This window comes from Rhinoderma darwinii, chromosome 1 (genome assembly GCF_050947455.1).
Source record: "Rhinoderma darwinii isolate aRhiDar2 chromosome 1, aRhiDar2.hap1, whole genome shotgun sequence".
Taxonomy (NCBI): Eukaryota; Metazoa; Chordata; class Amphibia; order Anura; family Rhinodermatidae; genus Rhinoderma; species Rhinoderma darwinii.
The window spans coordinates 398333994-398468990 of NC_134687.1; the positions used below are offsets into that span (position 1 = coordinate 398333994).

At 42.2% G+C, this 134997-nt stretch overlaps 1 protein-coding gene across 2 annotated transcripts; it reads right to left on the reverse strand.

Moving 5' to 3' along the window:
• Positions 1–20256: 20256 nt before the first annotated feature.
• LOC142653383 (hippocampus abundant transcript 1 protein-like) lies at positions 20257–93205 on the reverse strand. Of its 2 annotated transcripts, none has more exons than XM_075828838.1 (12): positions 93066–93205; positions 68203–68298; positions 64433–64495; positions 38183–38310; positions 37905–38019; positions 33189–33407; positions 29056–29169; positions 28424–28495; positions 27253–27365; positions 26866–26963; positions 24017–24177; positions 20257–23222 (listed from the first exon to the last, which is right to left on the reverse strand). In XM_075828838.1, the coding sequence occupies exons 1-12, from the start codon at positions 93102–93104 to the stop codon at positions 23013–23015; spliced, it is 1428 nt and encodes a 475-aa protein (XP_075684953.1). In that variant the 5' UTR covers positions 93105–93205; the 3' UTR covers positions 20257–23012. The 2 variants fall into 2 exon arrangements, with proteins under 2 accessions (XP_075684953.1, XP_075684954.1); XM_075828839.1 differs by lacking the exon at positions 20257–23222 and adding an exon at positions 23229–23691.
• Between the last annotated feature and the right edge of the window lie 41792 nt (positions 93206–134997).

A 134997-nucleotide genomic window follows, 5' to 3' on the forward strand; every position in this document is an offset into this window, starting at 1 on the left:
TATTATAATGAGGGCCAGTATATGGTGTTATTAGAATTAGAGGTGCAGTGTATGGCGCTATTATATTTAGGGGTACAGTGTGGGGGATCATGAGAATTTTATGTTCGTTTATAGGTGCAGAAATGTTTGAAAAGTGAGAAACTGAAGACATCTGATCGGCAAACTGCAGAAATGGGCAGTGGCCGGGAGAAGTCGTCATAGGGGTCTGGACCAGATGGAGAAGAAAAGAGAAAAAGAACAACTAGAATCTGAGTCACCGGTAAGTCACTTAATGTAAATGTTTGTTTATTCTGCCTATAATCAGTACTGTAGTCAGTGTATGATCTTCAGCGAGATGATGGGTGGTATTTTTTTTTGGGCGAAACACCATCTCCCTCTCTGTAGTTTTACGCCGTACAAACCTATACTAAAATAAAAAATAAAAAGAGACACGGCGCCACATGGTGCAATAAAAGTGATGGAGCCAATGGGAGCAAAAATGAAAAATGCGCTCACCTTAGATAATGGACACCGTATAGATGTCACAAAAGCGAGAAGCTGCTGCCAGGTCCATACACACACAAACCAAGTTTGCTGTCAAAGGTAAAGCTGATTGCAGTAGGACAAAAGGACCAACGGCGCTGCTAGTAAAGATGTCGAGGTAGAACGGACTTGAATTAAAGGTATTTATTGCAAAGGACAGGGCTACGCGTTTCAACGCCGAACTGGCGTCTTCATCAGGCCAATACACATGTTGCGATACACACACGTTTAAATACAAAAGGGAAATGAGGACTAATTGGCTAGCAATACAAACAAAGAGGGAGAAAAGAACCGGCAATACGGGCGGGTCAGAGGTCAGACAGAGCACATTATGCAAAGTGTTTTTTTCAACAAAGCGGAAGACAACATACTTAACATACTTAATAAAATATAAAAGAACATATATAATAACATATATTACCATAGATGATAGATAAAACTTGCGTTTGTTTAAGAATATATATACTCACAGTATAAACGTTGGACACAAGGTTGTTTAAATACAAGATTGTTTAAATGAGGAAATCATCATAAAAACCATATAAAACTTAATTTAAAAATGGGTACTCACATCTTGCAGACTGGAGATGAACAATTGATACCGGGAGGAAATGATTTGCACAGTTGGTTAGAAGGCAACGATTATCGCAGTAGTGAAAAAAACAACAACAAGCGTCCCTAGGTAACTAGGTAACGCAAAATGTACGGTGGCCAAGTAAGGACATATTGGATGCTGAAACGCATAATGGAACGCAAGCTGGACCAATACCATCAAGTGAATCGTGAGCCGCACATGGAACGCAAAGCTTACAAGATTATAGGAACAACGCATACAAGGGAGCGATACAAGATCAGAAGTACTACAAAAACGTAAGTAAAAAAATTATGATAAATTATAATTACGACAACAATAATTATAAACGAAGAGAATATATATATATGTATATACATATATTTGTAATAACATTTCTCCTTTGTGCTTGTATCAAAGCTACAAAAAGAGAAGTATGTAAATAAATCATTAAATAAAAAAATAATAACGCGTACTGTGTAGTGTGTAAAATACTTTGTTATTCTAATGACGTTTCAGTAAGGTCATTCAGGCCACTAGGATATAATGTCTCAAGTTTAAAGATCCAGAAATGTTCTCTTTGTTTAAGCCTATTGAATCTATTAGGCACATCCACTGAGATCTGTTCAATTGGGGTCACAACTATATTTTCGAATTTACACTCATGCTTAAGTGCACAGTGGCGTGACACACTATGTTTAACCCCTTAACGCACCATGACGTAACTGTACGTCATGGTGAGCAGTAAGTTCGCGCACCTTGACGTACAGTTACGGCAGTGCTTTGACAGTTAACCGCCGCGCGGCGCTACACCGCAGCGGCGGTTAACTGTGCAGGGTGTCAGCCCTGCTCTCCCCGTTGCCGATCAGCGGCCTGTCGCCGCTGATATCGGCAGTTAACCCCTTAATTGCGGCGCTCGATTTTGAACGCCACAATTAAGGTCTTTAGCGCCGATCGGCAGCCCCCATGTGAAATCACGGGGGCTGGCGATGGTACCCATGGCAACCGGACGCCAGACAATGGCTTCCGGGTTGCCATGTACAGAAGCCTATGAGGACCACCCCGAGGGTGGTCGTCGTAGGCTTCCTGTCAGTGTGACTGTCACGTCACACTGACAGTTGGAATGCATTACACTACGTGTGTAGTGTAATGTATTCCAGCAGCGATCAGAGCTGCAAGTCTAAGTGTCCCCTAGTGGGACAAGTGAAAAAAGTAAAAAAAAGAATAAAAATGTTTTAAAAAAAGTGTAAAAATAAAAGTTATAAGTGATATAAACAAGAACTGCTTTTTTTCCTATAATAAGTCTTTCATTATAGGAAAAAAAATGAACACGTAAAAAAAAAGTGCACATATTTGGTATCACCGCATTCGTAACGACCCCAACTATAAAACTATAATATTATTTTTCCCGCACAGTGAACCACGCAAAAAAAAACAACGAAAAACAATGCTAGAATCACTATTTTTTGGTCACCACCCCTCACAAAATATGTAATAAAAAGTGATCAAAAAGTCACATGTACGCCAAAATAGTACCGATACAAACTACAACCCGTCCCGCAAAAAACAAGCCATTACACAGCTTTTTTGACTGAAAAATAAAAAAGTTACGGCTCTCAGAATATGGTGACACAGAAAATACATTTATTTTCTAAATAAGTTATTTTATTGCTCAAACGCTGCAAAACATAAAAAACCCTATATACATATGGTATCGCCGTAATCGTACCGACTCGCAGAATAAAGTATAATAGTCATTTATAGCCCAGGGTAAACGCCGTCAAAAATAAATAAAAATCATTGTCAGAATTGATGGTTTTTGGTCACCTGGCTTGCCGAAAAATTGAATAAAAAGTGATCAACAAAATCGCATGTACCCCAAAATGGTACCAATGAAAATTACAGATTGTCCCGCAACAAATAAGCCCTCACACGGCTCCGGTGGTGAAAAAATAAAAAAAGTTCCGGCTCCCAGATTATGGCGATGCAAAATGTACAGAGTGTTCCAAAAGTGGATAAGATCGGGCACCATTTATCAGTGCGACACTGGCCACAGATCTGTGGGTTATTATTTATTTACAACCATTATTATACCCTCTTATTATGCCCCTTATGTACTTTGCCCAGCCTACATGTGCCCCAACATTATAAACTGAAATACCAGCAAAACGCCAGAGCTACTACCAAGCAAAATATGCGCTCCAAAAGCCAAATGGCGTCCCTCCCTTCTGAGCCCTACAGCGTGCCCAAACAGCCGTTTATGTCCACCGATATGGCATCGTACCAAAAAATGGTACCAATAAAAACGACAGCTCGTCCCGCAAAACATAAGCCCCCACACCGCTCTATTGACAGAAAAATAAAAAAGTAGTGGCTCTTGGAAAGCGGGGAGGAAAAACGAAAAAGCAAATCATGAATCAGTTCGTAAAGGGTTAATTACTTTCTAATGAAAAAACATTTATGACCACATGTGGGGTATTGCCGTACTCGGGAGAAATTGCTTTACAAACGTTGGGGTGCATTTTCTCGTTTATCCTTTGTGAAATTGAAAAAATGCAACATTTTAGTGGAAATAATGTTGATATTAATTTTCACGGCCTAATTGTAATAAATTCTGCAAAAGACGTGTGGGGCCTAAATGCTCACTATACCCCTAGACAGATTCCTTAAGTGGTGTAGTTTCCCAAATGGGGTTACTTTTGGGGGGCTTCCACTGTTTCGGTCTCTCAGGGGCTTTGCAAATTCGACATGACACCCAAAAACATTCCAGCTAAATTTGAGCTCCAAAAGCCAAATAGCGCTCCTTCCCTTCTAAGCCCCGGTGTGGGTCCAAACAGTAGTTTATTACCACATATGGGGTATTTACGTAATCAGGAGAAATTGTTTTACAAATGTTGGGGCGCTTTTTCTCCTTTTATTCCTTGTAAAAATTAAAAATGGCTACCTTTTTTCAGAAAAAAAGTAGATTTTCATCTTCATATACTAATTCAAATAAATTTAGCAAAAAAACTGTGGGTTCAAAATGCTAACTATACCCATAGATAAATTCCTTGAGGGGTATAGTTTCCAAAATGGGGTCACTATTGGGGGGTTTCCACGGTTTTCTTCCCTCCAGTGCATTGCAAACGCGACACGGCACTGAAAACTATTCCAGCAAAATCAGAAATCCAAAATCCAAATGGTGCTCCTTCTCTTCTGAGGCCTGCTGTGGGTCCAAACAGCAATTTATTACCACATATGGGGTATTGCTATAATCGGAAGACATTGCTTTACATATGTTGGGGTGTTTTTTCGACTTTATTCCTTGTAAAAATTTAAAATTTCCTAATTTTTTCACAAAAAAAGTAGATTTTCACCTTCACATACTAATTCAAATAAATTTAGCAAAAAAACTGTGGGTTCAAAATGCTAACTATACCCATAGATAAATTCCTTGAGGGGTATAGTTTCCAAAATAGGGTCACTTTTGGGGGGTTTCCACTGTTTTGGCAGCACAAGGCCTCCTCACACCGGACATGGTATCTAAAATATATTCTAATAAAATAGAGGCCCAAAATCCACTAGCTGCTCCTTTGCTTCTGAGGCCTGTGTTTCAGTCCATGACCGCGCTAGGGCCACATGTGGGGTATTTCTAAAAACTGCAGAATCTGGGCAATAAATATTGAGTTGCATTTCTTGGGTAAAACCTTCTGTGGTACAGAAAAAATTTATTACAAATGAATTTTTGAAGAAAAAAAATGAAATTTGTAAATTTCACCTCTACTTTGCTTTAATTCCTGTGAAACGCCTAAAGGGCTAAAATACTTTGTGAATGCTGTTTTGAATACTTTGATGGGTGCAGTTTTCAAAATGGGGTGATTTATGGTGACTTTCTAATATATAAGGCCCTCAAAGCCATTTCAGAACTGAACTGGTCCCTGAAAAAATAGCCTTTTGAAATTTTCTTGAAAATATGAGAAATTGCTGCTAAAGTTCTGAGCCTAGTAACGTCCTAGAAAAATAAAAGAATGTTCAAAAAATGACGCAAACATAAAGCAGACATATGGGAAATATAAACTAGTATGTATTTTGTGTGGTATTACTATCTGTTTTACAAGTAAATACATTAAAATTTAGAAAAATGCTAATTTTTGCTAATTTTCTCTAAATCTTGGCGTTTCTTACAAATAAATATTGAATTTAATGACAAAATTTTTTCAGTATCATAAAGTACAACATGTCACGAGAAAACAATCCCAGAATCGCTTGGATAGGTAAAAGCATTCTGGAGTTATTACCACATAAAGTGACACATGTCAGATTTGCAAAAATGGGGCTGGTCCTGAAGGCCAAAACAGGCTTAGACACTAAGGGGTTAAGGAAACCCTGCCTGACATTGGATCTGTGTTTATTAACACGATTTCTCAATGTTTGGGTGGTCCGGCCCACATATTGTAAATTACATGTACAGTGTAATAAATAGACTACATAGGTGCTACGACAGTCTAGATGACTTTTAATGGAAAATTTCTCACCAGTTTTTAGTGAGACAAATTCCATAGATTTATTGGAGATATTGTCACAACACAGACATCTAGTATGACCGCAGGAAAAAGAACCATTTTTTGCCATTACTGGAACAGAAACCTTCTTTTTATTATTATGTAGTCTACTGGGAGCTATTAAGTTCCTCAATGTTTTAGCTCTTCGGAACGTTATTAGTGGTTTCACAGGAAGTATCAGTTTTAAAAAAGGATCACTTGTTAGAATGTGCCAATGTCTCATGAGGATAGACCTAATATGTTTACTACCTTTATTAAAGGAGGTAATAAAATTTACATTATGCTCCCTTGATTTTACTTTTTTATCATCAATATTAACAGGTGCTGTTGTTTGAATGCATTCACGTTGTGTCATCCCCCTAGCTCTTAGTTCCGCACCCCTTATCAAACTCCTAGGGAAACCTTTTTCTACAAACCTTTTATTTAGGATTGCACACTCTCTATTAAAGCTAAGTTCATCGGAACAATTCTTCCTTATTCTGCGATATTGGCCGAACGGGACATTCTTCAACCAAGGCGTATAGTGCGCTCTCTTAAAATCCAAGTCGCTATTTACATCAATACTTTTAAAATGGGTACTAGTGGAAAATTGACTCCCAGTATTTTTTATCGTTATATCTAAAAAATCAATAGTAGTTGATGAATAGATGTGTGTGAATGTGAGACCAAAGCTATTGTTATTTAAAAAATCTATAAAAGCATTAGCAGCAGATACATCTCCCTTCCAAATAAAAAACAGATCGTCAATATAACGTTTGTAAAGGACGATATTGTTTGTAAACTGGTTTTTATTCAAAATATAAGATTCTTCAAAACAACAAATGTACAGGTTTGCATAAGAGGGTGCAAATCGCGACCAGAAATGTTTGAAAAGTGAGAAACTGAAGACATCTGATCGGCAAACTGCAGAAATGGGCAGTGGCCGGGAGAAGTCGTCATAGGGGTCTGGACCAGATGGAGAAGAAAAGAGAAAAAGAACAACTAGAATCTGAGTCACCGGTAAGTCACTTAATGTAAATGTTTGTTTATTCTGCCTATAATCAGTACTGTAGTCAGTGTATGATCTTCAGCGAGATGATGGGTGGTATTTTTTTTTTCGCGAAACACCATCTCCCAGCATATCCTTACCATTGTTCTGACCATGCTGGGAGCTGTAGTTTTACGCCGTACAAACCTATACGGCAGGGGTTGCACAAAATTGAGCTGTATTTGTGTTGGTATTATATATATGTATTGAACTTGGTTCTGGAGCTGTGTATATGTACTGAACTTGGTTCTGATGCTGTATATATGTACTGAGCTTAGTTCTGGAGCTGTATATATGTACTGATCTTGGTTCTGATGCTGTATATATGTACTGAGCTTGGTTCTGGTGCTATATTTATGTACTGAGCTTTGTTCTGATGCTGTTTTTATGTACTGAGCTTTGTTCTGATGCTGTATATATGTACTGAGCTTGGTTCTGGTGCTATATTTATGTACTGAGCTTGGTTCTGATGCTGTATATACAGTGAAGGAAATAAGTATTTGATCCCTTGCTGATTTTGTAAGTTTGCCCACTGTCAAAGACATGAACTGTCTAGAATTTTTAGGCTAGGTTAATTTTACCAGTGAGTGATAGATTTTATATTAAAAAAAAAAGAAAATCACATAGTCAAAATTATATATATTTATTTGCATTGTGCACAGAGAAATAAGTATTTGATCCCTTTGGCAAACAAGAATTAAATACTTGGTGGCAAAACCATTGTGGGCAAGCACAGCAGTCAGACGTTTTTTGTAGTTGATGATGAGGTTTGCACACATGTTGGATGGAATTTTGGCCCACTCCTCTTTGCAGATCATCTGTAAATCATTAAGATTTCGAGGCTGTCGCTTGGCAACTCGGATCTTCAGCCCCCTCCATAAGTTTTCGATGGGATTAAGGTCTGGAGACTGGCTAGGCCACCCCATGACCTTAATGTGCTTCTTTTTGAGCCACTCCTTTGTTGCCTTGGCTGTATGTTTCAGGTCATTGTCGTGCTGGAAGACCCAGCCACGAGCCATTTTTAATGTCCTGGTGGAGGGAAGGAGGTTGTCACTCAGGATTTGACGGTACATGGCTCCATCCATTCTCCCATTGATGCGGTGAAGTAGTCCTGTGCCCTTAGCAGAGAAACACCCCCAAAACAGAATGTTTCCACCTCCATGCTTGACCGTGGGGACGGTGTTCTTTGGGTCATAGGCAGCATTTCTCTTCCTCCAAACACGGCGAGTTGAGTTAATGCGAAAGAGCTCAATTTTAGTCTCATCTGACCACAGCACCTTCTCACAATCACTCTCAGAATCATCCAGATGTTCATTTGCAAACTTCAGACGGGCCTGTACATGTGCCTTCTTGAGCAGGGGGACCTTGCGGGCACTGCAGGATTTTAATCCATTACGGCGTAATGTGTTACCAATGGTTTTCTTGGTGACTGTGGTCCCAGCTGCCTTGAGATCATTAACAAGTTCCCCCCGTGTAGTTTTCGGCTGAGCTCTCACCTTCCTCAGGATCAAGGATACCCCACGAGGTGAGATTTTGCATGGAGCCCCAGATCGATGTCGATTGACAGTCATTTTGTATGTCTTCCATTTTCTTACTATTGCACCAACAGTTGTCTCCTTCTCACCCAGCGTCTTACTTATGGTTTTGTAGCCCATTCCAGCCTTGTGCAGGTCTATGATCTTGTCCCTGACATCCTTAGAAAGCTCTTTGGTCTTGCCCATGTTGTAGAGATTAGAGTCAGACTGATTAATTGAGTCTGTGGACAGGAGTCTTTTATACAGGTGACCATTTAAGACAGCTGTCTTTAATGCAGGCACCAAGTTGATTTGGAGCGTGTAACTGGTCTGGCGGAGGCTGAACTCCTAATGGTTGGTAGGGGATCAAATACTTTTTTCTCTGTGCACAATGCAAATAAATATATATAATTTTGACTGTGTGATTTTCAGTTTTTTTTAAAAATATAATCTATCTCTCATTGGTAAAATTAACCTAGCCTAAAAATTCTAGACTGTTCATGACTTTGACAGTGGGCAAACTTACAAAATCAGCAAGGGATCAAATACTTATTTCCTTCACTGTATGTACTGAGCTTGGTTCTAGTGCTATATTTATGTACTGAGCTTGGTTCTAGTGCTATATTTATGTACTGAGCTTGGTTCTGATGCTGTATTTATGTACTGAGCTTGGTTCTGATGCTGTATATATGTACTGAGCTTGGTTATAGTGTTGTATATATGTATTGAGCTTTGTTCTGGTGCTGTATTTATGTACTGAGCTTGGTTCTGGTGTTGTGTTTATGTACAGAGCTTGGTTCTGGGGCTGTATTTATGTACTGAGCTTTGTTCTGGTGCTGTATTTATGTACTGAGCTTGGTTCTGGTGTTGTATATATGTACTGAGCTTGGTTCTGGGGCTCAGTACATATATACCTTATATAGCATTATACCTTTTCCACCAAACTTTACAGTTGGCACAATAAAGTCAGGCAGGTAATGTTCTCAGACAGCCAGAAAAAGAAGGGGGATTCGTCTTTTCACAGAACACGTTTCCGCTGCTCCAGAATCCAGTGGCAGCATGCTTTACACCTCTCCATCTGACGCTCGGCTTTGTACTTGATGACATAAGGTTTGCATGCAGCTGCTCGGCCATGGTAACCCCTGCTATAAAGCTCCCAGGGCACAGTTTTTGTGCTGATGTTAATGCACCATGAGCGTCAGCACTCGGCGACCCCGCACTGTAACTTTACGTTGCTGTGGTCCCTAAACGCTTCCACTTTGCAATAATGACACTCATAGTTGATCGTCGAATATCTATAATTGGAATTGCATTTTTTAAGTATTTATTACAAATTATAAACTAATGTATATGCACCAGAAAATGGATCATAAAAAGGCAAAAAATTAAATATTTCCTTGGTCCTCAAGGTCCAAATTGGCTTTGACCTTAAAGGCTATTAAGACATTCGCACAACATTTTTTTTAATAGTACATTTGCTTCTTATATGCAAATTGAAGCAGCTTTCTATTAATGTAATAGTCTCCATTAAAATGTCCTACCATTTTTTTGCTGTAGAGTCTGTGCAACACTTGTACATAGATGATTGTCCTGCTGATTATGACTCCTGTCTAATCTGATGTCAGCTGCTCTCTCTGCCCTTCCCCTCCCTCCTCTAAGTGTTAGGGTATGTGCACACACACTAATTACGTCCGTAATTGACGGACGTATTTCGGCCGCAAGTACCGGACCGAACACAGTGCAGGGAGCCGGGCTCCTAGCATCATACTTATGTACGATGCTAGGAGTCCCTGCCTCTCCGTGGAACTACTGTCCCGTACTGAAAACATGATTACAGTACGGGACAGTTGTCCTGCAGAGAGGCAGGGACTCCTAGCATCGTACATAAGTATGATGCTAGGAGCCCGGCTCCCTGCACTGTGTTCGGTCCGGGACTTGTGGCTGAAATACGTCCGTCAATTACGGACGTAATTAGTGTGTGCGCACATATCCTTACAGATACTAGCACGGAGGGGAGGCAGTTTAGAACATGTGGAGCAGGAAAGCATCCAAGTCTTCAGGGATGCCATATCATACAGACTGTCAGAATCAAAGTGTAAATAGGGAGAACATCACAGGGGAAGGAAGGCAGAATAAGACATTCTGTCAGTATCAGAGTGCAGATCAGAGTGTAGTACTACAGGCAGTCTAAAGGGGGAGAGAAATACTCTCCTCAGCATCATGGGCTGTAGAAGGGGACAGCAGTACAGAAATGAAGCTGTGCTAATACATGAAAGCTAGTGTAGACAGCAACAACCTTGAAATAGATAACTCATATCCAGGATGTATCATGAGGAGGATATCCCCTCATGAGAAAATTCTAGGAGCAGGTTACAAACAGGGGGGCTGAAAATTAATATCATGGGGACTGAATATGAATGAAGTAAGGAATGAAGATTGCAACCTGAAGCTTAGTGCAACTTTTTGTAACTCCCAGGTAACCACTAACATAATTAACACAAAATATTTGTATCGATGTCAAAGGTGTGCATAGCCTTTAAAGGAGTATTACCATCTTAGACATTTATGACATATCCACCGATTAAGCCATTAATGTCTGATAAATACGGGTCCCACCTCGCAGATTCCAAAAACAGCATAGCTCGCTGGGTTACGCTGTTTCTTTAACTACTATTACTTCTATGGGAGTCACAGATACTGTTTCCGGTATTCTCGGCCACCTCTGCACTTATTATTCGTCTGGATGCAGCAGCCAGTGTCTGCCCCACCAGGTGGCACTGGGTGAGGGGACCCCCGTTCAGGAGATAAGTTCAGGTCTCAGAGGTCTTATTCACACAGTGCAATTTTCATGCAGATTATGCATGTATTTTTTTTAAGCCAAAACCAGGAACAGAACCTGAACAGAAGAAATAAGAATTAAGGAAAGCCTCAAAGTACCTCCTCTTGAAATTGTATGCAAAACCTGCATCAAATCTGCACTATGTGAACAAGGCCTTGTGGCATATCCTGGGATATGTCATAAATGTCTAAGATCGGAATACCCCTTTGAGGGGTTAAATACCGCCAGTATAATAAAACCACCTGTGGTTTATATACAGTTTCTAATGCAGAAGACCCCTCTGTGGAAAAGCAAGTGCTTCAAACATATTTATAATGTGCGGAGTTATCGTGTTTGTCCAATACTGGTATGTCACATCATATCCATTCATTGCTTATAGAAGAAAGTTGTTGACAGTGTTCAGTAATTTATTCAACATTCTGCATTTTCAGCTGCGTCTCTTAAGATTATTCAGTCCGCTCAGGTAGAATGCTTTATATGTCTGCTGCTATTTTTCACATTTTGAAAACTAAATCAAGTATTGTCATTGCAAATATCTCACAGCAAAAATGCCACTCAAATGTCAGTGAAATCCACTTGACATTTACACTAGCAATTTGAAGGAATAAACAACTTTTTGTTTTCTGTAGCAAGCTTTTTTGCTGCCAAAATGTCCCTGAATATATTGATTTGCTCGATACAAGTTAAAATAGCCGTTATATCTTCAGCAGCTATAGAAACACTCACAAACCTCATGTAATAGGTGTAAGTAGATGGAGATGCAAGTTTCAGGTATCCAGCCTATTTCCTTCGTAATGCGAATGGCCAAATTAAAGACATAAAAATACCAGTGCAGTAAGTTTACGATGATAACTGTTTTTTCTCTTTTGACTGACCCTTGTCTGAAACCTCATAATGTGAACAAAGTCTCAATGGATTGCAGCAAACTTGTGACACTCTTGTGTCAAGTTTCTTATGTCTCTTTATGAAATCGTAGACATACAGAGCTACAGTATGGCGCCATATGGGTGCCATATTAAGGCTCCATAGAACTTGTATGCGGCCGTAATAGAGCCGTGTGTATAGGGCTTAACATGTTTTCAGATCTTAGTTGCTACTGTACTTTGTCGCCCTACAACATCAAAAGAAAAGGAATCCTACTTGTACTTGTTTAAACTCCTATAAGGCATTGGGCCAATTTGACCAAGGAGAGAAACAATTTCTTCTTGACCCCACATGGCAATCAGAATGCATCAGCACTCAACTAAGTTTATTCATAACTTTATATAATCATTTGTGTTATTTTTCTGATTTCAGAAAGCATCTACACTGCAATCAACTGGGTCATAAAACTTTGGTTTTAGCAGACCGATTCATGTGGAGGGCTACTTCTCAGTTTGACAGCTTTTACAGTAAAGCTTTTTAACGGCTTGAGATTCAACCCTTAGGGCAGGGGTCTCAAACTCGGCCAGGTAAGTGGGCCGCATATAGAAAAAATGGGAAGTTGACGGGCCGCATTACTTTCAAATTTGATACAATACAAAATTATTGTTAATCAATTAGTTATTTGAACTACTATAACACTATATTACTAGAATAATAATACTACATTACTATAATAATAGTGCTAAGTTTAAAATTTGAGATATTTCTCCACGTGCTTATTTCAACAATCCAGCTTTCCAATTTAAGTGTCGCTAAATGCAGTCCGGCGGCTCAGTTAGCACACATGTCAAGATTGGGCAGCCCCTTTTAGATAGTGCCGCAGTGCCCTCTGTCGATGCTGCCGCAGTGCCCTCTGTAGATAATGCAACACACCCCTAGATAAGGCCACAGTGCCCTCTGTAGATAAGGCCACAGTGCCCTCTGTAGATAATGCAACACACCCCTAGATAATGCCAGTATCCTCTTCAGATACTGCCACACACCCACTTGTAGATAATGCCCACAGTGCCCTCTGTAGAGGCTGCCACCGTGCCCTCTGTGGAGGCTACCACCGTGCCCTCTGTAGAGGCTGCCACCGTGCCCTCTGTAGAGGCTGCCACAGTGCCCTCTGCAGATGCTGCCACAGTGCCCTCTGCAGATGCTGCCACAGTGATGTCAGGGGCTTGCCCAGAGCTGGAGTCCCGGAGCAGAGCCGCTTCTGGCACTCTGCCTGGGATTCCAGCTCTGCTCCTGACATCACTGTCCATATATGGACAGAGATGTCAGGGGCAACCCCAGAGCTGGAGTCCCAGGCAGAGCGCTAGTAGGCTCTTCCTGGGACTCCAGCTGTGCTCCTGACATCACTGGGACTCCTGCTCTGGGGAAGCCCCTGACATCATTGTCGATGTATGGACAGCGATGTCAGAGGCTCCCCAGAGTCCCGGAGCAGAGCTGATAATAGCGCTCTGCCCGGGACTCCGCTCTGGGGAAGACCCTGACACACTGTCCATATATGGGCAGATATGTCAGGGAATTCCGCAGCACCCCGGAGCAGAGCCTATACTAGCGCTCTGCCCGGGACTGTGCTCTGGGGAAGACCCTGACACACTGTCTATATATGGACAGAAATGTCAGTGAATTCCACAGAGTCTTGGAGCAGAGCCGACACCAGTGCTCTGCTCGGGACTCCGGCTCTGGGGAAGCCCCAGACATCGCTGTCCATATGTGGACAGCGATGTCAGGGAATTCCACAGAGTCCAGGAGCAGAGCCGACACAAGCGCTCTGCTCCGCTCTGGGCAAGACCCTGACACACTGTCCATATATGGGCAGCGATGTCAGGGAATTCCACAGAGTCCAGGAGCAGAGCCGACACCAGCGCTCTGCTCCGCTCTGGGCAAGACCCTGACACACTGTCCATATATGGGCAGCGATGTCAGGGAATTCCACAGAGTCCCGGAGCAGAGCTGACACCAGCGCTCTGCTTGGGACTCCGGCTCTGGGGAAGCCCCAGACATTGGTGTTCATATGTGGACAGCGATGTCAGGGAATTCCAGAGTCTCGGAGCAGAGCCGATACTAGCGGCTCTGTGTCCCGCGGGCCGCAGATGACAGCCCCAGGGGCCGCATGCAGGCCGCGTGCTTGAGACCCCTGCCTTAGGGTATATTCACACAACCTATTTTCAGCTGTTTTTAGGACCGTAAACGCCCCGAAAAACGGCTGAAAATACGGAGGCTGAACGCCTCTAAACATCTATCCATTGATTTCAATTGGAAAACCGTTTTCGCTCCGATGGGGCATTTTTTTAATGCAACGGTTTTAAAAAAACGGCACGTAAAAAAACGCCCCATGACAAGTGCATGTCACTTCTTGAGCCATTTTTTATAGGGTCAATAGAAAAACAGCTCTAGAAACGGCCGCAAAAAAACGCATCAAAAAACGTTTGATGCTTAAAAAAACGGCTGAAAATTCCCTTGAAAACAGTTCCGTATTTCACAGCCGTTTTTACTTTAGCATGTGAACATACCCTGATCCTTTAGCCAGAGTCTATACCCTCCTGTTTTTTTGAGACCTGAATGAACAGCAAATGGACCATTTATATTTTATAAGTTGATCATGCCGCCCCCTCCTTAAAGGATTATTTCCATCTCGCCCCCTATTTTTTTCTTGGCCAAGCTAAAATCACTATTTAATATTAAACCTATTAATCATCTCCAATTTGATTTACTACCAGGAACTCATCTTTTTCTCTCGTCTTTTGCCCGCTCCTTCCTCTAGACGATTTGTGAGCTGTACAATTCCCCTTGGATCACTTCACGCAAGCAGCGCTGTGATGACTACAGAGTTCCGCTTGGTTCTACTTGCCGTTGGCAGCTACCGTGCCGTTGGCAGCAGTATGGAACAGATCCAGGACTACGGAGTATGCCAAGAAGCCGTCCTAGACACTTGTATAGAGCTGCCAAGAGGTGGTCGGACAGGGAGGTACTGCACGCTCCAGATAGCCCAGCCATACTCACAGTGAAAGACTCAGTAAGAAGTGTGCAAGTCCGGCCACTGCTGCCGTACTGCGCTGGTAGCCGTAAACCACAGAGATGGCCAAATTACAAAAATGAGGACACAGGGTGGAGAAGAAGCAAGATCTCCAAAATGGTAAACTTTTAAAAAATCTTTGTCATTTCAAAAATTTCTATATTTACATTCTCGAACGTTAATTTGTTTTGATAAAATAGGAGCACCCGTTTAATCCCACAAGACTGAACACAATTTTTTTACTCATAACATGCCCATTATTCATTTTGTTGCCCTTTTTACAATTTAAGGGCATATTTATTTACAAACCCGTGCCAATTATTATTCTTATGGCTCCATAGAAGTGCAGTCCCTGCAGCTCTGGACTCCATGTGCTGCTGTGTGCATAAGACCTAACTCTTAGGCCTCATGCACACATCCTTCACCATTTTCACATCCGTTTAAAACGGATCCGTGTCCGTTGTGACATCCATGTGGTTTCCGTTGTCACTCCGCGTCCGTTCCTCCGTTTTAAAAGGATGATGTGCTTTCGTATGTCTTCCGTTTTAAACAGTCTGTTAAAATCCATCTGGTGTGTTGAATGCAGGGAACTTTGGCACGCCCTGCCGTTGCTTAGCAACGGATCCGTGAAAAAAGGATGCCGTCAGTTTTTTTTTACGAACCCATAGACTTCAATCTGCCCCACGGTCACTGAACGACGGCCAAGAGTAGGACATGCACTACTTTTGACGGAATGGACGAACAGGTCCGTCAAAACAACGGAAGTGTGCATGGCCCCATAGAAATGAATGTGTCAGGGTGCTAGAAGTTAAAAAAAAGGGATCGCAAACTGAAGAAAATAACTGAAGTGGGCATGAGGCCTTAAAAAAGAGAGATGCACACATGCTCAGCCGCCTCTCTATTCATTCTCTACCTGGATATATTGGCCACCTCATCAAGCATAACAGAGTAAGGAGATCCTCAGACATTGATGGCATATCCTGTGGGCATTAGTTTCCGGGAATTTATATGCATCACCGAAGCAGTGGGGCAGCATCAGTACTTAGTGTAGCTCCGAAGGAGGAAAGTCCCTCTGCAGGTAGATATGACAGTATGGCAATAGAAAGATACCATTAACAGAGGACAGGACGTTAGTCATAGACTGAGTAACATCAACAGAACTGCTCACTTGGTGCCATCACCTTACATTGGCATAATAATCCCCTGAATAGTGTAGGAGTGTATTATATTCACTTTGTGACCTCACTGCATGCTGATCTAGTAATCCCCTGTATAGTATTTATGAATATATTACATTTACTCTGTGACATCACCATCTAATTTGTAACAGCACGGCTATATGTTTCCACAGTAACAGACTATGCAGACTGTAATCTGATCCTGCAATCATGCTCCCTTTCATCTATCCCTCCAATTCTTACTAACCTAGGCTGGATTCACACGAGCACATTACGTCCGTAATGGACGGAACGTATTGTGGCCGCAAGTACCGGACCGAACAGTGCAGGGAGCCGGGCTACTAGCATCATAGTTCTGTATGATGTTAGGAGTCGCTGCCGGACAACTGTCCCGTACTGTAATAATGTTTTCAGTACGGGACAGTAGTTCCACGGAGAGGCAGGGACTCCTAGCGTCGTACATAACTATGATGCTAGGAGCCCAGCTCCCTGCAGTGTGTTCGGTCCGGGACTTGCTGCCGAAATACGTCCGTCCATTACGGACGTAATGTGCTCATGTGAATCCAGCCTTACATTGGTGGCACAACTTATCATGAGGACTCGTTGGTGTGCACGAGAGTTGCGGTAGGGGCCTCCATTGCAGATACGGCCAAAATTACTGAAACCAATAGAATACTGCGCTATTGTTTCCGGTAAAACCACGGACACCCCGACGGAACCCATTAAAGTCAATAGGTTCCGTCGGCTGCCGGTGGTGATCGTGGTGCGCCAAAACCACTGTGTCCGGTATTTTCGTTGCTCTGCTGCTATGACTAAGCAAGGCAACGGAAAGACCAGATGCAGGTGTGAACCCAGCCTAAGGCCTCATATGCACCCTGGGTTATTAATAGGGCCCCCCCAGAGGTGCATGGGGCCTTAATGTACTTCTGTATGCCGGATTTTATAAAGAAAAAAATGTTGTCTGTACAAAACTGAAAAACAATTGTGACCCATGCCCATTATATGCCATACTAGATTTTCTCCCCTAGAAGTGATAAAAAATAGCTCTGAGCTCTGCTTCATCAGTTCATTTCCCTCAACCAGGGATGTGCTGTGTGTAAACTGTGTGTTTTTCATTAAATACCGGACTGTTAAGATTGGTCTTATACTACATAGAACACTTTTATAATTTTGAGATATACACACACACACAAGTGAAATAAGGCATTGTTTAATATACTTTATTTGCGGTCAAATAGGTTATCCCTATTGCCGATCCCCTGTTTTTATCTTACCATAAAAACCAGCTTATAGTAAATGCCTTCCTCAATTATAATAAAAGCATACACTAGATGGCAGCAGTGAAACATAAAAAAATCTTACACATGGCGTGAAACCAGTAAGATATGAATGATTAAGGATTCACATTCTTGGATGAAATACACTTTATTCTGAATGATTTCATTTACAAAACCGAACTGAAATGCTAATTTGTCAAATATTTTATTACGTAGTTGACAGTAAATACATTTGTAATACTTCTAATAAAACAAATCTACTTGGTAAGCTGGTGAAAATTACAGAGACGGGAAATAAGGCCTTATTCACACGGACATGTTTAACGTCCGTGGGCCGGCCGTTGAAACAGCGACCGTCCCACGGACCTATGTAAATCAATGTGGCCATTCACTCAGCCATTGTTTCAACGGACCGTTTGATGGGTCCGTTGGAAAATAGGACATGTCCGTTCTTTTCACGCATCCTTCCATAGACTCAACTATCGGGGATGCGTGACATTGCGTCGCGCAGCGCTGAGCACGGATGCACCTCGGACATGAAAAACTGCAGTTCGTGTGAATCAGGCCTAAGTAGGGGGCATAATGTAACGCAGCCAGTGTTTGACTTCGCATGGACGCTTTGTTTCCCTGCTAGATTTGCCAGAAATAAAAGGAGAAGGGGGGACCACAACTGGCGCTGCTATAATAAAATTATTCCAAAATCCAATGATAAAGTATTGTAGATTATATAATGGTAAAAGGCTACGTGTTTAGACGCTGAACCAACATGTTCATCAGGCCATAAAATGGATAATGAACGCAGCACCTTAAATACATTGTGCTGTAGGGTGAGGTGTCACATTGTCTCTGCCTCCCCATTGAACTGCTGTTCCGTACTGAAAAAAATGATACAGCACGGAAAAGAAGTTCCATGGGGAAGCAGGGACTCCTAGTACATAGCCACACCGCTCTGTAGATACCGCCCCCATGTAGAAAGCACCCCCCCCCCCTTTGGACCTTGTAGATCACACAACCCCCAAACCCCCCCCCCCCCCCGCTTATAGATCGTGCCGCTGTAGCTCCCAATTGGAGCTGAATCCCCGGACAAAGCGTCGGCAATCTCTGGCCAGGGATTCAGCTCCTAGTGGCAGTTACAGCAGCGCGATCTACAAGGAAGGGGGGGGGGAGGGGTTTTGGTGCAATCTAAAAGGTACAAGAGGGGGTGGTGCTGAGATTTACAGGGGGTGGGGGTGTGCTCTACAAGGGAGACAGGTGGTGATTTTCACAAAAAAACAAAAAACTGATCCAAAAAACTGTGTGTGATTCTGGCCTTATACTCAAGCAGACAAAAGTCAGACCTTTAGATTCATTCAGATCAAAGTGAAAGTAACTGAAAAACAGCAGAAAGACAAAAAAATAAAAATAAAATATCCACAAGGGAATCATTAACCAATATTTGCTAAACAATTAGTGACACGGGGCAAATATGCTGCGTAAAAGCAGACAGCGTCTCCGCCCTGTACGTCACAGGGTATTCCGGGCGAAAAAGCGCACCAAACGTTCACATTTTAACTATTGAACTACAGCAGCAGTCTAGAGGATACATGCAGCTCCATTTTTTCACTCTTGTAGACTGCAGATGTTGCTTGTTCGGTAAAATTTGAACGTTGCGCTGCAAAAAGTCTTCTTAAAGGGGTTTTCCAGTCCCTAAAAATTTATGTCTTATCCTTAGGATAGGCCATCAATGGCTGATCAGTCGGGTCCGACTCCTGGGACCCGCACCAATCAGCTGTTTTGAAAAGGGTGCAGCGCTCGTACGGGTGGGACCCCAACCGACCAGCTATTGATGGCCTATTCGGAGGATAGGCCATCAATTTTTGGGGACTGGAAAACCCCTTTAAGGATATGTGCGCCTTTTTTTTCCACATCTCTAGATACTTAGAAAGGTTCAAGTTGCTGTATTGTTGCCCAATTTCTCTATTGCTTCTTGACAAAATCTGCTTTCTCTAACATGCCTGCTTGTGGACCTGCATTCCTTGTGACGTATTCTCACGTGACTGTCAAGCTGTGAGAGAAATGCAGCTCACAAGTCTCCCTAGGAATATAGAACCTGTAGCTTTTTGAGATTAATAAGCTGCCCTGATAACATATGCCCTATACAGTGCTCAGGAGTAGGGTAGAAAGAAGCAGGGGAATAAGCAACCATAGTGTAGCAGCTGTATCAACCGGGAGCACATGGTTCTGCATAGGTACTGTATACAACAGTTTTTGCAATACTGCTTCATTTTTTGAGATTCGTTGGAGCCATGAAAAAAAAAAAAACCCGGTTGCACATTTTTACATGAAAAAAACATTCGACATTTGAAGTCTTTAGATGTATCGGAGCGCTCTCTTAGCCCTAGTTCACACAGAGGAATTTGTAGGCGGAAAAGACCTTGACCTGCCTGTACTTTCTTGCCGCGGCTTTCGCTGTGTTTTTCACCCGTGGCTAGAGGGTCACGGGGGAAAAAAAACGCAGCGTAGAGACACTTTCTCTGCAAGAAAGAACATGCCGATTTTTTTACCGCGAGCGTTTAAAAGCTGCTATAAAAAATAAAAACACCTCCGCCTCCCTTTGAAATCAATGGGAGGCTGTTTCGGACTTTTTTTGGCACTGATTTTGAGGTGGTATCCGCGTCAAAAACCTGTGTCAACTGGCCCTTAAGTAGTTAACAGCAACCCTAGGTCATGGCAGATTTTTAGCCTCTGGATGTAAACAATGTTTCCATTTACTAGCAAGCAATTATCTTGAAAACAGTTCAGAACGGATGTAAAAGATATTAGAAAGTTGTAGAACATATTATATAATGAATAATCTTTATTTGCATAAAACCGGAAATCCTGTTTAATTATAGCAGACTACAGAGATGATAAAAAAATCCTTTTATCTGAAACATGAAAGCAATGTACGAGTTGCGTTTGGGCGGTCTTATTTTTTCTTTTTTAGGACAGAGATAGCAGCAAACACACAGAACGCAACCACAAAAGTAAACGTCGCTGCAAAATTGAAACTTTGTGTAAACATGAAGTGGCCTCAATGAGATCTCGCAGAGCAAGCATTTCATGTTTGGATGCAAAAATGCTTCAACACAAACACACAAGAATAAATTGTACAAAGTGACTTCCCACCATAGACATTTATGCCAAAGGATATTAGAAACGTCTGGCTCAGCTAGGTCAGTAACTCCTAAAGACTTAAATGGAAAGAGCCACCTATCATGGGATGGGTGTCCTGTAATGCCTGTTCCGTCTGGTGAGGGAGGCTTGCTTCACATGGCCGTGTTCGGACTGTATGTCGACCGTATTTCCCGGACCGCACACATTTCAGGGAGCCGGACTCCTAGCATCATAGTTCTCCATGATGCTGTTAGTCCATGCCTCCCCGCAGGACTACTGTCCCGTGCTGAAAACGTTACTACAGTATGGGAAAGTATTATCGCGGGGAGGTAGGGACTCCTAGCAGCATAGAGAACTCCCTGAACTGTGGTCGATCTGGGAAATACTGCGAACATACGGACCACATCTGACGGACCAAACACGGCCGTGTGAAGCAAGCGTAAGGCAGAGATTGAATGACTATGTGGCTATACATGTCTATTGCCCTCTCCATTCAAGTCAATGGAAGTTACAAAAAAGATGACCCCTTTTCTAATCCTGGACAACTATTTAAACGTCTAGGGTGGGAAAATCCATATAACCCCAATAGAGCGATCCATCCAATAAAACATTTACACACTTCAATTAAAGCTAGAACGGAGCACAACAGGAGTATAATATGCCTGGTTTATTATGCATCACGATCAGAGTTAACATAAAAATCAAATGCATATTATAAAATGTATGTTATATTCGTTGAAGGAAAAAAACATCACAAAATATATACCTTATGTAAGAGAGAAAAAAAAACATTTTCAGTTATAGATATTCCTTTATATAAAAGCAATATATTTTTCAGTCAAGAATCTTGTTACAGTTATAAATACAAGATATACACAGCCTCTCGGTAGGGAAAAAATGTTTCTTACAAATATCTACATATAAAACATTAAAAGCGGCGCTCCGTTTATGATGTTTTATTTACTTTTAATAGTCGGTGTTGGTTTAGGAAAAATACACGTACATCTGTATATTTTCTTCAAACCGATCAATCTTCGCAAGTGACATTTGGAAAAAAATAAAATAAAAAATAGACGTGACAAAGTGTCCCGAGATTGAGCTATAAAAAGAAAAGGTTAATCTGCATATCTCATGAAAGCGGTGTAGGAAGAGTTTCATACATGAAGGCTACGATATGTGTCCAATGCACTCTACATAGCAGTTAAGGCTGGGGTGTAATAAATGAGGTGACCTTAGTACAAGAGACTAGATACGCTGGTAGCTCTCGGCATCCGCCTGCATTATGTAGGAAGCCTCCCTAAATAAGGAATGTTGTCGTGCTATAAACAAGACCCTACCATTATAGGTAAAGTGCAAGCAACGTGACCAACCACCTTGTTTGATCACTGGCCATTGGTATTGAGCGTTATGAATATTTTTATTTATTTTTTAACGCTCGGTGCGCTTTTCAAGGTTGTCAAAACGACTGGTCTTCGGACGTTGGTTGTTTGAACCGTTATCCGATAGAAAGCAAATGTAAAGTTTTGGCTGCATGTTGTGCAAATCTGTAACTTATGATAAAGCGGCCGTATAAATATTCTGCTCGCTGCTTTTTAACTGTACTATACCGCCACCCTTATGTCCATTCATTTTTTTTTATTTACAGCTTTATACAACAATTCTTTGTGCAAATACTTGCCTTACGCGACAACACGGCAGCTCATTCCCATCCATAAGTGGTTACTTAAAAGACACACTAGTAAAGATGGTATTCTTCGGTCTACTGTTCTACCTCTCACTACCAATCAAATGATTTTATGTGGCTTGACCTAGCAGCACTTGCCTAAATATATTGGGTGCTTGGTTGGTTATGAGAGTGGTGGTTTGGGAATTCCTGCAGCATTGTGTTCATCATAGTATATCTCTGTAAACCAGTTACTGATAACTTCAGAGTTACTCCAGAAGACAAGGCTACTCAGAAAATGCAGCAAGAAAGGCAAAACCAAGTCTTCTCCCCATCTTCCCCCTACACAAAAATAAAAAAACACAACAACAACACAGAAATGTAATAGCAGGCACTGTAGGGCGTGTAACAACACTGTCTCTCTTTGCATATGGTACCATTCGGAGTCAGATGCTCTGTCACTGCAATATCTGGGGATTTTTTTTTTGTCAAAAGTCAATATAAAATGCAATGACAAGGTTCGAGGTAGAATAAACAGAAACACACACCTCAAACCTTTAGCTGCTTTACTGCTGGAGATTTCCACTACGCATGCAACCTCCCATGCAGTCATTCGTTAATAACTGATATTTTTGACCAATAAAAAAAAAAAAAAAGTTTCAATAAATAATGGTAGTTCATAGAACATCTGCATGGAGATCCGATGCCATATTTTGTGGTTGCGGTCGTGTAATGACCTTTTTCTTCAGCAGAGTTTGGTACATTCTCCTGGATTCCGACTGCAGGTGACGCAGAGGGATCATTTAGAAGGGAGTCACACACTGGTGTCTTGTAACAAAGGTTCTATGTCCTCATTGCCCCCACGGTCTGGATTATTCGCCTGACTATTGCTGACGATACTGTGCTTTCCACCAACTACGTTTTTGGAGCGACTGTTGTGTTCGGGGATAAACAAGGCAACCAGGAAAGCAAGAAGGACCGCAATTGCTCCAAATAAAAATGGTGGTCCTGGAATAACGGCTCCCTAAAAAGGAGGGAAAAAGTAATAATTTAACAGCATATTTAAAATAAAATTAATATAAAATAGTACCCACAAGACCTAACCACCTCTCCGAATATCTCTCAGTTGCCCCGTCTGTATTGGTAGGCCATGATTGTAACAGTGGCCTATAGAGCCGTGTGTCATGTCTATGACCGTATTGTTCCCACAGCTACTCTCATGGTCTGGTATACTTAGTCATGCTCCACCCCCAGGTGTCTAAAGCACTAAACATGACATTGTTTTATCTCCCACCCTCCCTGCTCATTTCTACTCCTTTGTCACTCATGGTTTTATTAGCGAAGTGTGGTGAAGCATGAGTGAAGTGCGTGTTACAGGATCTGCGGGTCCTGTATTCTGCTTTCCCCAGGCATTGCTTCATTCACCCACCAGAGAGATGATAAAGAGTCTTCCTTCTCAAACCTTGTAGTACAAGAGGGAGCCCAGTGACAGTCTGTGGGTGAAGGAATCCAGTTAATGTATACATCAAAGCGAATACAGGGTTAGAAACAGGCAGATAAGTTAGCTGACCCTCCCGCAGTATGAGAAAAACAGCTGCAGCTTCCAGCATGAACTAGACTTTAAAAAGCCTCAGTGCTGAAAAGGTAAATAAGTGCAGTAATTTATACATCATGATTGATGACATGTCTGTCTAACTGAGCATATTGAGGAATTTAAATTTCTTTAAGCAGTGCGTCCGGTATTCTCCTTTAGCAAAACTCAATTGTAGCGATCACCAACTGATTTACAAAGCTGTACAGCATTATTTTACTGCTTACCTCTTCACCAGAGATATTGCTCGTTGTTTTATCATCAGAGTTTGGTACTGGCACTAATACTCCAAGCTCCACGTGGAAGAGGAAGAAAACAAACCCGTAGAGTGCTGGTCCTAGACCATTGCATAAACCTCGAATACCAGTCACCATGCCTTGTGCAACACCTACATTGGTAACAAACCAAAACCTTCAGGTTATATCAAACATAAAAACTCATATCTATTACGTTTTGAGACTCTTTAGACCTTACATCAGGGAACGACAATCAGCAATTCCCTATTATACAGCTATCACACATGCTTTCTTTACCAGCAGCAATGTAGAAATTAATGATTATAAGGCTGAGCTACTGGTGAGTCCCCAAATTATGGCTGTTTATGGTGCTTATGTTCTCTGTATAGCGTAAGTAGAAAGGCGCAAAGGTGTCCCACACATTGTAAAATCCTTTCTACTTTATTAACCCCTTGGCTACACCTGCCGCATATATATGGGGCACTTCCCCAAAGGGGTTAGTCCAATCTGCAGTATTCATAGCCTAATTGACATCAGAAGTCATATGTCTATGTTCATATCACGTTTGGCCGTACGGTTAAGCGTGCAGATTGGGAAAGCTCCCTACATACACGCTAAACGTGCTCCATTTGCCCGACTGAGGCCAAAAGGACACACTTTCAGGCGGATATACGTTGGCATACTTTTTTTTTTGGGAGATTTTAATAACAGTGTACTATGCTATTCCATCCTGAGGAATACAGCAAAATAAAACAATGTATACCACGTGGTATAAATTTTTTTGTATTTTTTTTTTACATAGGAGCCTACATGTGACAGATGCCACTGTATGGCATCCGTCACCGGTATACATTAAACGTATACCAGGGCCGGTATCCCCGGGGAAAAGCATCATGTAGTGCTCGGCCCAGGGATTCCGGCTCTGGGCAAGCTCCCCAAGGTATAAGCTCCTGATGTCAGGGGCTTTCAACTACAGAGTCTCCGGCCAGAGCAACGGTAGCGCTCTGGCCGGGGACTCCGGGACTGGAGAATCTCCTGACATCACTGTCCATATATGGACAATGAGGTCAGGGGCTTTTTACTGCAGAGTCCCCGGCCAGAGCATCTGTGAGGTAATTATGCCTTACAAATATGTTTCAACACCTATTCTATAATGTTCATTTGTATTTTTGAATCTCATGTTTTTAATGACTATTTGTCTTTACTTGGGTATTAACCCCTTCCTGCTAAAGTCATTTTTCGTTTTTTGTGCTTTCCTCACTGCATTCTAAGAGCCGAACCTTCTTTATTTTTCCGTCGACATAGCCGTATGAGGGCTTGTTTTTTTGTGCGACGGAGTTGCCTTTTCTAATGGCACCATTTAATATACCATATAAATTTACTGGAAAAAAATTATTTGCGTGGTGGAATGGTTTATTGGGTTTTATTTTTACAGCGTTCACCGTGTGATGCAAAAGACATGTTAACTTTATTTTGCGATACGATTACTGCAATATGAAGTTTATATAGTTTTAGGTTTACTACTTTTACCAAATGAAAAACAATTGAAATAATAAAAAAAAAATGTTTTGTGTTGCCATATTCTGAGAACCAATACTTTTTTGGATTTTCTGTCAATGGAGCTGTGTGAGGGCTTGTTTTTTGCGGGGCAAAATGTAATTTGTATTGCTACCATTTTGGGGTGCATACTACTTATCCTAAAGCCTATCAGAAAGCAAGCAGCTCAGCGCTCACACAAGCGCTTCTGCCTCTTCGTTTTAGCGATTGTGGGGGTCTCAGTGATCGTACCCCCACGGATCAAAACTTCTGACATATCACTACGACATGTCAGAAGTTTGTCAAACGTTTAGCTACACTTTAACTCAACTATGTTATGACTACTGGCACTTTACATGCCTCAAAAGCATAAGTGGACTCTAGCACTAGGTCCTGCTATTCTGATTGGACTGCAACTGACATCCACCGGTGCTGAACTCCTTTATTCTGAACAATTTGCCGTGCTCAGGACCGGAGTCTGGGCCATTAGCAGTGGGTTTTAACTGTAACATACAGATGATACCCTGCTGCAACGGCCAGGATCGGAGTTAGTTATTAACGACTGTGGCACGAGAGCAGTTAGACAGAGGGGCAATGTACAGAAGATAGGGGCAGGGCCTTAGAGGTCGTCTGTCAGTTTTACACTGACAGTCCTAATACACTGAAATACAGAATTGATGTTTTTTAATCAGCTCGTCTTCAAAAAAAATTGAATAAAAAGTGATCAAAACGTTGTATGTACCCCAAAATGGTATTAATTATAAACTACGGCTTGCCCCACAAAAAAAATAAGCCCTCATACAGCGCAGTCAATGACAAATACAAAAAGAAAGGGCTCCTAGAATGTGGCAACACAAAAATAAATGATTTAAAAAATATATATCTATTTAAGTATTTTTATTGTGCAAAAGTAGTAAATAGAAAAAAAAACTATCAATTTGGTATCGCCGTAATTGGACGGGCCCGAAGAATAAAAGTTAACATTTCAATAATACATTGTATTTATCCCAAAAAGTGCCTTTAAAAAAATACAGCCCGTCTCGCAAAAAACAAGCTATTACACAGCTACATTGACTGAAAAATGAAAACTTTATGGCTCTTTGAACACAGTGTTGCAAAAATAAAAATAAACTGAGGTGTCCTCTAAGCCAAAAATAACTGCGTCCTCAAGGGGTTAAGAGAACGAAAACAATTAAAATTTATTAGTTCAGTCAGATACCTCAAAAGTGTAGGAACGTCTGAACTTCTATGGGATGTTTGTTGGAACGATCGTAACATACAGGCTGTTTGATAATAAAACATACCTTGTTGATCCGCTTCAGCATTACGGGAAATCAGAGCACTCACTGCAGGGAATGTGATACTTGACATTGCAGCTACAGCACCAGCTGCCCACATCATCCTGGCAAGGAATAAGCAAAAGAAGTCGAAATAAGTCAAATACTGTATAAACCCGGAATGGGTAGTACTACTGCAAATTCCTTAGATTACACTGAGATTGTGCGGTACTTAATTTTTTAGTTCTCGAATACGCACTCAAAGTGTTGCCATATTCTAGCAATATGCCAACACATTCTGATAGGTGGGGTGCGACTGCCAGACCACCATTAATTCTGGGAACGAAGGGGCCGCGGTGTCCTTTCAGTTTTACCTTGCACAGTTACCTCAAGTGAAGCAGTAAATCTACTTACCATGGCTGCGAACCAAAACCGTACCAGGCCAGCTGGAACATTTGGAAACCAAGACCAAGAAGAACAGTATTTTTGTTTCCAATAGAGCGCATCAGAATACTGAGAAACACAGTCTGAAAAAAAATATAAAGAATTATCCACAAGAGCGAATGCTTGGTATTACAACACAGATGTATTCGTTCGTAAGACAAAAAAAGATGGAGTGACATTAAAAAACGTTGCCAGTTAAACACTATGTACCTGGTGTATGCAACTTCTGACCGCTAAATTTAAGAAGGTTCTTCACCTTTGACAGCTTCCATAAGAATGGCTAATTTAGTCATCCTAAGATACATGCTATGCAGGTACGCCCTGCCGGAAAACATGTGGGTATGGAGGAGTTTATTTCTAGAAGTAGAGACGGACCCGTATAGGATGCATCCTAGCATGAACAGGTAGTTAGCTGCAACCATGGGGCATGATGCCCTGGGAGTTGGAGAAAATACAAAGACTCTAAAGATTAAAATAATTGAATGTATTTAGTTTTGAAAAGAGAGGTCTAGGGGGACTTGATTAAGTTAGATAAGTATACAAATGGCCCATACAAAAACTACGGAGGGGGCAGTCCCTCCGCCTGGAGGAAAAAAAAAAACAAGCCTCATTTACCGTAAATCTATGGACTAGCCTACCGCAGGAGCTGGTCACAGCAGGGACAGTGGTTAGCTTTTAAAAAAAAAAAAAAAGCATAGATCCTTTCTTAGAACAAAAAAATTAAAGCACCAATGTCAATGTAGAACATTCTTGCCTGAATATTGATCCAGTCTGATCGCCACTTGGGATCAGGGGGGACATTTTTACTTTTTGGGGAAGCTTGTTTCATGCCTTAAGGTTTTTTTTTGTTTTTTTTTTTACCTTCTTCTGGATCAATAGGGGTAAAAGTCAGATCAAAACTTTACCCATACACTTTCACTTTCTCCCTTCACTTGGATGAACTTTGGACATACGTATCTTTTTTTTTTTTAAATTGTGCCAGCTAAGTTTACATTTCTTCATTTAACAATGCATGCTTGTAAAGGGCAAAGGAATTTCAACGGTGATCGGGAACAATGGTTTAGATCAAATATCACGCTGGTAACATGTAAACATCTCCGTATAGGTGCAGGTCATGCGTAAGATACAGTAAAGTACACACCTGAGCCACGATGGACAATATCCCCACCACTGCTATAAAGGCAGCAATGCTACTCTGGTTAAAGCCTATGATCTGCAACAGAAATTACAGAGGGCATTACTTCTATATTGCAATATATGAATTGTCACATGCAAACAATCATTTTGAAATGTCACATTATTCTTCGCTATATTACCACTTGACAGTTCTGCTTAACCTGTATAAGAAGCAGCAACCTATTGAGTACAAATAGTAACTGGAAGCCTTTCTGTTCTTACCATACAGGTAAAAATACTGCTAGGGTATATTACCACAGAAGAAATTTTGCGGCGGATTCCTCTGCAAGATTCCACCTTCCATTCATTTCAATGGGAATCGGCCGCTTCTTTTTCACGCTAGCGGATTTTTTTCAGCTAGCGGGAAAAAGAAGTGACCTGCTCAGTCTTCGGGCGGATTCCGCCTGAACCTCCCATGGGAGGGAGGAATCTTCTTGAAGGCAGGAATAGTTCCGCAGCAGATTTTGCATCAGGACCCGCCACGTAAAATCCGCCGTGTGAACTTTATCTAGGGTTTTAGGAGTACAAATAACGGTCTATAAATGGTGAAATATCTGTTTTTGGGATGCAGGAACCTGAAACCTTTAAAATGCCTACCTGCTTAAGATAAAGGAAAAAACTAGAGTATTGTCCAGCTTCCGGCAAATAGGAAAAGAAAACCGTGATACAAATGAGGAGTACGGTGGTGTCTTTCCCAATCTTTTTCAATGACTGAAACAAAAAGTGAAAGGAGGTTAGAATAATAAGCATTCAAGATTTATTGGATCAGCTGAAAGTAAAGGCAGTGTTAAAAACCTGTGTGCGGGTTACAGAGATATGGATCACCTTGCAGAACCATGGCAGTGTGGCCCAATAAAATGGGGTTTATTATGTCAGCATTTTTAAGAAAATGTATTTAACTTTCCAATGTTTTATTCCAATTCCTCGCCATTTTCTCTGCTTTGGGGCTCATTCTGACAAGCGTGTATCACATCCATGTGACGGCCGTTAAAACAACGGTCGTCACACGGACTCATGTATTTTAATGGGGCCGTTCACACAACCGTTGTTTCAACTGAGCGCGTGAAGGGTGCGTGGAAAAATAGGACATGTCCTATTTCCTGCGTGTCACGCATCCCTCCATAGACTAGTCTATAGGGATCCGTGACAATGCGTCCTGCACGGGTGCACCTCGGATGCGAAAAATGTCCGTTTTTCGCGTCCAAGGTTGCCAACGCTCGTCTGAATGTAGCCGGAGGTTAATTAATGGAAAAACTCCTTATTTACATCCAGAAGCTGGAAACCTGTCTGGATGTCAAGCGTATGCGGTTTTGTGATGAGCCCTGAACCGAAGTCAGGTTCACATCTTCAGCCTCTGGATGTAAAGAATGAATGTTTCCCTTCACTCTCAACAAACAGGGATCTAGACAATTGAAGGACAAACAAATTATATTAGAAAGTTGAAGTGATGACAATGTCTGTACAGCGCTGCAGAATATATTAGTGCTCTATGAGCAATAGAGTGCACAAGTTGGTGTCCTGGGCATAATCGGATGGGTCTCCCTTAATCATCTGTGACATCATATATGCTGGAGCCTTAAGTCATAAGTCTTAGGTAGGGTTTTCACAGGTAGTTATGTCGCAAGTGGTGTGGGCCCTAAAAACCAGTGTTGGGGCATGCAGCCCCCAGATAGCGGACACAGGACTAAGGGTTGACCATGTCGGAGGTGCGGGGCATCAGGCCTCATGCACACGGTCAGTAAATACTGCACGGACAGCCCGCGTAGAGTCATCCGCATTTGCGGGCCGTGCTCACAGTAATAAATATAGGAGCATGGCCCGTAAATGCAAAAAATAGAACATGTCCTATTTTTCGCGGCACATTTCTATGGCCCAGAAGCACACCCTGTAAATATAAGGGAAGGTGTCCGTGGCCGAAATTAATGTGTTCGTATCTTATCTGCAATTACAGATCCGTGATTGCGGATAAAAACTACACACGTGTGCATCTTTTAGATGTCCTTTAACTCCCTAAGGACCGCCTTTTCACAGTGGTCATTAACCTTTATCCCCTCCTCGACGTACTATTGCGTCGTGCTGGGGGTGATGCTTGGAACTGGTGTATTACAGCTGACACTCGAGACTAACGGCCAGGAACAGTGACAGCGCTGTTTCTGGCCATTTAACCCCACACACACGACCGTATTTTCCATCCATCCGTAAATACTGCCTGTAAATACGGATCCATAGTCAGCCGCAACTTATCCACATATATGGAACGGTATCTGCAAACACTGTCCGTAGTGTATCCGTAAATAAGAGTCCGCAAACAGAAAACCACAAATGGGCAACATCTGCAAACGCTTCCGTAATTACGGGTGCACATCTGTAGCCGTTCGTAATTACGGAACCTCCCATAGACTTCTAAGGGGAGTCCGTGCCGTAATTACAGACAACTGGACATGTTCTATTGCTCTATATTTTACGGATAATTCTACGGAATGGACACCCATCCGTAAAAATACGAAAAGGTGTCCGTAGCCCATAGAAATGAATGGGTCCGTAATTACGAATGAAAAATACGGTCGTGTGCATGGGGCCTAAGACGTGAAGAGGGGGCGCCCCCTCACTGACAGCTCGTGTTTTCATATGTACCACTAATAAAACAAAAAATCATTATTAACCACTTAGTGACCAACAAAACGCCTTTTCCCTGCGGTCACTAAGGGACCTTAGGCTAGGCCGTCGCCTTTTCACGGTGGCCCAGTCTAAGTCCTGTCTAATGAGAGCCGGGCTCCTTCTCGAACGGCCGCGATCGACGTTTGCTTAGATTGCGCCTGTTTAACCAGTTAAATGCCGTGGTCAATACCGACCGCAGCATTTAAATAATTTACAGAGGGTGGGAGCTCCCTCTCTCACCCGTCGGCGGCCCGTAAATGCAATTGCGGGCCTCAGATGGGGTGTCATGGCAGCCGGGGACCGGATAGAGGCCCCCAGGTCTGCCCTGGGTATAAACCTATTAGGAAAGATTACAGTAAAAAAATATATATAAAAAAAAAATAAAAAATAGCTTTGTCATTAGGGCCTAAAATAGCCTGTTCACTAAGGTGTTAATATAGCACCAACATATTCTGTAGTGTTTACAAGCAGAGGGAAGCCGTGAACATACAAAATGGGAGAAGGCCAAGTCTGTAAGAGATTTCAATTACAAGACAGTAATAACGTGAAGCACATGAGACCGTGTGAGCGCATGAGCATGGAATCATTTCTGCCACAAGTAACCGAAATGTCAACAGGTTGTCCGGTGAGGTCACAGGCATATACGCTGGCGCTGTGGTAAACATGGGTCAATCCCGACACTAAACAAAGGTTTCATTTACACATTGTCAGGTATTACCACAGCCTGTTCGTGAATGAAGAATGGAAGCAATCCTTTATATTACAATTTCTATATTTTCTGGGATGTTAGATCGGGGCTATGGTTTAAGATTTGTAATGTGATCACGTCACTTAGGGCCCCATAATGTCCATCTCTACCCCACTACACCTCGCTCCGCTTACAAAAACACTTTTCTGCTATTGAACAATAACAGTAATGTTCTACTGGCCCTTTCCACTGAAATCCTCCTTCTCCCAAATGGTTTAGGACTTTCTGTATCAGTGACCACACTAGACACACATTGGTGGTCTCCGGTAGTTATGGTGTTCTGCAGAGGATTCCCCATTATTCAGGACAAGGAGCAGCAAGATGGCACCCCGTCATTCCATAAACTGAAAGGATATGCGCCAAAGATGGGGGAAGGAGGGCCAGATGGAAAAATATTGCAGGCATGTGGTGTAGCACTTTGTTTTTTCCAATAGTAGAAAGTGTTAGGCTTGTACAAGACACATGCCACAAGCGGTCACACTGTAATAGGCCTCAAGCACACTTCAGTGAAATGCTTCAGTGTGCCATCAGTTTTTTTAACCAACAGAACACTGACCCATTCATTTCCATGGGGTCATGCACACTTCCTTTATTTTAACGGTTCCGTGCATCCGTTCCATGAAAAATTAAAGAGGTCCTACTCTTGTCCGTTTTTCACAGATCAGTCTCACTTCATTTGGTCCGTTAAAACAGACCGCACACGGAAGCCATCCGTGTGCGGTCCATGTTTCACGGATCCGTGACTTACGGCTGTACAAATAGCAACGGATGTGTGCATGAGGCCTTCGTTTTTAGTGGTGACTAGTGTACCGAAGCATACAGAAATTGAAGCTGCTCTTCTCAGTCGTGGATACACAGGGTATAATAGATGTTTACTACACTCACTATACTCCGGCTGTAATTCAGCCACAGCACTAACTGAGGTACAACACTTTCGTTTTCTATGTTCTGCCCCACTACATGGGGACCGTGCAAGAAGAATCATAAAAGGGACATTAGAGATTTATAAATACAGTGCACCAATCTCTCCCCCATTGCAGCTCGTGCCAAAATCGATATGAATGAATCTGGTGTTGGCTAAAAACAATGCCAGGTCGGACCAGGGGGTTATTTTATAAAGCAGAGAGGAATTTAATTTTATACTCAAATATGACAAAAACGAACAGTCATACAGTCCCACTGGTCGAAAAAAAAGTCTGCCTGGCAGATACCTGAAACTTACAACATTGTGCAAAGTTTGCATTTTAGACTTTGCCTAGAATAGTAAAAAAACATAGTAAACAGAAAAAGCAATAAACAGAAAGCAAACAAAAAAAATTCTTACAGAAAATGGGTCGGCTTGCTCCCAGGAAATCTGTGCTCCCCAGAAGTTAGGTCTCATTTTCTCCCTCAGCGATTCTGGCACAACCAATAAAATAAAGCAGATATCCAGCAGCGCCACAACGGTAGCCAGAAGTACAACCAGGTTATCACCGTAAAACGTGGAGATGTAAGCACCAATCGCTGGACTTGTAACCAAACTTGCTGCAAATGTAGCAGACACCTGTGGAAGCAAAATAACTATTTTTTTTTCAACTACAGTAAAACATCTTTAATCCAGCATCAATGGGACCGAACAGGTGACAGATTATGCAATATTCAAATTATCAGACGTTCATTAAATAAATAATATATATAAAACTTTAGTGTAGAAAACCTAAAATGAAATAGTTTGAGAAGACACGAATATAAAATAAACATACATCGCTTAGACTTTTAGGGGAGTCTCATCATTGGTTAAAACTACTCGCATTAGTCTTGTGAGATTATTTTGAAGTCATGTGCTGGACTTTAAAGTCTACCTAACAGTTCTGATAATTATTAACGATTTCTGGCCATTATATGACTTGTATTCTGCATTACTTAGCAGTTATCCCCTCTGCAATGGTCTCTGAGCTAGTGGGCAGCCTAACTGCTAACACGTCTTCTATACACTGCACTCACAGAAGAGGAGAATCCTGCTCTCCTATCTCGATCACATATATAGAAGCTGCAGCAGTATGGAGCATATTATACAGCAGTACTGAGCAGTGTAGCTGAGAATCCAGCACTGGGGTGAGAAATAACTCTTACCAAGTACCTTCTACAACACGTCTGTCTAGATCTTCCTCACATCGCTCCTGCTCCCTCCTCCCCTCTCCACAGACAGCGTGTCTGTCTCCTCTCTGTTTCTGCTCCCTCCTCAAGCTCCCCCCCTCCATTGACTACTATGGGCAGGTAGTAAAGAGACACTGCCCCACACTCACGCTTTTTACAATCCATCAATTCTGCTCCGTAACAAGGGACAGACTTTGCTTGACAACAGGGGGTGATCAGCAGATTAGAGAAAAGGAGACACCAAGTGGCAGTAACTTCACACAGAATTTGCATGGATAAACAATTACATCTTAACAGTAAGTAAAATACAAAGCAGATATATATCAGGTGTACTAAGAGTTTGTTTGAAATTAATCTGAATCTGATGTATTTGATTATACAGTTCATAAGAACTATTAACCCCTTCCCGACATTTGACGTATCCATACGCCAAAATCGGGTAGGGGAAGTATGGAGCGGGCTCACGGAGTGAACCCGCTTCATACGATGCCGGTGTCGGCTGTTTGTTACAGCCGACACCTCAGTAACTAGCGGCATCGCGCTCGAGCGCGATCCCGCTAGTTTAACTAGTTAGATGCCGCGGACAGAGACCGCAGCATTTAAATCGTTAGAAAGAGGGGGGCGACCACTCTAACAGCTCATCGCGCCCCCCGCAACGCAATCGCGGGGGGTGGGGGTGATGGTTGCTCCGGCTGCCTGGGGGCCTAGTGAAGGCCCCCAGGTCCGCCATCTTTGTACACCTATTAATATTAATAGTTGCCTGTCAGAATCACGACATACTGCAATACATTAGTATTGCAGTATATCGTGCAAGCAATCTAACGATCGCTGGTTGAAGTCCCCTAGGGGGACTAATAAAAAAAAAAAAAAAAGTAAAAAGGAGTTAGAGTTTTTTTTTGTGTAAAGAAAAATTAAATATAAAAAGTTCAAAAAAAAAAAACCCTTTCCCCCTAGAGCATAGTAAAAAAATAAATAAACATAATTGGTATCGCCGCGTCCATAAAAGTCTGAACTATTACAATATATCATTATTTAACCCGCACGGTGAACGTCGTAAAAAAAAATTGTAAACGCCAGAATTTGTCTATTTTTTGGTCACCTCATCTCCCACAAAAAATGAAATAAAAAGTGATCATACCGTCGCATGTACACCAAAATGGTATTATTCAAAACGACAGCTTATCCTGCAAATAATAAGCCCTCATACCACTTAATCGACGGAGAAATAAAAACGTTATGGCTCTCAGAATTTGGCGACACAAAATAAATTCTCTTTTTTACACTTAGGTTTGTACTTGTAAAAGTAGTAAAATATAGAAAAAACTATATATATTTGGTATCACCGTAATTGTATTGACCCACAGAATAAAGTTAACATGTTGTTTTAATTGCACAGTGAATTCCGTAAAAACGGCGCGCAAAAAACCATGGAGGAATCGCTGTTTTTTTCATTTTCTACCCCACAAATTATTATTTTCCCGTTTCCTAGTACAGTATATGTCAAAATAAATGGTGCTACGAAAAACTACAACTCGTCCCGCAAAAATCAAGCCCTCATAGGACTATATCGACGGAAAAATAAAGACGTTATGGCTTTTGGAATGTGGGGAGGAAAAAACGAAAATGAAAATCTGAAAAAGGGCTGCGGCGGGAAGGGGTTAAATGAACATGAAATTTAAGTGACAAAAGCAAAAAAAAAAACCATGAAGAAAATGTAAAGATCCCAGCAATTTCTCTGCTAACATCATCTCCTTCATCCTATAGAAAATACCCTGATCACCTTAGGCCCCATGCACACGACCGTGCCTGCAATCACGGCCCGCGATTGCGGGCACGGCCGGCCGCCGACTGACAGCCGCATTTTCGGGCCGTGCTCCCATACAAAGTATGGGAGCACAGCCTGCAAAATGCAAAAGAACGGACATGTTCCATAATCTCCGGAACATTTCCACGTCACGGACACCCTTCCATAGTGCTACGGAAAGCTGTCCGCGTTCAATGAAAGTGAATGGGTCCATTTTTGCGGACCGCAATTGCGGTCCGCAAAAACTGAGGTTTTCTACTGTCGTGTGCATGGGGCCCGAGTTTGCAGAATTTTCTGACTGAATGCTCCTCAAAAACCAGTGTGGACGAGTTTATCTCCGGTTTACTTTTAAGGTTAGATTTCCTTTAATGTGCTAGTCCACCCATGAACACCATGTTGTTTGTGGGTGGGTGCATATATATATATATATATATATATATATATATAAAATAGTGGTCACAGCTCTGTTCTGCTACAGAGCAGCAAACCCGCTCCATAAATCACCACTAGGGGGAGCTTATGAGCTTACTGCATCCAGTTTACACACGGACAGTAATAACACAGTAAGCTCCACCTAGTGGTGGCAGAATATTTTAATTTAACACCATGGCTGTGCAGGGAATTTGGAGCACTAACCGAAAGGATAAGCTCAAACCACTATCAAGCAAAAACTAAGAAATTAATTAACACAGAATGTTGATCCCAAAAACAGTGTAGCGTTAAGAAGGTGGACATCAACTGTAAAGGGGTATTCCTATCTTCTGATATTATGGCTGGGAAATGCCATAAGATTACGATCAGTGTGGGTTGGAACTTTTGGGACCCCAGCCAAACCTGAAAACTAAGGGACTGAGATCCCTTTGGCGCTTCTGCACACGCACTGTACAGGGAACTTTAGCACAACTCTATTCAAGCGAATAGTACTTTGTTGCAGTTCCTTGTAAATCATGTAGCTGGCGCCAAAGCGTTTAAATACCTCTTTCCTTCTGAGTGGGGGCTTCGGCCATTGGACCCTCAACGATTAGAAACTTTGGAGCATTCTGGTTATATGCCATCACTTTATTTAGTGGGGGAAACCTTTTTAAGCTTAAAAAAAAGGACAGAAGGCAGTACTCGAACCTCAACTGGCATCTAGATAGCACAACAGGTGAATAACGAGGAGTTTGACCGTTACCTACATCTAGATAAAACACTCACTTTCTGACCACTATTTATTCCCTGGTAGAAAAAAAACCACATACTACAAAGCAGATCGCACATTTAACATAGGAGCTTGGCTAAGAAGAAAGGCTGAGCCGGACATTTAGAGTTCTGGAAATCTCAGATTAGTGCCGTAAAACCTTGGATGCTTTACCAAGCCGAGAACCGGGTGGAGGTTTCAGCTCACGGACCCACAACAATGTTTCTTTCTAACAGAAATCTTTCAGGAGATTTTTGGTTTTTACACGTCTTTTAGGTCTAAAATTATTTTTACACCAGTGGCATCACAGAAACAGGGATAAGACCGGTTTAGGCCCCATGCACACAACAGTATTTTTCATCTGTAATTACGGACACATTCACTTCTATGGGCAACGGACACCTTTCGTATTTTTCCGGATGGGTGCCCATGCTGTAGAAAATATAGAACATGCCCTTTTTTTGTCCGTAATTACAGCAGGGGCTCTCCATAGAAGTGTATGGGCGCTTCCGTAATGACGGAAGCGTTACTATGCGACGCCAGGGGATTACCCTAGATTCCTCCTTTTTTTAGTGGATCCGTAAATACGGATGCATTACGGGCTGTTTATGCGGATGAATTACACAGGACTATGGATCCGTATTTACGGATGGATGAAAAACACGGTCGTGCATGAGGCCTTACCCTATGTGACAAAGACCAATTCTTTTTGGCACTATGTAAAAGCTTTCTGCTGCACTTATGGAAAACCTGCAAGAAAAATCTGCAGAAACATCTGAACACAGCCTGAAACGAGCATGCCCTAGAAGACCTACCACTCTCCTATCATTTTCATAGTAATTTAATATCCATCGAGTCACATTTTATGAGATCGCACAACGTAGACTACACTTCTAAATGCTGAATGTCATTTATCTCACCAGTCCATAAGCTGTGCTTCTTTCATGTTCCTGCGTTATGTCCGCAACATAGGCAAAAATCACAGAGAATGTAACAGAAAACGCTCCAGACACTGAAATCATAGCAAAATACCACCTGTAAGGGGAGAAAAAGAACAGATTATACTTCCATACAGATACCTGCACAACTTATGGACTAATGGCTTTCCACTGATGGACTGTGGCTATATGAAAGGACAGCAAGGTGGTATATGAGATTTTATTTGGCATTATCTATATAACAGTTCCTGTTCACTTACCATGGGCTTATCCTCATTAACGGGATAGGGGCACATGTAAAGAAAACGGTTATAAGCAGGAAAGACTTTCTCCCATAAACGTCTGATAAAGCACCAATGAGTGGAGCACACATAAATGACAGGAAGCCCTATAAAAAAAAAAAAGTAAATAAAACCGTGTGAAACAAATTACATAAAAATAATGGCGCTATAGACCCAGGGTAACACATCAATATAAAAGGACCAAATAGAGCGGAGCCCTATGGTCTAATAAAGGCAAACCCTTTCCATAGGAGTTATTAGTACATATGGACCCCAGAGTTGTTTTCCTGCTTCGTGCTAACCTATATGAGTCAGAGCTGATAACAGAGAATCTACCGCTCTTGCTGACCTGGCGGTTCATGAATTAAGTGTCCAGAAATTTGCTGCTATCTCCCAACTTTTGAGGCAGATTTCTACAGACGCCTATCCAAATTCTTGCTACTTAGCAGCTCATCCCAGGTTCTCTCTGGTTCCTTAAAGTTTCAGAATAAATCGGTCACATATGTGTACATGAGGAATAACACTATTTTGGGGCATTATAGGACTTGTATTCTGCATTTTTGAAGACAGTTTCCCCTCTGCAAGCTCTAATTCTCAGTTGTCTGAGCTAGTGGGCGGAGCATAACTGCTATCATGCCATCTTTTATACACTGCACACATAGGAGAATCTTGCTCTTCTTTAAAATATATACATACACTCAGCAACAACTGGGGTGACAACTCTTACCAGAAAGCTGCTGCAGATCTGTGCGAGTCTCTGACTGCTCCTGCTACCCTCCTCATAGACTATGGGTAGCGTGTCTGTGTGCCTCTCTCTGCTCCTGCTCCCCCTCCCCTCTGCTTAGACCTCTATGGGCCGCATCTGTGTGTCTCCTCCTGTTCTACCCTTCCCTCTCCATAGGCTTCTGTGGACACCTTCTCTGTCTCCTATCTCACTCTGCTCACTCCTCCTGCTCCCCCTCCCTATAGACTTCTATGGGCTGACTATCTCTCCCTGCTTCTCCTTTCCATAGACTCCTATGGGCCGTGTCTGTGTGTCTTCTCTTGCTCCCCCTCATTTCTCTGTAGACTTCATTGACAGCCTGTCTGCGTTTCTTTCTCCCTTCTCCCCCTCCCCTTTTCATACACTTCAATGGGCAGGCAGTGAAGAGACACCCCCCCCCCCCCACACTTACTGTAGTCTGTCTCCTCTGCTCTAACTAGGGACGTATTGTGCTTGACGACAGGGGGTGGACAGAAGATTATGGGAAGGCAGACACTTAGCTGCAGTAACTTCACACGGAATTTGAGTGGATAAAACAACTACATTTCAACAGTAAATGACAAAGTTGATTATTATCAGGTATACTATTAGATTAGCAGAAGTTGTTTGAATAGTTAGTGTCCATTTTAATGGACAGTATTTTCATGAGCCTGTGAGTCTCTTTAGGGTATCTTTTTTTTTTTGCTTGTGCTGCTTACAAAGAACAATACTCCCCCCTCTTATTCTATATTGCTAAATATTTATTATGCACTCCAAGCCAAGCAATACACAGGTGTGACCAGACATCGGAAATGAGAAAATAGAAGAAATCGTTTCAGTTTACAGAGAAAACAAGGAACAGGCAATTTGGTTTCAACTCTCTAATATGAGGTATTTCACTGGACAAAAGCCAAAAATACTAAACCAGATGTAGTTTTTAGGGGAAGTGCATTCTTGTCCAAAGCACTGGATGCAGACAGTCCATAACAGCAGCATAAATGTAATATAACTGACCACAAACACTGAAGGCCATTACTAGAGAAAGAACGGTAATGCGTCACTTTAAAGCAGTGGGCACTAAGTGCGGACACTACGCTGTGAGTCTAGAGTAAAAAACCCACAGTGTGACGTTGTTTCAGGTTGTCCAAAGATGCTTCGCATGAGTGGACAAGCCTGAGCTGAGGTAAAGGTTATGTATGTCCGTGATTAGAAAAAAAATAAAAATCAGCTTTTTCTCCACTGTTGTCCACAGGCATTTTGCGGGCCGCAAAAATAACAAAACGGGAGCATCTTTTCTTAGAACTCTGCACCTCTGTTATCGCTCCTGGAAATGTATTAAACTGAAAACTGGACATTACCATTTCCCTTGTCAACAGGTATTGCGTCTCCACTCTATTCAAGATAGTGTGACTGAGCCGCAATACTAGCCACAACTCATGTACAAGTGTGTTGTGATTTCTGGAAAGTATCAGCCGGGTTTTATTTAGAAGGCTCAATGCACATGATGCATATTACCTGCAGTTTTGCCACGCAGACTTGCGTGGGGCAAATCCGCAGAGTAATACAGTATCAGCATAGTCAATGAGATCCCAGGAAATCTCATTTACACAGTAGGGTTGTTACGATACCAGAATTTGGACTTGGATACCGATACTGTGTGTAGTATTGCGATTTCGATACCAAAATGATACTTTGCCAACAGTAATAAAAAAAAATAAAAAAACATTTCTTCCGTTTTCTGATGTTTGGCGCGAGGTGTGATGATGCATTTTGAATGTGCCTCACATTAATAGTAATTAACCCCATTATGTTTCTCAGTCATAATGTGTTATTGTGTAAGGTACATGATGGGGTTAATTACTATTAATGTGAGGCACATGGAGGTTACATTCATCCCACCTCGTGCCTCACAATAAGTGTCAGAAGCGTTTTTTATTAAAAAAATTTACAGCGTACACATCATAAATGATGCAAAAAAAAATGTTGTGCAGGTTATTACGGCCGCGCCAATACCCAACATGTATATTTTATGTATTGAGACTTATTTTGATGTTTATTGTAAAAAAGGGTTTATGGTTTGTTTTTTTTTACATTTAACATCACTGTTTTTTTTATAATTTTTAAACTTTAATGTACTGGCATATATCTATATTACAGTACGGATAGTACACAGGCAGTTGTTAGGACATACCTAAGTATGCTCTAACAACAGGAAACATGGTAAGACAGCTCTGGGGGCCTTCAATGGACCCTGGGCTGTCTGCCCATATATGGTATGTCCCTCAAAAGAGTCACAGGGATTTCCTGTGACGCGATCCAAGGGGCATCCCCCCTTCTCATTCTCCCCTGAATGCTGCAGTCAGCTTTGATCGCAGCATTCAGGGGAATAGCGGCGGAGATGGTTTCTCAAGATCTCTGCCATTAGAGTGGGGCTGCAGCTGTGTAATACAGCCATTGACCCGCTCCTGACAAGTGCGCGCGGTCAGCCTGAGGTGATGCGGCCGGCGCTGCACTAATGAGCGGCGGTTCAGGCACGTAGGACAGAATATGGGGGTGTTTTGCAGTGTGCCCGGCATGTTCAGTCTTCAGTGCCGCCGCTCATTAGTGCAGCGCTCGCCGCATCACCTCATGCTGACCGCGCGCACTTGTCAGGACTCAGGAGCGGGGCAATGGCTGTATTACACAGCAGCAGCCCTGCTCTAACAACATTCATGTGTTACAATGCTAAGCTGCGCGGCCGCACAGCTTAGTATCGAAATACATGAAATAATGGTATCGTACCGTTTGAGGGTGCACGGCATCGAAACAGTATATAAGTTTCGATGCATCGTGCATCCCTAGTACACACTGCGGTATTTTTCGTGACGGAAATTGACCTGCGCTGCGTTTTTAAAAATCTGCAGCATGTCAATTTATCTTGCGTTTCCACTTGCGGATTGTATCTGCCTAGTGCCGTGGAAAACGCACCAAAACCCACAGCATTAAAGCACGCTGAAAAACGCATCAATACTTAAACCGCACAACTAGGTGCGAATTTCCAGCGGTTTTGGTATTTTCCGCAGCAAAATATGCAATGTATGCATGTAGCCTAAGGATCAGTTCACACGTTGCGTAAAATACTGGGGATTTTCCGCAACAGAATTAGTTGTGGAAAATGCACAGCATAATACAGTAGCAACAAAGTAGATGCAATATAACAAATCTCATCCACACGCTGCGTAAATACAGAGCAAAAAAAAAACGCTCAGAAATTTGTATGAGGTGCAGAATTTTATTCTGCAGCATGTCAATAGTATTTGTGTAAACGCTGCTTATTTGTTGCCGTTTTTCTCCATTGAACTCGATGGGAGGTAAAAGCCACTGCACTTTTTTTTTTTAGGCGGATTCGCATAGATTCCACTGCAAAAAAAGGGACATAGAAAAAATAAAATAAAAAAAATAATATATATATATATATATATATATATAGTAATCTTACCCAGAAGTCTGTGTTTCTTCCTTGGACACCTGTGATGACGCTTCATCCCATGTGACCGCCACTGCAGCCATCCACAGACTGCAGCGGTCTCCTGGGATGAAACGTTATCCGCAGCGGACAATCCGGGCAAAAAAACTGCACCAGTTTGGTGCGGTTTTTCGGCCGGAATTCTCTGCGGCGCACAGGGCGGATACGCGGTGTGCTTTCATGCAGCAAATCCGCCGCGTGTGAACTCAGCCTAAGGGTATGTTCACGCGGCTTATTTTCGGCAGGTAAACGGCCGAAAAATAGGAAGCAGAACGCCTCCAAACATCTGCTCATTGATTTCAATGGGAAAACGGCGTTCTGTTCCGACAGGCTGTTTTTTACACTGTTATATTACTACAAGTATAGAAAAGCCGTTACACGGGTTTGCTAGCAAAAGAATAATAAGTATTTATAATTGTGCTCCTTGAGAACGACGTTGTTCATTACAGGCTTGTCTTACTTCAGGCTAAGGGACAACCCTGATAATCAATATATAGTATTGGATAACTATGCCTGCAATTCCCTTATGTAAAATCGCCCAGATCTACACACAGTGATAACTCGGAGTACAGATAATGTAGTAGATGCACACACAGAAATATATTCACATACAGATTGACGCACACACGCAGAAAGGAGAAGCAGCACTCAGGTTCCAAGCAGAAGTTATCCAGTAATATACAGGTGCCAGCTGATCAAAGACCATATAGATATCCCAAAAGTAAATCCAGCAGCACTCCGATGTTCAAAGTGAAGAAAAGTGGTTTATTATGCCAACATGGCAGGTACAATGCAACGTTTGCGTCCCACCTTGGGACCTTTTTCAAGCATGCTTGAAAAAAATACAACTATCAGAAATACAACTGGAAAAATGTATATCTAATAGATTAGAACTTCTGTGTTCCCCAGCTGGGAACAGGTTAACACAATCTATAATCAATTATGCACGCCCATAGATTTCGTCCGTAATTACGAACCAATTAATTTCTTAATGGTGTCCTTGCCGTAGAAACCTTTCGGAAAAAATAGGACCGAGCTCCCATACTTTATAATGGGAGCACGGTCCGCAAATGTGGATGATTGTCCGCAGCCGGACGTGCCCGGAATCACGTACTCGGTGCATGTGCATGGGGGGGGGGGGGCAGTGACATCCATACCAAAACTTGTTTATCAGCAAAATCTATGACATGCTAACAAGAACAGTTGCCAGCAACCAGACTAATTTATGTATTGGAAATGACTTCACAAATTCCAAAGGGCGCAGATATAACCGATCATGTATATGGAAGCCAACTGGCACCCACATTAGCACCTACTGTCAAGCTGTCATAATATTACATGAAAAATACCCAAACAGCCCTATTAAAGCTACTATCGGCATCGTACAGTAAGACACTTTTACTCCACTCTTCTTACAAATGATACATTTTTTCCTTGCAAAATTTAATTTAAACATGTATTTATACATTGAATTAGTATATACTTTTAACCCCTTAACGCCTACATAGTCTTTTTACGGCAGCCTGCTCAGAAGTTTCTTCCCCCAGATCGGGCGTTCTGCTCCTCAAGCCCAGGCTGTTGCTAACAGAACCTATAATTAATGAAGCACTGCGTGCACCAATATCCCTCTCTGCCAGTCACCACCTCAGCCGGTCTCAGACATGGTCAAAACACGGTCGCGTGAATTCCGCCAATGAAAAACGGTCCGTGTGTCAGCCGGATTATTCTGCCCGATCACGGTACATGTGAACGAGACTCCTGGCATCAGTCATTTAGACCACAATCACACAACAGTGAAAAACAAATGGCCATTAAAAAACTGATCAATCCATTTTTCTTGTCCATTTTGCATCAGTGTCTCCAAATTCTCATCCATTTCCAGTCCATCTTTCATGGCCGGTAAAAAAAAAAAAAAAAAAAGAGAAGATGGATTGCATTGGTCAGGGTAGATAGTGCCACAGTGCCCACATGTAGTGACAGTGCCCAATAAAGTACCACAGTGCCCATGTCGACAGTGCCACAATCCCTTGCAGATAGCACACCAACGTAGATCGTACCTCACCTTGTAGATCACAGCACCACCCCCTCCCCCTCCCTTGCAGATAGCCCCCCCCACGCCCTCATGTAGATCGCAGCACCACCCCCTCCTTTGCAGATCGCAGCACCACCCCCTCCTTTGCAGATCGCAGCACCACCCCCTCCTTTGCAGATCGCAGCACCACCCCCTCCTTTGCAGATCGCAGCACCACCCCCTCCTTTGCAGATCGCAGCACCACCCTCTCCTTTGCAGATCGCAGCACCACCCGATCCCTTGCAGATCGCACCCCACTTCCTTGTAGATCGCGCCGCTGTAGATGCCACTAGGAGCCGAATCCCCAGCCAGAGGTTGCCGACGCTTTGGCCGGGGATTCAGGAGGAGCTACAGGAGGACTAGCAGCTTCAGTGGAGCGATCGATGGGGGGGGGGGGGTTGTGGTGTAATCTACTAGGTACAAGGGGGGTTGCGATCTGCAAGGTACAAGGGGGGGTTGCGATCTGCAAGGTACAAGGGGGGGTTGCGATCTGCAAGGTACAAGGGGGGGTTGCGATCTGCAAGGTACGAGGGGGGGGGTGTTGTGCGATCTACAGGGTACAAGGGGGGGTGCGATCTGCAAGGTACAAGGGGAGGGTTGTGCGATCTGCAAGCCGGTGCTGTATACAGCGGTGCGATCTAGAAGGGGGGTGGAGGTGGTGCGATCTGCAAGGAGGGGTGTTATCTACAGCGGGGTGGTATCTACAGGGTAGTATTGCTATATAGGAGGTCCCTGCTTATTTGACAGAACTGCTGTTTCGGGCTATATCATTTTGTTCAGTATAGTACAGCAGTTCCATAGGGAAGCAGAGTCAGAACAGGGCAGACCGGGCAGATGACGAGGCGGAGCTTCCCCACAGTACAGCGCAACGGCGGCAATAAAGAAATCAAAATAACAGAATCGTGAGAGTCCTTGAGGGTGAATCAAATTAATTTGATCGCCCGGCCCTAATATGTACTCCAAAATGGTTCTATTAAAAAAATACAACTTGCCCACCAAAAAAAAAAGTCCTTATACAGCTATGTCGACGGAAAAAAAAAAAAAAAAGTTATAGTTCTTTGAATGTGACAATGGAAAAACTTTTAAAAATTGCTTGTCCTTAAGGTTTACAATGCGTACAGCCTCAAAAGTCCCAAGTCTTAATAAGGGGCTTTAATCTGCCTACACCGATATCTACATAAACGAAACCATATATCCACACGTGTATATGGCAATGCAAACAATGCCCATACCTCTCTTAGCAAGCGGTCCATGAAAAAAAAAAAAAAAAACAACGTCAGAACTTGACACTTCACATTTAAATGTACCCAAAGTAATAAACTTAACTTACCAAGAGGTTCTGTACATTTAAACATTCAAAACATATTCATAATATAGCTCATCAATATGTGATTGGTGGGGGTCAGACCGATGCACTCAATATCAAATCACAAAGAGAGGGTTCACGGCACACTCTACTGCCACAACTCATTGTTTTACAAGACCGTGCAGCTCTCATCTGTGCGCTGTATCTAGTGTTGCAGCCCAGCCCCATCTAGATGTTGTACTACTAATGCTCCAATTGACTTTATTCTTCCAAGTCTGGCCTATTCACATGTGAGCAAGTTATAAACAATTTTAGATTTATGCTAATGAGTTTCTTAACTCCTTGCGTACCTTCGCCGTAATAGTACGTCGCTGGCCGCTTATGCCAGCGTACCTTCGACGTACTATTACGGCGCAGGAATAAACTGTCACTATGTGAAATCACATAGTGACAGAACAGCAACGGCAGCTGTCATTGACAGCTAACCGTCTCTGCTACCGGCCTGGGGACCAATTAGCAGTCCCCAATGCCGGCGATTGCTGTGATTGGTCAGTCTTCAGAGACTGACCAATCACAGCCGTCTGTGACGTCGTCTGCAGGAGAAAGCTCCTGTCACTTTCGCTGATCTCCTCACTTCTGTGAGATACGTGAGGAGATCAGAGAAAGCGGTGTAAAAAAAAAAACCACTATTTTTATTAACCCCTTCCCGAAAATGGGCGTATAGTAACGCCCAGAGGATGAAGCGGGCACAGGAGCTGTGCTCGCTCCATCTTCATCGGATGTCGGCTGTAATATACAGCCGACATCCCACTGCAACTACAGCGATCACTGTCCTCTCCGATCGCTGTAGTTTAACCCCTTAAATGCCGCTGTCAATAGCGACAGCGGCATTTAAGTGATTGATACAGAGGGAGGGGGCTCCCTCTGCACCCCATTGCCCCCCCCCCCGCGAAAAATCGCGGGGTTCTGATAGTTGCAATGGCAACCAGGAAGCCTAGCAACGGCTTCCTGGTTGCCAGGTATGGGAGCCTATTAGATCCTGCCCAAGGCAGGACGTAATAGGCTCAACTGTCAGTTGTAAAGTGACAGTTACAATACACTGCACTACACAAGTACATACAGAAGTAGTGCAGTGTATTGTACAGGGGATCAGAAGATCAGATCTTCCAGTCACCTAGTATGTGTAAAATAAAAAGTGAAAAAAAAGTGAAAAAAAAGTTTTAGATAAATAAATAAATACAAGTTTTACGTAATAAAAACAATAATCGCCTTGTATCCCTGATCAAGCCCTTTATAATTAGAAAAAAAATGAAAAAAAAAAAAGACAAAAACTAGACATAATAGGTATCGCCGCGTTCGTATTGGCCTGACCTAAAAAAAATATCATATTATTTATCCCGCACGGTGAACACCGTAAAAAAAATACCATAAAAAACAATGGCAGAATTTCCTTTTTTGGTCACGTTGTTTCCAAAAAATGGAATAAAAAGTGATCAAAAAGTCGCGCGTAGCCAAACATGGTACCAATAAAAACTACAGTGTGTCACGCAAAAAACAAGCCCTCACAAAGCTCCGTCGACAAAAAAATAAAAAAGTTATGGCTCTCAGGACATGGTGACACAAACATTTTATTTAGAAAAAAAGTGGTTTTATTTTGTAAAAGTAGTAAAACATATAAAAAACTATATAAATTTGGTATTGCCATAATCGTATCAAACCGCAGAATAAAGTAAACATGTTGTTTATACTGCACAGAGAACGCCGGTAAAAAATTATAAAAAAAATAGTGAAAGAATTTCTGTTTTTTGGTCTCCTCACCTCACAAAAAATGGAATAAAAACTGATCACATTATCACATGTACCCCAAAATGATACTAATAAAAACGACAGCTCGTCCCATGAAAATCAAGCACTCACACAGCTCGTCAACGGAAAAATAAAAAGTTCGGACTCTTGGAACGCAATAATGCAAAACGACGGCCCAGACTAATTTATATGTGCAGTTCTTCACCTAAAACCCCACGTCATCATTTGCAGCCCCCACTGGTAGACCCTGTAAATGCAGCGGAAACTATGACATTTTGGGGTCTGTGCTACATATGGGGCTAGTGAAGAAGTCAAAGATTAGGCAATACTGGAGTGCAGATATTTTGTACAATACCACAGACACCCTTTAGAAGTGCGACTCCTGCATCCAATAATCCGGCCTGTGCATAAAGGATTGGTTCAAAGCGTACGTCACTATCCAGGGATAATTAATTTTATTATTCATTCTCCCCATTATTACATCATCCTATTATGACCTGTTGCACTCCGCCCAGCTTACATATACCCTGATGTACTCCGCCCAGCTTACATATACCCTGATGTACTCCGCCCAGCTTACATATACCCTGATGTACTCCGCCCACCTTACATATACCCTGATGCACTCCACATAGCTTACATATACCCTGATGTACGCCGCCCAGCTTACATATACCCTGATGTACTCCGCCCAGCTTACATATACCCTGATGTACTCCGCCCAGCTTACATATACCCTGATGTACTCCGCCCAGCTTACATATACCCTGATGTACTCCGCCCAGCTTACATATACCCTGATGTACTCCGCACAGTTTACATATACCCTGATGTACTCCGCACAGTTTACATATACCCTGATACACTCCGCCCAGCAAACATATACCCTGATGTACTTCGCCCAGCTTACATATACCCTGATGTACTCCGCACAGCTTACATATACCCTGATGTACTCCGCACAGCTTACATATGCCCTGATGTACTCCGCCCAGCTTACATATACCCTGATGTACTCTGCCCAACTTACATATACCCTGATGTACTCCGCCCAGCTTACATATGCCCCCACATTATAAACTGAAACACCAGTAAAACACTAAACAAAACTACTACCAAGCAAAATCTGCGCTCCAAAAGCCAAATGGCGCTCCTTCTGGGCCTGGCAGTGTGCCTATACAGCGGTTTATGACTACATATGGGGTATTACCGTACTCTGGAGAACCGCTTAACAATTTATGGGGCGTGTCTCCAGTGGTACAAGCTGGGCACAACACATTGGACACTGAAATATCCTATCTGTGGAAAATGTCAATTTTCAATCTGCAACATCCACTGTGCACTAATTTCTGCAAAACCTTTGGGGGTCAAAATGCTCACTACACTTCTAGATGAATTCCTTGAGGGGTGTAGTTTCCTAAATGGGGTCACTTCTTGGGAGTTTTCACTGTACTGGTACCTCAGCGCAATGCAACATGGCGTCAAAAACAAATTTTGTAAAATCTCCACTCCAAAAACGAAATTGCACTTTTTCCGTTTAGACCCTTGCCGTATGTCCAAATAGCCGTTTACAACCACATATGGGGTATTTCCCTACTCAGGAGAAATTGTGTAACACATTTTGGGGTGTCTTTTCTCCTGTATTCCTTGTGGAAATGAAAAATTCTGAGCTAAAGCTACAGGTTATTGGAAAAAAAAAAATGTTTTCATTTTCACGGACCAATTCTAATAAAATCTATAAAACACCTGAGGGCTCAAAATGCTCACTACACCTCTAATTTAATTCTTTCAGGGGTATAGTCTCCAAATTGGGATCACATCTGGGGAATTTCTACTGTACTGATACTTCAGGGACAAATGCGACATGGCCCCCAGAAACCAATTCAGCAAAATCTGAGCTGCAAAATCCAAATGGTGCTCCGTCCCTTCTGAGCCCTGCCATGGGTCCAAACAGCAGTTTATTACCACATAATGGGGTATTTCCGTAATCAGGAGAAATTGCTTTACAAATGTTGAGGTGCTTTTTCTCCTTTATTCCTTATAAAAATTAGAAAATTCTGTGTTTTTTCCAAAAAAAAGTCTCTTTTCATCTTCACAGACTAATTCCAATAAATTCAGCAAAAAACCTGTGGGGTCAAAATGCTAACTATACCACTAGAAAAATTCCTTGAGGGGTATAGTTTCCAAAATGGGGTCACTTTTGGGGGGATTCCACTGTTTAGGTCCCTCCAGGGCGTTGCAAACGTGACACGGCACTGAAAACCATTCCAGTAAAATCAGAGCTCCAAAATCCAAATGGGGGTCCTTCCCTTCTGAGCCCTGCTGTGGGTCCAAACAGCAGTTTATTACCACATATGGGGTATTTCCGTAATCGCGAGAAATTGCTTTACAAATGTTGGGGTGCTTTCTCTCCTTTATTTCTTCCAAAAATTAGAAATTTTTACGTTTTTCCAGAAATAAAGTAGATTTTCATTTTCACAGACTAACTCCAGAAAATATAGCAAAATACCTGTGGGGTCAAAATGCTAACTATACCCCTAGATAAATTCCCTGAGGGGTGTAGTTGCAAAAATGGGGGTCACTTTTGGGGGTTTCCACTGTTTTGGCACCACAAGACCTCTTCAAACCTGACATGGTGCCTAAAATATATTCTGAAAAAAGGAGGCCCCAAAATCCAAGAGGTGCTCCTTTGCTTCTGAGGCCTGTGTTTCAGTCCATTAGCGCACTAGGGCCACATGTGGGATATTTCTAAAAACTGCAGAATCTGGGCAATAAATATTGAGTTGCGTTTCTCAGGTAAAACCTTCTGTGGTACAGAAGAAAATGTATTACATATGAATTTTGTAAAAAAAAAAATGAAATTTGAAAATTTCAGCTCTGCTTTCCTTCAATTCCTGTAAAACGCCTGAAACACTTTATGAATGCTGTTTTGGATACTTTGAGGGGTGCAGTTTTCAAAATGGGGTGTTTTATGGGGGTTTCTAATATATAGGGCACTCAAAACCACTTCAGAACTGAACTGGTCCCTGAAAAAAAAAAAATCGCTTTTTGAAATTTTCTTAAAAATATGAGAAATTGCTGCTAAAGTTCTAAGCCTTGTGAGGTCATAGAAAAATAAAAGGATGTTCAAAAAACGATGCAAACATAAAGTAGACATATGGGAGATGTTAATTGGTAACTATTTTGTGTGGTATTACTATCTGTTTTACAAGCAGATACATTTAAAATTGGAAAAATCATAATTTCTTCATATTTTCGCTAAATGTTGGTTTTTCACAAATAAGCAATGAATTTATCGACCAAATTTTTCCACTATCATAAAGTCCAATGTGTCACGAGAAAACAATCTCAGAATCAATTGGATAGGTAAAAGCATTCCGGAGTTATTACCACATAAAGTGATACATGTCAGATTTGAAAAAATGGGTCTGGTCCTCAAGGCCAAAATGAGCTGGGTACTCAAGAGGTTAATAGACAACTGGGCGTGTTTTTACTTTTGACCAACTGGGTGTTGTACAGAGGAGTGTATGAGGCTGACCAATCAGTGTCATACACTTCTCATTGTTCCAGCCCGGCTTCTTTCACTGCACAATCCCACTGTAACAATGGGCTGGAGCAATGAGCAGTGTATGATGCCGATTGGTCAGCCTCATACCCTCCTCTGTACAACGCCCAGTTGGTAAAAAGTAATAACACGCCCAGTTGGGCATTAAGAAACTAATTAGCATAAATCTAAAATTGCTCATAACTTGCTAAAAAATGGATTGTTTTTCAAAATAAAAACCACTGTTATCTACATTACAGCACCAATCACATTATGTAGGAGATAGGGCACTTCTAATGTGGTGACAGAGCCTCTTTAAAGACCATCTGTCACCCCTTTTTTGCTGCCCTTTAGGTGCCGATAACCTAGCTCTTCCGTCGCTGATTTACTATGCGTAGGGAGAAAACTGTCAAAGAAAGAAAGCGATCAATCGGAGGAGGAAGGGCGGGGCTATCAGTCAGCGAGATGCAGCGGTTAAAAACGCAAGTTTTACAAAAAGTGCACCTCGCCTACACAAATCTTAGAACGCTGAAATTAGTATCTCGGCCACTAAGTGAGGGCAGCAAAAAGGGGGTGACCGATGATCTCAAGATCTATTAAAAAAAAAGGCTGCAACGGGGAGTTCGGAACACAGGTATTTGTGCTACAAAGGAAAATCATATTGTTTAACCATATTACTACATTAGCCCTGTTTTCCTTCAAGTGATACTGCTCTAGAATTTAGGTGGTGTATCCACTGTAAAGAACTCTTCTGTGAAAATTATCATTTCTGTGGTTGTGGGTCAAATAAGGGGCCAAACATGTTTCCACACAATGCAACGCTATTCTAGAATTCCACCATAGCATGTCATAATAGGAACAGAAATGATATGGTTATAGGGCATGAGTCACACAGGGTTAAGTCATCGGGTTCCTTTGAGCAGCAGATGTTCTGCATTCACTTATTCTAATAGGACCTTCCCAATGTACACGGTTCCATCAAAGACATTTCAGAGAGTTCATGCCAAAAACGTCAGCCTTCAGAAATTCACCAGAACACGATCGTAATTCTGACAGACCATGCTGTGAAACCAGAATCGATTATACCATAAACTCAATTTCCATAGACAGAGGGTACTTTCAAAGGCCCCATGAAAAAAGATTACATTTATGAACCGGTCAAAAGTCAGTGGGATTACATTTCTAAAAAGGGACATTAAATATCCTCCATATTTGATGGAAACCAACTGAAGAGGTTGATTAATTACTTGAATAATTTTAATTTTTGTATTTTTTACGCGTTTGGGCCATATTGACTCATGCTGCATTTTCGGTTAGGACCTTTGCTCATTAGTCCACAAGTTATTATCCAAAAAATCTTAGGGGGGGTCATCTAAACTTTTTGGCAAATGCGAGATGAGCCTGTGTGTTCTTTTTGGTCAGCCGTTGTTTGCGCCTTGCAACTCTCCCATGGATGTCATTTTTGCGCAGTGTCTTTCTTATTGTGGAATCATGCACATGGACCTTAACTGAGGCAAGTGATGCCTGCAGTTCATAAGATCTTCATCCGGGGTTTCTGTCGTGACCTCCTGGATGAGTCGTCGTTGCGCTCTTGAAGAAATTTTGGCAGGCCGCACACTCCTGGGAAGGTTCACCGCTGTTCCAAGTTTTCTCCTTTCGTGGATAATGCTCTCACTGTGGTTCACAGGAGTCCCAGCACCTTCGCAATGGCTTTGTAACGCTTTCCAGACTAGTAGATATCAATGACTATCTTTGGCCTCTTTAGAACGTGGCATCATGTCAGCTTCACATTGCCAGGCAGGTTCTATTTAAGTGATATTTAGATTTAACAGGTCTGGCAGTAATCACGTCTGGTTGGGACTAGTGAAATTAAACCCAATTGTCAAGTCTAATTGGTTAATTCAGTAGGTAATGGGGCAATTACTTTTTCCACATAGGGCCAACAATGATTTTTCCTTCTATAACGGTGTGAAAGTGATTAAAATAATGTTTGAATGATTTCATTTTGTGCAGCGGCCATCTTGACTGGAGTTTCCATCTTGGTTCTTTTGTAATGAATAAGAAAGTCATTGCTCCTTTAAGACAGGGTTTCATGTTTCTAAGTTGTGCGTTCTTTGACCTTGGTTCCCATACGAGGCTTGGAGAGAAGTAACATGGAGTGAGATAGGAGAGGGAGACATGCTCACATATTTCTCCCCCATCTTAATAGAACAATTTATTGTATTCTTGCCAAGAGGGATAGGCCACCTGTAAACCCTGATGTGTGAAGAATTATAATGATGCATCTGGAATGTATCGTGTGTCTGTAATTGGCTGAATTTGAAATAGTCACATTGCCTCCGATTGGTTAACCAGTTCAGGACCTGACACCGTTTAGCCCTTTTTAGCACGTGTTAGTTAAATGTCTATAACCTTTTATTTGTTGGGCTAGCGACGTGATTTTTGCAATGTTTTTTTCCGTAGACGATGCAGGTTTCTTTTTTTTGTCATTTTTATACACATCCTTTTTGCTATTTTTGAATTTTTAGGCTTAACGTTTGAAAACACTAAAAAAAATAAGTTTTTTTTTACATTTCAGCTATTTTTTTTTGGTAATAACATAGTTTTACCCTAAAATAGACCTTTTATTTGTAATCGTCATTGTCTACCGTCAATTTTATTATATTACATGTCTATATTAGGGTAATTGGGTCAGCGCCACGAAAATGATTGGCGGGGGGGGGGAGATGTTTTTTTTGGGGTGGATATTTTATGTGTATTTATTATTTATTTGCACTTTTCTTCACTATTTTTTTGGTCTGTCCCTCAAAAGGTCAAAAAAGACCTTGGGTGAACTTTATATATTTTTTTCTTTCTTTTACACCATGTTTTTCCCACTGTAACTGGAGTTGCACAGCAGCCCCAGTTACAGGGGAAATCAGCCCTCTCATAGTGAAGATTGTCACTAACTGGGCTGTGCTGGGTCTAGTAAGACCCAGCAGCAGTCTGTCAGTAACGGCACCCGGCGATCATGTGACCAGTCACATGATCACCGGGAGGAAGAGACACAGCACCGCGGCCGCTGCCTCTATTCCTATATACAGCGTTCACCCGACATTCAGCTGCCCGATCGCTCGGACAGCAAGTTAAAACCCGAGCCGTAAAAAGCCTATGGCTCGGGTTTTAAGGACCCTGACCACTGGTCGTAAAAATACAGCCAGCGGTCAGGAACCAGTTAACCGCAAGCCTACACCCCTTTTGAATGATATCATTCTAATTGAGTTTGGCAATACACCTCAGAGGAGTATTTTGAGCATACCAGCAGCGCGTGTGCGTGCATTATTCCTCTCCGATAAATAGATAAAACATGATTTGAAACTGGATACATCACTGGAGGGCGGATATCGGTTGACAAACCCATTACAAATTTCAATCTAACATATTTTGGCCCATGATTGCGTTAACTGAAATAATTTAACAGCAGCATATTGTGTTTACTTCGATATCTTTTTCGAATAAAAAGTAGCTGGATGATCGGAAACAGTCAAGTGTGCCAAATATGCAAAAATAGAAGTAATTGGAAGGGGGCAAATAATTTTTCCCATCATTGTAGTTAAATGGAAAGAACCGTTGAAGGGGAAAGCAATTTCATATAAATCTGCAAATGGAATGAAAAATTCACTAGTACATTTTTCTGATGGGTAATGCTTAGTACTAAACAATCAAGAATGACATGGAACAGATCCCAGTAACAACATCTGTTGGTCTATTGCAGTTTAATAGAGGGGTGGGGAGGAACTCGCAGCTCTACAGCAGCTGCTGACCTGCACCTCCAACAAATGTACCAGAGTAGAAAATGCGGGACATGGTTTCTCATGTAAGAAAGAGTAATCCTTTAAATTATTACACTAGCAGAATGTACTAATTCCTTGAGAAGAGCTTAGCAAGAGCGCAATAATCATTGTGCCAACCATTCCCCTGCCTTGGCCCATTTACCTAGTTCTAGCTCAGAAACAATAAATCCTGTAACTAATGAATCCAGTGTAGCAGGGGGTGGGGGTGGAAGCTGGAGGAAGACCGTGTCAATTCTATCAAATTATATAGTGTACAAAAGAGGGAAATGATGGTTGTGTCTGCAAGTACAGAATGGATAAAATATAAAGTAATAATGAAAAATTGCAAAAGAGGTGGGGGATCAGAGGCAACATGACTGGGAGCAAAAAGAGGGACACATGGTAAGAGACAAGACATGGCAATGGGTTTACAAAAAATACAGGTAGGTCCAGAATTATTTGGACAGTGACACAATCTTCATGATTTTGGCTCTGCATGCCACCACATTGGTTATGAAATGAAACAACTGAGATGCAATTGAAGTGTAGACTTTCAGGTTTAATTCAAGGGGTTGAACAAAAATATCCTGTGAAACGCTTAGGAATTGAAGCCATTTTTCTACGCAGCCTCCTCATTTCAGGGGCTCAAAAGTAATTGGACAAATGAACATTAGACAGTCATTGCAAAGTATTAAAAAAAAAAACACATTTTATTTATGGTAAAGTCTGGAACCCATGGACATCACCAAACGCTGGGTTTCCTCCTTTGTGATGCTTTGCCAGGGCTTTACTGCCGCGGTCCTCAGTTGTTGCTTGTTTGTGGGTCTTTCTGCCTAAACCCCTTAATGACCAGCCTATTTTAGGCCCTAATGACCAAGCTATTTTATTCGTTTTTCTAGTCGCATTCAAAGAGCTATAACTTTATTTTTCCATCGACATGGCTGTACGACGACTTGTTTTTGCAGGATTAGTTGTACTTTTCAATGGCACCATTTTAGGTTACATATAATTTTTTGATTAACTTATATTTATGTTTTTACACTTTTACAAAATAAAAAACACTTATGGACAAAAATCATTTTTATTAATAATCTTTATTTCACATTACTTATTTTATTAGTCCCACTAGGGGACTTTACTATGCGATCTTCAGATCGCTGCTCTAATGCTTAGGCAATAATGCTCTGGTATACTAAGTATGCCAGTCAGTGTAAATCTGACAGGCAATCGATCTTAATAGGCATATGCCCAGGGTAGACCTGGGGGCCTTTATCAGGACCCCCGACTGCCATGACACCCCATCGGAGACCCACGATTGCATTTGCGGGCCGCCGATGGGTGACAGAGGGTGGAAACAAGTTAAATGCCGCAGTCGCTATTGACGGCGGCATTTAACGGGTTAAACAGCCGCAATCAAAGTAAACTTTGATTGCGGGCGTTGGATCAGGAGTCCGGCTGTCATCAGACAGTACAGCCCCGGCTCTAGTCTGCACGGGACACCCGTGCAGGACTTAAACTGGGCCGCGGTTAAAACGCGGCAGCCTAGCCTAAGGTCCGGTAGTGACCGCCGTGAAAAGGCGTATTGGTGGTCACTAAGGGGTTAAGTTTTATCTTAAGCAAGTGAAATGCTCGATCGGGTTGAGATCTGGTGATTGACTTGGACATTGCAGAATATTCCACTTCTTTGCCTTATAAACTCCTGGGTTGCTTTCGCAGCATGTTTTGGGTTATTGTCCATCTGTACTGTGAAGCGACATCCAATCAACTTGCTGCATTTGGTTGACTCCGAGCAGAAAGTAAATCCCTGAACACTTCAGAATTCATCCGGCTGCTTCTGTCTTCAGTCACATCATCAATAAACACTAGTGACCCAGTGCCTATGGCAGCCATGCATGCCCATGCCATCACACTGCCTCCACCATGTTTTACAGAGGATGTGGTGTGCTTTGGATCATGAGCCGTTCCAAGCCTTCTCCATACTTTCTTCCTCCCATCATTCTGGTACAGTTTGATCTCAGTTTCATGCTGTTCAAGAACCGGGCGACTTCTTTACATGTTGTTTGGCAAAGTCTAATCTGGCCTTTCTATTTGTGAGGCTTGCACCTTGTGGTGAACCCTCTGTATTTGCGCTCATGAAGTCTTCTCTTCTCTTTATGGCAGACTTGGATACTGATACACCTACTTCTAGGAGAGTGTTCTTCACTTGGATAGATGTTGTGAAGGAGTATTTCTTCACCATGGAAAGGATTCCAAGGTTATCTTCCGTTCTCTTGGAGTTCACGAGATCACCAGTGAGCTTTTTTTTTTCAAGAATGTACCAAACTTTTGATTTGGCCACTCCTAACATTTGTGCTATCTCTCTGATGGATTTCTTCTTTTTTTTTCAGCCTAACGATGTCTGTTTCACTTGCACTGAGAGCTCCTTTGACCTCATGTTGTGGGTTCACAGCAACAGCTTCCAAATACCACACCTGGAATCAACTCCAGACCTTTTACCTGTTTAATTGATGATGGAATAACGAGGGAATAGCCCATGCAGCCCATTAAATAGCTTTTGAGATAGTTGTCCAATTACTTTTGGTCCCTTGAAAAAGAGGCAACTACATATTGTAGAGCTGTAATTCCTGAACCCTTCCTCAAATTAGGATGTGAATACCCTCAAATTAAAGTGGAGAGTCTGCACTTTAAGCACGTATTGATTATATAGCTGTATATTCAATATGTTTTGGTAAACAGCTGAAATGTCAAAACGTGTGTAACTGTCCAAATACTTATGGACCTAACTGTATGCATAGGGAGATACCCTGGGCATTTGGCATGATAGCATTTGGATGCAATTGTGTCAGCAACTGCATCTTCATCCAAAATACTCACTAGGGATTGGGTAGGAGCTCAAATTAAATATCTGCCAAATGAAAATTGCTTGGATAAAGTAAGGACATGAAGAGAAATCCTACATAAGTTATCCAATAAACAAAATGAAGAGTAGGAGGAGAGGATTACTTAGCTTTATTATGGCAGTTGCCATTAAAAAAAAAAAAAGGACCCGCTGGCCGAGAGAAGCAAAAAGCAATTGAGCGAACAAAGAGGATTTCTGATTCCTAGTAACAAAGCAGCTTAAAACATAAATGTGGATGGTTTAGAATAGTGTAACAAGTAAAATCTAATGCACAACATTTCATCATTAATATGGTGTCTGGAAACCCCAGCATCAACAAATTCAATTCGATCTACTCTATTACGTGAGGCTCCAATAGGGAAGCATTGAGTGAAGTTAGGGGAAGAATTTAGAAAGGATTTGTTCCCCTTTAAATCTAGTTTACAGGTAGGTATAATCTACATAAATTGAATTATCTAGTGTATTTATTCTGAGTAAGGTTATGTGCACACGACAACGCCAAATACGTCTGAAATTACGGAGCTGTTTTCAGGAGAAAACAGCTCCTGAATTTCAGACGTTTTTACAAGTGCACGCGTTTTTCGCAGCGTTTTTTTACAGACGTAATTGGAGCTGGTTTTCATTGGAGTCAATGAAAAACTGCTCCAATTACGTCCCAAGAAGTGTCCTGCACTTCTTTGCCACGGCTGTAACTTTACACGCCGTCTTTTGACAGCGACGCGTAAAAATGACAGCTCATCTGCACAGTACATCGTAAGACCCATTGCAAGCAATGGGCAGATGTTCGCCGACGTATTGGAGCAGTCTTTTCAGGCGTAATTCGAGGCGTAAATCGCCTCCATTACGTCTGAAAAGAGGTCGTGTGCACATACCCTTACAGCATGTACTGAAGCAACTGGAAGACAACGGGCTCAAAACCCCAAGAATCTCATGTCCTGCTTAATCAGAGTCTGGACAGACATTGGTTATTTGGGATTTATACTATTTACTAGGGATGGGCAATTATGACCTAAATCAAAGTCACGATTAATTGAACATGTAACCTGGATTACGGTTATTAAACAATTTAGGTTACACCCCCTTTTTGCATGCCACGCCCCCTATTTGCCTGCTACACCATTGAATTAATATTTATCCCGAGCCTGCTGTATACTACTGTATATAATACACCCCGATACTGCCCCCCCCACAGTATGTCTCATAGCTGCCCCCACACATTATAATGCCCCTATAACTGCCTCCACAGTAAAATGCTCCCATAGCTGCCACCACAAAGTAGAACGCTCCCCATTACCTTCCACCCCACAGTAAAATGCCCCCATAGCTACCACCACACAGTATAACGTTCCCCATTAACTTCCATCCCACAGTATAATGCCCCCATAGCTACCACCACACAGTAGAACGCTCCCCATTAACTTCCATCCCACAGTATAATGCCCCCATAGCTGCCACCACACAGTATAACGCTCCCCATTAACTTCCATCCCACAGTAAAATGCCCCCATAGCTGCCTCTACATAGCGTAATTCCCCATTAACTGACTTCCACGCAGTATAATGCCCCTATAGCTGCTCTCACATAGTATAATGGCGCCTTAACTGCCCCATACGAGCCCCTGCTCTACCATTGGATTCAACTATCTGTATCCTGAACGACAGAGCAACGGATAAAGAGGTAAATCTATATAACAGCTTGAAGACACGGCCATTTTCAATCTTTTAATATTCGTTTTTTCCTCCACGCATTCCAAAAGCCATAACTTTTTTTTGTCAACATATATAGTAGTATGAGGGCTTGTTTTTTTGCGGGACAAGTTGTAGTTTATCATGGCATCCTTTACTGTACTGCATAATGTACTGGGAAGCTGAAAAAAAAAAGTTATCTGTGGGGTGAAATGGGAAGAAAATAGCGATTACGCCATTTTTTTTTGGGGGGGGGGGTTGTTTTAACGGTGTCCATCAGGCGGTAAATGGATGTGCACCTTATTCTACAGGTTGATACGATTACGGCGATACCAAATATATACGTTTTGTTTTATCTTTTACCACAGTTTTCACCTATACCATTTTGGGGTATATGCGACTTTTTGATCATGAAGGTGCGAAGGTCATTTATTTGTTTTACGGCGTTCAGAGCGGGTTAAACCACACTATATTGTGATAGTTCTGACTTTTACGGACGCGGCGATACCAGTTATGTTAACTTTTATTTATTGTTTTTACCATTACCCTAGGGGAAAAATGGGAAAAGGTTTTTTTTTTAAACTATAATACTTTTATTTTATTTTTGAAACCAAAAAAAAAAATAACTGTTTAACAATTTTTTTTTTTTATTAGTCCCCCTAGGAGACTTGAACCAGCGATCGTTGGATCGCTTGCATGATATGCTGCAATACTAATGTATTGCAGCATATCATGATACAGACAGTCTCCTTCGAAGCCCTGCCAGAAATTCTTGAACGGTGATGTGAGCAGTGTACAGAAGACATGATCGCTGTTAGGCTGGGTTCACACGACCTATTTTCAGACGTAATGGAGGAGTTTTACGCCTCGAATTACGTCTGGAAAAAATGGCTCCAATACGTCGGCAAACATCTGCCGATTCATTTCAATGGGTTTGCCGATGTACTGTGCCGACGACCTGTAATTTTACGCGTCGCTGTCAAAAGACGGCGCGTAAAATAACAGCGTCGTCAGAGAAGTGCAGGACACTTCTTGGGACGTAATTGTTGCCGTTTTTCATTGAATCCAATGAAAAACAGCTCCAAATTACGGCCGTAATGGACGCCCCGCAAAACGCGAGCAATTACGTCTGAAATGCAGGAGCGGTTTTCTCCTGAAAACCGCTCCGTAATTTCAGCCGTAATTGACGTTATCGTGTGCACATACCCTTAGGCTTCACCCACTAACTCAGAGAAAACTCAGAATTAGAGATAGAGCAGAGGGAAAACTGCCAAAAAAAAATGCGGAATACAAGTCATATCCTAATGTACACACATATAAAAAAAAATTCTGAAAAACCACCTGAAAGGTTAGGTACAATTCACATAAAGACACAAGTAACCGGTTTGGTGACCGGATTCTAGTTACACAGTTTTCTAATGGTTTAAAGGAGGCTCTGTCACTAATTTAGTAATGCCCTATATATAACTAACTAATTTAATAGGCACTGTCACACTAATTATTCCAGTGAAAACGGGGTCCCAAAACGATTTTAAAAGTTATAAGCTTATTTCTAAATATGCAAATGAGGCTATTCTAGCCAGAGGGGCGGTAACGCTGCTCGCTCTCTGTGGGCAGTGTTTGTGTTGCCTGTATGACGCTGACCAATCAGCGTCATACAGCTTCTCACCTTCCCTGAACAGCGAGACCTCAGTTTCAATCCCGAGGTCACAATGTGTTTACACTTCTGGGCGAAGCACCTTCAACACGTCGCCTCAGCGCTCTTCAACAAATTACAAAGTTGTCTAAAATCCTCTAAGGCTTCGTTCACATCTGCGTCAGGGTTCCGTTCAGGCGTTCGGTCTGAGCTTTCCGTCAGAGTGGAACCCTCACCGAAACAAACGGAAACCATAGGTTTCCGTTTGCATCACCATTGATTTCAGTGGTGACTGATCCGGCGTAAACGGTTTCCGTTTGTCTCCGTTGTGCAAGAGTTCCGTCGTTTGGATGGAAGCACTACCGTACGGGTCCTTTCTAAAACCCCAGGGCTGACTGCAGAGGGTTCCCCCAGTTACCGGTTGCGTCACCAAAGGCGATCGAAGAGATAAGTCCCCTTTGTACATGCCGTAGTTACGGACCGTGGCGATCCAAGGGTTAAACAGCTGGGGTTAAGAGTTTTCTATGAGCAGGCTTTAGCTGTCTGCTATAGATTACGTCCAGTATCGGAGATAACCGGTTACGTTGAAAAAAACAATCCCATCTGTGAGCAGCATGTTACAGAGGAGCGGAGAAGATTAATATGTAGCATTGTGGGAAAAGATTCTGTAGAACATGTAATTTATTCATCTAAACCTCTGCTCATTTTGGGCTTAGGAGTCCAGCGGGCAGTCTCACTCAGGGACTACTGTCAATCACGGTGTATGCATTCAGAGTAGGGATGCACGATGCATCAAAACTTCGATACTGTTTCGATACTCTGCATCCCCAAACGGTTCGATACCGCCATTTGCTGTATTTCGATACTTAGCTGCGCAGCCGCATAGCTCAGTATTGTAACACATGAATGTATGAGAGCGGGGCTGCGGCTGTGTAATACAGTCATTGCCCCGCTCCTGAGTCCTGATAACAAGTGCGTGCGCGCGGTCAGGATGATGCGATGCGGCCAGCGCTGCACTAATGAACATAGAAAATGGCGGGCGCAATGCAAAACACCCCCATGTTCTTTCTTCAGTGCCTCATTAGTGCAGCACCGGCCGCATCTCCTCATGCTGACCGCGCGCGCACTTCCTGTCAGGAGCGGAGCAATGGCTGTATTACACAGCCGCAGCCTCGCTCTATAACGGCGGAGATCAGAGAAACCTCTCATCTCTGCCGCTATTCCCCTGAATGCTGCAATCACAGCGGACTGCAGCATTCAGGGGAAAACGAGAAGGGGGGATGCCCCGGGATCGCATCACAGGGAATTCCTGTGACGTGATTGAGGTACATACCATATATGGCCAGACAGCCCAGGGTCTATTGACGGACCCCAGGGCTGTCTTACCATATTTCCTGTTAGGACATACCTAAGTATGCCCTAACTGCCTGCCTGTGTACTATACATACACAGGATAATGTACTGGCATATATCTGATATATGCCAGTACATTCAAGTTTAAGAACAAAGTAATGTTAAATTTTAAAAAAATACACATTCACCTTTTTTACAATAAAACATTAAAATAAGTCTCAATACATAAAATACACACATTCGGTATTGGCGCGGCCGTAATAACCTGCACAACAATTTTTTTTCGTCATTTATGATGTGTACACTAACAAAATAAAATAAACACTGCTTTCTTTCACTTATTGTGGGGCACGAGGTGCGATGAATTTACCCTCCATGTTCCTCACATTAATAGTAATTAACCCCATCATGTACCTCGCACATTAACCCATTATGACTGAGAAACATGATGGGATTAATTACTATTAACGTGAGGCACATTCAAAATTCATCACACCTCACGCCTCACATCAGAAAACGGAAGAACTTTTTTTTTTATTACTGTTGGCAAAGTATCGAAATCGCAATACTAAACTAAGTATCGGTATCGAAGTCCAAATTCTGGTATTGTGACATCCCTAATTCAGAGATCACTGTCAATCATTGGGTCCACCCACATGACTCCTAAGCAAAGTATACAGAGGTTTAGATCAATAAATTACAAGTTCTATTGAATATTTTCCCCAAAAAAAATTATATAAATTAATCCATGGGCACCTATGTGACCCATTTTAAGAAAAAAACAAATGGATCCAGCGCTGTGTCCTTGAAGTTTGTTTAAAAACGGAAACTATTTCCAAGTTTTAATGAAAAATTGGTATAAAAACAGGTAACATTACAAATAGATATTCTCAATGAATAGTGGGATTCATGGCAGTGTGAGCGGTGCCTACGCGTTTCTGACGCATGCAGCGTCCTTAGTCATGGCTTCTGACAGAAGCCATGACTAAGGACGCTGCATGCATCAGAAACGCGTAGGCACCGCTCACACTGCCATGAATCCCACTATTCATTGAGAATATCTATTTGTAATGTTACCTGTTTTTATACCAATTTTTCATTAAAACTTGGAAATAGTTTCCGTTTTTAAACAAACTTCAAGGACACAGCGCTGGATCCATTTGTTTTTTCCTGAACTTCATACGTGTGCCGACACGAGGACCCGCGCGCAAGTCTACTCATGCGATAAGGTGAGCTGGAGGAATCCAATCTTTTTTTCTACATTGACCCATTTTAACTCGTCCTGCTCCCGCTGCTCTCCAGCTAGCCTGTAGCCGAAGGCAGGACTTAATAGGACCCGCAGAAATCCCAAATACATTGCACTGTATTGTACCAGCGATCTAATGATTGATTGTTCAAGTCCAGGGGTTTTAATGTAAAAAAAAATAATGAAAATGTAAAACATAGTTTTTAGTAATGTACAAAATAAAAAAATAAAGATTATTTTTTTTTTTATTACTATTAGTCAGATCATTTAGCACAGCCCTCCAGCTCCATACTAGGAAGAGTCCGACCAATAATCTATATTAAGAAAATATTTAAAAAAAATAAATACTTCTTTGCATTTGACAATGACCCAGAGTGCAACACTGCAAGCAAAAGGTCACCTAAACTTCCATCCTTCTCATGAGACGAACAGCTTGTCAGAATTAAAGCACGCCAACTATTTCTCCAAATGCTCAGCCACCTTTGACTACTTAATGAGAAAGACTGATGGTTCCCTAGGGAAACATTCCACTCTACTAATGCCATGAAGCCTTCCATTATTTATTGTCCGCTTCTAATGAACATTAAGTACATGAAGAAACAGGAATTTCACAGGTTCTCTTACCTTTACTCCTTGAACGAGACCGTTCATCAGAAAGGTATGCTGGGGAAAGGTTTCATGCAGCACCTGCACCAGACACAAAACACGGATGTCAGACTACATAGATCTGAAGACCTTTATGGCTGGTGGCGAACATCTATTAAAAGCAATGGTTTGATTTCACCCCTTACATTCAGTTCTTAAGTCTATGGGGAATATCTAGGATTTGATAGTGGGCGATGGAGATTTCCAAAAAGGTTTACATTTTCTGAACTGGGAGAAAGACTTCCAAAGAGATCTCCCTCCAGAACAGTGGGCTACCGATTTAAGGTGGAACCGGAAGTCATCACTTTGTGCAAATCTATTGGAGGTTAATTCCAAGATTGGGAGCAGGTGGTTTTACACCCCCCTTCAGACTTGCTGGGGTGTACCCCGGCACCTCTGCTCTTTGCTGGAGACACTGTTCCCACATAGGTTCTATATGCCATATATTCTTGTAGTGCCCAATTAGAACACTGGTAATATTGTCATTTGAGAGAGAGAACTTCTGCTTTTGGGTTCTTTAATGTTATGCCCCGTTGTACACCACCAATAGTAAACTATAAATAAGGGTAAGAAGGGAAAGTGGGCAAAAACATTTCATCTAATTCTTTCGTTTTTATTAAAAACCAGACATGTAATGCCAATTGGGACCGAATAGGGTTGGTGATCCCCTGTGGGCATTCACCCTATTGTTTCACATTTCTAATCCCATTTATTTTTATTTGGGTTCATTGCTCTTATTTGCATGCTTTCTGAATGTACTGAAAACAAACAACTGGGAATGAGGAGGGAGAGCTGACAATATTATCACTTGGTATTGCTTACTACTCCGCAGATACTAGAAAATTGATGTGCCATGTATTACTCTCCGCTAAACTATTAATTGCCAAACATTGGAAATCTCCTACAGCGCCGCCTATGCGTTCCCTTCCAGAGATGATCTCACATCATCTTAGACTAGGTCATTTGCAGACCTTTAAAGGCTATGTACACCTTTGAAAAACATTTTTTCTAAAAAAAAATGTGCATCAGTGTGTTTGGTGCAACTTTCTAAATACTTTTTATTAAAAATTGTTACTTTTTGAGATACAGCAGCTTTGTTTCCTGTATACTCAGCAGCTGTATCGTGCGCTGAAACCTGTACCCGTCAGCTCAGCGGCACGGACTGGTTCAGTGACAGCGGATCTTACCGATCACATCTAAATTCATAACTTAGATGTGCTAGATTACAGGTGGATTCTGCGTGTCAAGACACACAGGACCCGCTGACACTGAACACGTCAGTCCCACGGAGCTGACAGATTTGGGTCTCAGCGCAAGATACAGCTGCTCTGTATACAGAGCAGCTGTATCTCAAAAAGTAGAAAGAATTTTTAATAGAACGTAACTACAAAGTTTCACCACACTAATACACATTTTTATTTAACCCCTTAATGACTAGGCCATTTTGCACACTAATAACCAAGGATTATTTAATTTTTATTTCACTGCCGCATTCTAAGAGTCGTAACTATTATTTCGTAGACATAGCCGTATGAGGGCTTGTTTTTTGCGGGATAAGTTGTATTTTTTAATTGCACCATTTTTTAGGTGAATATAATATACTGATTAACTTTTATTAACTTTATTTAAGTAAAGAATTTCAAATAAAAAGCTATTCCAGCATTGTTTTTCACGTTATAAATTTACACCGTTCACTTTGCAGCATAAATAACATGTTACCTTTATTCTATGGGTCGGCACGATTACGGGGACACCAAATATATAGGTTTTATGTTTTCCTACGTTTGCAAAATAAAAACACTTTAAAAAAAAAAAAAATTACTTGTTTTTGCTTCACCGCATTCCGAGACCCGTAACTTATTTTTCCGTCGTAGCCATATGTGGGCTTGTTTTTTTGGGACAAGGTGTAGTTTTCATTGCTAGTATTTTGGGGTACATGGGACTTATTGATTAACTTATTTTATTTTTTACGGTGGGAATAGGAGAAAAGAAAAAGGAATTTTGCCATCGTTTTTTTTGGACGTTGTTCACCCGGCGGTTTATTTAACGTGTTAACTTTATTGTTTGAGTCGTCACGATCGCGGCGATACCATATAGGTGGGTTTTTTTTACGCTTTTACTACATAAAAGTGATTTTATTTTTACTGTAATCTTTTTTTTCCCACTAGGGGACTTCACCACACGATCTGCTGATCCCTTATAGAATGCTTTGGTATACTTAGTATACCAAAGCATTATTGCCTGCGAGTGCAAGGGCTTATTTACACGAGCGTGTTAAACATCCGTGGGACCGTGTGAGTTCACACAGCCGTTGTTTCAACTGACCGTGTGAAGGGTCCATGCGAAAATAGAACATGTCCGTTCTTTTCGCGCATCACACATCACTCCATAGACTCCACTATGGGGGATGCGTGACATCGCATTCCCGCAGCGCTGAGCATGGATGCACCTCAGCGTGAAAAACTGCAGCGTTCGTGTGAATCAGGCCTAAAGCGGACAGGAAATCTAGAACGCCTCATGCACACGACCGCGTGCGCCGTCCGAGTCCCGTCAGTGATCCAAGGAAAGATAGAACATGTACTATCTTTCCTCAGATCTGAGACGCGGACCATTTTTCACGGACCCGATTCACCCGCTAAAGTGAATGGGTCCATGAAGGCTATCGGATGCTGTTAAAAACGGCCTGAGGGGTGCAACGGTCGTGTGCATGAGCCATTAGGCCATGCCTCTGGCTGAAGGCAGACCTGGGGGCCTTTGTTAGGCCCCCAGCTGCCATGGAAACCCAACGGCGCCACGTGACTTCTTTACGGGGGCGCCGATGCGGTGAGAGGGAGCTCCTTCCCTCTGTCAAGCACATTCGATTTCGCTGTTGATATTGACCGCGGCATCTAATTGGTTAAACTGCCGGAATCGGAGCGCGCTTCGATTCTGGCAGTTGGGGCAGGAGCCAGGCTGTGTCGCTCGTCGTTAAGGGGTTAAAAAAAAAAAAGACAAGAACGTTTTCAAAAGGTGTACTTAACGTTCACGGGAGCCCCTGGGTTTATCATCCCCAATGTTAGATCTGTAGAGGTGCAACTGCTGGTGCCCCTACCGAGCTATACCAGTAATACAGGAAAAAGTCTATGGAAGACACAAACAGCGGTGGTCCCAGCAGTTGGTCCCCTGTAATTCTAAGATTTAGCATCTTCACTGCAGATAGGGAATGCATTTTATTCATGGGAAAGCCTCTAACATAAAAGATTGCCCACAGTCAGATCATGAATAAGCAATACAAAAAAAAATACAGCAGCAATGTACAATTGAAGGAGTTTTCCCATGATAATTTTTTATCACCTATCCACAGGATTGGTAACAAATATCTGACCAGTGGGGGTCTGACCACTGGGATCCCGCCATCGGTCACGAGAACGGGGCTCGGCTTGCCGTTACTGGGAGCCCCTCAGTGATGGAGTGGTAGTATGCTCGGCCACCGCTCCATTCATTTCTATGGGGCTGCCGAAGATAGCGCTCTGCCGAGCATGCAAACTACCGCTCCATTCCTATGGGGCACCTAGGAGGGCAAAGGAATCCCCACCGATCAAATATTTATCACGTATCCTGTGTATAGGTAAGAAATATTGGATTATGAAAAAAACCCTTTAAACACAAAAGAGATATTGAGTAAGGGGACGAAAGACACACATATTGTGCCATTTGTACGTGGTCAATGTATAAAACTATTTACTAATGCATTGAATGGTAATACTCACTACTAGCATTGGTGTGGTTAATAGGCCCCAGGCAAAAAATTCTAGGAAGATGACCACAACAGCATGATATACGCTCGGCCTTCCCATTCCTTGTTGCTGTGTTGAAAAGAAAAAAAAAAAAGAAAAAACAGATGTATTTATATAATAAATGCTGAAACAACATACACGACGCATTGACTGCAAATGAAAAGTAAAAATGGTTTTCCAGATACAGAAGTCTATGGTTTCTCACATAAAAATGTCAGATGAGATTTTTAAAAATCATAAACAAGATATATTCATTGTTACTAATATTCCCAAATGATTTTTTCCAATAATAAAAGCAAATCCAAGTTAAACCTCATATGGGAAATGACGGGAGACACCCAAACAACGGTATGTGAAAATTAGAAGCTTTGATTTACACAAATACAACCTCCGTACAGCTATACACCCTGCTTACAAACAGCACTTGGTGAGATGGTCAAAAATGATAATACGTTTGTGTTCACACTGGACAATACTTTGTTTCTGCCGTGTACACTGGGGCGAGGCAGATAACATAGTAGCTGTAAAGCAGATCTCTGTAGCCGCTATCGCAGGCAACGCCTGTTAAAAAGGTGCAATATTACCCAGACTGACATGCTTTTGCCATTAAAGTAGTTGTCCAGTCATAAGAAATTGATAGCCTATCCTGAGGATAGGCTATCAACAGCTGATCGATGGGGGTCCAATTCTTGGTACCTCCGCCAATCAGCTGTTTTAAAGGAGCCCTGGCATTTATACGAGCACCCATTCATTCCTTATCAGTTTGCACTGTGAATTGCCGACACACTTGTAGCGGTGGATCACAGTAGTATAGTCTTCTCTCATTCACTTGAATGGTTGAAGGCTGTAAAACTGTGAACCGCTGCTACAAGTGTGTCGGCGATTCACAGTACGAGCAGCCACAGAAACGAGGGGGAAGCAGCGCTCATATGTTTGCCGCGGCCCCTTTAAATCTGCTTATAGGCAGGGGCGCCAGTAGTCGGACCCCAACTGATCAGATATTGATGGCCCATGTGGTTTTATGTTAACGCTATGGCACACAACAGCGGAGTACACAAAAAGAAACCATAGTGGAGTTATTTTAATAAATTCGGGCTTTGGAAAAAAAAATTTTTTTAAAAAAATGTAAAAAAAATAATTGGCCAATACCATATACGTACCAAAAAACTTACAACTCCTCGTGCAAAAAAAAAAAACAAGCCCTCAAATAACTCTGTAGCCTTAAACAAAGAAAAGTTATGGCTGATGGAATGCGTGGAGGCAAAAATGAAAAAATTCCCTTGGTCTTTTTAGCCAGTTCTTCTAATATATCTATTATAGTAAATCCTTGTATGCCCCATGAAACCGTGATGTTCGTGCATTTGCGTTTATGTTATTGCTCTACTGTATATGCTGTATAGACTGTCTGGCCAATATATATATATATTCAAAAGTCACATGGCATTCAATGTACACGAGGCCTAGATACGACAAAGATTTTTTTTTTGTTTATTTGATATCGGAGCTGGCGCTAAGCATTAGCAGCCGTGACGTCATTTGTTGCTAAGCAGCAATTGTGATCTACAAAACGGACAGTCTGTGACAGACATGCAAAGCTCTGTCAACACAGCCGATATCCGCACGTCACCCGGGTCCTCGCAATGAAATGTGTTCCAGAGTCACCTTTTTAACGTCACACCAATGAGAAAAGATTTATCAGTTTCACAAAACAAGATCTAAACTACCCGGTTACTGTTTACCGCTAGATGTCCTTATTATTGCAAAAATCTTCCTGTCAAATGATCGAAAGGATTATGCAGAAAACTAATCAAATAAAAAATTAACCCTTAAGACTGGGAGAGGACACATTTTACACTGTTACATGGTGTCCATGAATGACTTGTGTTCATTGGAGATCATCACGTGACCACGTCGTCCATTGGCTTGCCTGCTGCGCTTTCTGGACAACATGTATTCTTTACATACAGCAACAGTATTTCTGAAACGGAGACGCTGGACAGATTGATTTACAGAACGTACAGTATTAAAGGGGTTATCCCATAATCATTATCACTTATGTACAGTATAGGGGATAAAGATCTGATCTGCATGGGTCTGACCGCTGGCACCCCCACCGACGACGAAAACGTGCTCACCTTGCCCTTCCTGGGAGCCCCGTAGGAACTTAGCGTAGTGCGCATGCTCGACAACCGCTCCATTCATTTCTGTAGGGCTGCTTAAGATAGCGCTCGGCAGCCCCTTAGAATTAATGGAGCGGCGGTATAGCATGCGCACTACCACTCCACTCCTATGGGACTCCCAGGAATGGCAAGGTAAGCCCGTTCTCATGATCCATTGGGGTCCCAGCGTTCCGACCCCCACTGTTCAGAAATTTATCCTGTGGATAAGTGATAAATATTGATTATGGGAAAACTCCTTTGAGTTTTGTCTTTTTAACCCCTTGAGTACCCAGCTCATTTTGGCCTTGAGGACCAGACCCATTTTTTCAAATCTGACATGTGTCACTTTATGTGGTAATAACTCCGGATTGCTTTTACCTATCCAAGCGATTCTGAGATTGTTTTCTCGTGACATATTGTACTTTAGGTTAGTGAAAAAATTTGGTCGATAAATTCATTGCTTATTTGTGAAAAACACCAAAATTTAGAGAAAATATGAAGAAATTATGATTTTTCCAATTTTAAATGTATCTGCTTGTAAAACAGATAGTAATACCACACAAAATAGTTACCAATTAACATTTCCCATATGTCTACTTTATGTTTGCATCGTTTTTTGAACATCCTTTTATTTTTCTAGGACGTTACAAGGCTTAGAACTTTAGCAGCAATTTCTCATATTTTTAAGAAAATTTCAAAAAGCTATTTTTTCAGGGACGAGTTCAGTTCTGAAGTGGTATTGAGGGCCTTATATATTAGAAACCCCCATAAAACACCCCATTTTGAAAACTGCACCCCTCAAAGTATCCAAAACAGCATTCAGAAAGTGTTTCAACCCTTTAGGCGTTTTACAGGAATTGAAGGAAAGTAGAGCTGAAATTTTCACATTTCATTTTTTTTTACAAAATTCATATGTAATACATTTTTTTCTATACCACAGAAGGTTTTACCTGAGAAACGCAACTCGATATTTATTGCCCAGATTCTGCCGTTTTTAGAAATATCCCACATGTGGCCCTAGTGCGGTAATGGACTGAAACACCGGCCTCAGAAGCAAAGGAGCACCTAGTGGATTTTGGGGCCTCCTTTTTTCAGAATATATTTTAGGCACCATGTCCGGTTTGAAGAGGTCTTGTGGTGCCAAAACAGTGGAAACCCCCAAAAGTGACCCCCATTTTTGCAACTACACCCCTCAGGGAATTTATCATGGGTATAGTTAGCATTTTGACCCCACAGGTATTTTGCTATATTTTCTGGAGTTAGTCTGTGAAAATGAAAATCTACTTTTTTTCTTGAAAAACATAAAAATTTATAATTTTTGCAAGAAATAAAAGGAGAGAAAGCACCCCAACATTTGTAAAGCAATTTCTCCAGATTACGGAAATACCCCATATGTGGTAATAAACTGCTGTTTGGACCCACAGCAGGGCTCAGAAGGGAAGGACCCCCATTTGGATTTTGGAGCTCTGATTTTACTGGAATGGTTTTCGGTGCCGTGTCACGTTTGCAACGCCCTGGAGGGACCTAAACAGTGGAATCCCCCAAAAAGTGACCCCATTTTAGAAACTATACCCCTCAAGGAATTTTTCTAGTGGTATAGTTAGCATTTTGACCCCACAGGTTTTTTGCTGAATTTATTGGAATTAGTCTGTGAAGATGAAAAGAGACTTTTTTTTGGAAAAAACAGAATTTTCTAATTTTTATAAGGAATAAAGGAGAAAAAGCACCTGAACATTTGTAAAGCAATTTCTCCTGATTACGGTAATACCCCATATGTGATAATAAACTGCTGTTTGGACCCACGGCAGGGCTCAGAAGGGACGGAGCACCATTTGAATTCTGCAGCTCAGATTTTGCTGAATTGGTTTCTGGGGGCCATGTCGCATTTGCAGAGTCCCTGAAGTACCAGTACAGTAGAAATTCCCCAGATGTGATCCCAATTTGAGCCCTCAGGTGGTTTACAGATTTTATTAGAATTGGTCCGTGAAAACGAAAAATAATTTTTCTCCAATAACCTGTAGATTTAGCTCAGAATTTTTCATTTTCACAAGGAATACAGGAGAAAAGACACCCCAAAATGTGTTACACAATTTCTCCTGAGTACGGAAATACCCCATATGTGGTTGTAAACGGCTATTTGGACATACGGCAAGGGTCTAAACAGAAAAAGTGCAATTTCGTTTTTGGAGTGGAGATTTTACAAAATTTGTTTTTGACGCCGTGTTTCATTGCGCTGAGGTACCAGTACAGTGAAAACTCCCGAGAAGTGACCCCATTTAGGAAACTACACCTCTCAAGGAATTCATCTAGAAGTGTAATGAGCATTTTGACCCCCAAAGGTTTTGCAGAAATTAGTGCACAGTGGATGTTGCAGATTAAAAATTGACATTTTCCACAGATATGCTATTTCAGTGCCGAATGTGTTGGGCCCAGCTTGTACCACTGGAGACACGCCCCATAAATTGTTAAGCGGTTCTCCAGAGTACGGTAATACCCCATATGTGGTCATAAACGGCTGTTTGGGCACATTGCCAGGCCCAGAAGTAGCGCCATTTGGCTTTTGGAGCGCAGATTTTGCTTGGTAGTAGTTTTGTTTAGTGTTTTACTGGTGTTTCAGTTTATAATGTGGGGGCATATGTAAGCTGGGCGGAGTACATCAGGGTATATGTAAGCTGGGCGGAGTACATCAGAGTATATGTAAGCTGGGCGGAGTACATCAGGGTATATGTAAGCTGGGCGGAGTACATCAGGGTATATGTAAACTGTGCGGAGTACATCAGGGTATATGTAAGCTATGTGGAGTACATCAGGGTATATGTAAGCTGGGCGGAGTACATCAGGGCATATGTAAGCTGGGCGGAGTACATCAGGGTATATGTAAACTATGTGGAGTACATCAGGGTATATGTAAGCTGGGCGGAGTACATCAGGGTATATGTAAGCTGGGCGGAGTACATCAGGGTATATATAAGCTATGTGGAGTACATCAGGGTATATGTAAGCTGGGCGGAGTACATCAGGGTATATGTAAACTGGGCGGAGTACATCAGGGTATATGTAAACTGTGCGGAGTACATCAGGGTATATGTAAGCTGTGCGGAGTACATCAGGGTATATGTAAGCTGGGCGGAGTACATCAGGGTATATGTAAGCTGGGCGGAGTGCAACAGGTCATAATAGGATGATGTAATAATGGGGAGAATGAATAATAAAATTAATTATCCCTGGATAGTGACGTACGATTTGAACCAATCCTTCATGCACAGGCCGGATTATTGGGTGCAGGAGTCGCACTTCTAAAGGGTGTCTGTGGTATTGTACAAAATATCTGCACTCCAGTATTGCCTAATCTTTGACTCCTTCACTAGCCCCATATGTAGCACAGACCCCAAAATGTCATAGTTTCCGCTGCATTTACAGGGTCTACCAGTGGGGGCTGCAAATGATGACGTGGGGTTTTAGGTGAAGAACTGCACATATAAATTAGTCTGGGCCGTCGTTTTGCATTATTGCGTTCCAAGAGTCCGAACTTTTTATTTTTCCGTTGACGAGCTGTGTGAGTGCTTGATTTTCATGGGACGAGCTGTCGTTTTTATTAGTATCATTTTGGGGTACATGTGATAATGTGATCAGTTTTTATTCCATTTTTTGTGAGGTGAGGAGACCAAATACCAGAAATTCTTTCACTATTTTTTTTATAATTTTTTAACGGCGTTCTCTGTGCAGTATAAACAAAATGTTTACTTTATTCTGAGGTTTGATACGATTATGGCAATACCAAATTTATATAGCTTTTATATGTTTTACAACTTTTACAAAATAAAAACACTTTTTTCTAAGTAAAATGTTTTAGTGTCACCATGTCCTGAGAGCCATAACTTTTTTATTTTTTTGTCGACGGAGCTTTGTGAGGGCTTGTTTTTTTGCGTGACACACTGTAGTTTTTATTGGTACCATGTTTGGCTACGCGCGACTTTTTGATCACTTTTTATTCCATTTTTTGGAAACAACGTGACCAAAAAAGGAAATTCTGCCATTGTTTTTTATGGTATTTTTTTTACGGTGTTCACCGTGCGGGATAAATAATATGATATTTTTTTAGGTCAGGCCAATACGAACGCGGCGATACCTATTATGTCTAGTTTTTGTCTTTTTTTTTCATTTTTTTTCTAATTATAAAGGGCTTGATCAGGAAAACAAGGTGATTATTGTTTTTATTACGTAAAACTTTTATTTATTTATCGAAAACTTTTTATTTACTTTATTTCACTTTTTATTTTACACTTACTAGGAGACTGGAAGATCTGATCTTCTGATCCCCTGTACAATACACTGCACTACTTCTGTATGTACTGATGTAGTGAAGTGTATTGTAACTGTCACTTTACAACTGACAGTTGAGCCTATTACGTCCTGCCTTGGGCAGGACCTAATAGGCTCCCGTACCTGGCAACCAGGAAGCCGTTGCTAGGCTTCCTGATTGCCATTGCAACCATCAGAACCCCGCGATTTTTCGCGGGGGGGGGGGGGCAATGGGGTGCAGAGGGAGCCCCCTCCCTCTGTATCAATCACTTAAATGCCGCTGTCGCTATTGACAGCGACATTTAAGGGGTTAAACTACAGCGATTGGAGAGGACAGTGATCGCTGTAGTTGCAGTGGGATGTCGGCTGTATATTACAGCCGACATCCGATGAAGGTGGAGCGAGCACAGCTCCTGTGCCCGCTTCATCCTCTGGGCGTTACTATACGCCCATTTTCGGGAAGGGGTTAATAAAAATAGTGGTTTTTTTTTTTACACCGCTTTCTCTGATCTTCTCACAGATCTCACAGAAATGAGGAGATCAGCGAAAGTGACAGGAGCTTTCTCCTGCAGACGACGTCACAGACGGCTGTGATTGGTCAGTCTTCAGAGACTGACCAATCACAGCAATCGCCGGCATTGGGGACTGCTAATTGGTCCCCAGGTCGGTAGCAGAGATGGTTAGCTGTCAATGACAGCTGCCGCCGCTGTTATATCACTATTTGATTTCACAGTGACAGTTTATTCCTTCTCCGCAATAGTACGGCGAAGGTACGCTGCAATAAGCGGCCAGCGACGTACTATTGCGGCGAAGGTACGCAAGGGGTTAATTACAAGTTGTTAAAAAAAAATAAAAATGAAAAAGACGTTATCCCAGGAAAACCTTTTAATGTATGAGCTGGATTATACAGCCGCTGCAGCACAATACGCACATCATGAGCTTTGCAGCCTGTGTGCCATTACAGTCGTACAGCTAAGGGGATTACAGCAGGAAACCAGGTTTCCCGGAATGGCTGGGGGACGTTTTTTAGATCAACATCTCCCTGAGAAATATGCAATAGATGGTGATAGATGTAACAAAGCACGTACTGTAGTAAAATAGCATCCCATGGGAAAGGTGGAATCACACGTGGCGTCATTTTACACCACAGATCTGACTACAATGAATCTTCTGAAACATCTGCCACAAAGTTTGCACGTTTTACACGCGTATGTTTATGCGGCTTTGGATGCGTGGAACTGCTGCAGATTTCACCCTTTGCATTGCAAGATTGCAGAAATGTAAATCTATCCATTTACTTTATTAGAAAGTATTTAACCGTTCTACTGCCGTAACTTTGGGTGCTGTATTGGCTCAGGTGGCTTTTCCCAAAAGTTTTATTTATTATTAAGGCCTCATGCACACGACCGTAGTGTTTTTCTGGTCCGCAAATTCCAGGACCGGGTTCAGTGAAACGTCCTCCACAGTTCATCCGCATGTAATCCGCAGTTCATCCGTATGTAATCCGCAAAATGCGGATTAAAAAAGCCTAGGTAAAACAGGATGACGACAGAACTCATTCCCGGTCGTCGCCTAGCAACACTTCCGCAAATCCGCAAACTGCGGTTGACACACGGAGGTGTACCCACATTTTCCACGGGCCCATTGACTTCTATGGGCATGTCCGCATCGAATTTGCGAGCCGTAAGAAGACATGTCCTGAGTTTCTGCGGCACGGATTTGCGGACATGCGGAGACCCGTGAAAACACGGATAGTGTGTATGGGACCATAGAAATGAATGGGTCCGCAATTCTCCCGTGGATTTTCGGGGGAATTGCGGACGCAAAAACACGTTCGTGTGCATGGGGCCTTACTATTATTTTCAATGATGACGTACCTGTGTGAGGTCTCGATTTTTGCATTTCATTTATATGAACCTTTATTACGAAGGAGAATCAGCAGAAAAAAGCAATTCTGCAATTGTATTTCTTTTTTAAACACTGCAAACAGAAAATCATAAATAACGTGGGCTGTTCAGACATGTGTTGGATGCTCCGTTATGGGCCCCATGGACTTTAATGTGCGGCATTGTCCGCAAAAATGGACCAAAATAGGACATGCAGTGAGTTGCATACAACGGACACAAGCTGCGTGAAAACTCACGGACGTATGAACGCCAATTTAATCCGAATAGCCCCATTGAGGTCCGACAAACAGAACACAGATGTGAAATACGTTAATCTGAATAAGCCCTTACGGTTATGAGGATGCATGTTACTTAACCCCTTAAGGACGTGGACTAGTTGACATGTTCAGGACGCAGCATCATTTTTCAAATCTGACGTGTCACTTTATGTGGTAATAACTTTGGAATGCTTTCACCTATCCAAGCGATTCCGAGTAGGGATGTCACGATACCAGAAATTGGATTTCGATACCGATACTTCGTGTAGTATTGTGATACTCGATACCAAAACTATACTTTGCCAACAGTAATAAAATAAAAAGAAGTCCTTCCATTTTCTGATGTGAGGCACGTGGTGTGATGAATTTTGAACCTTCATGTGCCTCACATTAACAGTAATTAACCCCATCATGTTTCTCACAGTCATAATGGACAACATTGGGTTAATGTGTGAGGTACATGATGGGGTTAATTACTATTAATGTGAGGCACGTGAAGGTTCAAAATTCATAATACCTCGTGCCTCACATTAAGTGTAAGAAAGCAGTTTTTATTAACAGCGTAAACCTAAATGATGCTATAAATTTGTTATTACGGTCGCGACGATACCGAATGTGTATATTTTATGTATTGAGGCTTTCATTTTAATGTTTATTGTAAAAAATGTGTGTATTTTTTTTAAATTTAACATTACTTTATTTTTTTACTTTCAAACTTTAATGTACTGACATATATCTATATACAGATCGTATAGTATGCCCTAACAGGAAATATGGTCAGACAGCCCTGAGGTCCTTCAATGGACCCTGGGCTGTCTACCCATATATGGCATGTCCTTCGATCGCTTCACAGGGATTCCCTGTGACGTGATCCAAAGGCCACCCCTCCCCCATCTCATTTACCTCTCGAAAGCTGCGGTCAGTTTTGATTACAGCATTCAAGGGTATAGCGGCGGCAATCAGAGGTTTCTCTGATCTCTGCCGTCAGAGCGGGGCTGAGGCTGAGCCATTGCCCCGCTCCGGACAATAAGTGCGCGCGTGGTCAGCATGAAGAAATGCGGCCGGCGCTGCACTAATGAGCGGTAGCGCTGACACTGAAGATAGAACATGGGGGTGTTTTGCAGTGCGCCCGCCATGTTCTGTCTTCAGTGCCGGCGCTCATTAGTGCAGCGCTGGTCGTATTACCTCATGTTGACCACACGCACACGTCTGGAGCGGGGCAATGGCTGTATTACAGAACCGCAGCCCCGCCCTAACATTCATGTGTTACTATACTTGGCTGTGCGGCCGCACAGCTTCGTATCGAAATATATAAACGGTATCGAACCGTTTGATGGTGCACGATATCAAAGTTTCGATGCATCGTGCAACCCTAATTCAGAGACTGTTTTCTCATGACATATCATACTTTGAGTTAGTAATCAAATTTGGTCGAAACATTCAGTATTTATTTGCGAAAAACTCCAACATTGAGAAAATTTGAATTTTTTTACATTTAAAAGTATCTGCTTCTAAGACAGATCGTTATACCACACAAAATAGTAACTGGTTTACATTTCCCATATGTCTACTTTATGTTGGCATCGCTTTTTGAACACTTATTTTTCTAGGACATTACAAGGCTTAGAATTTTAGCAGAAATTTCTCACATTTTCAAGAAACAGTCAAAAGCCTTATTTTTAGGGATTAGTTCAGTTCTGAAGGGGCATTGAGGGCCCTATATATTAGAAGCTCCCTATAAAAAAAAAATAATAATAAATCACCAAAAAAACCTGCCCCCTTAAAGTATTCAATACAGCATTTAGAGCGTTTCTTAACCCTTCAGGCATTTCACAGATATTGAAGAAAAGTGGAGGTGAAATTTAATCCCGTTTTTCTGTAACACAGAAGGTTTTACCAGAGAAACGCAACTCAATATTTATTGCCTAGATTCTGCAGTTTGTTTTTAGAAACATCCCACTTGTGGCCCTAGTGTGCTAATGGACTGAAACACAGGCCTCAGAAGTAAAGGAGCACCTAGTGGATTTTGGTGTCTCCTTTTTATTAGAATATATTTTATAGACACCATGTCTGGCTTGAAGAGGTCTTGAGGCCAAAACAGTGGAAACACCCCCAAAAAGACCATTTGGCAAGCTACACCCCTCAAGGAATTTATAGGTGGTGTATATTGAGCATTTTGACCCCACACGGTTTTGCTTAATTTAAACGGAATGAGGCCGTGAAAATAAACATCTATTTTTTCCAATAAAAACGTAGAAAATTTACATTTTTACAAGGCATGAAGGAGAAAAAACACCATTGCGTTTGAAAAGCAATTTTTCTGATTACGCCAATACCCCATTTGTGGTAATAACCTGCTGCTTTGGCACACGGCAGTGCTCAGAATGGAAGGAGCAACATTTGGCTTTTGGAGCTCAAGTTTTGCTGCAATGTTTTTCGGGTGCCATGTCGCATTTGCAAAGCCCCATATGGACCAAAACAGTGGAAAACCCCCAAAAGTGACCCCATTTGGGAAACTACACCCCTCAAGGAATTTTTCAAGGGACATAGTGAGCATTTTGACCCTACAGTTTTTTTTGTAGACTTTAGTGGAATTAGGCCGTGAAAATGAAAATCTACTTTTTTTTTTTATAAAAGAGTAGTTTTAGCTCAGATTTCTCCATTTTCACAATAAAGGAGAAAAAGCACCCCAACATATGTAAAGCGAACTCTCCTGAGCACTGGCAATACCAGATATGTGGTGATAAACTGCTGTTTGGACACACGGCAGAGCTCAAAAGGGAAGGAGCATCATTTGGCTTTTGGAGCTCAAATTTTGCAGGAATGGTTTAGACGCACTGCCAACATGATAATGTATGGGGACGAGCGATCAGAGTAACGACCGCTCGTCCCCATCCATAGCTCCATGTGACAGGAGCAGACGAGTACCGATCAACGAGCTGTCTCGTTGATCGGCGCTGACTGCACCTGGCAAAATCGGCTGATGTAATAGGGACTTTAGGCCATGAAATTGAAAAGCTACATTGTTTTCTTCATTATTTTTTGCGGTGTTCACCGTGCGGGAAAAACAACATTGTAGTTTTATAGTTTGGGTAAATTCTAACGCGGCAATAACAAATGTGTACTTTTTTTTATATAATAAAAAAACATAGGAAAAAAGCAGTTTTTGTTTTTTAAACTTATAACTTACTTTTACACTTTTGTACAACATTTTTATTAACTTTTTTTTTGTCCCACTAGGGGACTTGAATGCCTGCACCTCTCATCTTTGTTCTAATGCATCGCACTACCCACGTAGTGCAATGTATTAGAGCGGTCAGTCATTCACGGACAGCAAGCCTACTAGGCCACGTTCAGACGTGGCAGAATTTTCAGCCGAGAATGTTGCTGCAGATTCTTTGCAAATTTGCAGCAACATTTTCATATTTGACAGGTAATTCAGACGTTGCAGATATCACAGCGGACTTGCCACAGATTTCAGCCTTTGCAATGAAAACGCTGAAATCCGCAGTGAAATTCCGCTGCTCCCCCGGCAACACAATGAGCATGCTGCGGAGGGAAAATTCTGCACCGCAGACTAAATTCCGCAACGTCTAAACTAAGTTTCCTAAAAATGTATAGAAACAAAATGTAAAAAACGGCTGCTGCAGAACTCCACTGCAGAATTCCACTGCGGACTGTCCGCAGCGGAATTCAACACCAATTCCGCCACGTCTGAATGTGCTCTTAGGCCCCGCTTCCAGGTGGGGCCTAATGGTTTTCTGTAGATTGCAGACCAGGAGGCCATTGTTAGGCCTCTGGTTGCCACAGCAACCATTGGCACCCCCGTGATTGTATCACGGCGATGCCGATTGTTTACAACAACTAAGATGGCGCAATCTCTTTTGATGGCGGCCTCTAATTGCTTAATTGTAGAGATCGGAGTTAGCTCTGTTCCCTGCCGTTACACCGTGTCCTGCGGCAACCAGATCGGACACGCTGTGTGATTTTTACGCAGCGTATCCGTCCTGTTGGAACCTGGCCTTAATGTACCATATAAAGTACTGGGAAGCTTTGAAAACCTATTTTGTAAGGTGGAATAGCAAAAAAAAAAACAATACATCCATTTCCCAATTGTTTTTTGTGTTTAGTTTATACGCCATTCACCCTGCGGTAAAAATTACATGTTAACGATATTCTGTGGGTCATCAACGCGAGTATTGCGATACCTAATTTCTATAGTTATTTTATGTTTTACTACTACAACAGAATAGAAAAATTTTGTAAAAAAATAGCTGTGTGTCGCAATATTCCGAGCCATTTTTTTTTCCGTTGATTGCTTGTTTTATTGTGGGCCTGGCTGGAGTTTCTATTGATACAATTTTTTATTGCATATGACTTATTGATTACTTTTTATTCCATTTTTTGTGGGAGACGAGACAATTAGAAAAAAAAAACAAAAACGATTTGTCTTTGTTTTTTACTGCGTACGGGTTATATAATGTTATATTGTAATAGTTCAGACTTTTACAGTCCTGGCAGGGCTTAATAGGAGCACAAAACTGGCAGACCTGGGGGCCTTCATGACATGACAACCATCGGCACCCTGAAAGAGGGCCGATGGTCACTATTGACAGCGGCATCTAAGGTATTAAACAGCTGGGATTGTAGTAATCTGCATTCCCAGCAGTTAGAGCAGGGTGTCAGCTGTAATATACAGCTGACACAGGCAGTGTATGGAGCGGGCTTAGGCCGTAAACTTGATCCATACAAACACCATTGTGAGTCTCATTGGGGACAAGAACTGATGTGAGGTATTACAATCTTTGTACAACGCTGTGGAATAAATTGACGTTATACAAAACAGGTAAATTTAAAGAAAGATTAGAAATGAAAAGAGAGTATTACTTTCTCCTGCAATATTTCCACAAGTGTAGAGAACAAATATGTTACCAGAGAAGTCTCATGATGTGGAGAATAATAGATTCCTAAATAAGTCGATTCCTGTGGGACAATGGAACTACAATAGAGAATGTATTTCCTCCGACACAAACACTCCACCCTTCCTCTATATTCCTATCCCTCCACCCTGGTTTGCTACTATGAATAATACACGCCTTCCCTCATTTCACTGAATGCCAAGAGATTCTAGTTACCAATTACGAATGTCTATGCGTTGGCACAAAGAAGACCGGACAAGTGACTGATCTTCCCTAGTTTGATCTTTTAGGTCACTGCTAACTTCACAATTTGCGCTGTCATTAGATCACAGCATCTGTTGTCCTGACAGTTGTTAAATCTCACATATAGAACATAGTACTTGAGGTAATGAAGATGGAAGAAGGCCCCTATTTACATATCCACATCCTTATAATTCGACTATGAAACCGCAAAGGGATGAGCCTGAATATCAGCACCAAATAGTGTTTATTTCGGTGCCGAAAACAGCCAACGGGATGAGAAAAAAAAAAAAAATAAGGAGGAAGAGGGAGGAGGACTACTCACCTCCCCTGGCGCTCTTGTAGTAACTCCCCGGCTGGTCTCTGTACAGCCAGCCCCCGGTGATTAATTTGTCAGACGTGACTGCGGCAGCCTGTCATTGGCCACCTGTGCAGAGACCCGGAGAGGGGGGGGGGGGGCTGGGAGACGAGACACGCTGCTTTGGGACAGCCAGGAGCAGAGTCTTTTTTTTTTTTTTTTTTTTTATATCTGCATTGATTCTGCAACACGAATTGACACGCTGTGGATTTAAAATATGCACCGCAGGTCAATTTACGCCCGTATTCTGAGCAGATTTCATTTCCGCAGTGTGAGATTTGTTTGAATCTCATTCACTTTGCTGGTACTGTAAACGCTGCAGGTTTTCCTCACGGAAAAATTTTCACAGCAAATTTTCAGTGTATGACCCGTGCCAGAAGGCCACGTACACGTTTTTGTACTCACGTCCCAAGGCCCAATTCACACGAGCGTATTTCACATCCGCATTACGCACGTTAAAACAACGGATGTCACACGGACCTATGCAATTCAATGGGGCCATTCAAACTTACTGCCTGTCCTATACTTGAATGCAATGAATGCGTGAAAATCACGGACAACACACAGACGCACATCCGTGTGACATGCGTAATTCACACAACAGTTGCTAAAGAAATGAGGGGAAAAAAAACCTCCTTCAGTTTATTTTACGGACACATTCGTGTGAATAAGGCCTAAGGATAGAATTGAAAGCGCTAACAAATCAAGGGAACTCGCCATTTATCACTTTTCTGTGATGCATGGGCACAGTGGCTACGAGTAGTGGCAAGGAAAATATGCAGCGTTTCAGCCCTGTGTGAACATACCTTAAGGGCATGAAAGTTTCCGTTTGGGGTGGCTTTCAGATTTTAGTGTGTCATAAGAGGTTTTGTTTTTAAAAATAAAAAATAGTGGTCTCTAGTATGTATTGTAATTTCTTCCATGCAATTTGATGCAAGCTATGGTTTGACATGGATTATTTACTCTATCCAATTACCGTAGATCGAGATGCAGCGTTATAAAAAAATAGATCGTAAAAAGGCATAAATTCTGACCTGTTTTTAATAGCTAAATAAATCTGCATGAAATGATACGCTGGCAATATTATAAAGAAGCGACAATGCCTGAATGCAGTTACATGGATAGCCAATGTTAGGAAGAATTTGAGAAATGTCACATGACCACGAAATCCTTTACTGCGTTCAAAGATGAATGAAATATCCTCATGGTCTTTTGCTAAGGCCAACAAGACATTCAATGGATTATGCATAGGCAAAGTTAAATAAAAAATACTGTAACAGTAAACCGGGCCAATTTATGGGGAATTATCGGACAGCCCCATGTACACGTTACAGAAATTTCTGCACCTGAAAATCAGTTTAATTAAATCAGGGTTTTTGGGGTGGTTTCTGCAGCGAGCACAAAATCTGCAGCGTGTGGGCCCTAGGGCTTGTCCACACGTCCAATACGCAGCAGAATACAGTAGCAGCAAAGTGGCCGATATTTAACAAATCCAAATGCTGTGTAAAATTTCCGAGCAGAAATTCACCTGCACCACCTCCGAGCACTGTGAAAAACGCCACAAAATACGCACCATTTTCTGCTGTCAAAGGCGCAAAAGTCTGTTACTTTCAACGGAATTGCGGCAGAAATTTTCTGCCGCAATTCCATTACGTGTGGATAAGCCCTTACCCTCCAGAGACTAAGAATGATCTTGTGTATGGTCAGGTAAAATCTGGACCAATGTTAAGTAGCCAACGTGCCTCCACAATCATTAAAACGGACAACCAATCTTTTTGTTATTATTTCTAATGATCTGGTGACAACATCTTAAAACATTCTACTTATTTATCTAATAATTCTTCCTTATGGAAGCTGAACTCAAACTTTACTATGGGCAACAATGCCACATTTCCTAGGGTTTTCATATATGAGGCCAAGGTGTATTTCAATCTTGAATTTGAGCCAATAGGGGTCAGCTTAATAGACAAAAAAATGGTTGACCAGTATTCTGCTGAATGGACTTATGCACTTATAATGTGGTGACAGAGCCTCTTTAAGTGCCCGATCTCCTATATAAGGAGATCGGCGCTGTAATGTAGGTGACAGTAATGCTTTTTAATTTAGAAAAACAATTTTAAACCACTATGAGCGATTTTTAGCTTTATGCTAATGAGATTCTTAATGGCCAAGTGGGCGTGTTTTACTTTAGACCAAGTGGGCGTTGTACAGAGGAGTGTATGACGCTGACCAATCAGCGTCATGCACTTCTCTCCATTCATTTACCCTGCACTAGCGATATAGTTATATCGCTATCTGCAGCCTCATACACACACTATAACGTTACTGCAGTGTCCTGACAATTAATATACATTACCTCCAGCCAGGACGTGATGTGTATTCAGAATCCTGACATGTCTGTAGTGTCTGAGATTCAAGCAAGGCAAGCGTAATCTCGCGAGATTACGATGTAACTTGTCATTTCAAGCGAGATTACGCTGGCCTTGCTGGAATCTCACAGAGACGCTACAGACATGTCAGGATTCTGAATAAACATGACGTCCAGGCTGGTAGTGATGTATATTCATTATCAGGACACTGCAGTAATGTTGGGGCTTGTGTATGTGGCTGCACATAGCGATATAACTATATCGCTAGTGCACTGTAAATGAATGGAGAGAAGTGTATGACGCTGATTGGTCAGCGTCATACACTCCTCTGTACAACGCCCACTTGGTCTAAAGTAAAAACACGCCCACTTGGGCATTAAGAAACTAATTAGAATAAAGCTAAAAATCGCTCATAAAGTGGTAAAAATAGATCGTTTTTTTAAATAAAAAGCATTACTGTCACCTACATTATAGCGCCGATCTTCTTATATAGGAGATAGGGCACTTATAATGTGGTGACAGAGTCTCTTTAAATAAAGAAGATTCAGTACGTATGTGGGACTGAGCTGCAATACCAGGCCCAGCCCAAGAGAGAAAGAAAAAAAAAAAAAAGCTTTTTTTTTTTCTCATTTCAGACAACCCCTTCAAGGAATTGCCGTTAATAATATTATCTAAGTGTAACTTTAAAGAAACTACATGCTAAAGAGCAGGAATTTCCATAGACAGGAGTTCTGCTTCAGCAGCTTATTTTAGGAGCATAGGCCAACTGGCTATGGACTGCCTTGTACCCACTTTCTCCCTGATGAAACAAACTTAGTGGCGTGCACAAGTAGGGGGCACTCCTGCAAGCTTTTGAGAGCTGTGATCCCCTATAGTGCCAGGGGCAAACGCAGGATTTTTTTTTAATTTAAGTTTCCAAATGCATATTTTTTTAAACCAAGTTATTTTCGCCAAGCTTCCGCTACCCTCCGGTTTTTACGCTACCAGTATTTGTCTGCACGTTTTCACCAGCCTAACTCTTTATATTAGAAGCGCTAATATAAAGAGCTAGGCTAGTGTATATTCGATGTCCACTACGCGTAGCGTGAAAAAAAAGCAGAGACAGTGTGCCTCCTGCAGATCGCGCGCCACTGTGCCCCCTGAAGCTCGTGTCACTGTGCCCCCTGAAGCTCGTGTCACTGTGCCCACGAATCACATAAAAGTGCTGAATGGTGAGGCAGGGAATTGAGGGCTCCCTTGATTTGTTAGCATTTTCAATTCTGTCCTTAGGACGTGGATACAATGGAGTACAAAAACGTGTAAATGCATTCTTACACGTGTGTGTGTGTGTGTGTGTGTGTGTGTGTGTGTGTGTGTGTGTGTGTCATTTTAAATCTTACATTTTACCACATTCATAGATCAATAATCGGAGGTAACCTATACCATAAATCTATATAGTTCTATTTGGTCATGTTGGAATTTCACCATACAGAATAGACGCATTAGCCAAGCTTAGGCTTAACCTGTGCTTATGAAGGGAGTTCTATTTTTGTGTTAGGATTAGGTAACAATTAGTTTATGTTCCTGCATGGGTCCTAGCTCACATAACAATAAAAAGAAGATTCATATTTCATGAATTATATTCTAAAACAATGCAATTTCAAATCCAACATGCATGTAGAAAAAAGCATATTGGAGAGCCAGGTGACAAATGTGTCAGTTCAGGGTCGGTGTTGGCACAGCACTAACAAGCTTCCCGCTGGTTTATGAAGAATGGAAAAAGGGTGACCTGGATTCCAAAATAGCAGCAATGCCCCCCCCCCCCCCGTGCCAAGAAGCCTATAAAACAACTCATAGTGATCCTTTCCTGTGCGAATAGACTATAAAAGCCAGAAAACACTACAGCTACAGGACCACTTGTGTGATAACAACGGCTGTATGAGGAGATTTTCACGTAAATGAGTAAATGGGGGATTCAGATTACAGATTCTCAGAGTGAAGGGATATGGTGCTCTGAGGAATCTTACAGCCGCTTCATTTCTAGCCATCGGTGGGGGTCACAGGACCTCTCCCATGATATTTCCTGACGCGTCTAAGTGACATGTCAGAAGATGTTTAAAGGTAAACCTTTCCTTTTCAGCCCAGCAGGACGACTGCTAGATGGGAGTTGTGCTTCTTTTGAAGTTGCAATGTATTTGCATCCATCGGGACTCCTTTTGTAACTGCAACACTTAAAGAGTCTCTGTCACCACATTATAAGTAGCCTATATTATACATGATGTGATCGGCGCTGCAATGTAGATTACAGCAGTGTTTTTTATTTAGAAAAACGATCATTTGTTACGGAGTTATGACCTATATTAGCTTTATGCTAATAAGTTTCTTAATGCCCAACTGGGCGTGTTTTTACTTTTTGACCAAGTGGGCGTTGTAAAGAGGAGTGTATGACGCTGACCAATCAGTGACCAATCAGCGTCATGCACTTCTCCCCATTCATTTACACAGCACTTAGTGATCCTGCTAGATCATGATGTGCTGTCACATACAAACACATTAACGTTACTGAAGTGTCTTGAGAGTGAATAGACATCACTACCAGCCAGGATGCGATGTCTATTCAGAATCCCTAACATTTGTGTGACATTTACAGCAAGGCAAGCGTAATCTCGTTTTAAATGACAGTTTACAGCGTAATCTGCCGAATAGTGGTCTATTCTCCTGCGGAGAAGTTCCGGTCTAGCGGTCCTCTCCTTTCAGTGTCTGGCAAGTTTATATTACTCAGCTGCATACCTGTCTTGGTAGACAAGGTTATTACGGAAAAGCGTTTACATAGCAACAGCAAGTACTTGCCATCCGCAGAATGTCCCAAGATTCTGCTTAGATTTCAGCAGCCCATAGTCATTGTGAAGGTCCCAGAGGTGAATGTCCATATTGTTGTGTCTCTCCTGCATAGTAACCCTGCAGCTCTCCTCAAAAACAAGCTAAAAGGACTGCAACAATTCACAACAATTACATCTGTATAGAAAATGTGGTAGTATTATACCTATAGAAAGAGTAAATGAGCACGCACAAACATCAAATCATACGTGTGGCATAGTCTTGCGCCTCTCAAGTCACCCAGACCTGGAACCCATGCCCAGAAAACTGCTGCTTGTGCTACGCAGATGAAGGTCTTCCTACTCCAGATCTTGAATCGCGCTGGCTCAGCACAAAAGTTCAAATAAGTACATAAGAAAGAGGTTCTGAGAATCCTACTTATGTACTTATTTAAACTCCTGCTTAGCTGCCAGCGTGGGGCAGCGTCAAGTGACGTCAGTCAGGCATTGGCACAATGAGCCAGTAAGCACAAGCACATGGCAATCCAAAACAAGATGCATCAGATCAGGTCACAATCCTCTACTGCTCCATGGAGCAGTTATGATGCTCATGTCCCAATTGTAGGCGATAGTGGTGGCGGACAGAGGTAAGCATGGGCATCATGACCAGTCTGAGACTATGCAGCCGCAAACACAACAAGCTGAGATGCAGTGTGTGTCCTGACACCTTTCTATCACAGCCAGAAACAAGGTTTAGCAATTTGTGTTACTGTAGCTCTTCTGTGGGATCGGTCCAGGCAGGCTAGCCTTCGTTCCCTATGCGCATCAATGAGCCTTGGGCGTACATGACGCGGGCGCCGGTTGTTCTTCCTTGGACCACTTTTGGTAAGTACGAACCACCGCATACCGGGAAAACTACACAATTACTGCCATTTTAAAGAATTTCCGACCAAGTCGTCTAGCTATCACAATTTGTCCCTTGTCAAAGACGCTAAAATCTTTTCACATGCACATTTTTCCGGATTCCAACACAAGAGCGGTGTCTTCACTTGCTCCCTAATACATCCCACCCCTTGACAGATGCCATTGTAACAAGATAATCAGTGTGTGTGTGTGTAGAGATTATATATATATATATATATATATATATATATAATCTTCCTCTCTGCTGCCGTCGCCGCTCATCCCCCCACCCCAGACGGTCCCCATGCTTTCTGCTTTGTTTACAGAACAAAGACAAAAGCATCGGGACTGTCCGGGGCAGTGGGCGAGTGGCGACGGCAGCAGAGAGGAAGCTGACGGAACAAAGTAGAAAGTATGGGGACTGTCCGGTGGTGGGTGAGAGGCAGCGGACATTGCACCCCGAGCACGGCCTGACCACCTCTGGCGACATACAGTATGTGAAACAGGCCTGTGATCCCTCTCTTATAAATTGCTACTCAATGTTTGTGTACTTTTCTTGATGCTGAAAAGAAGCTGGGTAGAAGGACCACGAAGATTAAGAACACACTAGTCAGGAAGAACGCGACTTTGAGAAGTGTTAGTGGAATGGTATACTACTGTATACGATATATACCCCCTGAGCCTGCCTGCTGTATAATATATATGCTATATGTATACCCCCTGGCTCTAAACCTTCTGTATACAGCAGACTCAGGGGGTATATTATATACTAGTAGTATGCAGCAGGCACATGGGATAAATATTAATTCAGGGTCGTGGTATGCAAATAGGGGGTGTGGCATGCAAATAAGGTGTGGACTAAATAATCATAATCGAGGTTAGATGTTCAATTAATTGTGATTTTGATTTAGGTCATAATTGCACCGCACTAGATATAATATACACACACATTTCTTTAATTTTTTCTACACATAGACCATGTGTAGCGGAAGCACTGCGGTCAGTCACACTGCCGCATCATTTACAGAAGAGTGTGATACTACATATATACACACAAAAATAGCGAATATATTATACACATACATGAATACAGAGGCAGCATTAAATATTCTAAGCCTATTCACTATTAGGGTATGTTCACACGCTAGCTGGCATTTACGTCTCAAAAGACAGACTGTTTTCAGGAGAAAAAAGCTGCCTCTTTCACACGTAAATGCTCCTCCTCGCATTTTGCGAGGCTTCTCTGACAGCCGTAAATTTTGAGCTGCTCTTCATTGAGTTCAATGAAGAACGGCTCAAATTACGTCTTAAAGAAGTGTCCTGCACTTCTTTTGATGAGGCTGTATTTTTACGCGTTGTCATTTGACAGCTGTCAAACGACGACGCGTAAATGACAGGTCGTCTGCACAATACGTCGGCAAACCCATTCAAATGAATGGGCAGATGTTTGCCGACGTATTGTAGCCCTATTTTCAGGCGTAAATCGAGGCATAATACGCCTCGTTTACGTCTGAAAATAGGTCGTGTGAACCCAGCCTCAAATTTAAATTAACGCACATTATAAACTCCTGCTTGGCTAAAAATACTTCTTATGCTTGCGTACCACCAGAGATACACATAAAAACGACCTAAGAGACCTTCTTTAGCCTTAATAGTAATTTCACAATACTCTCTCTATGGACACAATAAGCCTCCACTGTGGTGCTGTCTTTAACGAAGGTCAGGTCATGTAGAACTTTTTTTTTCTTTTGTGAAATATGACTTTCTGATTTCACAAAACTGATGCATTAGTTTTCGTGTGCACATTATTAGAGGGATGATCCCTATGACATTTTAACAGCATGTCATCTATTCTCCTTCAACCTCCATTATAATCAATGGTAGATATGGATACAGTCAAGCATGCTCACACGACTATTTCCTTATCTCCCATTGATATTAATAAGCGAGACCGAGCACGTATAGCCACTTCATCCATACAGTACACAGGAATTCACATAAACATGACACGTGCATGAGGTTTACATGTTCCAGATCAGAGAAGTAAAACTGCGTCAATATAATTTCCCTTAGTTCACATGTCGATTATGCGTGGCGGGTCCCGCCGTGGAACTATTCCTGCTGACGGCAGAAAGATTGACAATGAGAGGTTCGGGTGGAATCCTCCCGAAAATCGAGCAGGACGACTCCCATTGAAATGAACGGGAGGCGGAATTTTATGGCGACAGTCGCCGCAAAATTCTTCCGTGTGAACATATTCTAAGTCTACTTGGAGAGCATCTGTCCTGAGAGAAAACCTTCGCATAATAATAAAGGGACAACCTCCACAGGTACTGAACTCACACATTGAATTACAAAAGGTCCGTGGGACGCCCGTTGCTTCTCACACGGACGTTTAACACGTTCGTGTAAATAAGGCCTAATAATGATATATGTTCTCCAATGACTTAGAAACTCCACAGACACTGGACTCAACCTGTCCCAGAAAAGCTTTCAGATTAAGTTTAGGACAGATCACACAACTCGACTCTTCACAATTTACATTAGGGTCAGGGTCTCTGCCAAAAAAAACAGTTATGGCCGGCCATTGGAGCTCCCACGGTTTCCTACCAAATTCCCCTTTCATTAAGTCACTGTTTCTGAGATTGGGAGAAAGGGGGAGAAAAGAGTTGGTACAAGTTGGTGCAGCCAGTGTATAAAATAGATACTAAACTAGGACCTGAACAAGTATGTTATTATGCAGGACGAGTGGATGTAGAACATATTCCGTCATGAACCGCAAGAGGTTTGAGTGACTCCTAGCACGATGTCACCAGCACACAATAAGCTGGGAGCAGATGGAAAGGCTGGTGGCTGAAGGCAGACCGCAGCGGCTGGCACTCTGGAGTGGCACTCAGACTGTTGAGGTGCATCATCTGGAGTACTGGAATGATGCACCTCAACAGTCCATGAGTGCCAGCCGCTGCCTGACATCCTCCGCGCAGCAGACTAGGCTCCAGCCAATACACCTCTCCAGTCTAAGAAAATCTTCATATAATCAATTTTCTCTAGTAAACCTAAAATGTAGATAAAAGTTTGACAAACTTCTGACCTGTCAGAAGTTTGTATTGGTGGGGGTCCGAGCACTGAGACCCCCACCAATCGCTAGAACGAAGCAGCTGAAGTGTTGGTGTGAGCGCTCAGCTGCTTCGTGTCTGTTTGGCTTTTTCCGGAAAGCCGATGTATCGGAGTACGGGCTCATAGACTTTCTATTGAATCCGTACAGCGATACATTTAGTTCCGGAGAAAGCCGAACAGACACGAGCGCTTCAGCTGCTTCATTCTAGCGATTGGTGGGGGTCTCAGTGCTCGGACCCCCACAAATCAAAACTACTGACATGTCACTGACATGTCAGAAGTTTGTCGAACGTTTAGCTACACTTTAAAAATACCACTGACCCTGGACTTAAACACGTCCCAGAAGAAAAACCTCATAATAATGAAGTATGTTCTCCAGTGACTTGAGAGCTCTAAGTAACAGCACATACACTGGACTCAACCTGTCCCAGAGGACAACAACTCCTAGTGAAGTATGTGGTCCAGTGATTCCAGCACTTCAGGTACCGGCCCCAGGGTAGGTAAAAGGAGCTTCTTAAAAAAAATAAAAAATAGAACACTGAAATCCTTTGACAGGTCCTCATGAGTCTCGGTATCTAGTACGCTACATTCCATATAAAGAACCCGAGGCTAGGGAGTCTGCTTAACACAAAACAGTCCTTAAAGAATGGCCAACTCATCAAAGGCAACGCTTTAACCCTTAGGAAGAAAGCATTCAGGATTCAGAAGTTTGATAGATACTTTGTGGATGTGGTTAGGGAGTCAGATTAAGTCTATTCTTTCAAACTTCTAAATCCCTGAGATAATACTGGAACGTGGACAGCCACGGGATGTGAGCAGAGCTACGTTATATCTCAATTTATACGGTGCGCTGTCAGATGACTCAGGAATGGACAAAACCCTATAGACTTTACAAGCTTGGGAGATCACGCCAGCAGCCAAAACAAGAACTCGTATAAACATCAAAAGAACACAACCCAAAAACGTAAGTGTCAGTAGCAAATTTCTAGGTGCATCGGCTACCTGGCTTTAGTCCAGTCCTAACCTGGGTGCGAGCGCCACTTATTACTTCGTAGTAACGTGCCACACTCTTGGTACTCATAATATGCGCCAATTACTAAAGGGACACGTACCCCAACTGCTACATTACAAAGAAAACTGGCTAGTGGCATGAGGGTGGACTGTCGAACTGTCTAAAGAAGTCGCCCTGCTCAGCGTCAAGAGCTGTCACCAGAACATACATCGGCGCCAGTGACAGCTTCAGGCAGGTGTCACCAAATAAGTGGAGACACTGGACATTTTTCTAAATCTGACAGCACCCCACTCATCCGACAGCACCCCACCCATCCGACAGCACCCCACTCATCCGACAGCACCCCACTCATCCGACAGCACCCCACTCATCCGACAGCACCCCACTTCTTTACAATGACACACGGCAGATGAGAAGTCGCCTAGAGAGTGTGCCAGATTCTGCATCACGTGACAGAGGAATGTGCCACAGACAATAATAACAGAGGTGATAACTAACCGTGCCCCCATCTTTCATGAGGATCCTCTTGACCAGCATGATCCTACTGCAGGACGCCTTCTTCTTCTTCCCCTGGCTCACCTTGCCCTCATCATCCTGACCGCCGGCTCCTGTCACCACTGCTGCCCGGGTCACTATCAGGGCACCGTCTGCTGCACACTCCGCGGTGTCCAGGGCTGGCTCGCAGCACACTGGCCGTAGAGCTGGGTTAGAGGAGATATCTATAGTGGCCACCAGCACTGGATGTACAGAGTGCAGATCTCCCAGCTGCAGAGACACTGGGTGCAGGGGCACCGGGCACAGAGAGGCTGCGTTCAGCAGTACAGGGAATGTGGGAGGTAAGACTGCAGAGCGGACAGTTCCCTCCTCCTTGCTAGCAGAGGGGTACTGTGGAGCACACTGACACACTGGTCCGGAGGAAGGCTCGGGCTGGTCAGCTCCGGTGCCCTCTTCCGGCCTCCTCTCGTCCTTTGAGGTATCCAGACTCCAACCCCGGTCCGAATGGACCTGCCCGCCTACACACTCACAGGCTGGCAATCTCGGCCTCTACCTTCTCGTCTTCAGCAACGACTGCGCACTCCCCTACACTCGCCGGAAGCACGTCATCAAGCCGCCTATACTGCCTGACACTTGCCGGGAGGCGCGTCAATACCTGCAGTACTGATGATGGACAGTAGAGGGCACTAGCTTTTATACCTGACAATAGAGATGACGCACACGCATTCCTGGAGAATGTTTATCCGCATTGTAGGAGATAAGTTTACACGTGGAGGAGCGCGGAATAAGACTGCTTTCCTTCAATTATTTATAATATTTATTTAGAATATATTTTATAATATATATTTATATTATATTTATGTATAAGTGCGGCTGGGTGACAGCAAACAGCGCGAGAGATATGTTAAAACTAGTGCAAGGGAAAGTGGTGCAGTTTCCCATAGCAACCAATCAGATTCCAGGTCTCATTTCTCAGAGACCCTTTTTAAAATAACAGCAGCCTGATTGGTTGTTCTTTAACCCTTTCAGGACCGAGCTCATTTTGGCCTTCAGGACCAGACCCATTTTTTCAAATCTGACATATTTCACTTTATGTGGTAATAACTCCGGAATGCTTTTACCTATCAAAGCGATTCTGACATTGTTTTCTCGTGAGACATTGGACTTTATGATAGTGGAAAAATTTGGTCGATAAATTCAATATTTATCAGTGAAAAACACCAAAATTTTGTGAAAAATTGCAAAAATTAGCATTTTTCTAAATGTAAATGTATCTGCTTGTAAGACAGGCAGTTCTACCACACAAAATTGTTGCTAATTAACATCCCCCATGTTTACCTTAGATTGGCATTGTTTTTTTCAGGTCCTTTTATTTTTCTAGGACGTCACAAGGCTTAGAACTTTAGCAGCAATTTCTCACATTTTCAAGAAAATTTCAAAAGGCTATTTTTACAGGGGCCAGTTCAGTTGTGAAGCGGCTTTTAGGGCCTTATATATTAGAAACCGCCAAAAGTCACCCCATTTTAAAATCTTCACCCCTCAAAGTATTCAAAACAGCATTTAGAAAGTTTCTTAACCCTTTAGACGTTTTACAGGAATTAAATCAACGTAGAGGTGAAATGTTCAAATTTCATTTTTTTTTTTGCAGAAATTCATTTTTAATCTATTTTTTCTGTACCACAGAAGGTTTTACCAGAGAAATGCAACTCAATATTTATTGCCCAGATTTTGCAGTTTTTAGAAATATCCCACATGTGGCCCTAGTGTGCTAATGGACTGAAGCACCGGCCTCAGAAGCAAAGGAGCACCTAGTGGATTTTGGGTCTCCTTTTTATTAGAAGATATTTTAGGCTCCATGTCAGGTTTGAAGGGCTCTTTCGGTGCCAAAACAGTGGAAAACCCCCAAAAGTGACCCCATTTGGGAAACTACACCCCTTGAGGAAATTATCTAGGGGTATAGTGAGCATTTTGACCCCGCAGGTTTTTTGCAGAAATTATTGGAAGTAGGCTGTGAAAATTAAAATCTACATTCTTTCAAATAAAATGTAGGTTTAGCTAATTTTTTCTAATTTCCACAAGGACTAAAGGAGAAAAAGCACCACAACATTTGTAAAGCAATTTCTCCCGAATAAAACAATACCCCACATGTGGTTATAAACGGATGTCTAGACACACGGCGGAGCTTAGAAGGGAAAGAGCGCTATTTGGCTTTTTGAGATCACATTTAGCAGGAATGGTTTGCGGAGGCCATGGCGCATTTACAAAGCCACTGAGGGGACAAAACAGTGAAAACACCAAAAAAGTGACTCCATTGAGAAAACTACACCCCTTGAGGAATCCATCTAGGGGTGTAGTGAGCATTTTTCCCCCACAGGTGTTTCATAGATTTTATTAGAATTGGGCAATGAAAATAAAAAAAATCCTTTTTCTTCAATAAGATGTAGCTTTAGCTCCAAATTTTTAATTTTCTCAACAAATAAAGGAAAAAAAGAATCCCAACATTTGTAAAGCAACTTCTCTGGAGTACGGCAATACCCCACACGTGGTCATAAACTGCTGTTTGGGCACACGGCAGGGCTCAAAAGGGAAGGAGCGCCATTTGCTTTTGGTGTACAGATTTTGCTGCATTTGGTTTCTGGTCGCTATGTCGCATTTGCAAAGTACCTGTGGAACCAAAACAGTGGATCCCCCCCAGAAGTGACCCCATTTTGGAAACAACACCCTCAAGATATTCACCTAGGGGTGTAGTGAGCATGTTAACCGCACAGGTGTTTTGCAGAAATTCGTGTGCACACGATGTGGGAGAGTGAAAATGGGATTTTTTTCATAGATATGCCAATATGTGGTGCCCGGCTTGTGCCACCATAACAAGAAAGCTCTCACTTATTATGCGGTGTTTCCCGGTTTTAGAAACACCCTACGTGTGGCCCTAATCTTTTGCCTGGACATTCGACGGCTCAGGAGTGAAAGAGTACCATGTAAAATTGAGGCCTAATTTGGCGACATATAAAGTATTGGTTCACAATTGCAGAGGCTTTGATGTGAAATAAAAGAAACCCCTGAGAAGTGACCCCATTTTGGAAACTGCACCCCTCAAGGCATTTATTAAGGGGTGTAGTGAGCATTTTCACCCCACGTGTCTTTTCCATAAATGATTGCGCTGCGGAAGGTACAAATTAAAAATTTTCCCTAGATATGCCAATTCATTGTCAAATATGTCGTGCCCAGCTTATGCCACTGGGGACACACACCTCAAAAATTGTTAAAAGGGTTCTCCCTGGTATGGCGATGCCACATATGTGGACGTAAACAGCTGTTTGGGCATGCTGTAGGGCTCAGATGGGTGGGAGCGCCATTTGGCTTTTGGAGCGTGGAATTTGCTTGGTAATAGTTTTGTTTGGAGTATCACTGTTGTTTCCGTTTATAATGTGGGGCATATGTGAGCTCGGCAGAGTACATCAGGGGCATAGTTAGGTGGTATAATAATAAGGTAAAAAAAATAATAAAATAATCCATAGATGTGTATTACGCTGTGATCGATCCTTTCTGCACAGGCCAGTTTCGCACTGATAAATGTCCTTACTTATCCCCCTTTTGGTCCACACTCCGCACCTTTGTAGCTTGGGGAATTTTGCCGGGAAAGTGTTGTCCTGGTATAATACGGGCGCCCTCCCCTTCCTGGTTCCCTAATTTTAGTGCCTTGATACATCGCCTTTTGAAACAGAAGAAACGTTCCCCTCGGACCGGCACAACTGCATATTTTTATTTCCTGGCTTATTGGTGCCTTGACTAATTTTATTTTTTCATAGACGTAGTGGTATGAGGGCTTTTTTTTTACGGGACGAGCTGTAGCTTTTATTGGTACCATATTGGGGTACATGCAACTTTTTGATCACTTGTTATCCTTTTTTGGGAGGCAAGGTGACAAAAAAACAGCAATTCTGCCATAGTTTTTTAGTTTTTAATATACAGCGTTCACCACGCGTTATAAACTACATGTTACCTTTATTCTGCGGGTCAGTACGATTCCGGCGATACCAAATTTATAGAATTTTTTTATAACTTTTTGCACAATAAAATTACTTTTGGAAAGAGAATGTATTTTTTCTGTCGCCATGTTGTGAGAGCCATAACTTTAATTTTTTCGTCGATGGAGCGGTGTGAGGGTTTGTTTTTTGCGAGACGAGGTATAGATTTTATAGGTACCATTTTTGGATACATGCGACTTTTTGATCACTTTTTATTTCAATTTATGGAAGACAGTGACCAAAAAAACAGTAATTATGGCAGTGTTTTTGAGTTGTTTTTTTTACTGCGTTCACTGCACTGGATAAATAACATAATATTTTTATAGTTTAGGTCGTTACGGTCGCAGCGATACCAAATATGTATGGTTTTATTATTTTTTTTCAATAATAAATGACTTGATAAGGGAAAAAGGGCGATTGTGTTTTATTTTATTACTTGAAACTTTTATTGTATGTTTTACAACTTTTATTTTTACTTTTTTTACACTTTTCTTTAGTCCCTCTAGGGGACTTGAAGGTCCAACTGTTTGTTTGATGTTCTAATACATTGCACTACCTATGTAGTGCAATGTATTGGAACTGTCAGTTGTTCACTGACAGCAAGCCGATCAGGCTCCGCCTCTGGGCGGGGCCTAATCAGCTTACGTAATGGCAGACAGGAGTCCATTTTTAGGGCTCCTGTTGCCATGGTAGCAGTCGCCAGCCTTGCCATCGCGTGGCAAAGCTGCCGATTTGCTACAAACCTCTAGGATGCAGCGATCACAATGGATCGCTGCATCGAAGGGGTTAATGCCAGGAATCGGAGCAAGCTCCGGTTCCTGGCGATAGATCGGGGTGTCCGCTGTAACATACAGCGGACACCCACTGCTGATGACGACGGCTCAGCTTCTGAGCCGGAAGCTGAGCCGGCGCTATCTTGCTGATGGTACCGGAAGCTTCCTGGGCCCCGCTGATGACGGGGCATAGGAGGATTCCGTTACTGGCGGACCGGGAGGTAAGTATTAGCCCTCCGATCGCCTTTGCAGACACCGGCAACCCAGCGATCACGTTGCTGGGGTGCCGGTGGCTATAAACTCCTCACATGCTGCGATCTCTATTGAACGCAGCATGTGAGGGGTTAATCGGCAGGATCGGATGCTAGCTCCGGTCCTGGCCGATACCTCAGGGTGACAGCTGTAACATACAGCTGTCACCCGGCGGTGATGTCGCTGGCTCACCTCCTGAGCCAGCTTCATCTCCATCACGTACAGTTACGTGAAAAGGCGGTAAGACACCAGTTTTAATCACGTAACTGTACGTGATTGGGCGGGAAGGGGTTAATGTATCCATTGCCTTAGTTTTGACAAATCTGATTTAACCCCTTCCCGACATCCGCCGTATATATACGGCGCACGCCGAGTGGGGGAATATGGAGCGGGCTCACGGGCTGAGACCGCTCAATAGAGCGAGTGTGTCGGCTGTGTGTTGAAGCCGACACTACCGGATAACGAGCAGGATCCCGTTCGAGCGCGATCCCGCTTGTTTAACCCGTTAAATGCCGCGTTCAATAGCGAACGCGGCATTTAAATTACTAAAAACAGGGGGAAACCCACTGTAACGTTCCAACGCCCCCCCGCGGTGAGATCAGGGGGAGCCGTTGGTTGGCACGGCTGCCTGGGGGCCTGACGAAGTCCCCCAGGTCTGCCGTCTTTGTACTCCTATGAGAATTGCGATAAACTGCAATATATTAGTATTGCAGTATATCGTGCAAGCGATCTAACGATCACTGGTTAACCCCTTAATGACCGGGCCATTTTGCACGTTAATGACCAAGGATTATTTTTTGTTTTTTCACGGTCGCATTCCAAGAGTCGTAACTCTTTTTTTATTCCGTCGACATCGCCGTATAAGGGCTTGTTTTTTGCGGGACGAGTTGTATTTTGTAATTGTACCATTTTTAGATGCTTATAACATATTGATTAACTTTTATTAACTTTATTTTAGGAGAGAATTGAAAATAAGCAGCTATTACAGCATTAATTTTCACGTTATAAATTTACGCCGTTTACTATGCAGCGTAAATAACATGTTAACTTTATTCTATGGATCGGCACGATTACGGGGATACCAAATGTGTAAAGGTTTTATATGTTTTTTCTACGTTTGCACAATAAAAACCCTTTTAGAAAAAAATTACTTGTTTTTGCATCGCCGCATTCCAAGAGCCGTAACGTTTTTATTTTTCCGTCGATGTGGCCGTACGCGGGCTTGATTTTTGCGGGACAATGTGTAGTTTTTATTAGTACTATTTTGGGGTACATAGGACTTATAGATTAACTTTTATTTTATTTTTTATGGGGGGAAGGGAGAAAAGAGAGAATTTTGACGTTGTTTTTTGCGTTTTCTTTGGACGCCGTTCATCCGGCGGTTTAATTAATATGTTCATTTTATTGGTCAAGTTGTTACGAACGCGGGGATACCATTTATGTGTATGTGTGATTTGTTTTGACCGTTTTACTAAATAAAACCACTTTTTGGGCCAAAAAAGTAGTTTTATTTGACTTTGACTGTAATTATTTATTTATTTTTTTCACAAACTTTATTTAACTGTTTTACTTTTTTTTTTTTTAGTCCCACCAGGGGACTACACTATGCGATGTGCCGATCGCATATATAATGCTTTCGTATACTTAGTATACCGAAGCATTATTGCCTGTCAGTGTAAAACTGACAGGCAACCTGTTAGGTCATGCCTCCGGCATCGCCTAACAGGCAGTTGTGGAAGACAGACCTGGGGGTCTTTGTTAGACCCCCGGCTGTCATGGAAACCCGACGGCGACCCGCGATTTGTTTGCGGGGGCGCCGATCGGGTGACAGAGGGAGCTCCCCCCTCTGTCAAACACATTAAATGCCGCTGTCACTATTGACAGCGGCATTTAATGGGTTAAACTGCCGGAATCGGCGCGCGCTTCGATTCCGGCAGTTGCAGCAGGAGCCAGGCTGTGTATAACAGCCGTGCTCCTGCCGCTGATCGCGTGGGTACAGTGTCAGTACCCGCGCCATCACAGGACGGATATATCCGTCCTCCTGCGCGAACTAGCAGCTGCTGAGGACGGATATATCCGTCCTTCGGCGTTAAGGAGTTAAAGTCCCTTAGGAGGACTAGTAAAAAACAGTAAAATAAAGTTTTTTTAACAAAAAACCCTTTTCCCATTTTCCCTCAAGCACAATGTAAAAAAATAAAAAGCTAACATAACTGATATCGACGCGTCCGTAAAAGTCTGAACTATTACAATATATCACTATTTAGTCCGCACAGTGAACGTCGAAAAATTAAAAACATCAGTATTGTTTTTTGGTCCATTCTTCTCCCACAAAAATGAAATAAAAAGTGATCAAAAAGTCTTACGTAGCCCCAAAATAATACCAATATAAACTGCAGCTCGCCCCGCAAAATAAAGAGCCTTCGCACGGCTAAATCGACAGAAAAATAAAAACGTTATGGCTCTCAGAATGTGGCGACAAAACTCAAATTTAATTTTTAACAATCAGTTTTTTCCTTGTAAAAGTAGTAAAACATAAAGAAAACTATAGAAATTTGGTATCGCTGTAATCGTATGGACCCGCAGAATAAAGTTAACATGCCGTTTTTACTGTACGGTGAACGCCGTAAATACAAAACCACACAAAAGATTGAGGAAATCGCTGTTTTTTTCCTATTCCACCCCACATATATATTTTTTCTCTCGTTTCCCACTACATTATATGGTACAAAAAATGGTGCTGTGTAAATCTACAACTCGTCCCGCAAAAAACAAGCCCTCATACGGCAATATTGATGAAAAAATAAATCAGTTATGGCTTTTGGAAAGTGGGAGGAAAAAACAAAAGTGAAAATCCGAAAAATGGCTGCGGAGGGAAGGGGTTAAACTAGTACAGGAGTAGCAGCATTAATGATATTTTATTGATGTTATTTTGATGTCGTGCACCCTCATACGGTTCAATACAGTTAATTCATGTATTTTGATACTAAACTGTGTGGCCACTCAGCTTAGTATGAATTTAGTCAGAGCGGGGCTGCAGCTGTGTCATACAGTCTTTGCCCCGCTCCTGACAAGTGTGCACGCTGCGGTTAGCATGAGGTAATGCGGGCAGGGCTACACTAATGAGCGTCGGCACTGAAGACAGAGAACATGGCAGGCGCACTGCAGAACACCCCCATGTTCTGTCTTCAGTGCCGGCGCCGCTGCTCATTAGTGCAGCACCGGCCGCATCACCTCATGCTGACCGCGCGCACGCACTTTTATTCAGGAGCAGGGAAATAGCTGTTTGCCGCAGCCGAGCTCTAACGGCGGAGGTCAGAGAAACCTAATCTCTGCCGCTATTCCCTTGAATGTTGCGATCAAAGCTGACCGCAGCATTCAAGGGGAAAATGAGAAGGGGGGTGCCCCTTGGATGGCTTCACAGGGAATCCCTGTGACGTTATTGAGGGACATACCATATATGGGCAGACAACCCAGGGTCCATTGAAGGACCTCAGGGCTGTCTGCCCATATTTAATGTTGTTAGGGCATACTGAGGTATGTCCTAACAACTGCCTGTGTACTAACCGTATATACATACATGCCAGTACAGTAAGTTTAAAAATAAAGTAATGTTAAATGAAAAAAAAATACACACATTGTTTACTATAAACATTCAAATAAAAGTCTCAATACATAAAATATACACATATTCGGTATCGTTGCGACCGTAATAACCTGCACAACAAACTTAGGCCTTATTCACACGAACGTTGATTACGTCCGCGTGACGGCCGTTAAAACAACGGCCATCACACGGACCTATGTAATTCAATAGGGCCGTTCACACGGCTGTTGTTTCAACTGACCGTGTGAAGGGTCCGTTAAAAAATAGGACACTTCCTATTTTTTGCGCTTCATGCATCTATGGGGGATGCGTGATAATGCGTCCTGCAGGGAACAGCACGGCTGCACCTCGGATGTGAAAAACTGTAGTTTTTCACATCCGAGGCTTCATACGCTGGTGTGAATCTAGCCTAATAGCGTCATTCATGTGTACGCTGTAAAAAATAAAGTAAAAACTGCTTTCTTTCACTTATTATTGTGAGGAACGAAGTATTACTCATTTAGTACCTCTATTTGCCTAATATTAATAGTAATTAACCCATCATGTACCTCACACATTAACCCAATGTTGTCCATTATGACTGTGAGAAACATGATGGGGTTAATTACTATTAATGTGCGGCACATAAAGGTTCAAAATTCATCACACCATGAGCTTCACATCAGAAAATGGAAGAACTTTTTTTTAAATTATTATTATTGCTGGCAAAGTATCATTTCGGTATCGAGTATCGCAATACTACACGAAGTATCGGTATCGAAGTTCAAATTCTGGTATCATTACGACCCTAGTATCCACCCTCCTGGTATTGAACCTACCTATGCAGGACGCCAGTGCCATGTTACATTCCCTTCCCCATCTCAGTCTGCAGGCGTGATATTAGAACACTTACCTTGCTGCAGTTGCTGGCGTTATGAAAGTGTGGACGCTATGCATTGTGGGTTTTTTGCTGCCAGGAAGTGGTTTTGAGGATTAGAGCGACAGATATCATCGTCACACAAATAAGGAACACTCTGGAAATATTTTTAGTTTATTCATGTCCGGCCACAAATTCATATGAAATAGCCATGTAAATTAACTGTCTCACATTACAATTTTGGGCAAGTAAAGGGTCTGTCCTGTTATTACTGGCAGTATGTAAGTTATTAAAGGCTGAAATTGTAATTTGTACTTCTCTAGTGGTCTGCAGCATACACAGTGTTAAACATCATTGATATTTAAGCCTCTGTGTTTAGATCTGAAACCTACATACTGCGTGGTATACTTTTTTTTGCAGTGGCCCCCTGTATAGAAAAGCACGGTCTGCTCGCAAACGAGGGTTATCCACAGTGTTCCTATTAAAGAGTTGGCCACTTTTCTGGTTCCATAACAGTCCCACTTTTCCAAGGTTGTATTCTCAGGAATACTGCCTGTGCCATGCGCATCACAGGAAAGACAGCGGGAGCTCAGGGAGTTAAATGCATGGCTGAAGTCTTGGTGTAGAGGAGAAGGATTTGGGTTCCTAGAGCACTGGGCTGACTTTTCATTGGGGTACAAACTGTATTCTGCAGATGATTTGCACCTAAATGGAAGGGGGTCCGCTGTGCTGGGGGAGAGAATTCTAGCTGGGGTGGCGGAGTATTTAAACTAGGGCTGAGGAGGGAGGCCAATGTAGAAAAAAAAGGGGTAGCCAGGTTAGAGAGGGGTCAGACTATATTGGTGGGGGGAGATACAGAATGTGGGGAGAGGACTAGACAACAAGATAAGGAGATCCTTTCGTTACAAAACATCAGTGTAAATAAAAAGGACCGATTAATGTCAAATCACATTTCTGATAATAAAAGTGAAAAACTGACAGGCAAGTTAAAGTGTGTGTTCACAAATGCCAGAAGTCTAGCAAGCAAAATGGGGGAGCTGGAGGCCTTGATACTGGAAGAAAATATAGATATAGTTGGTGTTGCTGAAACATGGCTGGACTCTTCACATGACTGGGCTGTAAATCTACAGGGTTTTACACTTTTTCGTAAAGACAGGACAAATAGGAAAGGTGGTGGTGTATGTCTGTATGTGAGAAGTGATATGAAGGCGAGTGTGAAAGAGACAATAGTGGGTGAAGACTGTGAGGAGGTTGAAACCTTGTGGGTGGAACTAGAAAGGGAGGTAAACACTGAAAAAATTACTTTTGGTGTAATCTATAGACCCCCCAATATAACTGAGGAGATGGAAGGTCAGATATATAAACAGATGGAGCGGGCTGCACAGGCGGGTACTGTAGTGATAATGGGAGATTTTAATTTCCGGGATATTAATTGGTGTCATGGTTCGGCTTCAACTGCAAAGGGGAGACATTTCCTCAACCTGTTGCAGGAAAATTTTATGGGCCAGTTTGTGGAAGACCCGACTAGAGGTGAAGCTCTGTTGGATCTGGTCATTTCTAATAATGCAGATCTTGTTGGGAATGTCAATGTTCGTGAAAACCTCGGTAACAGTGATCACAATATAGTTACATTTTACCTATACTGTAAAAAACAAACGCAGGCTGGGAGGACAAAAACATTTAATTTTAAGAAAGCCAATTTCCCCAGGATGAGGGCGGCAATTCAGGATATAGACTGGGAAGAACTAATGTCAAATAATGGAACAAATGATAAATGGGAGATTTTCAAATCTACTTTGAGTTATTATAGTGCAAAATTTATTCCTACAGGTAATAAGTATAAACGACTCAAATTAAACCCCACATGGCTTACACCTTCTGTGAAAGGGGCAATACATGACAAAAAAAGGGCATTTAAAAAATACAAATCTGAGGGTACAGCTGTAGCCTTTGTAAAATATAAAGAGCTTAATAAAATCTGTAAAAATGTAATAAAATTAGCAAAAATACAAAATGAAAGGCAGGTGGCCAAGGATAGTAAAACAAATCCTAAAAAATTCTTCAAGCATATAAATGCAAAAAAGCCAAGGTCTGAACATGTAGGACCCCTAGATAATGGTAATGGGGAGTTGATCACAGGGGATCAAGAGAAGGCAGAGTTACTAAATGGGTTCTTTAGCTCTGTATATACAACAGAAGAAGGAGCAGCTGATGTAGCCGGTGCCAGTGCTGTTAATATATCAGTTGATATACTGAATTGGATGAATGTAGAGATGGTCCAAGCTAAATTAAATAAAATAAATGTGCACAAGGCCCCAGGACCAGATGGGTTACACCCTAGAATTCTTAAAGAGCTTAGTTCAGTTATTTCTGTCCCCCTTTTCATAATATTCAGAGAATCTCTAGTGACTGGCATAGTGCCAAGGGACTGGCGCAGGGCAAATGTGGTGCCTATTTTCAAAAAGGGCTCTAGGTCTTCCCCGGGTAATTATAGACCAGTAAGCTTAACATCCATCGTGGGGAAAATGTTTGAGGGGCTATTGAGGGACTATATACAGGATTATGTGACAATAAATAGCATTATAAGTGACAGCCAGCACGGTTTTACTAAGGACAGAAGTTGTCAAACTAACCTAATCTGTTTTTATGAAGAGGTGAGCAGAAGTCTAGACAGAGGGGCCGCTGTGGATTTAGTGTTTTTGGACTTTGCAAAGGCATTTGACACTGTCCCCCATAGACGCCTAATGGGTAAATTAAGGACTATAGGTTTAGAAAATATAGTTTGTAATTGGATTGAGAATTGGCTCAAGGACCGTATCCAGAGAGTTGTGGTCAATGACTCCTACTCTGAATGGTCCCCGGTTATAAGTGGTGTACCCCAGGGTTCAGTGCTGGGACCACTATTATTCAACTTATTTATTAATGATATAGAGGATGGGATTAATAGCACTATTTCTATTTTTGCAGATGACACCAAGCTATGTAATATAGTTCAGACTATGGAAGATGTTCATGAATTACAGGCAGATTTAAACAAACTAAGTGTTTGGGCGTCCACTTGGCAAATGAAGTTTAATGTAGATAAATGTAAAGTTATGCATCTGGGTACCAACAACCTGCATGCATCATATGTCCTAGGGGGCGCTACACTGGCGGATTCACTTGTTGAGAAGGATCTGGGTGTACTTGTAAATCATAAACTCAATAACAGCATGCAGTGTCAATCAGCTGCTTCAAAGGCCAGCAGGATATTGTCGTGTATTAAAAGAGGCATGGACTCGCGGGACAGGGATGTAATAATGCCACTTTACAAAGCATTAGTGAGGCCTCATCTAGAATATGCAGTTCAGTTCTGGGCTCCAGTTCATAGAAAGGATGCCCTGGAGTTGGAAAAAATACAAAGAAGAGCAACGAAGCTAATAAGGGGCATGGAGAATTTAAGTTATGAGGAAAGATTGAAAGAATTAAACCTATTTAGCCTTGAAAAAAGACGACTAAGGGGGGACATGATTAACTTATATAAATATATTAATGGCACATACAAAAAATATGGTGATATCCTGTTCCTTGTAAAACCCGCTCAAAAAACAAGGGGGCACTCCCTCCGTCTGGAGAAAAAAAGGTTCAAGCTGCAGAGGCGACAAGGCTTCTTTACAGTAAGAACGGTGAATCTATGGAATAGTCTACCGCAGGAGCTGGTCACAGCAGGGACAGTAGATGGCTTTAAAAAAGGGTTAGATAATTTCCTAGAACAAAAAAATATTAGCTCCTATGTGTAGAAATTTTTCCTTCCCTTTTCCCTTCCCTTGGTTGAACTTGATGGACATGTGTCTTTTTTCAGCCGTACTAACTATGTAACTATGTAACTATGTAACATTTATCTCTTTACATTGCCAATTATAAGGGTATGTTCACACTGAGTGTTTTCGGCCATTTTTCGGCCCGAAAATTGGCCGAGAAATCGGAAGCAGAACGCCTCCAAACATCTGCCCATTGATTTCAATGGGAAAACGGCATTCTGTTCCGACGTGGCGTTTTTTAAGCGGACGTTTTTCTTCAGCCGTTTTTGGAGCCGTTTTTCATAGGCTCCCTAGAAAAACAGCTCCAAAAACGCAGCGAAAAATGCGACTTTGATTAAAAAACGTCTGAAAATCAGGAGCTGTTTTCCCCTGAAAACAGCTCCGTATTTTGAGACGTTTTTTATTTTGCATGTGCACATACCCTGACAGAGCTGGTCTTGTACCTATAAGGGTATGTTCACACGCTAGACTAAAAATGTCGGAAAATACGGAGCCGTTTTCAGGCGAAAACAGCTCCTGATTTTCAGATGTTTTTGTAGCAACTCGCGTTTTTCGCTGCGTATTTTACAGCCGTTATTGGAGCTGTTTTTCAATGGAGTCAATGAAAAACGGCTCCAAAAACGTCCCAAGAAGTGACCTGCACGTCTTTTTCGCGGGCGTCTTTTTACGCACTGTATTTTGACAGCGACGCGTAAAATTACACCTCGTGGGAACAGAACACCGTAAAACCCATTGCAAGCAATGGGCAGATGTTTGTAGGCGTAATGGAGCCGTTTTTTCAGGCGTAATTTGAGGCGTAAAACGCCAGAATTACGTCTGAAACCACTGCGTGTGAACATACCCTTACTGTACGAGCAAGGAAGAAATAGCCTGCAATATTGATCGAGAGCGCCATTTAGGAGGATGGGCGCAATTTATGTTCCTGCACAGTCTGATGATGTCAGCACTGATTGGACAGTGTCAGAGTGTGATGCTCAGTTGTCAATTGCATGCATTTCCAGGAGGAATAGGAGAGAAATGGCACAACACAGAGTTCTAAGAAAGAGTGCTCCAGGATTGTTATTTTATAATGTAATGCGAGTATTTACTAAAAACAGACTTGTCAGGAGAGCTCGCAGGTCCTTATTAAAGGGTATTTTCCTTCTTTGAAACCATTTTTCTTTTATTGCTCTAGTGCATTTTAAATTAAAAATCTTTGCAAATCGTCTACAGGTCTCAGGCAGTCGCATTTGTTTCCATGGTTACAGACAACAAACCAATCCTGTGTGTTGTCTGATCCCACAGTTGTGTTGTTCCACTCCCTCTGGCCCCTGCTTCTTGCAAAGCTACACATAGTAAAAAGGTATCAGATGGAAGGCAGAAAAGGCTAATTTACACTGGCCAATTACCGTCACGATTCGCTTATTTCGAACAATCATTATGACAATTGGCAATTCAGAATGACAATGAATGATACAATTGTTTATCGTTAATCATCAATCATGCTGTCATAAAAATCATATATTTTGGCGGCACGATCAGTAAATGTAAATGCTGCTCACAGCGATATAAACATTTACACCTTATTACAACGGCCCTTTTTTTTTCCTACCGGTTGTGAGTATTGTACTGATAGAAATGTTTATCAGATACTTGGATAAGATTTTTCATATATCATGGATTGGATGAAACAACACACAGGATTTGTTTATGGTCTATTACCATGGAGACAAATAGGCGTGCATAGGGGCTGTGGACACAAAACAGTAGGATATTTTTAATCAAGACTATTTACAAGTTGCTTGATTTCTTTTATACACATTGGAGCAATAAAGGGCAGACAGTTATCAATAAGCGTAGCAGGAACAATCCAAGAAAGTAGCAAATGAAAATGCTTTCACAAATTACACTCGCAAAGTAAGGCTTCATTCACACGACCATTTACGATTTTCGTGTGCAAAAAACGTGCCGTATTTCAAGCATTTCAAGTCCGTGTGTCATCAGTGTGCTTTCCGTTCTGCATCAGTGTGCTTTGCGTGTGGCTTTGGTTTTTCACGCCCGTGATTCTCCTCTACAAGAACATCCTTTTTTTCTTTCTCTGCATTTCTTTAGCAACTGATGCGTGAAACACGGACAGCACACGTATGTTGTCCGTGTTTTTCACGCACAGACTTCAATGGACGACAAGGTCCGCAAAAACTGACCAAAATAGGACATGCAGTGAGTTTCACGCAACGAACACTCACTGTGTGAAAAAATCACTCATGTCTGAATAGCCCTATTGACTTGCATGGGTCCGTGTCCTGTCAGTTATTTCAACAGACAGCACACGGACGCAAAACACGCTCGTCTGAATGAGCCCTTAGCGTGTCAGAGGAAGGTTTTATTACCAGCTCAGTCAATGAGCTTAGCAGAGATTACTGTGGTCTCTCAAGTTACTATGGCCTCAGGAAACAATGTTTTTTACGTACAATGGTTTTTACTTGGCCAATGTAAACTGAAACCACACTCAACATACAATGTCCTAGACAGTTAAGATCTCTGGCGCTTGTTATTGGCTGGAAGATCCAGCTGATCGGCATAGGCATTTCACTGGACCTGCACAGATTGATGGTCTAGTAGCGCCTCTCTACAGTACATTATGGTACTACATAGGGATGCACAATGCATCAAAACTTCGATACTGTTTCGATACTCTGCATCCCCAAACGGTTCAATACCGTTATTTCATGTATTTCGATACTTAGCTGTGCGGCTGCACAGCTCAGTATTGTAACACATGAATGTATGAGAGCTGGGCTGCGGCTGTGTAATACATGTGTAATACAGCCATTGCCCCGCTCCTGAGTCCTGACAAGTGCGCGCCGTCAGGTGATGCGATACGGCCAGCGCTGCACTGAAGACCGAACGTGGCGGGCGCACTACAGAACATGAAAAATAAAATAAAATAAAAACTGCTTTCTTTCACTTATTGTGATGAATTTAACCTGCATGTGCCTCACATTAATATTAATTAACCCCATCATATACCTTACACATTAACCCATTATGACTGGGAAACACGATGGGGTTAATTACTATTAATGTGAGGCACATTCCAAATTCATCACACCATGCGCCTCACATCAGAAAATGGAAGAACTTATTTTTTTTTATTACTGTTGGAAAAGTATCGTTTTGGTATTGAAATCGCAATACTACACACAGTATCTGTATCGAAGTCCAAATTCTGGTATCGTGACATCCCTAGTACTACATGTCCTGTACTGCTCTTTATCTGTGCCAGGATGAGTTGCTCCTTTGGACACCAGATGAGGGCGGCCCCATTTTATTTTTCTAGTACACTGTGTACTGTACAGGGCTCTGAAGTAGCTCCTGTCCTAATAGAAAATTATTTACAGCTTCCAGCATCTCTTTCTTAGTTATTTCTTATTAGTTAGCTGCTTAATCTTCTTTCCTTCTTATTTTCGGTTGACATTTTGAGAGCTTTGGAACTAAGAATTAGTTTTCCATAGAGTTGTGGTCTTAAGCTACAATATTTTCAACTTACAATGGTTGTCCCGGGACCAATTAGTATTGTAACTTGAGGGACCACTCTACTTGACGTTCCCTGGCCCCTTATGAGGGTGACCACATTGCGGAGGGTGAACGCATTGATGACCACATTGCGGAGGGTGACCGCATTGATGACCACATTGCGGAGGGTGACCAAAATTAGGCGTTAGCAGTACCTTGCTGCAATGGCCAACATCCATCTCTCCTCTTTGCTGTTATAGTACAACGCCGTTATTCCCTCTTTTCTTTGGCTTGTAAAGGAAGAGTTGATGAAATTGCAAATGAGTACTGGAGCTTTTGATCTCCACCACAGGCTCCCAGGTTCTCTCTTCTGGACCAAAATTCTTCCAGTCTACTAAATAAAATAATTTACCTTTGAGTCGAGTATCTGTTATGACTTTTTGGTTCTGAGCTGACTACAAGCTCAGATTGCTTAGTCCTTAGGGAATTCCGAATCGGAATGAGTGGTTTCAGCAGGGATACATAGAATGAGTTTAGTATGTGAAGGGAGATAGGTATTCACAACTTGTAGGACACAGGATTGATTTGTGACAAGACAGAAAAGGGGACCTAAGAAACAAGGGGAAAACTTGTAAGAGGGTACCTTCGCCGGATATGATTGAAAGAGGAGGAGGTCTCTGTTTCTTATTGGCAAACTTTTTGAAACAATTGAAAGATTGAATGCGTTGTTCTTTTATCTTCTCCCAGATTTCCAGAAACTGTGGATATGATGTGCTGGTAGCAGGCATTTCAGAAAAAGAGAGAAGAAGCAGTGGGACCTTTAAATGCATAGAATGCACAATATAGAAAGGAGAATTTCCAGACCACTCTCCTACCTGGGTATAGGAGCAATCAAAAAACATACCCAGTTGTCCTATTGAAAAAACACAAAATTTCATAAAAGCACTCAAGTACCTGGTTCACCGGCTATGTCTGGCTATCAGACTGCAAATGGTACACTCAGGAGAAAACCAACTGGATGTGAAGAAGTTTGTAGATGGTTTGCTAGAATCTGGAGGTAAATTCAACCCCTCTATCGAATACAATGTCAGAAAGTCCATGCAACAAAAATATGTGTTAATTTTAGTGAGGAAAGAGTGACACCTTAAAGAAGACTCCTTAGTGATATGAAAGAAGCTCTTTTGGAGAACTGGTCCACCACCACCCAGATAACCAAACAATTGGATAACTCAGGGACTTCGGGAAAAAAATCCATGGAAATGTGGACCCAAGGATGATCTGAGACTGGGAGTGGAAGGAGGAGACAGCAGGTCTTTAACAGGTAGTGTATGCAGAACGTTGACCACCAATACACCCACAAGATGCGTTCAAGAGACTTGTGGATGCCGGAATGATCACTCTTCTACTGCCAACTTGATGGTGATTAATTCCTGTTCACCAATAGAGTAGTTTATTTTGGTGGAACTGAACGCCTTAGAGAGAAAACTACTTGACCAAAGTTTCCCAATGAGCTCTAATATGACAAAACCGCCCCAACAACCCCATAAGAGGCATTAACCTCCACGATCAGCTGATGACTGGAGTTAGGACGGTGCAGAAGGGAATTCCTTCCTAAGGTTTTCAAAAGCCTTAAAATATGGGTGCCACAAGAGAAAAGCGGTGAATGATTTGTCTATAATAAGGGCATGGCCAGACGTGACGGATTTCCTCCACAACTGTCCGCATCAATGCCGCACAGAATCTGCGTTGCAGATTCTGCGGCGGATCTGCCCAAAATGTGCAGTAAATTGATGCGGACTAGCTGCTGCGGACTGCGGTAAAAGTGCTTCCCTTCTCTCTATCAGTGCAGGATAGAGAGAAGGGCCAGCACTTTCCCTAGTGAAAGTAAACTAATTTCATACTTACCGGCCGTTGTCTTGGTGACGCGTCCCTCTTTCGGCATCCAGCCCGACCTCCCTGGATGACGCGGCAGTCCATGTGACCGCTGCAGCCTGTGATTGGCTGCAGCCGTCACTTAGACTGAAACGTCATCCTGGCAAGCCGGACTGGAGACAGAAGCAGGGAGTTCTCGGTAAGTATGAACTTCTATTTTTTTGACAGGTTGCTGTATATTGGGATCGGTAGTCACTGTCCAGGGTGCAGAAACAGTTACTGCCGATCGCTTAACTCTTTCAGCACCCTGGACAGTGACTATTTACTGACGTCTCCTAGCAACGCTCCCGTAATTACGGGAGCCCCATTGACTTCCTCAGTCTGGCTGTAGACCTAGAAATACATAGGTCCAGCCAGAATGAAGAAATGTCATGTCAAAAAAGCAAGACGCATCCGCAGCACACATAACATGTGCATGACAGCTGCGGACTTCATTGCGGAATTTAGAATCTCCATTGAAGTCAATGGAGAAATTCCGACATGAGTCCGCAACCAGTCTGCCACAACTACGCAACATCCATTGCATGCTGCGGACACCAAATTCCGCACCGCAGCCTATGCTCCGCAGCGGAATTTTCAGCCTCGTCTAAACGAACCCTACTAAATAGAAGTGGAAGTCAATGGAGAAACGGCTCCGCTGCGGATTAACGCTGCGGAGTGTCCGCAGCAGAATTCAAGAGCAATTCCGCCACGTGTGTCTTTGCCCTAATTGACAAAACTCAAAAAGCATTGTACTTAGAGGTGTCCCTCTCCTTGTCTCAACGCCGCTGCTGCCAGCTTCATTGTGGTGCAAGCCTAAGCTCTGCTACAACTTATAGGGATAGGCCTATATAAGCTGGTCAGTGTTCAGCCCATGGCTAATCACTTCCCATTATATAAACCTGCTCAGACTTGCCACGCCTAGCCTGAACAAAAAGGTTCTTTGTGGACTTTGCCTTTGGTTTTCTTCTAGTCCTGACCGTTATGTGTCTTATCATGTTGCATGAACTCTGCCAACCCTGACCTCAGATTTGTCTGACCGTGCTGTTTATCGATTCTCAGGGGCGTAACTAGGAAAGACTGGTCCCCATAGCAAAGTTTTGACTGGGGCCCCCTCCCCTGGGTGCCACACACAGCCCCCCCTGTAGATAGTGCTCCCCGTAGGTTCTGCCATACAGCCCCCTGTAGATAGTGCTATACAGCACCCCTGTAGACAGTGTAACACCCCCCTTGTAGATAGTGCCCCCATTTTAGTCAGTGCCATGCAGCCCTCCTTGTAGATAGTGCCCCACCTCCTCCCTGTAGATAGCGCCATACAGCCCCCCTGTAGATAGTGCCCCCACCTCCCCTTCGTATCTAGCATCATACTGCTTCCCCTGTAGATAGTGCCATACAGCCCCCTGTAGATAATGTCATACAACCCCCCTTGTAGATAGCGCCATACAGCCCCCCTGTAGATACTGCCATACAGCCCCCTGTAGATAGTGCCATACAGCCCTCCCACTGTAGATAGCACCATACAGCCCCTCTGTAGATTGTGCCATACGGCCCCCCACTGTAGATAATGCCATAAGTCCCCACTGTTGATAGTGCCATACAATCCCCCCACTGTTGATAGTGCCATACAACCCCCCTGTAGATACTGCCATACAACCCCCACCTGTAGATGCAGATACTGCCCTACAGCCCCCCCTGTAGATACTGCCATACAGCCCCCTTGTAGATAGTGCCATACAACCCCCCCTGTAGATACTGCCATACAACCCCCCCTGTAGATACAGCCATACAACCCCCACCTGCAGATGCAGATACTGCCCTACAGCCCCCCCTGTAGATAGTGCCATACAGCCCCCCCTGTAGATACTGCCATACAGCCCCCTGTAGATAGTGCCATACAAACCCCCCTGTAGATAGTGCCATACAACCCCCCCTGTAGATACTGCCATACAGCCCCCCTGTAGATACTGCCATACAACCCCCCCTGTGGATACTGTCATAAACCCCCCCCCCCACTGTAGACAGCGCCATACAGCCCCCCACTGTAGATAGTGCCATACATCCCCCCTGTAGATACTGCTATACATCCCCCTCGCCTGTAGATAGCTCCCTCCAAACAAATAAAAAAAATTAAAAACTTTATACTCACCTAGGTCCCGTTCCCGTGACGAACGAAGCTTCTACACAAGCCTCAACGCTGACGGGATACCGGCGTGATCCAGTGACTTCATTATTTTTTTTTAAATAGAAAAAATGTTGTGCGGTCCCTCCCATTTTTCATAACCAGCCAGATACAACATAGCAGCCGCAGGCTAGCATTATCAGGGTGGGAAGGGCCACTGTTTTTGGCCTTTATCAGCCTACTCATACCAGCCTGCAGTCGCCCAGTACCCGGCCATCACTACACATGGTCAAATACTGGATCGTACTCAGCTCTTCCCGGTACCCCTGGTGGCGGTGGGTACCGGGCTAATAATAGGTGTTAGTGTTAGCCTTTTCACCTGCTAACATTAAGCCCCGCCTTAGTAATGGACGCTTTCAATCAGCCAGCGGCCATTACTAAGGAGGTAGTAATAAAGTTTAAAAAAATACAAGGACATAGAAAAAATATTTTATTGAAATAAATAAAAACACAAAATCTTCGTTAACCATTTTATTGAGAATAAAAAAGCTGTAATTGAAGTATTCCTAGAATCTGCTGTAGTCCAACATCCCAACCTGTAAATAAACCACAAACACACCAAAATAATTAGTAACACATACAAAAGCAAAACAATTCTTATACTTACCTTTCCTGGGTTCAGCGCTGGAGCCGCAATGTCAGCGAGCTGGGCCCTATAACTAATCCTATCATGTGTGATACTGTCCTATCCATAGCTATAGGGTCGTAGTGCTATAGATATGCTGCCTCATATATATATATATATATATAAGTTTGGGGTCACCCAGTCAATTTTGTGTTTTCCATGAAAAGTCACACTTATATTTATCAAATGAGTTGCAAAAGGACTAGAAAATATAGTCAAGACATTGACAAAGTTAGAAATAATGATTTTTATTTCAAATAATAATTTTCTCCTTCAAACTTTGCTTTCGTCAAGGAATGCTCCATTTGCAGCAATTGCAGCATTGCAGACCTTTGGCATTCTAGCTGTTAATTTGCTGAGGTAATCGGGAGAAATTTCACTCCATGCTTCCAGAAGCCCCTCCCACAAGTTGGATTGGCTTGATGGGCACTTCTTGCGTACCATACGGTCAAGCTGCTCCCACAACAGCTCTATGGGGTTGAGATCTGGTGACTGCGCTGGCCACTCCATTACAGATAGAATACCAGCTGCCTGCTTCTTCCCTAAATAGTTCTTGCATCATTTGGAGTTGTATTTGGGTCATTGTCCTGTTGTAGGATGAAATTGGCTCCAATCAAGTGCTGTCCACAGGGTATGGCATGGCATTGCAAAATGGAGTGATAGCCTTCCTTATGCAAAATCCCTTTTACCTTGTACAAATCTCACACTTTACCAGCACCAAAGCAACCCCAGACCATCACATTACCTCCACCATGCTTGACAGATGGCGTCAGGCACTCTTCCAGCATCTTTTCAGTTGTTCTGCATCTCAGAAATGTTCTTCTATGTGATCCAAACACCTCAAACTTCGATTCGTCTGTCCCTAACACTTTTTTCCAATCTTCCTCTGTCCAATGTCTGTGTGCTTTTGCCCATATTAATCTTTTCCTTTTATTAGCCAGTCTCAGATATGGCTTTTTCTTTGCCACTCTGCCCTGAAGGCCAGCATCCCGGAGTCGCATCTTCAATGTAGATGTTGACACTGGCGTTTTGGGGGTACTATTTAATGAAGCTGCCAGCTGAGGACATGTGAGGCGTCTATTTCTCAAACTAGAGACTCGAATGTACTTGTCTTGTTGCTCAGTTGTGCAGCGTGGCCTCCCACTTCTCTTTCTACTCTGGTTAGAGCCTGTTTGTGCTGTCCTCTGAAGAGAGTAGTACACACCGTTGTAGGAAATCTTCAGTTTCTTGGCAATTTCTCGCATGGAATAGCCTTCATTTCTAAGAACAAGAATAGACTGTCGAGTTTCACATGAAAGCTCTCTTTTTCTAGCCATTTTGAGAGTTTAATCGAACCCACAAATGTAATGCTCCAGATTCTCAACTAGCTCAAAGGAAGTTTTATAGCTCAGTTTTATAGCTCAGTTTTATAGCTCCTCTAAACAGCAAAACTGTTTACAGCGGTGCTAACATAATTGCACAAGGATTTTCAAGTGTTTTCTAATCATCCATTAGCCTTCTAACACAGTTAGCAAACACAATGTACCATTAGAACACTGGAGTGATGGTTGCTGGAAATGGGCCTCTATACACCTATGTAGATATTGCATTAAAAGCCAGACGTTTGCAGCTAGAATAGTAATTTAGCACATTAACAATGTATTTCTGATTAATTTAATGTTATCTTCATTGAAAAAAACTGTGCTTTTCTTTCAAAAATAAGGACATTTCTAAGTGACCCTAAACTTTTGAATGGTAGTTTATATATATATATTTTTTTTAATAAATGTATTAAAAACCATTTAAAAAAAGTCAGTAATTTACTGTCCGCATTATATAAAACGAGGTGTAACAAAACAAACCACAATTTTATATTTTATATATTATTGAGGAAGAAATTGTTCATTATAGGCTTGCCTTACTTCAGGGTTTTGCCTTCTTAACGCCTTGTTTTGGGAATTGGTTTCTCGTTGTTCCTGGCGTTCCTCTGCACTCATAGTTGCTCTTTTTATTCTCTGAGCCAAATATATACATGATACGTGGTCACACGTAGCCGCTAAGGGACAATCCTGATAATTAATATATATTGTTGGATAACTATGCCTGAAATTCTCTTATGTAAAAGAAATGTGTCTTGGTATTTTTTGGAGATAAGGGAATTGCATGCACCGTAATTCCTTAATTACTCCTAAAAATAAGAAAATCGTGAATCAAATCAAAAATCATCCATAGGGTTGATAAAAATCTAGATTTTATTGTTTTGCAAAATCGCCCAGCCCTACACACAGTGATAACTCTGAGTACAGATAATGTAGTAGTGTCACCTGCAGTCCTATGTAACACCACAGATAACACAGTGATAACTCTCTGAGTACAGATAATGTAGTAGATATTACATGCAGTCCTATGTAGCACCACAGATAACACAGTGATAAATCTCTGAGTACAGATAATGTAGTTATGTTACCTGCAGTCCTATGTAACACCACAGATAACACACAGTGATAACTCACTGAGTACAGATAATGTAGATGTTACCTACAGTCCTATGTAATACCACAGATCACACAGTGATAAATCTCTGAGTACAGATAATGTAGTAGTGTTACCTGCAGTACTATGTAACACCACAGATAACACAGTGATAACTCTCTGAGTACAGATAATGTAGATGTTACCTGCAGTCCTATGTAACACCACAGATAACACACAGTGATAACTCTGAGTACAGATAATGTAGTAGATGCACACACAGAAATATATACACATACAGATACATGGGCGTAACTAAAGGCCCATGGGTCCTGGTGCAAGAATTCAGCTTGGGCCCCCCTACCCCTTCCCAACAGCACCAGACCCCTGCGCACGCCGATGCCCAGTTGCCTTGCCCGACAGACCTCATGAATTCCTCCACAGTATAATGCTCCCCATAGCTGACCCCACAGTATAATGCCCCATAGCTGCCGACACACAGTATAATGCTCCACATAGCTGCCCACACAGTATAATGCCCCCACACAGTTTAATGCCCCCATAGCTGCCACATTCAGTATAATGCCCCCATAGCTGCCCCATACACTATAATGTCCCATACAGTATAATGCCCCTCATAGCTTCCACATACAGTATTACAAACAAAAAGAGTTGGTCAGCTCCTCCTAAACCATGAAAAAGATATGCAGGTGCTAATCTGCCATGACTAATGTATTACCAGTAACAAGAAAATGCAGATGCACACAGCAGGCGCTAACATATATATATATATATATATATATATATATACACATACACACTTATTGTTTATTACGCATTTTTAGTATTTTTATTGCATTACTGCTATAGTTATTATGTTAATAAATGTGAGGTTCTTAGCACTCAGTTTGATCAAAATGTGCGAGCCCACCTGCCACGACAAGGCGACCTCTATCAGGGGGTCCCTATACTGAACATAGTATCCCTATTTTGGAGACTTACCTCTCTCTCTCTTGCCATACACAGTATACCACCCCCATACAGTATAATGCCCCCATAGCTGTCCCATACAGTATAATGCCCCACACAGTATAATGCCCACCATAGCTGTCCCATACAGTATATTGCCCCACACAGTATAATGCCCACCATAGCTGTCCCATACAATATAATGCCCCACATAGAAAACACACCAATATAGCACATGCAGTAAGTTTCACATAACGGATACTCGCTGTGTGAAAACTCACGCATGTGTGAATAGCCCCATTGATATCAATGGGGCCATGTGCAATGCTTTGTTTCAACGCACAGCACACGGACGAGATTCACGCTTGTCAGAATGAGCCCTAAGTCTATTATGTGTGATACGGTCTACTGGGGCCATGTATCTAAGCCTATCATGTATGATATTGTATGCTGAGACAATGCATCCAATTCTATCCAGCGGTGTAGCTATAGGAGCCTTAGTCTTATAGATATGCTATCTCTGATATGTATGTAAAAAAATATTTTTTTTTGGGGGGGGGGGGGGGGGTGATGGTGTATTATGTGTGGGTTATTGTGAGCCCTCAGCAGAGAGGAATGACTGTAATCAGGTACCACAGGTCGTGTCTCCAGCCTATGGACAATCAGATGAGTCAGAGGTACAGTCCACGAGACATAAAGTGTCCTCGTTGTCCAGTCTCCACAGGGGTCATCAGGAGGCACCACCATTACTCAGCTAGAGTGCAGACCAGCAAACCAAGCAGATCAAATTATCCCCCCCCCCCTGTGTCCTCATCCCGGCTGTGGCAGACAATAGACGGGCAATACACATAATAGTACAAAAGACACAACTCACATACAGACAGTAGAACTACAAACTAAAGTCATCATAATGATGGTGACTAGAAACTGCCAAGATGTTCCTCACCCCCGAGGGGTATATAAGGGCTTGTCCTGGGGAGGATGAGAGTTCTGGATTTAGACCTTCATCTCGGACCAGCGCTCTGAGGATGTTCCTGTGATTACCTGATTTTGTGGACTGTGTGCTGTTCCTGCATTGACGGCTACTTGTTCTGTCAACATTGGATACAATAAACCCTGTTGGAGTTGCCCTGTGGTCACTGGCTCTGTTGATCGTGTATTAACCTAATGAACACTATGACAGGGGGATCTATTTCTCGGGGCTTGTGCCCCTGATTTTTTAAGACCCTAGCAACGCCCCTGCATCTCATACACTCTAAAACATACTCATAGGTTAACCCATTAAAGGGAATGTGTTGCCAGAAAAACATGTTTTTTTTTTTTTTAATTAAACATTTAGTGTGTAGGTGATTAAACATTGTTCAAATTTTTTTTATTTTTTTCACGAGTCAGGAAATATTATAAATTAGATTCTAATTTATAATATTTCCCATTGCTGGTCACTAGATGGAGCTATTCCCAAAATTGCAGCATTGCAAAATTGGGTAAAAAGCCCTCGCTCTAGTGAGCTCTCAGCATCCCCCCCTCCTTTATCCTGGCTAGTGCCGGGATAAACGAGGGGTTTGAACGGTCTATCCTCCTACACTGTGTGTCGCCATTTTTTGAGCTAACACACAGTGTAGTAGGTTTACATACAGTAGTAAACGTACACAAACACGAACATACATTGAAATCTCTTACCTGCTCCTGCCGCCGCGGCTCCCTCCGTCCCGTCCGCTCCGTCTGCTGCCGCTGGTCCAAGTGCACAAGTCCGGAAGCCGCGACCGGAAGTAGTAATCTTACTGTCCGGCCGCGACTTCCGGTCCACAGGAAAATGGTACCGGACGGCGCCAATTTCAAATTGGACTGTGTGGGAGCGGCGCATGCGCAGTTCCCACACAGACGGCGTACACAGAAGTGGATGGGACGGGAGCCGTTCGCAGTCCCTATGGGACTGTGGCTGCCGTATTCCATGTCTGTATGTGTCGTTAATCGACACATACAGAAATGGAACAAAAAATGGCAGCCCCCATAGGGAAGAAAAAGTGTAAAAATAAGAAAAAGTAAAACACAAACACACAAATAAATATAAACGTTTTTAATAAAGCACTAACATCTTTAACATATGAAAAAAAAATTGTGATGACACTGTTCCTTTAAGGCATTGTCACATGGTCTGCAGTGGGTGTCGGCTGTGTAATATGGCTGATACCTCACTTCAATGGCGGAATCAAAGATCACTTTGATTCTGCCAGTTTAACCCCTTAGATGCCACGGTCAATAGCGACTTCGGCATCTAAGGCGTTAGAAAGAGGAGAGTGACCCCCTACAACAGATCGTCGGCCCACCTACGATGTGAACTTGGGGTGCCGATGCTTGTCATGGTAGCCTGGGGCCTAATGAAGGTTCCCAGGTCTGCCATCTTTGTGCTCCTATTAAGTCCTGCCAGAGGCAGTGCTTAATAGAAGCCTGTAAAAATTAGGAAGTATTGCAATACATTAGTATTGCAATATATAGTGCAAGCGATATAGTGAATCGCTGGTTCAAGTCCCCTAGGGGGACTTAGAAAAAAACCCAGGTAAATAAAGTTTTTTTCAATGTAAAAAAAAAACTAAAAGTTGAAAAGAAAAACCTTTTCTCTAAAGTAATGTTAAGAAAATTAACATAAAAGTGATCAAAAAGTCACATGTACCCCAAAATGGTGCCAATAAAAACTACAGCTCACCAAGCAAAAATCGGCGAAAAACAAAATCGCCGAAAAACAAAAAAGTTATGACTTTCAGAATGTGGCAACACAAATAAAAATTTTTTAACAAATAGTTTTTTTGTTTGTAACAGTCGTAAAACACCAAAAAACTATATAAATTTGATATTGGCATAATCATATCAACCCGTAGAATAAAGTTAATGTGTCATTTTTACTGCATAATGAACACCGTAAAAACGAAACCCAAAAAACAATGGTGGAATTGGTGTTTTTTGCCCATTTCACCCCACCAAGAATTTTATTTCAGTTTCCCAGTACATTATATGGTACATTAAATGGTGCCATGAAAAACTGCAACTGATCTTGCAAAAACAAGCCCTCATACGGCTACGTCAATGGAAAAATAAAAATGTATGACTTTTTGAGACGGGGAGGAAAAAACTAAAATGGAAAACCAAAAACTGGCCCATCATTAATGTGCTTCACATATCATTGGCTCTAGTTTGTATGTGCATAATAAGCTAATTAAATTACTAGCCCGACTGGGGACAGGGATTGATCAGAGTGATAACAATCTTTGAACAACATTTGAGAATATGTTGGCATCAGGGGCATAACTAGAAAACATAGGGCACCATAGCAAAATGAGGTGGGCCCCCAACACCTAGTGACAGGAAAATAATAGAGCAGCATAAGTAGCAATCATTAAGGCCCCATGCACACGACTGCAAAAAACCTCAGTTTTTGCGGACCGCAATTGCGGTCCGCAAAAACGGAGCCATTCACTTTCATTGAACACTGACACCTTTCCGTAGCACTACCGAAGGGTGTCAGTGCCGTGGAAATGTTCCGGGAATTATGGAACATGTCCGTTCTTTCGCATTTTGCGGGCCGTGCTCCCATACTTTGTATGGGAGCACGGCCCGAAAATGCGGCTGTCAGTCAGCGGCCGGCCGTGCCCGCAATCGCGGGCCGTGATTGCGGGCACAGTCGTGTGCATGGGGCCTTAAGGTATGGATAATAGTGCCATGTCTCAGAGAATCCTCATAATAGTGCTAAATAGGAGAAAGCCACTAACTTTTTACTCCCCCACAAAAATGAATAATGCTCTTGCACCTGAGTGGGCCCCCTCAACCTCTGGGCCACATAGCAGCTGAAGTGGCTGCTACAGATATAGTTACTCCCATAGTTGGCGACATAAAATAAATAATGTCCAGCTCTGCTAAAGTAATAGCTTCATTACATTTGGACAATATTTTTGTTTCAATTTTGGATTAGTCCTACATTTTTGCAATCTCTATTTAAAGATTTAGTGTCACATTTTAGGTTTTAAAATCATGCATGCAATTGCAGAATGTATTACAGTGTTTTTCCATAGTATCTATATAGTCTTAAAGAATGTATACTACATGTGAGACACTCTTCTCCACACCTGGCACACAGTGATCTGATCTCTTGAACTGAACTTGCTGAAACAAAGAGTATTGCATATCAGCATTACCTGCCATGTGTTCCCCTTCTTAGCCGGAAACTGTTCATGCAAATTTCATACTTTGTTTGCTCCGATCCATGGCAACAAGTGCCAAGTAAAGTAAACCATTCATCAAAGCTACAGACCAGTCTTCAGTTCTCTTTACTTCGATTTAGCTTTTTTTTTATACCAGGTGGCTTGTATAGCTTCTTATCAAATATATAATTTAATCCTGTGCTGGGGACATTGACAGATCACATTGTCTGGTAAGTGAAGCAAACTGTGTGGTGTATTCCTATGTATAAAAGCATGGTATTCTTGATAAGAAGTATACTGAAGGATATACATTGTATTGTGATGCCTTTTCATTTTTTTAAGCTTGAAAAACATGGCTCTGGCAAGCGGGCATTGGGTACAAAGCAACGTCCTTGGAGATGCACCAAGACCCCGGTAGGTTTAATGTCCATTATTTCTTATTGCATTATTAGTTATTAACATGATGCTGTACGTTGTGAAAAAAAAAGCACATTACAACAATGGAGAATACAACTGTAGAACAAATGTAAAGAAACGCAGTGTAGACTATACGTTAAAAGAGAGGACTCGCCCATGTGAGCATACAATCTATTTTTTGTAAGTGTTATTACGCTCTAGCAAGTTCACACTATTTATCAATATGATTAAAGTCATTATATACCCTTGAGTACGGTGTGCATTAATCTTACACCAGAAATGAAAATATTATTGGTGCAAATAAAATGACCTGGAAGAGATCGTACCTAAATGCAATAGTATACTGCCTTTACAAATAGAACATAGTAAATAGAACTATGTACAGAGTGTTATGCTACTGTAACGTCTTACCTGCCCCCCGAAGGCCGCGGCCATGGACAAGTGAGTGCCGGGCGGCATCTCCTTCCTGAGAGATGCCGGCACTCACTTCCGCATCGCTGCACTGGTTCCCGTAGGGTGCGCGCGCGCGCTCGCTTTCGGCCTTAAAGGGCCAGTGCACACACATGAGTAAGATCTGTAATTAGCCCATGATCAATCTGGACTATAAAAAGGGCTCTGCCCTTTCACTTATTGCCTGAGCGTTGTTGTGTTTATCCATGTTAGTCTTCGCAAATGGTCTCTTTGCACTATCCTGTTCCCATTGTTCTCGTGCCCTGCTACCTGTATCCTGTATCCCGTGCTATATCTGTTCCTGTGCCTTAACCTGTTGGAGTCGTGTTGTGCCACCGGTCACGCCTGCTAATATACACCACGTTTGGTGTCTACAAGTTCATCTGTGCCGAGCCTCCATTACTGTTTGAATTATTAACCCCTTAATGACCGCCGATAAGCCTTTTCACGGCGGTCATTAGTGGGCTTTATTCTACAGCGCCGCCATTCCACGGCGCTGCATTAGAATAAAGTAAACAGAGCCAGTGGTAGCTGAGGGCTGGGGGCGTCCCTGCTCGACCGGGTGAGATCTATATAAGTATCAATCTCACCCATTTAACCCTTCAGATGCGGTGCTCAATAGCGTGCACCGAATCTGAGGGGTTTTGGAGAGAGGGAGGGAGCTCCCGCTCATCCCACTGACACCCGGCGATAAGATCGCCGAGTGTCTGTGTCTCCGATGGCAGCCGGGGGCCTAATAAAGGCCCCCAGGTCTGCCTGTAGTGAATGCCTGCTAGGCTATGCCGGAGACAGGACCTAGCAGATGCCTGTCCGTTTTAAACGGACAGCCAGTAATACACTGCAATACAAAAGTATTGCAGTGTATTATAAAAGCTATTGGATGATCGCATATGAAAGTCCCCTAGTAGGACAAGTAAATAAAAAAAGTTGAATAAAGTTAATAAAAAAAAATGTGAAAAAAAAATTAAAAACCCACTTTTTCCCGTTTACAATATGCTTTACTATTAAAAAAACACAATAAAGCAAAAGCGTTACACATATTTGGTATCGCCGCGTCCGTAACGACCCCGACTATAAAGCTGTTACATTATTTAACTCGCACGGTGAACGCTGTAAAAAATAAAATTAAAAACAATGGAAAAATTGCTGTTTTCTGTTAATCCTGACTTTAAAAAAATGTAATAAAAAGTGCTAAAAAAGTCGAATCTACTCTCAAATGGTACCAATAAAAACTACAAGTCGTCCCGCAAAAAAAAAGCCAAAACAAGAACAAATCATTTTGAAAAAAAAAAGTGTTTTTACTGTGTAAGTAGTAAAACATACAAAATCTATACAAATTTGGTATCTTTGCAATCGTAACAACCTGTTGAATATAGTTATTGTGTTATTTATACCACACGGTAAACTACGTAGATTTAGGGCGCAAAAAAAGAGTGGTGAAATTTCAGGTTTTCTTCTATCCCCCCCCCAAAAAAAGTTAATAAAAGTTAATGAATAAATTATATGTACCCCAAAATGGTGCTATTAAAAACCACAACTTGTCCCGCAAAAAACAAGACCTTATACAGCTATGTCGACGCAAAAATAAAAAAGTTATAGCTCTTCGAATGTGACGATGGAAAAATTTAAAAAATGGCTTGGTCATTAGGGCCCAGAATGCAAGCAGGGGGAAGGGATTAAAGGTACTATTGTAATAGGACTGTTGTTTGGCCAGCTGCTACTCCGCTACTGCGGTGCGGCCTAGTGGGTCCACATACCCACAGATCATGACAGCTACATTTAATAAAGATATTGTCTCATAATTAGATCATGCAAATAAAAAAAAATTCAATTTAAATTACTTTAAAGAAATGCTCCTATCTTTAGACATTGTTGTTACTTGTTATTAAAGGATTGTGCCACACTTATTTGTATAGGCTATTGGGCACACTAGCCGTATAACTGGTGTACTAGAAGTGACTTCTTCTCTCAAGTACTGAACACATGATTAGGTGGACATTCTGTGAGGGACTCGAAATAACACCAGGGGGCGCTATAACAAATATGTGACTAGTAATTAAAGACAAGAGCATTTTTTTTAATTCGAATTCGAATTGAAAAATCTTTTGCATTATCCAACAAAGAAATGCAATATTTAAGGTTTTGTGCTTTTCTTAAGAAAAAGTAGTCAGCATTATCTATCAGAGGTTGTTGTATATATTCAATTTAGGTTGGTCAGCAGCTACAGGAGCAGTAAAGCAAGAATGTGGCATAGACAGGAGAAGAAACAATGGAGAACTTGTAATGTGCATTGTTTAATGGTTATTAGATTTTATTTGACCTGCAATTTCAGGCTCCTGCACTGGAGATCATTTGACTTGCAGAACATGAAAGAGCCTATAAGACAAATGTGACTTATATTATATGCTAAAAGCACTGAGTCTCCCTGACCTTCGGGAGCGGGGCGCTATAAATAAGGTGGAGTGCACACCGTACAGTATGCAGGAATGGTAGTATTTACGAGTAAAGTTATTTTTTATATTATTATGAACAATAAAATTTCTTTATCCTTTCCATCTATAGTCTGTGCATTATGCTAGCCACACACATGACATTCTTTAGATATGCTTATCTAACGTAACATTTTATGGGGTTCTGGTCATTTATGAAATGTAATTTAAAACAGGTATTGATGTTGTACTTGGCAACTGATCTGCTTTTTTTATGGTGATAAATGGAAATAAAAGTGATAGCAATTGATTGGGCAACATTTTCTTTATAATTGATTTAATACATGCCCCAGAAGTCTTCACGTATAGCAACTATAATGTGAGAATAAAATAACAAAGATGAATAATTTTCAAAACGTATCACTTTTTTAGATACTTTGGTATCATACTTATGCTATATTAGAGTGACGGTTGTCTACCGCCCCCCTGGCTCACCACGCCATTTCCTGGATAATTTTGCTGCCTGGCTACTGCATTTACTATCCTCTGAAATACCCACTCCCATTATGGGTGACTTTAACATCCCCATTAATAACCCAATGTCCTTATCTGCCTCCCAGATTCTATCTTTAACCCCCTCCCTAGGCCTTTCACAATTTACTAATTTTCCTACACCTGAAGATGGGAATTCAGTTGATTTGGTCTTCTTACAGCTCTGCTCAGTTTCTGACTTTATTAACTCTCCTCTCCCGATCTCTGACAACAATCTTCTCTCCTTTACTCATTCTCAGAAGACACCTACCCATCACACATACAGAAATCTACATGCCATTAACACCCAGCCACTCATAGATAGTCTACAGTCCTCATTGTCCCCTATCTCTTCCCTCTCCTGTCCCAATCTTGCTGCCAAAGATTAAACTGAAACTCCCAAAAGTGCCCTGGATGAAGCAGTGTCCCCTAAACTCCGAACCTCCCGACACAGATGGTGACAACCTTGGCACGTGCTTCAATCTCATTTTCTTCAGTGGCGCTAGAGGTGTGCTGAACATCTGTGGAAAAAATGGCATAAGTCAGCAGATTGCCTCCATTACAAATGCATGCTCAAAACATAAAAATCTGCCCTTTACCACGCCAAACAAGCCTATTTTTCCACTTTCATCTCCACACTATCTAATAATCCAAAAGTACTCTTTGATATTTTTCACTCCTTAGTCCTAAAGTGCAGACACCTATCACAGATCTCAGTGCTGAAGACCTAGAGACTTATTTTAAAGTTAAAATTGTCAACATGATATTGACTTCCAGTCCCTAAGTAGAATCGATCCCCTTCCCTCCAACACCTCCTCTTCTTCACGTTCAGCAATTGACCCAATAACAGAAGACGTTTCTAGGCTCCTTTCTTCCACTCCCCCACAATCTGCATTAGTGATCCTATTCCATCGCACCTCGTCCAGTCTCTCTCCCCGACTTTCACTATTCACCTAATTAAAATAATAAAAAGGGAATTACACAGGCATAATCCGGCAATCCTCCACCGAATCCAATGAGTGTACTTCGGGCTGCTCAGCAGCAAATTGAAGTCACTTGTAGCATAATCAGCTGCAATAAAGAAGGAAGAAGTTGCGGCATTCACCACAAATTTCTTAACCCCTTAAGGACGCAGCCTAGTTTGGGCCTTAAGGCTCAGAGCCCATTTTTGAAATCTGACATATTTCACTTTATGTGGTAATAACGTCGGAATGCTTAAACCTATCCAAGCGATTCTGAGACTGTTTTCTCGTGACACTTTGGGCTTCATGTTCGTGGTAAAATTTGGTCGATATATTCAGTGTTTATTGGTGAAAAATTGCAAAATTTAGAGAAAATTTAGAAAAAATAGCATGTTTCAGAATTTAAATGCATCTGCTTGTAAAACAGACGGTTATACCACCCATAATAGTTACTAGTTCACATTTCCCATATGTCTACTTTAGATTGGCATCATTTTTTTAACATTATTTTATTTTTCTTGGACGTTACAAGGCTTAGAACATAAACAGCAATTTCTCTCTTTTTTAAGAAAATTTCAAAAGCCTTTTTTTTAAGGTACCTGTTCAGTTCTGAAGTGGCTTTGAGAGGCCTATGTATTAGAAACCCCGATAAAACACCCCATTTTAAAAACTAGACCCCTGAAAGTATTCAAAACAGCATTTAGAAAGTTTTTTTAACCCTTCAGGCATTTCACAAGAATTAAAGCAAAGTGGAGGTGAAATGTGCAAATTTCATTTATCTTGCTGAATTTCAATTTTATTCAATTTTTTTTGTGTAACACAGAAGGTTTTACCAGAGAAACACTACTAAATATGTATTCTCCAGATTCTGCAGTTTTTAGAAATGTCCCACATGTGGCTCTAGTGCGCTTGTGGACTAAAACACAAGCCCCAGAAGCAAAGAAGCACCTAGTGCATTTTGAGGCCTCTTTTTTATTACCCCATTTTGTTGCCCAATTTGTCCTGAGTGCGGCAATACCCCATTTGTGGTGATAAACTGCCGTTTGGGCCCATGGAAGGGCTCAGAAGGAAAGGAGCGCTATGTGTTTGTTGGAGTCCAGATTTTGCTGGATTGGTTTTCGGGTGCCATGTCGCATTTGCAGAGCCCCAGAGGCATCAAAGCAATGGAAACCCACCAGAAGTGACCCCATTTTGGAAACTACACCCCTCAAGGAATTCATTTATGGGTAATGTGACCATTTAGACCCCATAGTTTCTTCACAGAACTTATTTGAATTGGGCTGGGAATTTAAAAAAATTATTTTTTTTTCCAATACTATGTCGTTTTTGCTCAAAATTTCTTATTTTCACAAGAAATAAAATACTCCATTTTGTTGCGCAATTTGTCCTGAGTGCAGCAATACCCCATTTGTGGTGGTACACTGCCGTTTGGGCCCATGGGAGGGCTCAGAAAGAAAGGAGCGCTATTTGTTCTTTGGAGTCCAGATTTTGCTGGATTGGCTTTCGGGTGCCATGTCGCATTTGCAGAGCCCCAGAGGTATCAAAGCAATGGAAACCCACCAGAAGTGACCCCATTTAGGAAACTACACCCCTCAAGGAATTCATTTATGGTTGTTGTTATCATTTTGACCAGACAGTTTTTTCACAGCACCTATTTGAATTGGTCTGTGAAATAAAACAAAATGACATTTTTTCCAATAAGATGTCATTTTTGATCAAAATTTCTTATTTTCACAGGGAACATAATAATAATTTTGTTGCCCAATTTGTTGCCCAATTTGTCCTTAGAGCAGTAATACCCCATTTGTGGTGATAAACTGCCGTTTGGGCCCATGGGAGGGCTCAGAAGGAAAGGAGCGCTATGTGTTTGTTGGAGTCCAGATTTTGCTGGATTGGTTTTCAGGTGCCATGTCGCATTTGCAGAGCCCTAGAGGTATCAAAGCAATGGAAACCCACCAGAAGTGACCACATTTTGGATACTACACCCCTCAAGGAATTCATTTATGGGTGTTGTGACCATTTTGACCCCACAGTTTTTTCACAGAACTTATTTGAATTGGGCTGGGAATTAAAACAAAATTATTTTTTTCCAATAATATGTAGTTTTGGCTGAAAATTTCTTATTTTCACAAGAAATAAAATACCCCATTCTGTTGCCCAATTTGTCCTGAGTGCGGCAGTACCCCATTTGTGGTGAATAACTGCCGTTTGGGCCCATGGGAGGGCTCAGAAGGAAAGGACCACCATTTGGCCTACTGGGGATTTTTTGGTGCGAAGTCATGTATGCAGAAGCCCCTGAGGTACCAGTACAGTTGAAACCCCCAAGAAGTGACCCCGTTTTAAAAACTACACCCTTGAGGCATTCATCTAGAGGTGTAGTGAGCATTTTGACCGGAGACATACACCCCATGAACTGTAATGTGGGTTCTCCCGGGTATGGAAATACCTTCAATGTGGCTGTTATCAGCTGCCTGGGCACACAGCAGGACTCAGAAGGGAAAGATGAGGGGGATAAACTGTGCGGAGTGCATCAGGGTAAGTAAAACTGGGGTAGATTAAAAATCAAGGGATCTATGATAAATTTTGATGCACTCTTTCATACGGAGCCTTAGTTTTTCGGGACACGTGTCACATTGATATATTATGTCCTTCCTTATCCCCCTCTTATAGCAGACTTTGTACCTCTTTTGACTTTTTCCTTTCTTGCCAGTTTGGGGAACTTCTTCTAGAAAGTGTTGCCCTGGTACGATGCATGTGGCCTCGCTTCCAAAAGTACTGGGTGCCCCCTTCTTGGTCCCTAAATATTAGGTTCTTGATAATGATGTGCCCGGCCAGCTTCTTATACCACACCACATGGCACTGTAGGGCTTCAGGACTTGATCTGACAAGTCCACCCCTCCCATGTACCTATTGTAGTCCAGGATGCAGTCTGGTTTGGGTTCTCTGTACTGGTACCTCATACTGGTACATGGGTACTGGTGGGACATCTCTCTTGTCTTGTACTTGACACACAATATGTTGCTGCTAGATTGTGCCCTGCTCTCACCCCTTCTGAGTGTTTGCCCAAGCAGAGTCTTAGGGACGCCCCTCAGATTTCTTCTAGCAGGACTTCTGGAAGCGAGGCAGTTGAAGAGTGGGACACTGGTATTAAAATTATCCAGGTAGAGGTGGTAACCCTGGTCCAGCAGTGGGTGCACCAAATCCCACACAATTTTTGCATTAACTCCCAGTAAGGGGGGGCATTCTGGGGGCTGAATACTGGTGTCCTTCCCTTCATATATCCTAAATTTGTAGGTATAGCCTGATGCACTGTCGCACAGCTTATACATCTTCACGCCATACCTTGCCCTCTTACCCGGCAGGTACTCGCGGAATTGAACCCTCCCTTTACAATCTACCAAGGACTCATCAATAGAAATACAATTCCAGGGGGTATATGCTTGGGAAAACCGGGCATTGAAACGGTCTAATAGGGGTCTCCATTTATACAAACGGTCAAAACTGGGGTCATCTCGGGGTGGGCACGGCTCATTATCAGTATAATGTAAGAAGCGAAGTATTGCCTAATTTATTTATTTTTTTAGGTTCCAGTTCAGTTCTGAAGTTGCTTTGAGGGGCCTATATATTAGAAACCCCTATGAAACACTCCATTTTAGAAACTAGACCCCTCAAAGTATTCACAACAGCATTTAGAAAGTTTATGAACCCTTTAGTAGAGGTGAAATTTACATTTTTTTTTGTCAGAAAATCCTTTTTAAACCATTTTATTTTATAACACAAAAGGTTTTACCAGAGAAACGCAAATTAGTACTTATTACCCAGATTCTGCAGTTTTGAGAAATATCCCACATGTGGCCCTAGTGCGGTAATGGACTGAAGCATCGGCCTCCGAAGCAAATGAGCAACTAGTGGATTTTGAGCCCTCCTTTTTATTAGGCACCATAACCGGTTTGAAGAGGTCTTGTGGTGCCGAAACAGTGGAAACCCCCCAAAAGTGACCCCGTTTTGGAAACTAGACACCTTGAGGAATTCATTGTAGTTTTCATGGGGTGCATGCGACTTTTTGATCAGTTTCTATTCTATTTTTAAGTGGCGCGGTGACTAAAAAACAGCAATTCTACTATTGTTTTTTTATTCTATTTTTTTACAACGTTCACCGTGCGCTATAAATGACATTCACTTTATTCTGCGGGGCGATACGATTACGGCGATACCATATGTTTATAGTTTTTTTATGTCTTATGGCGTTTGCACAATAAAATACGTTTTGTAAAAAATCATTAACTTTTTGTGTTACCTTATTCTAAGAGCCATAACTTTTTATTTTTCCATCAATAAAGCCGTGCGAGGACTTATTTTTTGCGTAACGAACTGTAGTTTCGATCAGTACCATTTTTAGGTACATGCGACTTTTTGATCTCTTTTTATTCCATTTTTTGGGAGGTGAAGTGACCAAACAATTGTGATTCTGGTACAGTTTATTATTATTTTCTTTTACGGCGTTCACCGCGCGGGATAAATAACAAAATAATTTTGTAGCTCAGGCCGTTACGGACGCGGCGATACCAATTATGTATCGTTTATTTGTTTGTTTATATATTTTTATTAATAATAAAGGACTGATAAGGGAAAAGGGGGGAATTTTACTTTTATTACTTTTAAATCTTTTATTTTCTTATTTTTACACTTCTTTTTTTAACTTTTTTTTAACTTTATTACTTTGTCCCATTGGGGGACTTGAGGGCAGGAGGCCCTGATTGCTATTCTAATACACTGCACTACATGCGTAGTGCAGTGTATTGGAGCTGTCAGCTACTCACTGACAGCAAGCATAGTGGGTCCTGACTTCGTCAGGACCCACTAGGCTTCCGTCGATGGCATAGCCGGACGCCATTGTTTGTTGTCCGGTTGCCATAGTCACTATCGCCGGCCGCTATCGCGTAGCAGGCCGGCGATGGCAGCTTAACCCCTAAAAAGCCGCGTTCTCTATTGAACGCGGCTTTTAAGGGGTTAATCAGCGGGGACACAGCGATCGGTCCCCGCTGTAGGAGCTGTGACAGCTGCTGTACGAGACAGCAGCTGTCTCAGCTCCTGTATGTGTGGGAGGATGGCCGAAATGGCCGTTACTCCCGAGACGTACTATTAGGTCATGGAGCGCGAATGCTATGGTTACCATGACCTAATAGTACGTCCAGGAGCGGGAAGGGGTTAAAAGCACTTCACTTTATTTAGTATCATTAAAAAGATACAATACACAGACGCGCTTCATCTGGCTTCATTTACTTCTTATATTCAATTACTTACACACTCTTGTCACCTGCACCTCAAAAATATCTCCAGAATCCGCCCTTTTCTTACTCTGGAAACAGCCAAAACTCTCATTGTCGCTGATTCATTCTTGTCTGGACTACTGTTACTAATTACTAATCAGTCTTCCCCTCACTAAACTTTCTCCTCTCCAATCTATCCTGAATGCAGCAGCCAGGCTCATCTTTCTGACCAACCGCTACACCAAGACCTCTACCCTTTGCCAGTCACTGCCCCGGTTGCCCAATCACTTTAGAATTCAATTAAAACGTATTACTCTCACCCACGAAGCTCTCCACAGTGCTGCACCTCCTTACATCTCCTCCCTCATCTCGGTCTACCATCCTACCCATGCTATACGTTCTGCCAACGACCTTAGATTAAAATCCTCCATAATCCGAACCTCCCACTCCCGTCTCCAAAATTTTTCTCTAGATGCACTATTCCTTTGGAATGCCTTACCATGGAGAATCACGTTAGTTCCCAACATTTACAATTTTAAGCATGCCCTGAAAACACATCTATTTAGGCAAGCCTGTCACATTCCCAAATCTGACTCCTTGCCCTTGTTCACCTATTACACTATTCATCGGTACCTGACCCCTTCATTCAACAGTATTCCCCATACTCCTTGAACTCTAATGCACTTTATGTCTGTCACAGATACTGGCTTATGACTGACTCATGCAGCTTTTGGCCTAGTTCACAGAGTTTTTTGGAGCTGTTCTTGACGTGGAAACTGTGCCAAAAAACAGTCGAAATTGCCTCCCATTGATTTAAAAAGGAGGCAGAGAAGTTTTTTTCCTGCGAGCGGAAAAAAACACTCGCGTAAAAACAAAGTGTCATGCCCTTTCTTCAGGCGTTTCCATCTCTGAGGCAGAGAAAGCGGGAGGCAGAGAAAGCGGGTTTTACTGCGTTTTTTGCCAACTCAATGGCCGCGGCCAAAAAAGCAGCAAAAAGAGTGCAGGCAGGCCAAAATCTGCCTCAAAATTCCTTCGAGAATTTTGAGGCAGATTTTTCAGCCTTTATGTGTACGATCCTATTTTATAAAAGATGGCTGGACCAGTGTACTAAACACCCCTATTTCCTCATAGAGTGTAAGCCTTGCAGGCAAGGACCTCACTCCTCTTGTTTGAATTGTCACTGTGTAATGTCTGATATTGTCTGTACATGTACCCTCTGAATTGTAAACTGCTGAGGAATATGATTGCGCTATATCATTAAAGATTATTATTATCATACACGTTGGGATTTATCCAAGCTGTCTAAAATTGGGACTAACCAGGATAGCACTATGTAACCAACATATACATATTACACCAATAGTTCACTAGAAGATGTTATGCTACTAGGTCAACAGACCATAAGCTTGCTCACTGGGTCACCAATATCTGGATGTTATGCCACTGAGTTAGGAGACATGAAGCTAGCATCAAAGCTCTGGATTAATGAAGAATTCTCTCACTACGTTGCTAGGAAGTGAAATTATTCCACTGAGCGACTAGGAACCGTTTGTTATCCCCACTGGGCCGCCAGGCCTCAGACATTGTACTACAAGGCCACAGACAGTGAGGATTAAACAACTGGGACTAGACAGGTGATGACAATTTACAAAAGATGCCATTACGTCAAAAGGAATTTTGTACAGGGTATACCAATGGGTTGCTGCGTCTGAGCACTGTCTATACAAATAGGTTACTATTTTTCCCTCAGTATACTAAAGGGTCAGTTACCTGAGCTGGCTCCTCGCAGCCCACGAGTATCACATTTTATCCACATATTTTGTAAATGGAGTAGAACGCACCTATCAATTGTTATGATTTTGTAAAGGATCTGCCAGACACAGCTTCTGTGTCGACGCCCGTGGGTAATCAGTCTGCACCTGCTCCTAAGTCTGAGAGAGTGACACGATCTTCTACCAGTCAGGCTGGGAGGCTGAGGAGTGGGAGAGCCTATCACAGCCTGGCCAGACGGAGCTAGCTCCCGCCCTCTGTCTATTCATACCTGCATTTCCTGCTCCTCCTTTGCCTGTGATTCTTTTCTGTTTCCTGGCTCTGCTGCTCTTGCTATGATTATTGACCTTGCTTCATTTTTGACCCTGGCTTTACTGACTATGCTCCTGCTCTGCGATTTGTACCTCGTGCACTCCTGGTTTGACTCGGCTCGTTCACTACTCTTGTTGCTCACTGTGTTGCCGTGGGCAACTGCCCCATTTCCCTTAGCTTCTGTGTACCCTTGTCTGTTTGTCTGTCGTGCACTTATTGAGCGTAGGGACCGTCGCCCAGTTGTACGCCGTCGCCTAGGACGGGCCGTTGCAAGTAGGCAGGGACTGAGTGGCGGGTAGATTAGGGCTCACCTGTCTGTCTCCCTACCCCGTCATTACAGATTTCCTGTATTCCAAAAACATCCAATCCTTTAGACTACAGCACAATTATAATATTTTATTCTAGCATTGAATGCTGAATTATATTGTTTATTAATAGTGATGAATTATCGTTATAGTCAATTCGTTCATTTTGTTATAGTTGTAGAGTTTATGCCTTTCAGTCATGCTTAGCTCTTTCTCATTCCAACACTTTTCTCCTAACAGTGACTATAAAACCTCCATATTATAACTCCATATTAAAGCTATAAGTCATCTGGTCTTTACTGGCATCAACACCTAGGTTACACTTCCTGATCTTCAGTTGTGTTTTCTAACTA

Bases quoted from the DNA above. Each gene is read 5' to 3' on its own strand.
- LOC142653383 (XM_075828838.1), bottom strand. From the start codon at position 93,104: ATGCTGGTCAAGAGGATCCTCATGAAAGATGGGGGCACG. The intron at 38,020-38,182 runs GTAAGTGAACAG...CTCCCCTTACAG, and splicing joins TTAATGAGGATAAGCCCATG to GTGGTATTTTGCTATGATTT. The intron at 29,170-33,188 runs GTAAGAATTTTT...TTTTTGTTTCAG, and splicing joins AGCAAGCCGACCCATTTTCT to TCATTGAAAAAGATTGGGAA.